The sequence below is a fragment of the Lissotriton vulgaris genome, unplaced genomic scaffold (genome assembly GCF_964263255.1).
Source record: "Lissotriton vulgaris unplaced genomic scaffold, aLisVul1.2 SCAFFOLD_2145, whole genome shotgun sequence".
Taxonomy (NCBI): Eukaryota; Metazoa; Chordata; class Amphibia; order Caudata; family Salamandridae; genus Lissotriton; species Lissotriton vulgaris.
The window spans coordinates 78,619-202,251 of record NW_028255453.1 but is presented as its reverse complement, the minus strand read 5'-3'; the positions used below and the strand labels follow the sequence as shown (position 1 = coordinate 202,251).

The 123,633-nt window shown below is 47.8% G+C and overlaps 2 long non-coding RNA genes across 2 annotated transcripts; both read left to right on the top strand.

Annotated features, from left to right (window-relative positions):
* Positions 1-34,291: 34,291 nt before the first annotated feature.
* LOC147659118 (uncharacterized) lies at positions 34,292-40,744 on the top strand. The gene is made up of 3 exons (XR_015307316.1): positions 34,292-34,379; positions 34,969-35,081; positions 40,692-40,744. It is a non-coding gene; the product is annotated as an uncharacterized LOC147659118 (long non-coding RNA).
* Positions 40,745-42,534: 1,790 nt separating this feature from the next.
* On the top strand, positions 42,535-103,985 carry LOC147659117 (uncharacterized). The gene is made up of 3 exons (XR_015307315.1): positions 42,535-42,646; positions 60,078-60,147; positions 103,887-103,985. It is a non-coding gene; the product is annotated as an uncharacterized LOC147659117 (long non-coding RNA).
* The last annotated feature ends 19,648 nt before the right edge of the window (positions 103,986-123,633 follow it).

Here is a 123,633-nt window from a genome sequence, read left to right as displayed (position 1 = left end):
AGCCAGGCTAGCTTGAATCCAGTGACACAGCGAGCAAGAGACCCACATCTGGGCATACCCATCCCACTTAGGATGAAAAGTGCTGCAGCAACAAATGATGGAGGGAATGCTGAATGAATCAAACATTCACCCCCAGTCAAGAGATTTGGGTTAAATCCATTGTTGTTTTGCTCACTTCACCAACCCAGTTTGGACCCAGCCATATGCAAATCAGTCTTGACCCTGTGCCTCATGGGAACAGTCCAGCCCGAACTGCAAAGCCACGTCCTCCCTGGACCGGAAACAAGTATCCAAGGACCGGTTTCAGGGTAATACAATCATCAATGAGCTGTCTAAACTCCAAAGGACACTCGACATGCGGTCCTCAAGAGATTGTATAGCATTTCATATATCCCGTTCAATATAAAAATTACATGCAACTCCTCAGTCCACTCTTCCCAAAAAACTCCTTGACCTGACTCCGTGAATTCAGCTTAAGAATCTCCCTAGAAACATGCAACTTGAAAGAAAGCTTCTCGAATAGTGCTCTTCTTGAATGATGTGCGGCAAGAACTAAAACTAAAGTCCAGGTGGTGGTTGCTAGCTGGAAAAAAAGGAAATGCTCTGCTAGTCCAGTGTGTAAAGATAGTTCACCTATTACCGACCTCATCCACAAGCGCAAGCGCTGTGACAGGAAGGCAATAATAATCGGAGGAGCCAGCCTCAGCATCCATAGTCTGCACTCGAATGATGTTTTTTTTTTTTTTTTCAAAATATTTTATTGAAAATAAATTTTACATATACAAAAACAAACAGTTTGCCTTATTTCTTGGCAGTTTCGACAAATGTGCACCGTTGGCTTAGTGGAGCCCGAGAGAGAAGAAAAGAAGAGAGAAGAAGAGGGGGGGAGGGTGCTTACTGCCTCAGGTGGGCGTCCAGGGCTTCCCGCATGTCTTCCCTGGCAGTATGGTTCGCCGCCTGGTGTTTAGCGGTGATGTTGTCTGCCCCCCCCCCCGTAGGAATGTTACCCAGTTGAACCAGCGTTTGAAGGTGGCTTTGCTCGTGTTTTTCCAGTTCCCCAGGATTGTTTTAACGGCTGCCGTAAGCAGAACATCGACTAGTTTGTGTTTTTCTTTGGATTCAAGCTAGGGTGCTAGGAAGGCCGTGGCTATACCTGTGGTAACGGTCTAGCGTTCCGATCACCGGAAACGGAAGGGCTGGACCGGAAGCGGAAGGCGGCCATTTTAGGTGGTTGGCGCCGACCGCGGGATAAGAAGCTGTTCCCGGCGCTCCGGTGAAATAAATAAGTTAACCACCATACTGCTTCTGTGTGGTGATTTGGGGGCTTCCACAATGGCGACGAGGACTGGGATATGAACTCCGCCCCCATTCACCAAAGAAAATAAAATAAAACAGAAATCAAAGTTAACACACGAGGGGACCGGAGCGTGGCAGAGGACACAGAGCAACCCTGACCTGAGGCTACAGCAAGCAGTAGCAGGGGAGCAGACACGCGCAGCTGCACAGGTACGCCAAAACTGTGACACAGCCACACAGGGAGCACAGCGACCAAGGGAGTGCAGAGCACTACACAAACATTTTTTTTTTTTAAAAAAGGCACCAGTGTACTAGTGAGCCACTGCAACGCTGCAAAACGAACCTCTAACCAGAGGCCTAGCTCAGCACGCTGGCGGCAAGACAACCATGCGGGGAAGGGTCTAGAGCAGTAGAAACAGAGCGAGGGGGCAGCCAGCAAAAACGCCCATCAAGCGAGGGCAAGGCGAAGAGCAGCTCGAGTGAAAGTGAGCACAGTGACGAGGACACAGACGCGAAACAGTCACCAGGGAGCCCACCGGGTAAACGCGTACCAGACCAAGCAGGCGCAAAGGGTAGCAACAAGATGGCGACTCAGTCCACCTCCCTCACGCAAATAGTACAATTTCTAGCGAAGAGTGGCGAGCCAGAAATGCAGTGGGGAGACTGGAAACAGTACTTCCTCAACTACTTGGATGCCTTAGAAGAAGAAGGTGAAGCACCATTCTCGAGCCAGAGAAGGAAGAAGATACTGCTACACAACTTAGGTCCCGAGGGAATCAGAGTATACGACACTATAGTCAAGGCCACAAGAGATGCGGCAGACACCGATGTGTTTAGTCATACAATCGCTGACCTAAAAGCACACTACAGGCCGGTGGTTTGTGTGGCGATCGATAGACACAACTTCTTCCAGAGGAAGCAGAAAGGAGGAGAGTCGGTGGACGAATATGTGGTGGCATTACAGAAGTTGGCCTTAACCTGCAAGTTTAGTACGCTCCACGATGACCTGATAAGAGACCAGATCATCATGCACTTGTCCAGCACTCGCATTCAGGAAAAACTGTGGGTCAATGGAGACGCCCCCCTGAAGGAAGTATGGGCCTTAGTGAAGAAAGCGGAGATGTCAAAGCGATGCGCGCAAGCCGCCAGGAAAGAGACAGGAGGAACCCAAGCCGTCTGCAAAATCATGATGCCAGCGAAAAACGAGAGATCGAAGCCAAGAGACCAACAAAGGAGCCAAGACAACAAATGGACCTCTCAGACTAGCCACGTGGACCAGAGGACAGGCAGAGGAGGAAGACCGAGCTGTTACAGATGTGGAAGCATGTCGCACTTGGGAAATGACAAAGCGTGCCCCGCATTCAGGGCGAGATGCTCTTTCTGCAATGTGTTCGGGCACTACGAGAAGGTGTGCCGCCGAAGACCAAATGGCGCCATGATCAAATACATGGACCAGGAACAAGAAGAAAAAGTAGAGAGCCATGAAGATGAAGAGGAGTTAGAGGAAATATTATACATTGATGTGCAAGTGTTGGAGATGGAAGGTGAAGAGACGGACAAACCCAAGTTGAACATGCAAATAGGAGGGGTGCCGATGGAGATGATCGCAGACAGTGGAGCACCAATCTTCATAATCCAAAGAAAAGTCTGGGAAGAGAAGTTTGGATCACAAAAAGAAGAAGACTTGCAACCAATGGACGTGAGACCAGTGACATACACGGGGCATAAGATCCCAATGCTAGGGTACTGTCCCTTGCTATTCGAATTCAGAGGACGTCAAGCCAATTGCAAGTTGTACATTGCCGAGAAAGGGCCGTCAGTGCTCAGCTGGAAGGACCAAGGGGCGCTGGGTATACTATTAAACCCAGGTAGAGTACAGAAAATCTTACTCATGGACATGGAAGGTGAGGACAAAGGAGGGTCCTGGTACAAGGCATACCCCAAAGTATTCTGTGGACAAATTGGAGAACTGATCAAATACAGACACCTCATTAAGCTGAAGGAAGGAGCGGAACCTGTCGTCCACAAAGTAAGGAACATCCCCTTCCGATGCAGAGAAGCAGTGCAAGCGGAGCTTGATAGACTGGAAAAAGAAGGGGTGATAAGGGCCATCGAGAGTGCGGAGTGGCTTTCGCCTCTGGTAGTAGCACAGAAGCCGAACGGGAGGGTGAGGCTATGTGTCGATCTCAGAGAACTAAACAAAAACATCCTGGTCGACAAGTTCCCCCTACCCCGTATCAGCGAGATGCTGGAAAAGACCAAAGGCAAACGGTGGTTCTATACGATAGACTTATCATCAGCCTATCACCAAGTCAAGTTGCAACCTTCATGCAGTCACCTCACATCGTTTATCACGCCCTTTAGCTGTTATGAGTTCGTAAGGATGCCGTTTGGCCCGGCCTCAGCGGCCGCGGTATTCCAGAAGCTTATGCACAGGATCTTTAGGAGAGAGAAGGGAGTTCAGTTTTTCCAGGACGACATCCTGGTCATGGGGGAGTCTAGACAAGAACACGACAAGAAGCTGCACACAGTACTTCGCACATTACAGGAAAATGAATTGACAGCAGAGTGGTTAAAATGCAAGTTTGGAATGCAGTCCATCACATATCTGGGACACGAAGTGAGCGGAAGGGGCATAGAACCGAAAAGAACCAACATGCAAGCAATCATAGATGCACCCGCCCCGAGCAAGAAAGAGGACGTCAGGTCATTCCTGGGAATGGCGGAATTTTATAGCAAATTTATTCCCCACTTTGCCACCAAGACACATTACTTAAGACAACTGCTGAAGGAAAGGAATGGTTTCCAGTGGAACCAGAAAGAGCATAAAGAATTTGAGACGTTGAAACAAGAGATGAGCAAAGCCATTCCCCTTAAGGGATTTGACCCGGACGCGGAGACCATACTGACAACGGACGCGAGCGACCGTGGTCTGGGTGCAGTGTTAATGCAACGGATGGAGAAAGGAGAGTCATCCACAATTAGCTTCGCCTCGAGGTCACTGGCGCCCAACGAGGAGAAGTTTAGCATCATCGAGAAGGAGATGCTGGCCGTTATATGGGCGATGGAGTGATTTCGACAGTATCTCTGGGGCGCAAAATTCTTGGTGAGAACAGATCACAAGCCCTTAGTCAAGGTGCTGACGTCCAGTGGGCATGCGCACGCCACTCCAAGAATTGCCGAAATGACACTGCGCCTGTTGGACTTCGTGTATGAAGTAGAACACATACCGGGACCGCAGAACAAAATAGCCGATTTTTTGAGTAGGGCAGCAGCCATGGAGGAAGCAGATGAACAGGTGCGCCCAAAGTGGGAAGGATACGTAGTGGATTCCATCCAAGACATGGAAAGAGTGATCAGCGCACAGGACTGGGAAGAAGCTTACAAGGCAGACGAGGACATGGAAGCAATCAAAGGATACGTGGTCCATGGATGGCCGGAAAAGAGACACCTCAAGGAGACGCTAAGAAGGTACTGGGAAGTGAGAGATGAACTGTCACTGGCAGAGAATCCCACGTTTCTTCTGAGAGGCGACAAAGTGGTTCCACCGCAAGGCTTAATCGATCACTTGATGGTACTGCTACACGAAGGGCACCAGGGAATCACCAAAACCAAAGCCCTGGCCAGGCAAGCGTACTGGTGGCCAGCCATCGATTTCCAAGTGGAACGACATGTGAGAGCGTGCGAGTCGTGTGCCAAAGCCGACAAATCCCAGTGTGTGTTGAGACCAGCGTTAGGAAAGTTTCCCGTGCCGGAGGGACCATGGGAAATGGTGTTGGTTGATACCATAGGACCCATCCTCAACAAGGAAGGAGTGCAGAAGTACGCCATTGTCATGGTTGACCGGTATTCCAAATGGCCTGAAGTGGAAATAAAGGAGAAGGTGGATACCGAGGCAGTGGAAGGGATACCTAAAGTAATCACGTGCGACAATGGGCCACAATTCGTGTCTGCGAAGTGGGAAGAATTCACATCTAGGAATGGCATTGAGGTGAAGCACACCCCGATTTATCACCCATCGGGCAACGGACAAGTTGAACGTTTCAACCTAGTAATAATGGGCACCATTCAAGCTGCCATTAATGATGGTCTGGATTGGGAGAAAGAGTTGCTGAAGATGTTATGGGCCTACCGCATCACCCCGGGCAGCACTGGGTACAGTCCCTTCAAGGTACTGAGGGGAAGAGATGCCTTCACCAAGGACAATACGGCGTGGAGAAAATTGGTAGTGCAAAGTAAATGGTCACCTGCGGTGGTCAGAAGGAACCTGGAAAGAGCACAGGAAGTGTACACTGAACATTTTAATAAGAAACACAATGTGCAAGGAGTGGAGCTAGAGAAGGGCGACTGGGTAAGAGTAAAGTCAGCTATCCTAAAGAAGAAAAGAGAGAGCAAGTTTTCTCCACCCCTACGAGTAGTAGAGCCGTATGCCCGGTCAGCCTTACTCAGCGATGGAAAGGTGTGGTCGCAGGACAGAATGGCGAAATGCAGCAAGATCCTGAAGTGGGGTGAAGATATAGTGGAAGATACAGAGGATGTAGATGATGGAGAAGGCGGAAGTAGTGGAATGAACAGGGAGAATGTAGAAGAAGGTTTGCAGCAAGTAGGAGAGAGAAACATGGAAAGGGACAGAGAAGAAGGAGTGAAAGGCGGGAGCAAGGAAAGATCGGACCAGGAGATGTTGAAAGAGGACATGGAGGAAGCCAGTGGGAGAAGTGACAGAGAGAGACAGAGTGGGGAAGCAGGAGAAGGAGTGAAGGAGACGAGAGCAGAAAGAGTGGTAAGTTCAAGGACTTTGAGATGGACTACAAGTAAGCACTAGAATTTCTGTTTGGTTGTGCATAAAAGGGGGGAGATATGTGGTGACGGTCTAGCGTTCTGATCACCGGAAACGGAAGGGCGGGACCGGAAGCGGAAGGCGGCCATTTTAGGTGGTTGGCGCCGACTGCGGGAGTGATAAGAAGCTGTTCCCGGCGCTCCGGTGAAATAAATAAGTTAACCACCATAGTGCTTCTGTGTGGTGATTTGGGGGCTTCCACAATACCTTCTAGGCCACGTTGTATCTGGCAGCCTGTGATCATGTATATGAGGTTGTAGACTTTGTTCCAGAATGTTTTGACTTTGGTACAGTCGTATAACATGTGAGCTAGGTCTCCCCTTGCTTTATGGCAATTCCAGCAGGTGCCGCTTTCGCTCGCCCCCACTGTTTCTAGCTTCGCTGGTGTCCAGTGTAGCCTGTGTAATATCCAGTATTTTGTTTGTGCTAGTTGTGGGGTTACTTTGTTTTTGGACGCCGATGTTCATAGTCTAGCCCTCTCATCTTCGTTTAGGGGTCTCTGTATTTTCTCTTCCCAGAAAGCTATTGTTTTGTTGTTTAGAGTGGTGGTGCGTGGTGTGATTAGTTTGTAAATCTGCGCTGTTTGGTGGCCTGTCTTGTTTAAATTCTGTGAGTACTGTATGATGGTGGGTTTGTGTTTCGAGAGGTTTGCTTTGGTGATGGCTGCTTTGATTCTTAGGAATTCATAGAATTCCTTGTTTGGTAGTTTGTGCATCTGCTGCAGTGTTTTGTAAGTGAGTGGGTTGCTTCCTGCCTCTAGTTGTGCCAGCACCGTGATGCCTCTGCTGTACCACTCTTTGTTGTCTAGAGTCTTCCCTTTGTATGTAACTTTGGGGTTGTGCCATATTGACTCCCATTTGGAACCTCTGAGGCTGACTTCTAGTTCTCTGTCTAATCTCAGTAGCGCCGTTTTTGTGTTCCAGAGTATCGTATTTTTAACTTCTGGGTGCCTGTTGGCCGTTAGTGCCATGATCGGGTCAGACCCCCCCAGGATGCCCCTTTCCAGGTCTAGCCAGACCGGCATGTACTCTGGTGTAGGGGCAATCCAGTGTATTCCCTGTTTGGCAAGGCATGCCATTTGGAAGGCCTTGTAGTTCGTGAGGTTCAGTCCTCCTTGTTCTTTTTTTAGTCTGAGCTTTGCTAAGCTGATTCTTGGCTTCCCCCCGCCCCCATAGGAACATGTCGATTGCTTTATCTATATGTTTGTGGAAATCTGTGGTTAGGGTGAGTGGCAACATGCTCAGCAAGTAGTTTAGCATTGGTGTGACCATCATCTTGATTGTCTCGATTCTGCCCCACCAGCTAATGAATTTGGGGCCCCATGTGTCTAGCTTGGTCCTGATCTTTTTCAGCATTGCCTCCTCGTTGTGGTCTAAGGTGGACCTAAGGTCCCTCCCGAAGAGGAGGCCTAGATATTTCAGGGGTTTTGTTTGCCACGCCAGTCCGGACATCCCTAGGACTGTCCTAGTGGTGTGGCAGTTCATAGGGTTGCATTCGGATTTGTCCCTGTTGAGTTTATATCCTGAAACATGTGCGTACTCCTCGATTGTTTGTACCAGGGCTTCTATTGACTCTTCTGGGTTTTTGGTGGTGATCAGGATGTCGTCAGCGTACGCCGCCAGTTTGAAGGCTTGTCCCTCTACTTGCACTCCAGTTATACGCGGGTTAATCCTAATCATGTGGCGGAGCGGCTCTAGTGCTAGTAGGAATAGTCCCGGTGACAGTGGACATCCCTGCCTTGTCCCTCTGCCTAGGGTGAATGTTTCTGACATGGATGCATTGACCACCACTCGTGCACAGGGGTTTTTGTATAGAGAAATGATCATGCCTCTATATTTCTCCCCTAGCCCGAACTTGCGCATACATTGGTCTAGGAATGGCCACGAGACTCTATCGAAGGCCTTTTCTGCGTCAAGCGCGATCATAACAGCCTTCTCCATGATATTTGCGGTGCGGTTTATTAAGTGACAGAGTAGTCTGGTGTTCTCTTGTGAGAGTCTGTTTTTTAGGTAGCCCACTTGCGTTTTGAGTATGAGAAGGGAAGGTATGTGTTTAGCCTTGCGGCCAATACTTTGGCGTAGATTTTACAGTCAATGTTTATTAATGAGATTGGCCGGTAGTTTTGCGGGAACTGAGGGTCCTTCCCCTCTTTGGGGATGACAATAATGTTTGCCTCCGCCATTGAGTTGGTCATGCTGCCCCTCTCCGCGCATGTCTGGAAGACTCTGACCATTGTATCTTTTAGCAGTGGTTGGAACTGTTTATAGAATGCTGCTGTGAAACCGTCTGGCCCTGGGGCTTTGTTTGATTTCAGCGAGTCTATTGCCATACCTACTTCTGTTCTGGTTATTTTTTGCTCTAGCCCCTCTCTCTGTTCGTTGCTGAGTTTGGGCAGGTCTAGTTTATCTAGCAAGCTTGCCCCCCCCCGTCCGCACCTAGTGATGTATCGGCTGTGTACAGTTCCTTGAAGAAACCTCGGAACGTTTCAAGAATTTGCTAGTTACCGTGTGCGTTTTGTTGTTTTTGTCAGTAATTGCTGCGACTGAGTGCTGCCTTTGTTTGGCTTTTAGGTACCCTGCTAGCGCCCTACCTGCTTTGTTTGCTGAGCATAAGTTTATGGATTTGTATTTGTTAATCCATGTGGTGGCCCTCTCACTTAGTATCCTGTTCTGTTCGTACTTCTTCTTTGTGAGTATCGTTAGTGTGTTCCTGTCTGACAGATTAGCAGTGTGGTTTCTTTCTAGTTCTTTTATCTGCCCCTCCAGTTCTCTGATTTTCTTGTTCCTGCCTCTGTTCATCCTTGCCTTGATGCTCAGGAGTTTCCCTCTTATTGTGGCTTTGAGTGCTTCCCACAATGTTGTGACTTCGGTGTCTTTTGTGTCATTAAATGTAAGATATTCTCTAATTGCCTCTTCTATTTCGGTGACGTTTGTGAGGTTTTCTAGTATGTCGCTGTTGAGGCGCCATCTCCGGCTTGGTGTTTCATTGTGTTTCCCGCTTATGGAGAGGGAGATGTGATCATGATCTGAAATTGTTATGGGGCCTATTTCCGTTGTGTCCGTCAGGTGTGTGTGTGTGTCAGACATGAGTATATAATCTATTCTGCTGTATGAGTTGTGTGGGTTCGAATAGAATGTGTATTCTCTGGCGCTGGGGTGTTGTAGTCTCCACGGGTCTGATAGTGCTAGTTTGGTGCATACGTTTTTGAGTGTGTTCTGTTCTTGCGTGGCATGGCTTGGTCTGTGTGGGTGTCTGTCTGTGGCGTTGTCCATCGCTTGGTTCATATCTCCAGCTGTGATTAGCAGTTCCCCCAATGGGATGTTGCTGAGCTCGCTTTCTACCTCTTCCCAGAATTTTTTGTCTGTTGCGTTCGGCCCATATATGTTTGCTATGTGCACGGTCTCCTCCCCCCTTTTGATGCATGTGAGTAGTCTTCTGCCGTTTGTGTCAGCTTGGTGGTCATGGACCCTGAACTTTACTTTCTTGCTAATAATAGTGATCACTCCCCCCCTCTTATTCACGGCTGGTGAGCAAATTACCTCGCTTATCCAGTTTGCCTTGAGCCTGTTTGCGTCCTCTACGGAGACTCTGGTCTCTTGGAGGACGTATAGTAAGCATGGGCGAATTTTGCGAATCTCGCGTTCGCGAATTTTGCGGATTTGCGAACTCGCAATCCGCAAAATCCGCGAATTCCCGCGAATTTGCGGATTTTTTTTTTTGTGTTCGCGCGTGTTTCTGCAAGTTCGCGAGGGTTTTTACAATTTCGCAATTTGCAAACTTACCTGTCGGGTCGCAAGTTTTGCGAACTTGTTGTTTCTACGTGTCCAGCCTGTTTGGGACACTCTTCTTCATCACTGCCACTCTCTGTCACCACTGCCACTCTCTGACTACTCATGCCACCCTCTGGCCCACCCATGCCACCCTCTGTTTCATCACCACACCCTCTGGTTGTCCAGTGTACATTATTTTCGGCAAAGCAAAGCACACCTTCCCTGCCTCAAGTGACCTGAATTAATTTGGGGCTAATTAATGTGTCACAGAATATTTTTTTAGCTGGCACCTGCTTCCTTAGTGCTTCCTGATTAGTGATCTTTTGCACTTGCTAAGTGCTTTCATTGTTGCAAAATTAGTTACAACACCTGCCCTGCCCCAACTGACAATAATGAATTAGGGGCTGATTAATGGATTTTAACTTCCAGCCTGGCTCCTGCTTGTCTCCCTTAGCTGTAATTCAGGACCTTTGTGGCGTATGTGTAACTATTCTGAGGTTCAGAGCAGGGTCACATAATAGTTGCAACTGGCAACTGAACTCTGGAGAGGCCCCTCAGGAAGCACTACAGGAAATGGCTACTAATGATGAGCCTGAACTTTTGAACCTGGTAAGTAGTTTCAGTTTTGCTAAGATCGTATTTCTGCAATTTAGCACTTACTCGCGGGGTGCGAAGTTGTACTGGCAAGCCGCGAACAGTGCGAGCAAGCCATAAAATCCGCTGCTCGCGGATTTGCGGATTTCACGGGAAATTCGCAAATCTCGCGGATTGCGAATTTACCGAAAATCCGCAAAATCCGCGAGCGAAACGGATTTTCCGCCCATGGTTAACGTATAGGTCTGCTTTTAACTTATTTAAGTATTCTAATGTCTTCCGTCGCTTGACGGGGTGGTTGAGGCCTTTGACATTCAGGGATACGATCTTGATGTCTGCGGCTATCCGTGCTAGGCCCTGGGTGTCGGGTATGGTCATGGTACAGTGGTTATATCGCTGCTTCCTGAGCTGGTGCCTAGGTCGGTGCCTTGTTCCAGTTGTGGGACCACGGGTACTGCCTCCCACCTCGAGTATTCGAGCCCCTCCCCCCCCCCCGGGTGTGACTAGGACTGGGGATGTGTGCAGAGACAGAAAAAAGAAGGAAAAAGAGAGTAAGTAACTCCACCAGGATGTGATTGTCTGTGCTTCATGGCCTCCCCCCCGGCCCCGACAAACACCTGGCAGCAGCGGATACACAGCCGATCCCAAGACGCACAAGCAGGTTGCCAGACATATCAGCCACACTGCCACCCAACACAGCCGCAGAAGCCCTGGCGTCCGGAAAAACAAGAACAAGGACAGTGAGGTGGCCCAGCAGGTTCACCTTTGGGGGCACCACAAAAGACAAAGATATAAGCACTACAAACAACAGCCCACAACAAGGAATCCAGCAGGTAGACCAGCAAAAGAAGGACAGGCTGCCCATCTACCTGGAAAGAAGAGGTTTTGATAGGATGTCCGGCAGAGAAGACAAAGTGGTCAGCGACAACAAAAAAATAAGGAAAGACCTGGTTGACTCGCTGTCGGGATTGGCAGCAGCTCAAGAATAACAAACGCCACTAACCTTGTCCTTGTGCCAGGCGGAGACGATGACTTGAAGATAAGCCCCTCAGTCCCTCCTAGACACGACCCCCTACAGAGACGATATACACTCTCTGCGTGGATTCGTGTCACGGGGGAAAAAGGGAAGTGGATAAAATAATAAGCAAGATGTGGTCCCTGTGATCCCCTCAATGGCTTGGTCCCAGGCTTGTTGGTACCCTCAATGGATATTCTCACTGCAAAGGATGACAAAGGCATATGGGTAAACACTAATGTTCATGAACAGCCTAACCCTGCCCCAAGGTCTTGTCCCCTTACTCACCGGAAAACCACACCCTGAGGCCTGAAATAATCTGCACTTATTTTACTGCAGCAAGGTAGCAGAATCACCAAAAGTAGTATTCCCTGTTCAAAGTTCACATGGAATGAACCACCACAAATAGCGCAGTCATTTACTGGTCACATCATAGGAAAATATGAATAGAGGACCTTGTATTCTTGGTATTCATGTTTCCTCAATATCTCTGCTTTTCCGAATTTAAAGTCTAGACGCTATTCCAAAGTTAGTAAGCGTCTCTGTTGCTCCAGTTACACAAATGGCCAAGTTCAATTTAGAAATGAATTTCCCTTTTCTCTTTTATCACAGTTCACAAAGGAAATAGAACCCGACCTCCTACACTAACAATTTCCACAAGACGCGTCTTCTTAGTCAGACGCTGTCAAAGTGATTGATTTTCCTTTTTTTCTCACTGGTGCAATAAAACGCGAGTAAATGCGTTTTCAAGGCACCGTGGTCCCACAACACAGTAACAGAGTGAAATGCAACTAAATGCGAGGAGAAAGTGATCCCGCTTTTCTCTCACACAATACCTCACGGCCAGGGCTTTAAATAGTCAAACAATCCGATACTTCAGTTCCACAAGTCCAGGAATCTAAAGGGCTTCTATCTTCCAGCTGAAATCTGGCGGGGAACACCATCCGCCATTCCTAAACACACAGGTAAATTGACAAGCACCTTTCCTTAGTGAAGGCGGTGCTTATGTAAGAACAACCCCTAGGCATGCTGGTAATTGTAGTTTTTTCTCCTTTTCGCACCTTTTCCTCCACGCAAAGCAGGCTGAGAGCGAGAGTTCATTAAATGGTACTGTCTGAGCATTCCAGACCACGTAATCGCTACAGTGAGGGTGTGAGTGGCACCAGTGACCGGAGTTGGATAGAAGCATTGACAACCTTTGGTATTGATTAAATACAGGATTCCAGGTCACAGGAGGCACTGCTGAATACGGATGGCTAGCAGCAGTGGTGGCCTCTAGGAAGAAGGAATTGAGAAAGCATAATTGGATATACTGCTTTCTTTAATACCGATAATTGGTTACACATCACTGCCACAACGTGCATTGATATATTACATTACCAAATTACAATATTCTTATATTAATTTGATGTGTCTGTTCGCCTTAATGTGCCTGCAAAGTTACATGATTCTATTAGGGCCCAGAACCATTTTATTTAGTGAGGTTCATCGGAACACTTTCCTGCATCTTGTAGTAAATTGAACATTGACAAACAGAAGTGTTATTTCCAGAAACAGTGAATTCTGCAACTTGTCTGTGTATCTTTTATCTGCACCTCACGGACTCTGCACCTCACAGACTCCTCACATTCCTCTCCAGAGAAGATCCTGCCTCCTACTCATTAGGGTTGTTTCAGTAACTGTTTCTATCATGTGTTCATGTTTCACTGACTTGTATTAGGAGAAAAGTGTATAAAATACATTGTGTAGCATTAGCTTTATATACTCCAACTTGCTTTAGGGTGGATGCTCTCGTCCATTGCAAAGACAATCAGGGTTGGATTACGATTGAAAATCGGCCCGGGCACGCAAAACAAAATCGGCCCACATTTGAATAATGCCTTTCCTCAAATGGCTGCTTCTGCGTAATTTTATAATCTTGTAATACTAGAAAAAAAAGAAAAGCGGCGGGGGCGGGCGAGGGGGGTTGGGAGAATGGGGTAAAACATTTTTTACACGTTAGTTTACACTGCTGAAATACACCTGGAAACAAGTGAGGCCACTTCTGCTCAGGCCCCCTGCCCCCACTCAGTATGCACAGGTTAATGGGCCTGCCAGCGAGACTAAGGGAGGGATACCTCTGCCTGTTGCTAAACAGGAGGTAACGAGCGTCCATCTGCCTATAGAAAGGCCGCCCAGACACCCACTGGGCCGCTGGCTGTTCGAACAATAGAGACAGTGCCCAAATCGGCCCCAGACTGCTAAAAAAAGCAGCCCACAGCAGGGACTCGGACACCGGCCCCTAGGGCATTGCCTGAATGCCCACGTTACCAATCCGACGCTGAAGACAATTATCACTTGTTAGTTTGCTTGGCCTTTTGCTATTTTTGCATTAAATTTATGATAGATTTGTTGTGTTTTATTTTACTTATCACATTCTTCATATAAACCAACTCACAGTATACTGTTCTGGAGGTTCAGCCCACAGACATTATTTCTAACTGAACGCAGGTGCTCTAGGAAGCATGTGCTTTTCAAACCAGGTGCCGTCTGATGCAGCGTCTTCGCTATTGGATAAGTCAGTATGTCCTGAATGTTAGGAGGGTTACCGTATCTAGTGCACTCTGTTAGGCAGCGCTCACCTCTGGTAGTAAGATGTTAATAGACACCTTATCACCTATGCACGGTGCAGGGCTTTGAGTTACAGAGCTCCTTACGCTGTGGAGAAGATTAGGTCACATTTACCCGTTTTCCCATATTTGGTCCTGATGAAATGCTAACAAATTGCTCCATGACTACACAAGGCATGAAAAAAGTTGGCCTGAAGTATAGACCCCAGCTTACCAGCAGGTCCATAGGTGATCGACACTTTCACACAGTGATAGGGGCCATTAGTTATTCAATTTCTCTGCCACTGTTTTTAATCTCAAAATGGACCAGGAAGATCACATGAACTATATTGTGGAAACTGGTCGATCGTTGATCTTATATTCAGACTTTCACCAATCTCACATCTTATGAAACAACATCCTCTGTCCTACTATGCTCATCCGGCGTACTTAATAAAAGATCTGCGACAAAGTGCCCTCTTGTGGTGCCCACCAGGAATTGTAGCGCCGGCCTGGTGTGGAGTCTAGCCCAGTGATGAAGTATGTCACCTTCAGGTGAGTGAACATGCTTCCTAGGGTGTCTGCGTTCAGTTACAGATAATGACTCTGGGACTGAACCTCCGGAACAGTATACTGTGATTTGACTGTTTTATTTTAACAAATGTACATAGCAGATATTGGCCCTTCCTTATTTCACAAAAATAAACGGATACCTGCCTCAGAGCGCACTTCTTACAGACGAGTATGGGTTTATCATGTTGCTGCTAAAAACTCCTTACCTGTGCGAGTTATCAGGAACGAAGCAGGGGCAGACCCAAACCAGCCACACGTGGAGATCAATGACAAATACTGAAGAATTAACGGAGCTTTAAAAGACACGTTTTTAGTATTCTGGTGACTCATGACCATAAAAAACAAAGGTTAAAAATTCAATAGTGTCTCAAATACTTAAAAAATATAACTGGATGTGTTGAATCGGACGTTGTCCCAGGTCATGTGTGACACCTTCCACCACTATTGCTTATGGGACTTGTAGTTTTGCTTTTCTCATGAAAAGGATGGGCTCTAAAGTCCCAGTGTTCTAAGCGATGTTGGTCAAAATCAGAGGCATGACGGAGGATGAAGCAAGACATGGCTCTGCTTGGCAGTGAGATGAATGACAGTTCCCCAGCCCTTCCATTCTTTGACCTACAGAGGCTCGTTGGCCGTTCATATTTTTTTGCCACGACAAAGAAACTTTTATTGCAGCATCTGTCAACTGAAGAGACAAAATGCCTGGGCGTGTTTCATTAACCACTGACAAACATGAACAATCAAGAACATGAGTTTTTGGAAAACTATCAAGCACCCAATCAGAATCAGACGCCCTTCACACCCAGGAATTCTTGAGGCTTTGGAGAGGATGAATTGCATGTGGTATAAGAGGAACACTACATCGACTCAAAGCTCACTTCTCAGGGATGTACTGAAATGCCAGCCTCAGGGCACACTTAGCCAGCTCTTCACCTCCTCCTCCTCAAACAGTTGACCAGCTAACAGGGCAAATGAGGCTGCAGCAAAGCATTGCTAGCTTGGTTCCACACCGGACCAGGCAAGGTGGTCAACTCTATACTCCTCCGAGTCAGGAAGCACTCTGGTTAAGCCAGTCCTAACCCAACATGAATGTTCCCCATCACAACTATTTTAATGGTACTAAATGATGTTTCTGCCAAATGTATGACTCAAAAAGTGAAAGGTTTTACTTTGAAGTGCTGAAAAAAAATCATGAAGTTTTTCAATATTTCTGAGTCTGCCACAGTACACAGGAGCATTATTTCTCTACAGCTGCAAATCATGTATGTGCCCTGTAGAAAGCATGTTTGAAGGAAACATGGAAGGCATTGCAGCCAAAGATCTGTGCAACATCATAGCAGAGTATAAGATAACTTGTGTTATTATTCCAGCAGAACGAAATGCCATTCCTAATGTGTACGTCATTTTAAAGACGGTGCCAGGAAATGTATGGTCAGTGTTGTTCTTCTGCCAGGTAAAAGGCTCTCTCCATTAATGTGCCAGGAAATAAAACACTATGAGAATTCCTACTCTATGGCAGGGTGCTGCCTGCCGCTGTGTTGCAGTTTACGTATAACATAATCTATAATGTAATTATACATGGATACTCCAGGGTACTGCCAGCTATCGGGTCTGCACACAGCAGTCTGGAGCCATTCAGGAAGGAGGTAAGCTCTTCATTTCATCTTAAGCCCTTAGGTTATATTCACAGCCTGATAGATCCGGATAACGTTATCCTCGCTCTAACTACACCGAGCAGATGGACGTAGCCCAACATAGGCTGTGCTGTGTGCTGGGTGATGCCTGGCATCTTATTATCGTTGGCGGATGGATGAAGCTCTGATAGGAGCTACTATAAGAAGAGCAGAGAAACAGGACCACAGATCGCCACAGAGTGACAACTGCCCAGAAGCTGAAGAAAGAACTCTGGAACAGCAAACCTCCTACACCCTAGAGATTCTCCAGGGTAAGCAAATGATGGGGGTGCTAGGTGGCGCACGTGCGGAATGGCCTCACCTCTGTGAGGCTCCCGCAGTCCGACGGAATAAACTTTATTTATCCTGTTTAAACTATCCTCTGCTGTGCTGTTCCTCATCTCCCCTGCGTGTCTATTGTAAGATGGCATCTGCTGGCGAAAAAGAATTGGCATTGCTGCAGTCATTGTGGAGCCGGGAGCGGGTGGAGCCTGACTGCGAGAGGACACTGGGAGTTGGCCGCCGCACGGGACCGTGCAGAGCAGTTACGCGAGTGCTGTGTCTTCCACGTGGGCGGTTGGCCGCACAGTAACAGAAGAAGCGCATCGCAAACCGGACAGTTTTGCGGCGTGAAGACAACAACGGTGAGTCGCTCCAAATAACGTTCCCCCTTCTGAGCGGTTGGACATAAACCCCGAGGCCAAGACTGACTGAGGGACTGTGTGCTCCACTCGGGAAGTGCGATCCCGGGAGGCGGCCATTTCTTTTGCGAGCGCTGGAAGTAAGCCCTGAAATCGGGAAAATAGTGGCGGCTGCTGAAGATACCAGGGACGCATTAGAAGGGGGAAACGGCGGACAACCACGGCATCCACTGCAACATTGCAAGGGTTACTGGCTAATGAACTGCGACCCTCAAAGGGCTGATATATCAGTGGCGTCAGGCGTGGGCTACGCAATAACCAGTGCTTGCAGGTACTTTGTAGGCCGTGACTGCAATGAACATTAATTGATTGCGGAGAACTGCTGCGCACATCCACTCTGCCTGTGGGCAATTGTGTCGTTGTCAGCTACAGTAACATGGAATTGGTCTCCCAAAAAGCACAACACTGCAAATCAGGCTGGCCCTAGGCGGATATGGGCAAAGTGCATCTAGAACGTGGGTGACCATCGGAGGTGTGACGCCCTAACAGTGCATGAATTGCGGTATACATCTTTTGAGTTGCGGGCTGTAAACAACAGACTGGCAGGAAATATTGTACATGGGAAGAGGTCTGAGGACCGGCGTGCGTGGTGATAGCGCGTAGTGGTGATTTGGGCCTAACTTGTTAGGGTTCCCCCTCTGAACGTTGCTGTGCGTGGAAGCAAACTAGCCACTGATAACTGCGGCACACATACAGAGAAATTGGGCGATCTGCACAGTGATTGAACACGGGATACGATAACTGGTGGTTGATGCACAAATACTACTGAACGCCTACAAATCGACCCGCGCATGGTGGGCAGCTAGATTTCCAAATATTTGTGGTGCCGGTAGAGAAGTCTAGTGCGCTGTAAGTGCCTCCCAGAACGCAGTGTGAGGTGCAACGATTAATACAGGCGGTAGAGGGGGAAAAAGAAATAAACGCACTGTGAGACGGCTGGGCGCAGAGAAGCCATACGAGAAGGGTGGAGGCATGGGGCGACCAGACGCAAGGCAACCTCGCCTCAACTTTGAGGCAAAAAAGACCAACTCCAAAAAAGCACCAACAGAGGAAGAGGGTGTAGCACCTGAGGCGATGGGAGAAGGTGACCCGGGCACAGCCAATGACCTCCACACCATATTAACTGAAATGAGGCAAGGGTTTGCAACAATTGCTGGCAAAGTCAACACACTAACAACACGCATGGATAATATAGCACGCAAATTGGACCATTACGATACGAGGCTGAAGGAAGCTGAACAGCGCATATTAGATTCGGAAGATGTCTCAGAACAATTAAAAACAGCAATGGTACAAATGGATAAACTTATGCACATCATAGATGCGAAGAACGAGGACATTGAAGCTCGCAGTCCAACAATGTGCGCATCCTAGGCGTGCCAGAACGCACTAATACTGGGCGCCTGGAACTCTATGTTGAAAAAATGCTGACGACGATTGCTGGAGAAGGAACCGTTTCCGCACAATTCATAGTGGAAAGGGCACATAGATCGCTTGGGCCAAGACCGCGACCAGGAGCAACTCCGCGTCCCATAATTGCACGCCTGTTAAACTACCGTGACAGGGATGTGGTGTTAAGGATTGCCAGAGAAAAGAAACAACTAAACTACAAGGGAGTGGCCTTCACCATCTTTCCTGATTTTACGGTGCGGGTACAAGAGGAACGGAAAAAGTTTAATGTTGTAAAGCAGAAACTGAGACAGGAGCAGGTGGACTACGCTCTACTGTACCCAGCACGACTAGGAATCACATATCAGGGCCAACAAGCCATACATACATCGCCACAGTCGGTGGAAAAATTCCTTAAAACGCTGAAGTGCAGGAAGACGGAGTCTTCGGCACAGGAGGAGCTGGAAGAAACATTGATGTCAGACGTTGAATGGATATGGATCAAACCAGAACACAATGTACTGCACAGTGGAGAATGCTGGATAAACGCTATGAGAAAAGAATGGAGGGGCATATACTGCGGCCTATAGTAAAGTATAAGGACAAATGATACGCAGGGCGAGTAGATGGGGCATATACTGCGGCCTATAGTAAAGTATGACAAATGATATGCAGGGCGAGTAGATGGGGCATACACTGCGGCCTATAGTAAAGTATAAGGACAAATGATATGCAGGGCGAGTAGATGGGGCATATACTGCGGCCTATAGTAAAGTATGACAAATGATATGCAGGGCGAGTAGATGGGGCATATACTGCGGCCTATAGTAAAGTATAAGGACAAATGATATGCAGGGCGAGTAGATGGGGCATATACTGTGGCCTATAGTAAAGTATAAGGACAAATGATATGCAGGGCGAGTAGATGGGGCATATACTGCGGCCTATAGTAAAGTATAAGGACAAATGATATGCAGGGCGAGTAGATGGGGCATATACTGCGGCCTATAGTAAAGTATAAGGACAAATGATATGCAGGGCGAGTAGATGGGGTATATACTGTGGCCTACAGTAAAGTATAAGGACAAATGATATGCAGGGCGAGTAGATGTAAGTTATTAAGAAAAGGGATATTTCTGCGGGGGAGAGATGGATGCAGCATGTGAAATAATTCTCTAAGTTACTTGTTTCATTACTGATTTGACAGTCGGACGCCCGCGCTGGATCTGGGGTACAAGTGGTCCCCGGCGTCACAGCAGGGTGTAAGGTGTGCCACCTGGGGAGATTGCCCTGATGGGAATACCCCAATTGTTTCATGACTCGGGACTGTTCGGGGAGGGGGAGGGGGTTGGGAGGGGACGGTCTGACATGATTGGGATATGTCAGTGGGAGGGGGGAGGGAAGGGGGGTCTTGTTATGGCATTGTACGAGTTCCGTTACAGGTACATTTCTCTAGACAGGTACAAGATGTGGAAGACGAGGCAATGTTTGGCCTTTTGTTACTGCTATGTTATAACATGTCAGAAAACAATGCCAAATGATGATGAGGCATCGAAGATATCCGTATTATCTTGGAATAAACGAGGTCTGAATGATGCTAGGAAAGGCAGGAACATATTAGCGTATTTAGATCGGCACCAAGTGCAAATAGCGTTACTGCAAGAAACGCATCTACATCCACGCTCCAGTCACACATTCGCGAGCAGGTGGGCATCAATTAGGAAGCTCTGTTCTTACTCTTCATATGCTAGAGGTACAGCTGTGCTGATTAAAAAATCAGTGCACTTCAAGGTACTTGGAGATATGCTGGACTCGGAGCGGCGATTTGTTGTAATATGGGGCAGACTCGGCACTGACACGGTTACGATTGTAAATTGCTATGCTCCAAACGTAGACATGCCTGAATTCTTTACAGCACTATGGGGAAAGATGGTAAACATAGGGTCAATGCACATTATATGGGGAGGGGATTTCAATGTAGCGATGGTACCAGGGATAGATAGATCTGACGAATGTACACAATACAACAGACGGGCCGGGATGTGTTGCAAGGAATTATGGATGAGGGTGGGCTGATTGACAGCTGGCAGTTTGTTCACCCTATGCACAGAAAAGGGACAAATTTCACAACATATTCTAAAACATGGGCTCGCCTCGATTACTGCTTATTATCTCGGGGTCTGAGTGCAGATCTGGGGAAAGTTGTACATTTGGCCAGAACATATTCAGATCACTGTCCAGTTTTGGTACAACTACGTATGCCTGGCTATGGTAGACCATGACCCACATGGCGTCTTCAGCCCGCAGCACTGTTGGACAAAGTCTTTAAAGCAGAATTAGGCGAGGAGATTGCAGCATTCTTTCCTAGGAACAAAGAATCAGTAGACAGTGAAGAAACGGTCTGGGAAGCGTTTAAAGTTACGGTGAGGGGATACTGCATATCTAAAAGCTTCGGGGTTCTGAGGGACATTCAAGGTACTATACGGAAGTTAGAGCGGGAATTGAGAGGGTTAGAGGCACAGATGACATGGGGAGCTGGTGGGAGGATATATAAAGACTTTAGGGACAAGTTGTCGCAATATGAAGAAGAGGCCGCTAGGGAGGCAAAATTCAGGTGAAAGCATTGGATTGCACAAAGATATTGTGAGGGGGAGACACCGGGCCGAGCATTAGCAGAAATCACAAGGAATCCTCGATTTGGTACACACATATTGGAGATTAATAAATCAGATGGCGGGATATGTCAAGACACTGAGGGAATTCTAGAACTGTTTATGGAGCATTATGGGAAACGGTACACTATGCAACAAGCAGGGGAGGTACGATTTGGAGATTTCCAGGATGATGTTGCACTGTGTTGGTTAAGTGACGTGCATAGAACATTTCTTAGTGCTCCATTGGAGTTGGAAGAGCTAAGGGAAGCTATCATGTCACTAAATAATGGAAAAGAAACTGGGCTTGATGGGCTGCCTGCCGAGTTTTACAAATGTTACATAGACATTATGGCTCCTGTGTTGAAAGAAGTGTTTGACGAATCGTTGGAGATAGGGGTATTGCCTTGCTCGAAGCACGAGGTACTGATCACCTCCCTTTTAAAACCTGGAAAGGATCCCACAGAGTGTGATTCCTACCGCCCACTATCACTTATTAATTGTGATGCAAAAATTTTAGCTAAGGTGCTGGCGACCCGGCTTTCTCTCCTAATGACAAAGATAGTTCTCCCAGATCAGGCTGGGTTTGTCCCTGGCAGGTCCACCAATCATAACCTACGCACCCTTTTTTCCCTAATCCAAACTATAGCCCCGGAGTTTACAGTAGCCGCCATTTTCCTGGATGCTACGAAAGCATTTGATTCAGTTGAATGGAATTACCTCTTTACCGTCCTACACAGAATGGGGTTCCCCAAACTATTTATAGCATGGATCGAGTTGCTTTATACCAGACCCACTGCCAGAGTGCTTATCAATGGTGGATTGTCTACCCAGCTATCCATCACCATGGGCACCAGACAGGGGTGCCCTCTTTCTCCACTGCTCTTCGCCATTGCGATCGAGCCATTAGCATGTCAAATCCGACAACTACATAGGGCAAGCGCGTTCAATTGTTTCCAACGACAAATTGGGGTATCATTATATGCGGATGATTTAACATTACATGTCCCAGACCCTCAGTCCAATCTTAAACCACTGTTGCGGGAATTTCTTGTGTTCGGGCACCTATCGGGCATACAAATAAATTGGAACAAATCGCAGTTTTTCCCACTAACCCCTGCAGTGTCACAGTTCCAGTTGGATTGCCTGCTGAAATGGTGCAGCTCAGACCTCCGCTATCTGGGAATCCAGGTATCTACGGAGAGGGCAGAGACTATCAGATTGAATTATGGTACAGCAATTACCAAACTGGTTGATTATGCAACACACTGGATATCATTGCCACTGTCCATGGCGGGCAGAGCGTCGCTTATTAAAATGGTGATACTGCCTCGTTTTTGTACCTCTTCCAAAATGTCCCTTATTATCCAGGTGCTTATTTTTTTTAAACGTTGCGATCGGAACTCCTTAGACTGTTCTAGGGAGGCAAGAAACCGCGGCTGAAATGATCCGTCATCACTCAGCTATATGATAAAGGGGGCTTCGATGTACCTGATTTTGAAATATATTATATGAGTGCGCAGGCGCACTACGCCTATCACTGGACTGCGCCAACACCATTTATGCCGCAATTGGCTGTTGAAGACTGGGTTGCACGACCCCTTTCTCTAAATGGCCTAATGCATGGCCCTGTAGAGGCTCTGGAGACACCGTCATGGTGTCATGCACAATAGACACCTGGAGAAGGATTGCAAAAATACTGAACCTACTATATTCGCCATGCATGCCACTTGCATATCATCCCCAAATGGAGCTGCTGCAGGAAACAGGTTTTCACGTAATGTGTAGGCGCCTTAAGATCACCAAACGGGGAGATCTGTTTCTGGACGGGCAATTTCAAACTCGGGAACAGATGTTCCAGGAAGTGCAACCCACACCGTTAGAAATGTTCTACTATGTTAGTTTAAGACTGTAGTACCACAATTTCCGGAAGAACCGGAGACAGTGATGCCGCTACATGCCATGCTAACCTCATCAGATGGGCGACAGATAGTCTCCAGAATATACAGCAATATTAGGAGGCAACGCAAAGGCATCGAGAGTAATGCTTGCAGACACTGGAGTGCAGATACAGGCAATGAAATGTCTGAAGCGCAATGGAGCTACTGTTGCGGTATCACTGCCAACATTTCGTCTAGCTGCAGACTCAAGATCATTCATTTTAGATTCCTGCAGAGGCTCTATTACACGCCAGTTAAAAAACTGAGATTGAAATTGACAGACAATGATAGATGTGAAAGGTGTAATGCAGAAGGAGCGGGATTTATGCACTTGGCGTGGGAATGCCCAGGGGTATATGAATACTGGACCCAGGTGCATGCAGCCTTACAGATCATGTTGGAGGGTACGCTCGATAGAAAGCCAATCATTATGCTCCTAGGATACACGATGCAGACACCCAAGCCCACTAGGACATTTCTTGATATCGCTCTATTGCTTGCGAAACGCAGGGTTGCATGTCGCTGGGGGAGAGGGAGAGCACCGAAATTTAAGGATTGGTTAAATGATGAACAGAACACTGTATATGCTGAAACACAGCCCATAACGAGTAGGCCTAGAGATATATGGGGCTCATTGCAAGTGTACCTATTAGCCAACTCGGAACAGCAAGACAGTGATAAGATGGATGGCGGTGATGATGCTATAGGGTTATAGATTTGAATGTAATATGTATCCGCTTCACAAATGAGGTGTGGCGACATTGGAGCTGATGATGTGCCATGTAGCTTGTAATTAAGGACTAATGTACCTATATGCATGTACATTCTGCTAACGATTAATTACTGATGTATTGATACTACTGCAAGGTGATACAATTTGGATTGCACACTGGAATATGAACACTGAACTTTGGACTCGCTAAGTGATGTAATGTAATGTGAGATGTACTGCTGAAAGCTGGCATTTGCCGTCTCCGAAGCTTAACTGTCATATCGCTGATTTTACGTCTGTCTTTTAAATATATGAGATTGTACCTGTGTTGAAATTGAAAAATGAAATAAACAAAGTTACAAAAAAAAAAGGGTAAGCAAATGATGGTAATGAAATGCAAACTGCAGCATTGAGGTCACACACTACAACATCTTTCCCTTTAAACCAAAGGTAACAGCCTACAAGAAAAAACTAAACAAAAAGCATCACAACTAGAAAATGCATTTTTAAATGCTGCAAAAGAGGAACTGTTAATACAAATGAACAATATTAAACTTTGTTCGTACCTTAGTAATGTGCTTACTTCTTGGCTTCACTCCATCTGCAGCAATAACGCTCTGAAAGGAGAAATTACTGCTGTGAGTCTCAGAGTCTTCAGTGTTACTGGTCTTAGTCACAAAGACTGCGGTGTCGGAAGATAACTTTCTCTTATTTGGCTTTATAGTTCCACCAGGCACGCCATCGCTTTTATCAGACACGTTACTGTCGGCAGCATCATAACTTCAGGCAGACCAGCAATGCGGATCTCACCACTCACATTGGGTGAATATTAGACAAGTACGGTCTCGGCTTACCAAGCAGAACAAAAGAATCGGGTCTCATAACCATACCCAGAGCCACATTTAGCTCTGCCGCCACTGAGCACACCCAAACACCTCAGCACTTAAGCACCAGTCCCAGGGGAGACCATCTGTGAAGTCCTTGTTAACTTGCACCACTCTTGGGTCAGCACAAGCAGCATCATGGACAACGTCTAACACCGCTGCCACAAACATTCATGAATATCCATATCCTCGTCACCCAAACTACCCAAAAGTGGCTTTCTAGATAAGCAGCCAGCCCTGTAGTTTCTGCCTCTGTGCGCTAATTTGATGCCAAAGTTGTAATTTTAAAAACAGCCTTCGTTACATTACAGGGGCCTGACTGACGCCATTATTGGGCATTCTGCAGATTAAAACATCATCCTCTTAGCTTGCAATAATGTCCATGTTTCGCCAAACACTGGCAGCATGGAAGAATGGCAACAACTGTTGTCGCACTCGAGTTTGATTTTTAAAGTCACGCCCCAATGTGCGTATGCGTGCTAAGTATTGTGGTTTGTGCAGTTCAGCCTTATCACAACCATTGTGAATGCCGCTTATACTTCCCAAAATTCAAATTGTTAGAAAAGTTAATTAAGCAGCTTTTGTAGGTGATGTTAAGCTCTGCATTATTTTTCGCCTCACCCCAAACGGACACGCTGTTCCACACGCACCTTTCAAGTTTCTAGGCACGGACCCGCATGTTTGCAGTGGGACGCCTTCCTGGCCGGAGCAGGCCATATATATTCCATATGAAGGTGCTCAAAAGTGAAGGAGCCACACACAACGTCGGTTTATCCTTTTATTGGGCAGACTGCAGATTAAAACACCATCCTCTTAGCTTGCAATATTGTCCATGTTTCCCCAAACGCGTTTCGGGTAAGTACCCTTGACCTCTGTGTGTGCTGCTGTCTGCCATTAAAAGGTTAAATTGGAAGATTGGTCTCTTATCGCCCATTAGCACTCCTCAACACTGACTACAAAGTTTTTGCATCACTATTGGCAAGGCGTCTATATCCCATAGTGAAAACATTGGTACACTCTGACCAAAACGGGTTTGTTCCAGCCCGGTGCACTTCTCTTAATATTCGTAGATTTTTTAGAATACAGCAATATGCAACGCATAGTTGGCCTAGGTCGGGTTGCTCAGTTCTGGACCTGGAGAAAGCCTTTGACTCTCTGGAATGGCCTTATCTGGCAGCAGTCTTAGGCAAATTTGAACTGGGAGATCACTTTTTAAATATGGTTCACCTATTGTATCAGCTCCCCACTGACCGAGTCCCCATTGGTGGGTTGATCTCGGACCCAATCAGGGTGAGACGTGGGACACGCCAGGGCTGTCCCTTGTTCCCGTTGCTATTCTCCCTAGCAATGGAGCCACTGGTGGTGATGCTCCGAGGAGATGGGGAGGCATGAGGCATTCCGTTAGGGGATGGGCTACATACTATTTCCCTGTAGGCGGATGACCTATTATTATATCTTCGGGATATCACTGCGATCCCGACGTCCATTGCAGATATACTGAGAGCTTTTGAGGAAATGTCTGGACTCCGGGTTAACTGGACCAAGTCAGAGATGTATCCCTTCAGCGCTGCCACAGCAGACAGCAGAGGAAGCTGTGATCTTACATGGCTCACCTCTCACATGGTACCCCACCACGTTTAGATACCTTGGGATCTTTTTATATCAGATACCTGACGACCTGTTTGAGGGTAACCTGATGAGAGCAATCTCGGCACTACAGGATCAGATGCGCTTCTGGAAGACACTTCCACTAAATGTTATCAGTCGTATTGCGCTGTTGAAAATGATTGTGTTGCCTAAGCTGCTGTATTATTTTTCAAATCTCCCGCTCTATGTTCCGCCCAAGCTATCGAGAGTACGAATAGCTCTTCCGGGATTTCGTATGGAATAGCGGGAAGCCGCGAGTGGCTCTGTGGAAATTGCACGCTCACACTGGTCGGGGAGGACTGGCTGTATTATTTGGCTGCCCAACTCCAATGAGCAACAAAATGGCTTGCTGGTCAGAATCTGGAGGACACGGCGGACATGGCACGGCCCTGGACCCACTCTCAGATCTGCCATCTGTTTCACCCCGTTGCGAAACTTCCAAGGCCAAAACAACTACATCTCGGATTGGCAATACAATGTTATAGGAGAAGCTTATATATCACCCATGCGACCCTCCCATATGCCCCTATATTTCCGCTGCTCGGTACGCCACGTGGCAGGCTGGGTACATCAGAAACAGCTCTGATGATCTGGCACTCTGCAGGTTTGACCACGCTGGGTGATCTTTACAGCGACGGTGGGCTATTGCCGTTTGCGACACTAGCTGAAGACGCTGAGTTGCCGGCAGGTCAATTCCTTTTACACGCCTCCATTCTGAAAGCACTATCAGCTGTCTGGGGGGACTTAACGGTGGCACCACAGACACATTTGCTACTTCAATACCTGCATGTAATGGGGGAAGGCTCCCATGTGGTGCACTGGTTAGTGGAAGCGCTCCTCATGCACACACTCAAGCCCATGTTGCGACTTCGTGTTAGTTGGGAAACAGATAGAGGTCGGCCATGGACTGATAAGGAATGGGATGCTGCGTTAGCAAGCTCCAGGCACATACCCAGAAACTCAAGATTCAGACTTATACAGACGTTTATCTTCCAGAGGGCGTATCTCTCGCCTGATAAGATAAATAGATATTTCCACATTGCCACCTCTGCGTGCCCATGCTGCTAACAACCAGAGGTGGATTTACTACACATGCTTTGGGCCTGCCCATCCCTGCAGCAATATTGGAGGGGGTAGTTACTACACTAGCCTTATGCACAGGCACGCCCTTACCGCTGTCTTGGGAGATTTGCCTTTTAGGACTCTATGCCAGATCAAAACACAATAAAATCACCTCAAGATTCCAGGATCCGGGTTTAATCACGGCAAAACGACTAATAACCAAAGGATGGAAACATGCAGAGTCGCCAAAGATGGTTGGCTGGAAAAGTTCACTTGTAACATGGGCACAGGCGGAGAGCACGGCGCTACACAGGGAGGAAACGGCAGGGCTTCGTAAATACCCTATAGCGCAGGACTGGGACTCTATGCTAGCTGCCCTTCGAAGCGGTGCCGCGGTGAAAGATGAAGGTGTGCAACCTGTTGATCTGCAATAGACATGATAGTACCCAGTGCCATGATTACAGGACAATGTTGTGCCCAGACATGCAGACAATCATGTATTCATAAGATCCCTGGTACATCACTAGTAACCATCATGGTCCTGCACACTTTTGGGAGGGGAGGTGCTAGCCGTTGTCTTTATGGCTGTACGTAGGCACATGCCTTTGTTTAGCCCCTGCATAGGCGAGCCATAAGATAATAAGGTGCAGATAATTAATCATTATGCTCAGATATGCAATGGCGACCCGACTTACATAGTTTAGATGGCAGTTAGTAGTATTGTACATTTCAGTTTTGATTATATGCTTATTGGATGTACAGGTCTTATTGGTATCCACGAGTGACTACCTACTGCGAAATGCCAATCTATATTATTTACCTTATATTGTTGTTTAAGTCCGAACAACAGGTTATTGTTCTGTGTTAGGATAGAATGTACATCAGATATTGTAGTACTGGCCCCGATAAGATATGTAATGATCATGCTATGTATGGCCTTGTTTCTGATTCATAGACCATGAAGTAGCAGCACCGGCGAGTAATAGCACACTGAGATTTTTCCATATGTGTCCAACATAATGCATGTATCTGGCAGCAGGGCTGCAGTGTTGGTTTTATGTTCTCATTGTTGACACTTGCACTATTGAATGTCACAGGGGTTATATCATTTTGCGGTGGGCAACAGAAAGTACTGTATAAAACTATGATGCCAGATATGATAAAATCAGAAAATACCAATAAAGATATTTAAACAAAAATAAGCATATAATAAGGCCACCTTCACCAGGACCCGCAGATTATCACACCAAAAAGTTCTCAAACACCCTGGGAAGACCTGGAAAAAACATGTATGGAAACGTCCATCGGTTACTAGCCCAAGGCGACACAAACTCTTTATATATAGACATTGATTGGACCAAACACATGCAAAGTGTGATACAGTACACACGCGCCACCTTATACCCAGAAAAGATAGTGTCATCAAACATCGAGGTCATCCTAATGTGTTCATCCTATAAGGCTCAAAAAGGCACAAAATAAAACACACATTGTTAATCTGCGCCACCATAATCCCTAGAGTTATAAAAAAGCAAAGGGGGGAGGAAACCAAGAGCTTACTCCATTTGTCCTCAGATACTCACTGTAATGTATCATGTATCAAAGAGCACACTGCTCATCACTTAAAGGTTAGTGTGCCCCAATACTCTGTAAACGTTCAAAGGTCTGCCTGGTTCCTAGCAGGGAGAAGAGCACACTGCTCATCACTTAAAGGTTAGTGTGCCCCAATACTCTGTAAACGTTCAAAGGGCTGCCTAGTTCCTAGCAGGGAGAAGAGCACACTGCTCATCACTTAAAGGTTAGTGTGCCCCAATACTCTGTAAACATTCAAAGGTCTGCCTGGTTCCTAGCAGGGAGAAGAGCACACTGCTCATCACTTAAAGGTTAGTGTGCTCCAATACTCAGTAAACGTTCAAAGGTCTGCCTGGTTCCTAGCAGGGAGAAGAGCACACTGCTCATCACTTAAAGGTTAGTGTGCCCCAATACTCTGTAAACATTCAAAGGTCTGCCTGGTTCCTAGCAGGGAGAAGAGCACACTGCTCATCACTTAAAGGTTAGTGTGCCCCAATACTCTGTAAACGTTCAAAGGTCTGCCTGGTTCCTAGCAGGGAGAAGAGCACACTGCTCATCACTTAAAGGTTAGTGTGCCCCAATACTCTGTAAACGTTCAAAGGTCTGCCTGGCTCCTAGCAGGGAGAAGAGCACACTGCTCATCACTTAAAGGTTAGTGTGCCCAATACTCTGTAAACGTTCAAAGGTCTGCCTGGTTCCTAGCAGGGAGAAGAGCACACTGCTCATCACTTAAAGGTTAGTGTGCCCCAATACTCTGTAAACGTTCAAAGGTCTGCCTGGTTCCTAGCAGGGAGAAGAGCACACTGCTCATCACTTAAAGGTTAGTGTGCCCCAATACTCTGTAAACATTCAAAGGTCTGCCTGGTTCCTAGCAGGGAGAAGAGCACACTGCTCATCACTTAAAGGTTAGTGTGCCCCAATACTCTGTAAACGTTCAAAGGTCTGCCTGGTTCCTAGCAGGGAGAAGAGCACACTGCTCATCACTTACAGGTTAGTGTGCCCCAATACTCAGTAAACGTTCAAAGGTCTGCCTGGTTCCTAGCAGGGAGAAGAGCACACTGCTCATCACTTAAAGGTTAGTGTGCCCCAATACTCTGTAAACGTTTAAAGGTCTGCCTAGTTCCTAGCAGGGAGAAGAGCACACTGCTCATCACTTAAAGGTTAGTGTGCCCCAATACTCTGTAAACATTCAAAGGTCTGCCTGGTTCCTAGCAGGGAGAAGAGCACACTGCTCATCACTTAAAGGTTAGTGTGCCCCAATACTCAGTAAACGTTCAAAGGTCTGCCTGGTTCCTAGCAGGGAGAAGAGCACACTGCTCATCACTTAAAGGTTAGTGTGCCCCAATACTCTGTAAACATTCAAAGGTCTGCCTGGTTCCTAGCAGGGAGAAGAGCACACTGCTCATCACTTAAAGGTTAGTGTGCCCCAATACTCTGTAAACATTCAAAGGTCTGCCTGGTTCCTAGCAGGGAGAAGAGCACACTGCTCATCACTTAAAGGTTAGTGTGCCCCAATACTCTGTAAACGTTCAAAGGTCTGCCTGGCTCCTAGCAGGGAGAAGAGCACACTGCTCATCACTTAAAGGTTAGTGTGCCCAATACTCTGTAAACGTTCAAAGGTCTGCCTGGTTCCTAGCAGGGAGAAGAGCACACTGCTCATCACTTAAAGGTTAGTGTGCCCCAATACTCTGTAAACGTTCAAAGGTCTGCCTGGTTCCTAGCAGGGAGAAGAGCACACTGCTCATCACTTAAAGGTTAGTGTGCCCCAATACTCTGTAAACATTCAAAGGTCTGCCTGGTTCCTAGCAGGGAGAAGAGCACACTGCTCATCACTTAAAGGTTAGTGTGCCCCAATACTCTGTAAACGTTCAAAGGTCTGCCTGGTTCCTAGCAGGGAGAAGAGCACACTGCTCATCACTTACAGGTTAGTGTGCCCCAATACTCAGTAAACGTTCAAAGGTCTGCCTGGTTCCTAGCAGGGAGAAGAGCACACTGCTCATCCCTTAAACGTTAGTGTGCCCCAATACTCAGTAAACGTTTAACGGTCTGCCTGGTTCCTAGCAGGGAGAAGAGCACACTGCTCATCACTTAAAGGTTAGTGGGCCCCAATACTCGGTAAACGTTCAAAGGTCTGCCTGGTTCCTAGCAGGGAGAAGAGCACACTGCTCATCACTTAAAGGTTAGTGTGCCCCAATACTCTGTAAACGTTCAAAAGGTCTGCCTGGTTCCTAGCAGGGAGAAGAGCACACTGCTCATCACTTAAAGGTTAGTGTGCCCCAATACTCTGTAAACGTTCAAAGGTCTGCCTGGTTCCTAGCAGGGAGAAGAGCACACTGCTCATCACTTACAGGTTAGTGTGCCCTAATACTCAGTAAACGTTCAAAGGTCTGCCTGGTTCCTAGCAGGGAGAAGAGCACACTGCTCATCACTTAAAGGTTAGTGTGCCCCAATACTCTGTAAACGTTCAAAGGTCTGCCTAGTTCCTAGCAGGGAGAAGAGCACACTGCTCATCACTTAAAGGTTAGTGTGCCCCAATACTCTGTAAACGTTCAAAGGTCTGCCTGGTTCCTAGCAGGGAGAAGAGCACACTGCTCATCACTTAAAGGTTAGTGTGCCCCAATACTCTGTAAACGTTCAAAGGTCTGCCTAGTTCCTAGCAGGGAGAAGAGCACACTGCTCATCACTTAAAGGTTAGTGTGCCCCAATACTCTGTAAATGTTCAAAGGTCTGCCTGGTTCCTAGCAGGGAGAAGGAGGTGATCTATTACGGTCAGATAATTTTAAAACAAGAGACCTTATAACCCATCTCACCCTTCAATAGACAGTTTTCTTACCAACAATATTATGTTTCTTTTCCTTTAGTTCCTTTGACATGAATTTGGCACCTACGGAACACCCTGTCGTACCATTGGGTTTCCGCCTAGAAAACGACAACTTGTCCGAGGATTTTATTAGACTAAGGCATCCTTTTATACAGTGGTTAAAAGGATTCTCATTTAAGGACTTAGGGCAGGACAAAATACCTTGAATAAATGGAGGTACTGCCAACAGGAAGATCTTCTAAGAATAGCGTCTCTGTGTACACACACAGCCGGAGGTACAGAATCTTGGCTCCTTTTGTAACTTAGTTTTGATACTGTCAAAGAAAAAAAATAAAAGAGGAGGAAAGTAATATCTAACCAAGGTTGGGACCCAGTCACATTTTAAAACAATAGAATACCAAAATACACTAAGATCTAGGACTCAGGCAATTAAATGTAAACCAGCCCTTCAGATATTCCTATATGTCTACTAGTCCTATAGCAAAACTGAATCAATAATAATGTTTGTCATCCCACTGTCTCAATCTGCATAGTGGTTAACCCATCCAGCGGGTATGTCGGAGACTGGTTACCCATATTAAACCACCAAATAGGTGGTAGTGTTTGATAACATCCTCAAGACTCTCGTATATCCTCCTCCCCTCCCTAAGCGCCTTGAGACCCTCTGGGTATGTAGTGCGCTATATAAATTCTTTGACTTGACTTGACTTGACATAAGGAACATGTCCCACGGGTTTTAAAAGGCAAGCTAGTAATATCTGCCCTCCATGCCGGTAGTGATTTGTGACAGTTTACTATCCTCCGCTAGACTGTACATACGGGCTGGACTCCCATAGATTTTGCCCCTGTTGTACCACTTCCCATTTTTTTATTCATACAACACACTTGCCTGTTCTACCTCTGACTGCCTCCAAGTTACACGGACACAATTTCAAAAGCAAGCTACAAATTAAAACTATTAGTTTTAATTTGTAGCTTGCTTTTGAAATTGTGTACCTGAACCTTTTGTTTGGTGTTACTATAATTTGTCCCTGGTTCAGGGGTACTGGACAGCCTCTGTCGTTGTTAATGATTACTCCAAGTTACACGGAGCATTCATGAAACCCCCCAAAAAATGCGATACCGAAACTGACTGGATAACCCACGTCCCAAACTCACCTTCAACAACCACTTGTGTCTCATCCAAAATAGCGTGGCAGATCTGGGGTCTGAAGGGGGTAGATCTAGGGTCTGAAGGGGGCAGATCTGGGGTCTGAGGGGGGGGGGGAGATCGGGGGTCTGAGGGGGGGGAGATCGGGGGTCTGAGGGGGGGGGCAGATCTGGGATCTGAGGGGGGCAGATCTGGAGTCTGAAGGGGGGCAGATCTGGGGTCTGGGGGGCAGATCTGGGGTCTGAGGGGGCAGATCAGGGTTCTGAAGGGGGCAGATCTGGGGTCTGAGGGGGGGGGAGATCGGGGTCTGAGGGGGGGGGGGCAGATCTGGGATCTGAGGGGGGCAGATCTGGAGTCTGAAGGGGGGCAGATCTGGGGTCTGGGGGGCAGGGGGAGATCGGGGGTCTGAGGGGGGGGGAGATCGGGGGTCTGAGGGGGGGGAGATCGGGGGTCTGAGGGGGGGGGGGGCAGATCTGGGATCTGAGGGGGGCAGATCTGGAGTCTGAAGGGGGGCAGATCTGGGGTCTGGGGGGGCAGATCTGGGGTCTGAGAGGGCAGATCAGGGTTCTGAAGGGGGGCAGATCTGGGTTCTGAGGGGGTGTAGATCTGGAGTCTGAGGGGGGCAGATCTGGGGTCTGAGGGGCAAATCTGGAGTCTGGGGGGCAGGGGGAGATCTGAGGGGGCAGTTCTGGGGGGTCTGTGGGGTCTGAAGATGAAGGTAACTGCCCAGACAGACAGGGCTCCTTCCTCCTCTTCAGCAGGCTGGACACACCAGGAGAGGCCGGAAGTGATGTCAGCAGCGCTGCTACTGCTGTCTCTGCCGCCGCTGACCTCCTGTATGTCATGTATGTTCCTTTGCGGAAGTTTAAAAAAATGAACACATTGCTGGTATTTCACTGAGGGAGGGGGCAGAGCTGGCATGAGGGGCTGAATCTGAGACTCCTCAAGAGCACACCAGGCAAGGGTGAGGCCTGTCCTTGGAGTGTGAGTGTCTTAAAAACACCCATGTCTTTGTCTTTACACGCGCCAATGCTTGTTTCCCTGCCGGTGCCTGGATACGGCGGTTCCGTCAGCGGCCACAAGAGGGCGCACCTCTCCTGCAGATGAACCCACCTGAACTGCACGTGGGTTGGGAGAAGAAGGGTTTCCTCTTCCGGGTCAGCGGTGGCAGAGACAGCACCAGCAGCGGTGCTGACATCACTTCCGGACTCGACTGATGTGTCCAGCCTGCTGCAGAGGAGGAAGGAACCCTGTCTGGTGGGCAGACACCTCAATCTTCAGACCCCCCAGAACTGCCCCCCTAGATCTCCACCTGCCCCTAGACCCCAGATTTGCCCCTCAGACCCCAGATCTGCCCCCCTTCAGACCCCAGATCTGCCCCCCTTCAGACCCCAGATCTGCCCCCCTCAAACCCCAGATCTGCCCCCTTCAGAACCCAGATCTGCCCCCTTCAGACCTCAGATCTGCCACGCTATTTTGGATGAGACACAAGTCGTTATTGAAGGTGAGTTTTTGAAGTGGGTTATCCAGTCAGTTTCGGTATTGTATTTTTTGGGGGGGGGTTCATGAATGCTCCGTGTAACTTGGAGGCAGTCAGAAGTAAAACAGACAAATGTGTTGTATGAATAAAAAAATGGGAAGTGGTTCGACAGGGGCAAAATCTATGGGAGTCCAGCCCGTATGTACAGTCTAGCAGAGGATAGTAAACTGTCACAAATCACTACCAGCATGGAGGGCAGATATTACTAGCTTGCCTTTTAAAACCCGTGGGACATGTTCCGTATAAGAAACATACCAGAGTCTTGAGGATGTTATCAAACACTGCCACCTATTTGGTGGTTTAATATGGGTAACCACTCTACGACATACCTGCTGGATGTGTTAACCACTATGCAGTTTGAGACAGCGGGATGACAAACATTATTATTGATTCAGTTTTGCTATAGGAGTAGTAGACATATAGGATTATCTGAAGGGCTGGTTTACATTTAAATGCCTGAGTCCTAGATCTTAGTGTATTTTGGTATGCGACTGGGTCCCAAGCTTGGTTAGATATTACTTTCCTCCTCTTTTATTTTTATTTTCTTTGACAGTATCAAAACTAAGTTACAAAAGGAGCCAAGATTCTGGACCTCCGGCTGTGTGTGTACACAGAGACGCTATTCTTAGAAGATCTTCCTGTTGGGAGTACCTCCATTTATTCAAGGTATTTTGTCCTGCCCTAAGTCCTTAAATGAGAATCCTTTTAACCACTCTATAAAAGGATGCCTTAGTCTAATAAAACCCTCGGAAAAATTGTCGATTTCTAGGCGGAAACCCGATGGTACGACAGGGTGTTCCGTAGGTGCCAAATTCATATCAAAGGAACTATGGGAAAAGAAACATAATATTGTTGGTAAGAAAGCTGTCTATTGATGGGTGAGATGGGTTATAAGGTCTCTTGTTTTAAAATGATCTGACCGTATTAGATCACCTCTTTCTCCCTGCTAGGAACCAGGCAGACCTTTTGAACGTTTACAGAGTATTGGGGCACACTAACCTTTAAGTGATGAGCAGTGTGCTCTTCTCCCTGCTAGGAACCAGGCAGACCTTTGAACGTTTACAGAGTATTGGGGCACACTAACCTTTAAGTGATGAGCAGTGTGCTCTTCTCCCTGCTAGGAACCAGGCAGACCTTTGAACGTTTACAGAGTATTGGGCCACACTAACCTTTAAGTGATGAGCAGTGTGCTCTTCTCCCTGCTAGGAACCAGGCAGACCTTTGAACGTTTACAGAGTATTGGGGCACACTAACCTTTAAGTGATGAGCAGTGTGCTCTTCTCCCTGCTAGGAACCAGGCAGACCTTTGAACGTTTACAGAGTATTGGGGCACACTAACCTTTAAGTGATGAGCAGTGCGCTCTTCTCCCTGCTAGGAACCAGGCAGACCTTTGAACGTTTACAGAGTATTGGGGCACACTAACCTTTAAGTGATGAGCAGTGCGCTCTTCTCCCTGCTAGGAACCAGGCAGACCTTTAACCGTTTACAGAGTATTGGGGCACACTAACCTTTAAGTGATGAGCAGTGCGCTCTTCTCCCTGCTAGGAACCAGGCAGACCTTTGAACGTTTACAGAGTATTGGGGCACACTAACCTTTAAGTGATGAGCAGTGCGCTCTTCTCCCTGCTAGGAACCAGGCAGACCTTTGAACGTTTACAGAGTATTGGGGCACACTAACCTTTAAGTGATGAGCAGTGTGCTCTTTGATACATGATACATTACAGTGAGTATCTGAGGACAAATGGAGTAAGCTCTTGGGTTTCCCCACTTTGCTTTTTTATAACTCTAGGGATTATGGTGGCACAGATTAACAATTTGTGTTTTATTTTGTGCCTTAGTGAGCCTTATAGGATGAACACACTAGGATGACCTTGATGTTTGATGACACTATCTTTTCTGGGTATAAGGTGGCGCGTGTGTACTGTATCACACTTTGCATGTGTTCGGTCCAATCAATGTCTATTTATAAAGAGTTTGTGTCGCCTTGGGCAAGTAACCGATGGACTTTTCCATACATGTTTTTTCCAGGTCTTCCCAGGGTGTTTGAGAACTTTTGGTGTGATAATCTGCGGGTCCGGATGAAGGTGGCCTTATTATTTGCTTATTTTTGTTTAAATATCTTTATTGGTATTTTCTGATTTTATCATAACTGGCATCATAGTTTTATACAGTACTTTCTGTTGCCCACCGCAAAATTATATAACCCCTGTGACATTCAATAGTGCAAGTGTCAACAATAAGAACATAAAACCAACACTGCAGTCCTGCTGCCAGATACATGCATTATGTTGGACACATATGGAAAAACCTCATTGTGCTATTACTCGCCGGTGCTGCTACTTCATGGTCTATGAATCAGAAACAAGGCCATACATAGCATGATCATTACATATCTTATCGGGGCCAGTACTACAATATCTGATGTACATTCTATCCTAACACAGAAAAATAACCTGTTGTTCGGACTTGAACAACAATATAAGGGAAATAATATAGATTGGCATTTTGCAGTAGGTAGTCACTCATGGATACCAATAAGACCTGTACATCTAATAAGCATATAATCAAAACTGAAACATACAATACTACTAACTGCCATCTATACTATATAAGTCGGGTCGCCGTTTCATTTCTGAGCATAATGATTAATTATCTGCACCTTATTATCTTATGGATCGCCTATGCAGGGGCTAAACAAAGGCATGTGCCTAAGTACAGCCATAAAGACAACGGCTAGCACCTCCCCTCCCAAAAGTGTGCCGGACATTGATGGTTACTACTGATGTACCAGGGATCTTATGAATACGTGATTGTCTGCATGTCTGGGCACAACATCGTCCTGTAATCATGACACTGGGTACTATCATGTCTATTGCAGATCAACAGGTTGCACACCTTCATCGTTCACCGCGGCACCGCTTCGAAGGGCAGCTAGCATAGAGACCCAGTCCTGCGCTATAGGGTATTTACGAAGCCCTGCCGTTTCCTCCCTGTGTAGCGCCGTGCTCTCCACCTGTGCCCATGTTACAAGTGAACTTTTCCAGCCAACCATCTCTACGCATGTTTCCATTTTTTGGTTATTAGTCTTTTTGCCGCGATTAAACCCAGATCCCGGAAACTTGAGGTGATTTTATTGTGTTTTGATCTGGCATAGAGTCCTAAAAGGCAAATCTCCCAAGACAGCGGTAAGGGCGTGCATAAGGATAGTGTAGTAACTACCCCCGCCAATATTGCTGCCGGGATGGGCAGGCCCAAAGCATGTGTAGTAAATCCACCTCTGGTTGTTAGCAGCGTGGACATGCAGAGGTGGCAATGTGGAAATATCTATTTATCTTATCAGGCGAGAGATACGCCATCTGGATGATAAACGTCTGTATAAGTTTGAATCTGGAGTTTCTTGGTATGTGCCTGGAGCTTGCTAACACAGCATCCCATTCCTTATCAGTCCATGGCCGACCTCTATCTGTTTCCCAACTAACACGAAGTCGCAACATGGGCTTGAGTGTGTGCATGAGGAGCGCTTCCACTAACCAGTGCACCACATGGGAGCCTTCCCCCATTACATGCAGGTATTGAAATAGCAAGTGTGTCGGTGGTTCCACCGTTAAGTCCCCCCAGACAGCTGATAGTGCTTTCAAAATGGAGGCATGTAAAAGGAATTGACCTGCCGGCAACTCAGCGTCTTCAGCTAGATTCGCAAACGGCAATAGCCCACCGTCGCTGCAAAGATCACCCAGCGTGGTCAAACCCGCAGCGTGCCAGATCATCAGAGCTGTTTCTGATGTACCCAGCCTGTCACATCGCGTACCGAGCAGCGGAAATATAGGGGCATATGGAGGGTCGCATGGGTGATATATAAGCTTCTCCTATAACATATTATTGCTAATCCGAGATGTAGTTGTTTTGGCCTTGGAAGTTTTGCAACGGGGTGAAACAGATGGCAGATCTGAGAGTGGGTCCAGGGCCGTGCCATGGCCGCCGTGTCCTCCAGATTCTGACCAGCAAGCCATTTTGTTGCCCATTGGAGTTGGGCAGCCAAATAATACAGTTCCACATTAGGGACAGCCAGTCCTCCCCAACCAGTGTGAGCATGCAATTTTCACAGAGCCACTCGCGGCCTCCCGTTATGCCATATGAAATCCCGGAGGAGCTATTCTAACTCTCGATAGCTTGGTCGGAACATAGAGCGGGAGATTTGAAAAATAATACAGCAGCTTAGGCAACACAATAATTTTCAACAGCGCATTACGACTCATAACGTTTAGGAGAAGTGTCTTCCAGAAGCGCAACTGAGCCCGGAGTGCCGAGATTGCTCTCATCAGGTTACCCTCAAACAGGTCGTCAGGCATCCGATATACAAAGATCCCAAGGTATCTAAACGTGGTGGGGTACCATGTGGGAGGTGAGCCATTTAAGATCACAGCTTCCTCTGCTGTGGCAGCGCTGAAGGGATACATCTCCGACTTGGTCCAGTTAACCCGGAGTCCAGACATTTCCTCAAAAGCTCTCAGTATATCTGCAATGGACGTCGGGATCGCAGTGATATTCCGAAGATATAATAATAGGTCATCCGCGCACAGGGAAATAGTATGTAGCCCATCCCCTAACGGAATGCCTCATGCCTCCCCATCTCCTCGGAGCATCATCACCAGTGGCTCCATTGCTAGGGAGAATAGCAACGGAAACAAGGGACAGCCCTGGCGTGTCCCACGTCTCACCCTGATTGGGTCCGAGATCAACCTACCAATGGGGACTCGGACATTGGGGCGCTGGTACAATAGGCAAACCATATTTAAAAAGTGATCTCCCAGTTCAAATTTGCCTAAGACTGCCGCCAGATAAGGCCATTCCAGAGAGTCAAAGGCTTTCTCCAGGTCAAGAACTAAGCAACCCGACCTAGGCTAACTATGCGTCGCATATTGCTGTATCCTAAAAAATCTACGAATATTAAGAGAAGTGCACCGGGCTGGAACAAACCCGTTTTGGTCAGAGTGTACCAATGTTTTCACTGCGGGAGATAGACGCCTTGCCAATAGTGATGCAAAAACTTTGTAGTCAGTGTTGAGGAGTGCTAATGGGCGATAAGAGCCCAATCTTCCAATTTAACCTTTTAATGGCAGACAGCAGCACACACAGAAGTCAAGGGTACTTACCCAAAATGCGTTTGGCGAAACATGGACAACATTGCAAGCTAAGAGGATGGTGTTTTAATCTGCAGTCTGCCCAATAAAAGGATAAAGCGACGTTGTGTGTGGCCCCTTCACTTTTGAGCACCTTCATGTGGAATATATATGGCCTGCTCCGGCCAGGAAGGCGTCCCACTGCAAACATGCAGGTCCGCGCCCAGAAACTTGAAAGGTGAGTGTGAAACGGCGTGTCCGTTTGGGGTGAGGCGAAAAATAATGCAGAGCTTAACATCATCTACAAAAGCTGCTTAATTAACTTTTCTAACAATTGAATTTTGGGAAGTATAAGCGGCATTCACTATGGTTGTGAAAAGGCTGAACTGCACGAACCACAATGCTTAGCGCGCATACGCCCATTGGGGCGTGACTTTAAAAATCAAACTCAAGTGCGACAACAGTTGTTGCCATTCTTCCATGCTGCCAGTGTTTGGCGAAACATGGACATTATTGCAAGCTAAGAGGGTGATGTTTTAATCTGCAGAATGCCCAATAATCGTGTCCGTAAGGCCCCTGTAATGTAACAAAGGCTGTTTTTAAAACTACAAGTTTGGCATCAAATTAGTGCACAGAGACAGACACTACAGGGCTGGCTGCTTATCTAGGAAGCCATTTTTGGGTAGTTTGGGTGACGAGGATTTGGATGTTGATGAATGTTTGTGGCAGCGGTGTTAGACGCTGTCCATGATGCTGCTTCTGCAGACCCAGGAGTGGTGCAAGTTAACAAGGACTTCACAGATGGTCTCCCCTGGGACTGGTGCTTAAGTGCTGAGGTGTGTGGGTGTGCTCAAGTGGCGGCAGAGCTAGCTGTGGCTCTGGGTATGGTTGTGAGACCCGATACTTTTGTGCTGCTTGATAAGCCGAGACCGTGCTTGTTGAATATTCAACCAATATGAGTGCTGATATCCGAATTGCTGGTCTGGCTGAAGTTATGATGCTGCCGACAGTAGCGTGTCTGCTAAAAGCGATGGCGTGACTGGTGGATCTATAAAGCCAAATAAGAGAAAGTTATCTTCCGACACCGCAGTCTTCGTGACTGAGACCAGTAATACTGAAGACTCTGAGACTCATAGCAGTATTTTCTCCTTTCAGAGCGTTATTGCTGCAGATGGAGTGAAACCAAGAAGTAAGCACATTACTAAGGTACCAACAAAGATTAATGTTTTTCATTTGTATTAACTGTTCCTCTTTTGCAGCATTTGAAAATGCATTTTCTAGTTGTGATGCTTTTTGTTTAGTTTTTTCTTGTTGGCTGTTACCTTTGGTTTAAAGGGAAAGATGTTGTAGTGTGTGACCTTATTGCTGCAGTTTGCATTTCATTACCATCATTTGCTTATCCTGGAGAATCTCCAGGGTGTAGGAGGTTTGCTGTTTCAGAGTTCTTTCTTCAGCTTCTGTGCAGTTGTTGCTCTGTGGCAAACTGTGGTCCTGTTTCTCTGTAGTAGCTCCTATCAGAGCTTCATCCTCCCGCCAATGATAATATGGTGCCAGGCATCACCCAGCACACATCACAGTCTATGATGGGCAACGTCTATCTGTTCGGCGCAGGGATTAAGATGAAATGAAGAGCTTACCTCCTTCCTGAGTGGCTCCAGACTGCTGTCTGCAGACCCGATAGCTGGCAGCACCCTGGAGTATGTAGGTATAAATCAGATTATGTTGGAAGTAACCTGCAATATAGTGGCAGGCAGCACCCTGCCATAGAGTAGGATTTCTCATAGTATTTTATTTCCTGACACATTAATGGAGATTGTCGTTTAACGGGCAGAAGAACAACACTGACCATACATTTCCTGGCACCGTCTTTAAAATGACTTACACATTAGGAATGGCATTTTGTTCTGCTGGAATAATAGCACAAGTTATCTTGTACTCTGCTATGATGTTGCACCACAGATCTTTGGCTGCAATGCATTCCATGTTTCATTCAAACATGCTTTCTACAGAGTGCATACATGATTTGCTGCTGTAGATAAATAATGGTCCTGTGTACTGTGGCAGACTCAGAAATATTGAAAAACTTCATGATTTCTCTTTCAGCACTTCATAGTAAAACCTTTCAATTTTTGACTCATACATTTGGCAGAAACATAACTTAGTACCATTAAAATAGTTGTGATGGGGAACATTCATGTGGGGTTAGGACTGGCTCGACCAGAGTGCTTGCTGACTCGGAGGAGTATGGAGTTGACCACCTTGCCTGGTCCGGTGTGGAACCAAGCCAGCGATGCTTTGCTGCAGGCTCATTTGCCCTGATAGCTGGTCAACAGTTTGAGGAGGAGGAGGCGAAGAGCTGGCTAAGTGTGTTATGAGGCTGGCATTTCAGTACATCCCTGAGAAGTGAACTTTGAGTCATGTAGTGTTCCTCTTATACCACGTGCAGTTCACCCTCTCCAAAGCCTCAAGAATTCCTGGGTGTGAAGGGCGGCTGATTCTGATTGGGTGCTTGATAGTTTTCCAGAAACTCATGTTCTTGTTTGTTCATGTTTGTCAGTAGTTAATGAAACACGCACAGGCGTTTTATCTTTTCAGGTGACAGAAGCTGCAATAAAAGTTTCTTTGTCGTTGCAAAAAAATATGAACGGCCAACGAGCCTCTGTAGGTCAAAGAATGGAAGGGCTGGGGAACTGTCAGTCATCTCACTGCTTAGCAGAGCCATGTCATGCTTCACCCTCCTTCAGGCCTCTGATTTTGACCAACATCGCTTAGAACACTGGGACTTTAGAGCCCATCCTTTTAATGAGAAAAACAAAACTACAAGTCCCATAAGCAATAGTGGTGGAAGGTGTCACACATGACCTGGGACAACATCCGATTCAGCACACCCAGTTCCATTTTTTAAGTATTTGACACAATATTGAATTTATAACCTTTGTTTTTTATGGTCATGAGTCACCAGAATACTAAAAACGTGTCTTTTATTTTCAAGGTCAATTAAGTAATGGTCACCAGCTTGGAAGCTCTGTTAATTCTTCAGTATTTGTCATTGATCTCCTCGTGTGCCTGGTTTGGGTCTGCCCCTGCATCGTTCCCGATAACTCGCACAGGTAAGGACCTTGTAGCAGCAACATGATAACCCCATACTCGTCTGTAAGAAGTGCGCTCCGAGGCAGGTATCCGATCATGTTTGTGAAACAAGGAAGGGCCAATAACTGCTATGTACATTTGTTAAAATAAAACAGTCAAATCACAGTATACTGTTTCGGAGGTTCAGTCCCAGAGACATTATCTGTAACTGAACGCAGACACCCTAGGAAGCATGTGCTTTTAAGACAAGTTGCGTTCACTCACCTAAAGGTGACATGCTTCATCATTGAGCTATACTCCTCACCAGGCCGGCGCTACAATGCCTGGCGGGCACCACTAGAGGGCACTTTCTCGCATAGTAGGACAGAGGATGTTGTGTCATAAGATGTGAGATTGGTGAAAGTCTGAATATAAGATCATCTATCGACCAGTTGCCACAATATAGTTAATGTGATCTTCCTGGTCCATGTTGAGATTAAAAACAGTGGCAGAGAAATTGAATAACTAATGGCCCCTATCACTGTGTGAAGGTGTTGATCACCTATGGACCTGCTGGTAAGCTGGGGTCTATAATTCAGGTCAACGTTTTTCATACCTTGTGTAGTCATGGAGCAATCTGTTGGCATTTCATCAGGACCCAATATGGGAAAATGGGTAAATGTGACCTAATCTTCTCTACAGCGTGAGGAGCTCTGTAACTCAACGCCCTGCACTGTGCGTAGGTGATAAGGTGCCTATGAACATCTTACTTCCACAGGTGAGCACTGTCTAACAGAGTGCACTAGATACGGTAACCCTCATAAAATTCAAGACAAACTGACTTATCCAATAGCGAGGACGCTGCATCAGAGGGCAACTGGTTTGAAAAGCACATGCTTCCTAGGGCGTTCAGTTAGAGATAATGTCTGTGGGACTGAACCTCCAGAACAGTATACTGTGAGGTGATTTATATGAAGAATGGGTATACTGGACCGTCATCTCTTATGATATGTAAAATAAAACACAACACATCGGGAGGCCAACAAATCTATCATAAATTGAATGCAAAAATAGCAAAAGGCCAAGCAAACTAACAAGTGACAATTGTCTTTGCAATGGACGAGAGCATCCACCCTAAAGCAAGTTGGAGTATATAATGCTAATGCTACACAATGTATTTTTATGCACTTTTCTCCTAATACAAGTCAATGAAACATGAACACGTGATAGAAACAGTTACTGAAACAACACTAATGAGTAGGAGGCAGGATCTTCTCTCGAGAGGAATGTGAGGAGTTCGTGAGGTGCAGATAAAAGATACACAGACAAGCAGCAGAATTCACTGTTTCTGGAAATAACACTTCTGTTTGTCAATATTCAATTGACTACAAGATGCAGGAAAGTGTGCAGATGGACATCACTAAATAAAATGGTTCTGAGCCCTAATAGAATCATGTAACTTTGCAGGCGTATTAAGGCGAACAGACTATTGTAATTTGGTAATGTAATATATCAATGCATGTTGTGGCATTCATGTGTAACCAATTATCGGCATTAAAGAAACCAGTATATCCAGTTATGCTTTCTCAATTCCTTCTTCCTAGAGGCCACCACTGCTGCTAGCCAGCTGTATTCAGCAGTGCCTCCTGTGACCTGGAATCCTGTATTTAATCAACACCAAAGGTTGTCAATGCTTCTAGCCAACTATGGTCTCTGGTGCCACTCGCACCCCCACCACCCTTGGGCCTGTTATTCTTTTAGCCAGCTCCAGTCAGTAGTGGCCCCTTGGACCTGTATGTAAGCCTACTAGCCAGCTCCTGTTAGTACTGGCCCCTGGGACCTGTTATCATTCTAGCCAACTTGAGTGATTAGTAGCACCTTGGGACTAGTGATCATACTAACCAGCTTCAGTCAGTATTGGCTCCCTGAGAACTATTATCCTGCTAAGTAACTCCAGTCAGTAGTGGCCCCTTGGGCCTGTATGTAAGCCTACTAGCCAGCTCCTGTTAGTACTGGCCCCTGGGACCTGTTATCATTCTAGCCAACTTGAGTCATTAGTAGCGCCTTGGGACTAGTGATCATACTAACCAGCTTCAATCAGTATTGGCCCCCCCAGTCAGTAGTGACCCCTGTACCATAAATCCTGCAAATATTCAAAACCAGAGGTCAACTCTACTGCCAACCAGTTCCAGTCAATATTGACATGTATTGTTACCCTGCCTGTAATGAATACCAGAGGCTAGCGTTGTTGCTAGCCAGCTCCAGTCACCAGTGCCCGTCACATATTATCCTCAATAGGATCAATGCCCAAGGCCTGTGCAGCTGCTAACCTGCCCTAGTCAGTAGTGACCTCCCAGACCGCATATAATCAACAAGACTTTGGCCCTAATAACACTCACCCCACATCCTTATAGTATATTAGCAATGTAATTTATTTACATCATACAGTAGGTACCGCACTATTTCACACGATCCCAAAAACAAAGATCAAAATCAAACCGTTCTTGTCAAAAATGACCAAATCACACCAAGCACTATAGCCTGCCACATCACATGGCACACTCAGCCACAACATGACAAGATACCACGGCAGGGGTTTGGGGCCATTAATCCTCTGTTCGGGGCATGTATGCTGTAGATGCACATGCTTTGCATACTCCTGCCATCTTGTGTTGAGTCCGGATGTTTGCAAGTTGTTTTTCTTTGAAGAAGTCTTTCCAGTCACGAGGTAAGGTGACTCCTCCTTTCGGTGATAGTGCGCATGAAAACCAAACAGCTTTTCGTAGCATTCTCCCCACCTCATAAAGGCAATCCTATAGCCAAGACAGGAATTGCAAGGTGGATTGTAAAATGCATACAAATATGCTACCTTAAAGCCAAACGCACGTTAACCATTCCCCCTAGAGCTCATTCTACACGCATCTATGGCATTCTTACGGAACATTCCCCTAGATGACATATGCAAAGCAGCAACTTGGGCCACGCCACACACCTTCACAAAACACTATTGTGTAGATGTGCATGCAAAACAACAAGCTAGTGTGGGCCAGGATGTATTAAAAGCACTTTTTCAAACTACTGCAACGGATACAGGTAGCCACCGGTAAGCAGGATACTGCTATATAGTCTATGCATAGTGTACAATCTGCAGCTCATATGCCTCGAACGGAAAATGCTACTTACCTGTATACATCTGTTCTTGGCATGTAGAGCTGCAGAGTTGTACACGCCCACCCTCCTCCTACCTTTATCTGATCCAGTATTATCTGAATTAGATACATCACGCATTTACACCTTTCTATTTCTCACTTCTCCATCTAACCCTACTGGCAAAACAATCTTACGATGGAGCCGCAGCCCATGCACACTTTCGACCGTAGGAGGAGTCACCAACCTCATGACTACAAGACTTCTTCGATGACAAAAACAACATGCAAACATCCGAGTCCAACACCAGATGGCGATGGCGATCTATGCATAGTGTACAACTCTGCAGCTCTACATGCCAAGAACAGATGCATACTGGTAAGTAGCATTTTCCTTTAACTGCAAATTGCACTTTATGGCTTTTGTATGATTTTTCATATTTATTTGTATTACTTGCTTGCTTTTCTTATGTCTTGTTTTTTCTTTCATGGCCATATCTGGCTTAATAAGGATCTTTTTATAGATAAGATACCAGTATGCCTGGTACAGTATATATAACTATTCCTTCTTTTACATACAACAGTTCATTTACTGCTCCAGACAGCATTCTACACCCTGCTGGTTCATACTCCACACAAGAACATATGTTGTGGTGCATCTGGTGCACTATGGTGTGATAAGGCAACACATTATATTACACTGTAGCGCAACAAACAACACCATGCTCCAACGCACCATCCCACGTATGACCTCTCTGTCTAAAGTACCATCTCACAATGTTTCACACGCTACTACAACATAGAACTTTAGTTTAAGACTCACCACCCTTCGTAGCATCACACCATAGGGTACCACACAAAGCTTAACGACAAAACAAAGTGTTACACTATGCAACCCCAAGCAGACACAAATGTAGGACTCGGTAAATGAGGAACGGAATCAAGACTATAGGTAAAACACAGCGACTGAATGATGTGCCTGACCATCTGCACATCTGTACAATGACCCTCCTGGACAGTTGCCCCAGCCATATTCGCTCCAAGCTTATGTTGCTATTCGTGTTGCAGATCGGCCGTGCCGTTTCACCTCCTAAATGACAATGCATGTTTTATTATTTATTTGAAATGAGTGGAATGTAATTTCGATCAGAAGCATCAAACAAAAGGGTAAATGTGGTACCTAAACTGATAGGCAGGAGAGACGGGGACCAGGAGAGAGTTACGTGAGGTGATGGTAGCAGAAGAGGAGGTCAAGGTACGAGGAGGGACGGGGACCAGGAGAGAGTTACGTGAGGTGATTGTAGCAGAAGAGGAGGTCAAGGTACGAGGAGGGACGAGGACCAGGAGAGAGTTACGTGAGGTGATGGTAGCAGAAGAGGAGGACAAGGTACGAGGAGGGACGAGGACCAGGAGAGAGTTACGTGAGGTGATGGAAGCAGAAGAGGAGGACAAGGTACGAGGAGAGACGGGGACCAGGAGAGAGTTACGTGAGGTGATGGTAGCAGAAGAGGAGGACAAGGTACGAGGAGGGACGAGGACCAGGAGAGAGTTACGTGAGGTGATGGTAGCAGAAGAGGAGGACAAGGTACGAGGAGGGACGAGGACCAGGAGAGAGTTACGTGAGGTGATGGTAGCAGAAGAGGAGGTCAAGGTACGAGGAGGGACGAGAACCAGGAGAGAGTTACGTGAGGTGATGGTAGCAGAAGAGGAGGACAAGGTACGAGGAGGGACGAGGACCAGGAGAGAGTTACGTGAGGTGATGATAGCAGAAGAGGAGGACAAGGTACGAGGAGGGACCAGGACCAGGAGAGAGTTACGTGAGGTGATGGTAGCAGAAGAGGAGGGCAAGGTACGAGGAGGGACGAGGACCAGGAGAGAGTTACGTGAGGTGATGGTAGCAGAAGAGGAGGACACGGTACGAGGAGGGACGAGGACCAGGAGAGAGTTACGTGAGGTGATGGTAGCAGAAGAGGAGGACAAGGTACGAGGAGGCACCAGGACCAGGAGAGAGTTACGTGAGGTGATGGTAGCAGAAGAGGAGGACAAGGTACGAGGAGGGACGAGGACCAGGAGAGAGTTACGTGAGGTGATGGTAGCAGAAGAGGAGGACAAGGTACGAGGAGGGACGAGGACCAGGAGAGAGGTACGTGAGGTGATGGTAGCAGAAGAGGAGGACAAGGTACGAGGAGGCACCAGGACCAGGAGAGAGTTACGTGAGGTGATGGTAGCAGAAGAGGAGGACAAGGTACGAGGAGGCACCAGGACCAGGAGAGAGTTACGTGAGGTGATGGTAGCAGAAGAGGAGGACAAGGTACGAGGAGGGACGAGGACCAGGAGAGAGTTACGTGAGGTGATGGTAGCAGAAGAGGAGGACAAGGTACGAGGAGGGACGAGGACCAGGAGAGAGGTACGTGAGGTGATGGTAGCAGAAGAGGAGGACAAGGTACGAGGAGGCACCAGGACCAGGAGAGAGTTACGTGAGGTGATGGTAGCAGAAGAGGAGGACAAGGTACGAGGAGGGACGAGGACCAGGAGAGAGTTACGTGAGGTGATGGTAGCAGAAGAGGAGGACAAGGTACGAGGAGGGACGAGGACCAGGAGAGAGTTACGTGAAATGATGGTAGCAGAAGAGGAGGACAAGGTACGAGGAGGCACCAGGACCAGGAGAGAGTTACGTGAGGTGATGATAGCAGAAGAGGAGGACAAGGTACGAGGAGGCACCAGGACCAGGAGAGAGTTACGTGAGGTGATGGTAGCATAAGAAGAGGACAAGGTACGAGGATGCACCAGGACCAGGAGAGAGTTACGTGAGGTGATGATAGCAGAAGAGGAGGTCAAGGTACGAGGAGGGACGAGGACCAGGAGAGAGTTACGTGAGGTGATGGTAGCAGAAGAGGAGGACAAGGTACGAGGAGGGACGAGGACCAGGAGAGAGGTACGTGAGGTGATGGTAGCAGAAGAGGAGGACAAGGTACGAGGAGGGACGAGGACCAGGAGAGAGTTACATGAGGTGATGGTAGCAGAAGAGGAGGACAAGGTACGAGGAGGCACCAGGACCAGGAGAGAGTTACGTGAGGTGATGATAGCAGAAGAGGAGGACAAGGTACGAGGAGGCACCAGGACCAGGAGAGAGTTACGTGAGGTGATGGTAGCAGAAGAGGAGGACAAGGTACGAGGAGGGACCAGGACCAGGAGAGAGTTACGTGAGGTGATGATAGCAGAAGAGGAGGACAAGGTACGAGGAGGGACGAGGACCAGGAGAGAGTTACGTGAGGTGATGATAGCAGAAGAGGAGGACAAGGTACGAGGAGGCACCAGGACCAGGAGAGAGTTACGTGAGGTGATGGTAGCAGAAGAGGAGGACAAGGTACGAGGAGGGACGAGGACCAGGAGAGAGTTACGTGAGGTGATGATAGCAGAAGAGGAGGTAAAGGTACGAGGAGGGACGAGGACCAGGAGAGAGTTACGTGAGGTGATGATAGCAGAAGAGGAGGTCAAGGTACGAGGAGGGACGAGGACCAGGAGAGAGTTACGTGAAATGATGGTAGCAGAAGAGGAGGACAAGGTACGAGGAGGAACGAGGACCAGGAGAGAGTTACGTGAAGTGATGATAGCAGAAGAGGAGGACAAGGTACGAGGAGGGACGGGGACCAGGAGAGAGTTACATGAGGTGATGGTAGCAGAAGAGGAGGACAAGGTACGAGGAGGGACCAGGACCAGGAGAGGGTTACGTGAGGTGATGGTAGCAGAAGAGGAGGACAAGGTACGAGGAGGGACCAGGACCAGGAGAGAGTTACGTGAGGTGATGATAGCAGAAGAGGAGGACAAGGTACGAGGAGGGACCAGGAGAGAGTTACGTGAGGTGATGGTAGCAGAAGAGGAGGACAAGGTACGAGGAGGGACGAGGATCAGGAGAGAGTTACGTGAGGTGATGGTAGCAGAAGAGGAGGACACGGTACGAGGAGGGACGAGGGCCAGGAGAGAGTTACGTGAGGTGATGGTAGCAGAAGAGGAGGACAAGGTACGAGGAGGGACGAGGGCCAGGAGAGAGTTACGTGAGGTGATGGTAGCAGAAGAGGAGGACAAGGTACGAGGAGGGACGAGGGCCAGGAGAGAGTTACGTGAGGTGATGGTAGCAGAAGAGGAGGACAAGGTACGAGGAGGGACGGGGACCAGGAGAGAGTTACGTGAGGTGATGGTAGCAGAAGAGGAGGACAAGGTACGAGGAGGGACGGGGACCAGGAGAGAGTTACGTGAGGTGATGGTAGCAGAAGAGGAGGACAAGGTACGAGGAGGGACGGGGACCAGGAGAGAGTTTCGTGAGGTGATGGTAGCAGAAGAGGAGGACAAGGTACGAGGAGGGACGGGGACCAGGAGAGAGTTACGTGAGGTGATGGTAGCAGAAGAGGAGGTCAAGGTACGAGGAGGGACCGGGACCAGGAGAGAGTTACGTGAGGTGATGGTAGCAGAAGAGGAGGTCAAGGTACGAGGAGGCACCGGGACCAGGAGAGAGTTACGTGAGGTGATGGTAGCAGAAGAGGAGGACAAGGTACGAGGAGGGACGGGGACCAGGAGAGAGTTACGTGAGGTGATGGTAGCAGAAGAGGAGGACAAGGTACGAGGAGGGACGAGGACCAGGAGAGAGTGACGTGAGGTGATGGTAGCAGAAGAGGAGGTCAAGGTACGAGGAGGGACGAGGACCAGGAGAGAGTGACGTGAGGTGATGGTAGCAGAAGAGGAGGACAAGGTACGAGGAGGCACGAGGACCAGGAGAGAGTGACGTGAGGTGATGGTAGCAGAAGAGGAGGACAAGGTACGAGGAGGCACCAGGACCAGGAGAGAGTTGCGTGAGGTGATGGTAGCAGAAGAGGAGGTCAAGGTACGAGGAGGGACGAGGACCAGGAGAGAGTTGCGTGAGGTGATGGTAGCAGAAGAGGAGGACAAGGTACGAGGAGAGACGGGGACCAGGAGAGAGTTGCGTGAGGTGATGGTAGCAGAAGAGGAGGACAAGGTACGAGGAGGGACGGGGACCAGGAGAGAGTTACGTGAGGTGATGGCAGCAGAAGAGGAGGACAAGGTACGAGGAGGGACGGGGACCAGGAGAGAGTTACGTGAGGTGATGGCAGCAGAAGAGGAGGACAAGGTACGAGGAGGGACGGGGACCAGGAGAGAGTTACGTGAGGTGATGGCAGCAGAAGAGGAGGACAAGGTACGAGGAGAGACGGGGACCAGGAGAGAGTTACGTGAGGTGATGGCAGCAGAAGAGGAGGACAAGGTACGAGGAGGGACGAGGACCAGGAGAGAGTTACGTGAGGTGATGGCAGCAGAAGAGGAGGACAAGGTACGAGGAGGGACGAGGACCAGGAGAGAGTTACGTGAGGTGATGGCAGCAGAAGAGGAGGACAAGGTACGAGGAGGGACGAGGACCAGGAGAGAGTTACGTGAGGTGATGGCAGCAGAAGAGGAGGACAAGGTACGAGGAGGCACCAGGACCAGGAGAGAGTTACGTGAGGTGATGGTAGCAGAAGAGGAGGACAAGGTACGAGGAGGCACCAGGACCAGGAGAGAGTTACGTGAGGTGATGGTAGCAGAAGAGGAGGACAAGGTACGAGGAGGCACCAGGACCAGGAGAGAGTTACGTGAGGTGATGGTAGCAGAAGAGGAGGACAAGGTACGAGGAGGCACCAGGACCAGGAGAGAGTTACGTGAGGTGATGGTAGCAGAAGAGGAGGACAAGGTACGAGGAGGCACCAGGACCAGGAGAGAGTTACGTGAGGTGATGGTAGCAGAAGAGGAGGACAAGGTACGAGGAGGGACCAGGACCAGGAGAGAGTTACGTGAGTTGATGGTAGCAGAAGAGGAGGACAAGGTACGAGGAGGCACCAGGACCAGGAGAGAGTTACGTGAGGTGATGGTAGCAGAAGAGGAGGACAAGGTACGAGGAGGCACCAGGACCAGGAGAGAGTTACGTGAGGTGATGGTAGCAGAAGAGGAGGACAAGGTACGAGGAGGCACCAGGACCAGGAGAGAGTTACGTGAGGTGATGGTAGCAGAAGAGGAGGACAAGGTACGAGGAGGGATGAGGACCAGGAGAGAGTTACGTGAGATGATGGTAGCAGAAGAGGAGGACAAGGTACGAGGAGGCACCAGGACCAGGAGAGAGTTACGTGAGGTGATGGTAGCAGAAGAGGAGGACAAGGTACGAGGAGGGACGAGGACCAGGAGAGAGTTACGTGAGGTGATGGTAGCAGAAGAGGAGGACAAGGTACGAGGAGGCACCGGGACCAGGAGAGAGTTACGTGAGGTGATGGTAGCAGAAGAGGAGGACAAGGTACGAGGAGGCACCAGGACCAGGAGAGAGTTACGTGAGGTGATGGTAGCAGAAGAGGAGGTAAAGTAGACCTCTGTTGAGGATGAGTTCAGCAAAAGGGTCCCAAGGGCTGTCAAATGTTGAAGTGCATTGAGACATGTTTGATTGGATATGGGAGGACAGGCAGTGGCGGCTCCTCCGCTAAGGCAGAGGGGCGTTGCCCCACTGCTGCAAAGCAATGAAAGAAAGAACAAATACATTGATAATAACTTGAGATTATCGTTGTATTTGTTTCTGCCGTGCAGCGTTGTGGTACGGGTGGGGCTGCTCTGCTCTCAGAGCAGGGGAGGAAGGGTTAGCCCACTCCCTAGTGCACAATGACTGTTTGGCTGGCCTCTCGGGCCGGTCAAACAGTCATTCTTTTGTTTAGGTTTGTTGATTGGGTTTTAGCATTCATTATGACAGTTATGGTTCAGTACATTAGTGCTATGCTGTGAATACACAACAACAATAATCACCAGATAAACATTCTTCTACATAAGCATTGCATTGTCCGACCGTTGTTGTACTGTTTGGTCCGTGTTTACATACGTCCTATGCCTGTATCGGCCGTGTTGTGCACCTTATAATTAAGACCTGTCGGGGACAGTTGACACCTCCCTTCCAGCGCATTATCGCGTACTTGACGGGTTCAATGTAATGTGCATCTCATGTTGTGGTCCTGTCTTGTTTTTCAAAATGCCTTCCCCCCCCAAAAAAAACTCTGGTGGAGTACCCCTTTCCAACTGAGCCTTGGTGGGCTGTCCTTCAGCTGCGGCGAGGTGCGGGGCTGCGGCAGCGCGTGTGGTGTGGAGGGGGTCGAGGATTCGAGTCGTTGTGGTGATCCTTACTCTGTCAAGGGGTGGCCATTCTGTGTGGGTTCCACTCCAGGTTGGGCTCGGGGTGGCGGGCGTTGTTGTGCTTCCTCTAAAATAGGGGATGCCGGAACATCCGGCTGGGCCTTGGCCTGTGAGGCTATGGGTGTCTCCGGCGGGTTCGTTGTCTGTGTAAATTCGTGCATTAGTTGTGCCCATTCCAAAGAAATAGGGTGTTTGCGGACTCCCTTCAATTCTTCCTCCCGATGTGTCTCTTCCTCAGCTTTTCCCCATTTGATCATGGCACCTATCCAGGCTGCTTCCGGAGGTCCCGTAGGGGATCTCCAGTACATGGCAATTCCCCTTTTCGCCAATAGGATGGCTAGGGACATGAAACGACATTGTACTTTCTCGGTTTTCCGCCTGCTGAAAATCCCGAGCGCATATGCCTCCCATGTGGATATTGTTGTGATGTTGGTAATTGCTGTGAGTGACCGATGAACCCGGTCCCAAAAGCCTATATGTGTGGGGCAGTCCCAAATCATGTGTTTGAAGTCTGCTGCTGGGGCTTGACAGCGGGGGCATGCAAAGTGTGTATCTGGGAAGAATTGATGAAGGCGGTGCGGTGTGAGGTAAGCTCTGTGGAGGATATTTAACTGTATGTTCCGGACTCTCGCTTTTCTTGAGACTTTTTTGGGGTATTCCAGAGCTGTGTTCCATTCTTTATCATGGACTACCCTCCCTATGTCCGTTTCCCACTTTTGACGTAGGGGCTGAAGGGATGGAAGGATTAGTTTGCGCACTGCCTTGTAAAGCCAAGTAACCAAATGGCACCTCACTCCCTTGTGTAGTATTGTGTGAATTACTGGGTGTGCTGGAGGTTCCCCTGTGTTAGGATTCCAGTATCTACGGCTGCTATCTAAAATTTGCCTATGCATTAGAAATTGCCCGGGTGGGAGATCATACTGTTCCATCATTTGGGCATATGTCTTCAGCTGTCCCTCTTCAAAGAATGATTCCATCTCTGTGACCGCCAGATCCGTCCATGCCTGGAGGGCGCCCGTTGTGTAGTATGTGTCTCCTTTTGGAAACCCCACTAGAGGCAGTAGGGGCGAGTACAGCAGCCGCGTCCCAGACATACGATGTATTCTCATCATACAGGTGCGGGCTATGGCCACCTGCAGTGGCCGTGTGCGTATGGGTTTAGTACCCGGCAGTAGTAATCGGTGGATTGCCGGTTGCGGCACGGGGCCCTCCATGGTGATAGTCTCTCCTATATGGCGCCCCGCCGTCCAATACGATAGCCATTGGAGCTGTGCCGACAAGAAGTATGCTTCGAATGCTGGCGCTCCCAAGCCCCCCTCCGTCGCGGGTAGGCGTAATGTGGATAACGCAACCCGTCGCCGCCCTCCTCCCCATATAAGCTCAGTGAGGAGACTATCCAGTTCTTTAATGAATGATCTCTGTGGGACAACTGGGAGGTTGGTGAAAAGATACAATAGTCGAGGGACCATTATCATTTTTGCTAGTGACACTCGTCCTATGGGAGCCAGAGGTAACGTTTTCCAAAACCTCACTGCCGACCTAAGTCCTGCTAGCGCCTTACAATGGTTCCCCTCGTACAGATCCTCTGGGGCGTGGTACAGCCGCACTCCCAGATCCCTAGGGGCCTCTGTGTTCCATATGAGAGATTGGGTCCCGATCCTGGCCTTGAATGGGGCCAAGTGATGGCTCAGTGGGTAAAGCGAGGATTTCTGCCAGTTCACCTTAAGGCCTGAGACTTCCGCAAAATCTTTTAGTGATCTCCAGATGGCCGTCAGGTCTCTAGTGGCGTCCCGGACATATATTAATAAGTCGTCCGCATACAAGGTCAAACATTCATGCGCACCTCCATGCTCTTATTCAGGCTGCATTACAGCCTGCGTGGAGAACATGCCCAGCCCCCATTCACTGGCGAGCACCGATCCACGGCGCTCAGCCCAATTACAATGCTGCATTTCAGTATTGTGATTGGCTCAGGGGAGGGAGCATGGCTGCTTCCTGTTCCGGGCCCCAGAGAGACAACATGGGAAAGAGCAGAAGAGGGGAGAGGAGGTATGGTCCCTCCCCTTCCTCCAGGCTGCCTGACGATCCCTGATCCGTGCAAGCTGCTACTGAGAACAGGGAAGGAAAAAGAAGCAATTATTTGGGTTCTCAATGTAACAGTGTTAGGAGAAGTTAACTGGCATTGGCAAAAAAAATAGGTATCGACTATGTGAGATCTGTTGGCTATGTCGATGATTTTTTAGACATCTTGTAACGGTGGTTAGTAAAAGTTGCTAAACCTTTATCTTTTCAAAATACTGAACAAGCATTTGCAATGCAATAGGTCTTGCATTTCTTAAAGTTAGAGCGATTGGCGTTGAAAATAAGAATGTTTTTTGCTTTTGTTTTTTAATTTGCAGTGGAGTTGTTATATCTGCATAGCACTGTTACCAATGGTCTAAAAAAGCAAGAGAAACAAAATTGTCATTTTCAACGCCAACAGCTCCAACTAACAAATACAAGACCTATTGCATTGGCAATACAATCTGTCTCGCATTTTTTGGAGTTTGAGTTATTGGCAATATAAATGGCAATATTTTTCACCTAGCCATGCTGCAGGGTGTCGTACCATATGTGGCCAAAAGTGGGCCCATGAGACCTCTTTTGTACTGCACCCGACAGAAGATATGGTAAATCCACGCTACCATAATGCATTGCATGTAAGACAGTGCCACGAGTACATTCAAATAGCTATGTCCATATATACAATTAGTAGCTCTAAAATGTGACAAAAGAATATTATATTAATTCCGGGTTAGGTTGTACTCTGGGTTTCTTTTTATCTGCAGTGGAGTTATTATATTTGCATACCACTATTATCAATGGTATAAAAAAGCAAAAGTAAAAAACATTGTCATTTTCAATGTTATAAGTTGGGGGAGTAAGTCCTGTCGGCTCGTCAATAGAAATAATCACACTTTGGCTACACAGTGAAAACAACTCTTGAAGCAAAGCTCTTCACTGTAAGAACCCATTAGTCTGCTATAGGGCATGTCCAACTTTTACACATTAGGCACCGAGCCTGGGCTCGACAAGGCACACTCAGGAGCGACGTTTATAATGTTTACATGTTAGATCGCTATCCTACTGCAGGATATTAAGTTTCATACAGCCAAACCACAATGGTGACCCTGGAGCCACGCTTTTACAGTTAAACATGTAGGTGTGTACATGTACTTTGCAGCCCGCGCACAGTGGAAGGCCCCTTGTAAAGTTTGACTGGTTTCATTTATTTTGCTATCTTAACCCCTTTTAGATCACTGCAGTTTGAGGATCAGGGCCCTAAGGTGACACTCAGAGTTAGGAGGTCGCGTTTTCTCAGTTTGAGACCTCCGCTTCGAATAGATGGCGTCATTGCAGATCATGCCTGTCTTAATTAAAAAATTAAAACACCGCTATTTCAGTTGAAGTGCAGTGTGTGTTTCAATTAGGTCCTCAGCGGCAGCCCCAAATAGTCCGAGTTAAAGTAATCCCATCAGCCGAATAACGTGCACATTACTATTCATCAAATTATCGGGCCATCACTGTATCTTGATTATAATTCCTGCCTCCATGTTCTGGGTGCAGAGAGGACAATTCACGTAAAATGTAGCTTAAAGTAATGCAGGCACTGTTAGCAGCAGTCGTAGCTGAAGTCCGTAACCAACTGAAGCTCACACATCATCTATAGTCACTTGCATGTAAGGTACATCTCAACACGTCAGCTCAACGCCCACTGCTACAAAAAGTGAAATTCCATAATTAACTAAAGTTGCATTGATCCATTACATAGATATTATAAAAGAAGCTCCAGCAGCATAAGTAAGAATGTATTTGTTCAAAGCTGACGTCATTGTGTCCCGTGAATAAAATAACCCAAAGAAACCCCCCAACGTTTGAACTGCAACTGAGATCAGAAGAACGAAGTGCAAAAAAACCCACGTGCGTGACCTTGTCCCCAGGGTTAGCCATTGCAGTCAGGCAAACCCGAGCCTCATTCTCATGATAGCATGGATATAGAAAGTACAGTATTTAAAGCAGAACAGTACGAATGCATATGATAGCATGGAAATCGAAAGTATAGTATTTAAAACATAACATTACGAATGCTGATGATAGCATGGAAATCGAAAGTATAGTATTTAAAACAGAACAGTAAGAATGCTGATGATAGCATGGAAATCGAAAGTATAGTATTTAAAACAGAACAGTACGAATGCTGATGATAGCATGGAAATCGAAAGTATAGTATTTAAAACATAACATTACGAATGCTGATGATAGCATGGAAATCGAAAGTATAGTATTTAAAACATAACATTACGAATGCTGATGATAGCATGGAAATCTAAAGTATAGTATTTAAAACAGAACATTACGAATGCATATGATAGCATGGAAATCGAAAGTACAGTATTTAAAACAGAACATTACGAACGCATATGATAGCATGGAAATCGAAAGTATAGTATTTAAAACATAACATTACGAATGCTGATGATAGCATGGAAATCTAAAGTATAGTATTTTAAACAGAACATTACGAACGCATATGATAGCATGGAAATCGAAAGTACAGTATTTAAAACAGAACATTACGAACGCATATGATAGCATGGAAATCGAAAGTATAGTATTTAAAACATAACATTACGAATGCTGATGATAGCATGGAAATCGAAAGTATAGTATTTAAAACAGAACAGTATGATTGCTGATAGCATTGTGTTTTTAAAGCATAACATTACGAATAGCTCATCAGTGTTAACACATACCGGACCCTGAGGTGCTTCCTCTGCTGATATGTGCTTGGGAATGTCCGGTCTCTGGAAAACAGTGCTTGTGAAGTTGACTCCGCACCAGTTGGGCTGGTTAAGGGGAGCACGCGCCCCACCCAGAGCAGTAGCTTATCCGCGTGGGACTTTGGAAACAATCCTGCTCGGACAATCATGGGGCAAGAGTCTGATTCTGTTGTTCGGCAGGACACCATAAAGTACCTAGAGCATGCGCACTGCGTGATAGTGACATTCCGTCCCGCAACACCCTGGCCGAGCGTTTTCCATACCTATCCAGCCCAGTTGACCTATCCAATGTGGGGTCTAAGCAGGTGTTAAAGTCTCCACCCCAGATTATAGTGCCTGGTTGCATCTCTCTCAGGGTCAACCAGAGTTTAGCATAAAAAGAAGGGTTGTCTATGTTCGGGCCGTACACGTTCACTATCATCAGTACAGAGTCCCCGCAATTGCCCTGTAATACCACAAAGCGCCCCTGGGCATCTCGTATTGATTTAAGGTGAGTGAACGGTACTGTGCGCTTTACCCATATCAAGACCCCTCTAGCGTATGACGAATAAGAGGATGCCAGACGGAACGAAGACCACCTTGTTCCAATATGTTGTTCCCGAATGTCAGTTGCAAGCTACATCAATATTATGTCTGTCTAGATACGCCAACACCTTGCGTATCTTCTGTGGATTGTGTAGGCCCCGTACATTCCATGTAATGAGACTTAATGGTCTACAATCCTTAGAGGGACCTCCCATCTTGTATGTCACAGTCTAATGTTAGCCCCCTACGTGTTTGCTGTCGGAGGATGCCAGCCACAGGTGTGTCAGTGTTCAATTTGCCGATCGAGTTTTCGGTTTTCCCCATATCCCCCCCACCCACTCCACCACCCCAAACCTAGTGGAGACATCCCTTACAACGAACATCATCCTGTCCCATAGCCAACTTAATAGAAAAGAACAAAGAAATAACATAATGCAATAAAACTGTGCGGTTCAGGCGTGGGGGTCAGAGCTGCCTACCCATTTCCAGTAACCTCAGTTACATGAGTCTGAGCCCGCCGCGTCATGTTATCAGTTCACCCACTCACGTTACTGTAAATCTTATATGTGAAGCCGTTGGGAACAACATTGAACAAAATATCGAGTGTCTCGACAGTGATGTACTCACTCAGCGCTACTCCCACCAGACAATCCATCAGGTTCTGGTGAACTATTGTGACTTCTGTTGCGCTTTTTAGCATAGTCACTGCCCATTCCCTGCTCAAAAGCAGTGTCCTGAATATGCGGGGCATCCCTGACCGTAAGTCCAGCTACTTTCTTATTTTTGAATTGAGGTTTGGAAGGTTTAACTTCCTGTTTAATGATGTAGTCAGATGAGCATTGGGATCCTTCGGTTTCTCGTTCTCCTCCGATCTGGGCTTTGACCATCCACCTCTCTCCAAATGCTTTTCGGATAACTCCTGAAAGGAACGAGATGAACATATATCAGTATCCTGATACCTCTTAGGTGGTCTAATGTTATCGCAGCTAAGCAGATTGTAGTTTTTTTCAGTAGCTTCCTGTGTAGGAGACCCACCCTGTAGTTTATTTTATATTTGTTTTTCTTATTCTCCTCCTACTTCTTTGTTGACAAGTGCAATCTTATCTGGGAGTTGTAGCTGCATACTTGCAAAATAGACAACACCTATCTCTCTTCAGAGCACCAGTGATTAAAGCCTTCATGTCAGTTACAATTCCTGTCATGGAAAGTTGCTTTTCCCATAACGATAACCTCACTAAGGAGAGTTGATGAACTTCAGGCATTAACTATACAAGAGCCTTTCTTTCAACTTTACAAAGATAGAGTGGTTCTACTTACCAATCCTAAATTTCTCCTTAAAGTAGTTTCTGCTTAGGGGTAATTCTTGTGCGATATCAAATTAAAATAATATAGCATTAGCATTTTCATTATGTATTGAACCATCGTTATTCTTGTATAGAATTTATGTGCTGCAATGATAATAGAAGCAGATAAAAGTAATTAGCAAAATAAGCACATTGAACAAAATCAATAGTTCCACCATCTTTCTAAAATAATGTACATATGCAAGCATATAAAAACTGTATATAGCATTTTCCTACAGTGCTTTCCCGTGTGTGTGTCTGTGTGTCTGTCTCCCATTCCCTGTAGGGAGAGTATGTAGCTCCCCGTTGTAGAAGAGTCGGTCAAGAGGGAGCACACTGCATTGAATAATTTCTTGGTATGCACTTTTTATTAGTTTTACAGGAAATCACAATGATTGATTGTCTCTGTTATATTCTTCTTTCCCACAGGGTCTTCCACTTCAGTCCCTAAGGTGAGCCTCAGCCGCTGTCGTCTCTCGGACAGAAGGTAAAGACTCAGGTAAGTGTTTTTGCTTTATGGTTTAATCAAGGGAGGATGTGAGGGATAAATAATAGCTATGAATAAATATGAAGGGAGGGGGTTGGAGCAACCAAAAGAAGAAGAGTAGCCGATGATTTCTGCTCTTGTCTTTCTTTTCTGTCTCACATATTTCCTTTTTCCTGGATCCCTTTCACCCCTCAGCCTCCCCTCCCGTCCCTCTTTGACTCAGCCCCTTTTCAAAAACCTGTAGACGCCCACGCACCTGCAAGAGCCACGTCCCTCCGGGGTTGTGGCGTGGGACTCTGCGTCCTTCAGCGAGGTCTGGTCTCCATCTGCTTCGGCTTTCCCTCCTCCGCCAGGTTCGGGTGTTCCACTCGCCGACAAGCTGTTACCTCCCCTGGGTTCTGGTTTTCTCTCTCGGAAGGCTCTTAGGTCTTCTCCGTCTTTCCGGTCTTCCCCCGCTGGTTTTTCCGCCTCACGTTCCCGTGCTGTGTGTAGCTGGATCAACTACTGTCCAACCTGACGTACTCTCCACCCCACCTCCTTGAAGCGTGTATCCTCTGATGTCCGTCCTCAGCTCCGGCTTAAGGGGCCACCTGCCAATTCCCCTCTCTCCACTTCTTGATGACAGCAAAGAGGACAACTGTTAAAAGGGGACTGTGGATATAGGAGGGGAGATATATATGAAGGTAGGGCATGGCACTCCTTATACTCTATCCAATTGTCTGCTACAGGGGCTCCCTGACACCCGTCTTGCTCACAGGTTGGACATCCCTCCTCGCAGATTGATTGGCAAGCAGCTGGGTTAAGGTTTTGGCATGGAGTGACCTTGCAATGACACAAGTGCTCCTCTGCCCCAACCCAGAAATGCTTGTTTATTTATAGCAAAAAGCATTCTTGTTCCCAGGCCGAGACCTTAGTCAGGCCGCCCTTGTTCATGATCTATTGATGCTGCTTCGCCTCAGGGACGAATAACAAACCATCACATCTGCACAATGTATGTTCAGATCTTATGAGTTGGTCAAGGTGTAGTGATAGTGGTCTTAGCGATATCCCGTTTGGCCACCATGATGGCAGTACCCAGGAGGAGCTTGTTTGCCCAGGGTCCGTCCAGGCCGTCCATAACCCCCAGGAGTAGAGTCAGGGGCTTGTGTGGCACCTCCCAGCCCAGGATGTCCGTAAGCTCAGATTCCAATGCTTCCCAGTATGGGGTAAGAGGCGGACTCGTCCACATCAAATAGTAAAAGTCAGCCTGTTCCAGCCCACAACGTGTACATGCTGGGGTGGCTGTTAGGGCCTGTCCGATGGAGATAACCGGGGGTGAGATATGCTCCACGAATGTAGTACAGCTGGACCAGGTGAAGCTTGGCTGAGGTAGTAATGGTTTTAGGAGCCATCGAGGCATCCCGCCAGTCCTCGTCTACCAGCGAACCCAACTAGGCATCCCACTGGTGTCTGAGCAAGTCAAGTGTTGGACTGTTATTGGTTAGGGAGCAATATATCCTTGATGCCCCCTTTTCCCTAGATTCCCCATCATAATCTGTGCTTCCATTGGGCTGAATTCGGGAAGTGATGTGCCTACTTATCCTTATTTTGACCTGTGGTTTGTTACATTTTCTTATTCACCTTATCTGAAAAATCCACATCTAGTAGGCATTTAATTCAAAAGTGAGTGAAGCCTCCTAATGCATCTGGTCTACTTCCGTCACAACCATCCCTTCCTGGTGTAATACTGAACCGACTAGAGGCAGGCAGAAATAGTCGGTCCCACATAAGCAGAGGGGGGTCATGATGATAGACTAGAGCGTTAAAACGCGTTGGGCTCCATAGAAAGACTGGCAAGATGTTTCCTTTCAAGGTCAAGGTTGGAAATCAAATTCAGGACCCATACTCACTTGTTTCCACAGCCTTACTCCGCGACAGTAGTTGCCCATGTTGTAAGAAATGTTGGATACTATTTCATCTCAGGTAGACTGAAAACTCTTATGAGTAGCAACCTTCAAAAAAGAGCAACAGCTTTGAAGGAGCTCCTGGCACATGTTGTCTTGAATTGTAAAACTCACTAGGTGGTACGTTAATTTTGTCAACATACAACCTGGCAGTCAGAGTATACAGAGACATATCATACCAATATGTTCTACGTAAGTAGGTTAATCAAGAAGCAGTCAATAATTACACATGCACTAATCTGCTTTCCCATTCTCCAGGTGATCAATAAGTGTCCTATTTCCCTAATTGGGAATGTACCTTATAATTAATATGTGGAGACACCTTCCTGCTCGTCCCTAGTGTCGTAGTGTTCTGCCTCATCGGTTTTAGAGCCAAAGTCTGTGTCTGTTGTTACTCAGGAAGCAGGAGCTAGGAGTTGAGCACAGCAAGTGTTTAGTGTATCCTCAAATTTGTCCTCCTTTCTGCTAAGGCGCATATGTGTCTCCTCAGCAAGGGCCCAGTTGAACGCATCTATATGCCAAAGCGCAATCGTTGGGGCATGCTGGGACAGCCATGTGATTGCAATTCTACGTCATGCCAGTACCATAGGCGACTGACCAAATTTATAGGTTATCTTGCACCCTTCTGGCATCTAAAGAGGCTTAATAAACAGCATTTGGGTGTCAGCTCAATACTTAGTTGTGTGGCATGCACCATTTCTTCGACAGCTAGTTGCCAGAAGGAGTGTATTGCATCGCAGGGCCATGGTTAATGGTGTTGCAGCGCAAGCATATATCTGGGCAAGACACGACCTTTCAATAAAGGTCTTGTGGCGTTAAGTAGGTTCTTTGCAGAAAATTATAATGTATCAGTTGAAAATGGTCATTACTAGAAATCATACGTATTAGTTCATAGGCCCGCTGCCAGTCTTGATCTTCCAGTGGATGGTCAAAGTCTAAATTCCAGGCCTCTCGGGCCCGTGTGTAGTGCCTACTGTATCTGATCGCATTGTTCTGTAAAGATGCATAATTAGGTGTCTACACGCACCATAGGTTAGCAGTATCTCAAGGGTTTGAGTATGCGGCGGAGCTGTCGCATTTCATGGCCAGGTGTGCTTAGTTGTGTCTGCCAAGCACCACATGTTGTAAAAATTGCCCCTGGCTTAGGCCAAACTCATTGCGGGCATGTTTAAAGGCGATAAGTCTCATCTGGGTACAATTCACCCTATTGCTCGCATCCCCCTTCCTCCATGCCTGGAAGGACATACTGAGTGCTATCTGCCTGATTGGTTTTAATATCCAGATTGGGAGCTCCCTATGGAATGGTGCGCGCTTAAGTACTCTCACTACAAACCATTGCCATACTCTGGCCGTCTGTCGCACAATATATGGAGTATCTCTTGGTGTTTCCGATTCCATCCATTAACAGCTCTGGAAGACAACCAGCGTCCACCATTCCCGCCAAGAGCCGCATTTCCCAACTAGGGTCTGTGTTGAGCCATCGAGCTGCGTGTTGCAATTGAACAGCATAATATTAGGGGTCCAAATATGGGACCTCCAATCCCCCGCTGCATAAGTCCTGGTCAGTGTGGCCAAAGCCACTCTGCTATGTGTAATGGCAGTGTTGAAAGATTTACAAGACTATGAAGGGCATGATCGGTGGACTTCCTGAAAAACTCAAAAGAAGATGGGATGTCTTACTTCCATGCCTGCTTTTTGCCTAATGGGAAGGGCCACAGAAAGGAGTGGGGTCCTCCTTATTTTAGCTTCTGTTTGGGTTTCCTGTCTGGACCACTGTGCCTTGTGAAGGAGGGATTGGAGAAACCTCTTGTTGAACTTTAGCAGATATAGTGGACTATGTGCTTGGCGTTTGCTCCAGGATGTATGAGTACATGGAAAAAGCAAGCAAAAACATCGAGGACAGCTTAGCTCCAGAAGCTCTGGTAATGCCAAAAGGCTGCTACGGGGGAGTTCCAGCCAGGGCAGATGGTGTGGGTTTTGGGGCCTGTGGCTCCTAGGGCTCTGCAAGGTAAGTAAAGTGGACCATACCCTATCCTAGAAAGAAAAGGGGCGGTCACCTACCTGGTAGACCCTGGCTCTGACAGGAGTCATAAGAGGGTCATCCATGTCAACTGCCTTACACCCTACTATGACATGGCAGATCTGACCATGCTCATGGTTACAGATGAGGATCAGGAAGCAAAGAGTGAACCTGTCCCTGACCTGTACAGCAATCCAAAAGGTGGGTCAGTGGAAGGTGTGGTCTTGTCAGACACCCCACCTGCCCATCAGGAGACTGATTGCAGACAAGTCCTAAATCAGTTTGCTGAGCTCTTCATTTTGACCTCCTGCCAGACTCGCTGGTGTATCTATGCTGTAGATGCTGATGAAAGCCTACCTTTCGAGAATAAAACATACAGGCCGACTGAACATGTGAAAGAGAGCATCAAAGCTGAAGTAAGCATGATGCTGGAATTGGGAGTTCAAAAGCCTTCTGAGAGCCCCTGGACCTGCCCAGTTGTCTTAATCCCCAAGCCTCATAGCCAGGATGGTAAGAAAGAAATGAGGTTTTGTGTGGACTATTGGGGCGTGAATGCTGTGACCAAAAGCGATGCATACCAAACTCAATGGGCAGATGAACTTATTGACAAGTTGGGAGCAGCCAAGTATTTGAATATGTTTGATGTCACATCAGAGTACTGGCTGATAGGCCTGACGACTCCAGGAGCAAAAGAAATATCTGCATTTTCAACCCCAGATGGGTATTATCAGTTCACTGTAATGCCCTTTGGTTTGAAAAATGCACCTGTCACTTTTCAAAGGTTGGTGAACTATGCTCTTACTGGATTGGAATCCTTGAGTGCAGAATATCTACACAATATTGCTGTCTTTAGCTCCACCTGGCAGGATCACCTGATCCACCTTAGGAAAGTACTGGAGGCTCTGAGAAGTGCAGGCCTCGTTATCAAGACATGCAAGTGCCAGATAGGGCAGGGAAAGGTTGCATACTTGTGTCACCTTTTGAGTAGAGGCCAGGTTCAACCCTTACAACCCAAGTTCTCTTCCAGGTGATCCTCATCAATAGTCATAATCACTGAATATTCCCGCCCACATGCGGGGACCCCGGAAATAATATAAAAATATATATGTAAATCACATATAACTAGCTCCACATATATGTATGCGCATATATCATTTTTTCTCACACCAATGCAGCCCCAAAACTGAGGCTAAACAATGTAATTACGCAGTCATGTACTGAATTAGCAAGGAAATAAAAATCACATTAGGTCAAATAGACCTTGAACTCTGTGTTTTAATGAGCAGAATACTCGTAAATCATGAAAATTGCTAATAAATAGACATTGTTAGCCCATAGGCTGCATTGTAAAGCAAAAGCATAGAAAATGAAACCATTTTCAACAAATAAAACTGGCACAGTGCTTTTAAGGCAGCCATGACTCCTGGCTTCCCATCATGCCTCAGGGGTGACTGTTAGAACAGTTGTTCTTTCCGGCTCCTTCAGTCAGGACCCTGGTTTAACAGCTCCTCCCTTTTTTGACTTTCTGTCAAAAAATACTAGTGATTTTCCTCAATTTTTACTTTCACTCGTCATCTTTTAGGCTTAGAGTGTTAGTGCTGCCTTTTTTGACTTTCAAAAAAGGAATATTTTTCTCAAAATGCCTTCTCTTTTTAACACCTGCCCTTCCTGTGGGAAGAAGAAGGCTAGGATTGATACACACTGTGTGTGTATCCTCTGTCTCCCCGAGACACACTCTGCAGACACTTGTGAACACTGCAAGAATCTTTCTAGGAGAACCCTCAAGAATAGAGAGAGGATAAGGATCTATGGCCTCTCTGAAAGAGGTAGGTCTCCTAAGAGACAGAAAAAATGAAGGACGCTATCGACGTCGAGAGAAGTCCCGACTTTTTCACCTTCGGCATCGGGATCGGCGTCCAAGTTTCCAGCAGCGACGAAGACGACGTCGAAGACTAGTCATCTTCCTTCGACGATGAAGACTTCAGCGTCGAGATCCAAGGTACCTCCGCTGACGGCAACCGGGCGACGTTCGGCGTCGAGGGAGAGGTTCCGTTGACGCATAGGAGCTCAATGTAGAGACAGCTGTCGTTGACGCAGCATCACAGGCCTTCGACGGCGAAGCTTCCTCTTTCGACGCCTAGTCATAAGTGTTCGACGTCGAGGCACACTCCGACGTCCCACCACCAGTGCTTGATGTCGAGACACACTCTGTCGTCGCCTCACCACCGGCGCTCGACGTCGAGACACACTCCGACGTCACCTCGCCACAAGTGCTCGACGTCGAGACAGTCAGCGTTGGCGGCAGAGGGAGAGACGACCTCAGGGAGACACTCTAGGTGTACTGAGCATTCTCCTGGGAGCAGGAGTCTTCCTGCTAAAAGGAAGAGGGGTCCAGCGGATCAGGCATCACAGAGTCACTCAAGATCCCGCTCTAGAAGCCTTTCCAGAGAGAATTTGCCTCCAGTGAGATTTTCATCATCTTCTTCAGGCTCTCCCTCTTCTCACCAGAATAGGGCTCCAGATGTAGTGATATATTCCTCCGACAGTGAGAGGTCCAGGCATTCTCCTGCTCGTTCGCTGCATGAACAGAGGAGATCACCCCCGCCAACAAGTTCGCCTGTGAGGAGAGATACTCAGAAGTCGCCCTCCATCAGGTTGTCCCCAAGATGGTACAGGCCTCTCCACCACTGGGCGCCAGGCAATGAAACAGCGGCCAGGCTAGCAGCAGATCGAGATAAACCAGTGTCTAGGCCCAGAGAACGATCGCGCACCCCGGTGTACTCCAGCAGACGGAGGTCCAGGTCTCGGAGCAGAAGGAGGGAAAGCAGATCTCCCACTGCTTCCTCTTCTCCTACTCGATCTCATGGGGATTATTCTCCGACCTTGACGGACAGTCCTCCATCCAGAATATCTCCCATGGATGATATCTTTACCTTTCAAGACACCTTGGGCCGAGGGGCTCTTAAGCAGGGAGTTCCCATGACAACGCACCAGATCGAAACCTCAGTTATTTTCGAGACTTTGCATCACAGGTCTGCCCCCAAACCTCTGCTGCCCTTGGTTCCGGGGATTATAGAACCGGTTATGGAGGTGTTCCTCACGCCAGCGACAATAAAGGCCACTCCAGCGAGGATTCTCAAGAAATATCGCTCGCCAGAGAAGGATCCTCTTTTCCTCAGAGCCGATCCACCACCAGACTCGGTCATCATCGCAGCGGCGAGAAAATCCCATGCTGTAGCTTCCTCCTCCACTTTACCTCATGATAAGGAGAGCAAGTCGCAGGATTGATGGGGAAGAAGAGTCTGCAACACCTCAGCCTCACTCCTGAAAGTATCCAATGTGGAAGCGCTTTTGGGCCGCTATGATAGGTCCCTATGGGATTCTCTGCAGCGGTTCATCAAGAAACTTCCGCAAGAGGATCAAAAGGACTTTGAGGAGATTCTCTTGGAGGGCAGTCAAGTCTCCAACCAAATCATCAGCGCTGCAGCGAACGGTGCGACCCTCTCAGCGCATGGCTATGCTCACGGAGTGTGTGCAAGAACGTCTTCCTGGCTACGTTTTACTGCATTGAAACCAGAAGCTCAATCCCGGATCTTGACCTCGCATTTTTCAGGAACATCATTGTTTGGGGCAAGTACCGATGAAGAGATGCAGCGGATGAAAGCAGAATTAGACACTCTTAAAGCCGTGGGGCTTGAAAAGAAAAAAGAGTTTCAGAGGAGGTTTCGCTCCTACAGTAAACTCTTTTCCAAGCAGAGGGTTCAAACTCCTCAGTGGCAGAAGGGTCAGGACCAACAGGGGCAGCAGAAGTCTCTAAATAGAGGCAGGCGTAATTCCAGAGGCAGTGGAAATCAGCGCCAGGGCAACAATTCCAACAAAGCCCAATCAAAGCCATGAGTTCCTCTTTCCCCCAGCGCCGTTAACCACTCCAGTGGGGGAAGCATCGCGCATCATATGGAAGAGTGGCATACCATTACAAAAGATCGCAGGGTGTTAGCTACACTTCAGAATGGATACTGTCTTCGTTTCCAACAACTGCCTCCACCCGTTCCTCCAATGCCAACATCAACTCATCCGCTGAACCTTCTGAAAAAGGAAGTGGCTATCCTTCTCGAAAAGTCAGCCATCGAGAGGGTGCCAATCTCTCAAAGGAGGAAAGAGTGTATTCTCGATATTTTCTAGTCAGGAAAAAGGGCCAGAAGGCAGAATACAGACCCATTCTGGACTTGAGAACACTCAATCTGTATGTCAAGAAAGAGAGGTTTCGCATGTTGGCGCTTCATCAAATATATCCACATCTCAGGAGAGGAGATTGGATGGGCTCGCTGGACCTAAAAGATGCATATTTTCATGTGCCAATCGCTCACGATCACAGAAGATTCCTTCGGTTCCGGGTGGGGACCTCTCACTACCAGTTCAAAGTCCTCCCGTTCGGGTTGAAGTCAGCACCCTGAGGGTTCACGAAGTGTGTCGCAGTGGTAGCGGCCGCTCTACGCCGCAGGGGTGTCTTCGTGTACTCATACCTGGACGACTGGCTGTTGAAAGGTCCTTCGCCAGACAGTGTAAGAAATCAATTTCTGAGCTGCATCGACCTCTGCTACCGGTTGGGTCTGCATGTGAACTTCAACAAATCAATCTCACAGCCCCAGCAGAAGATACATTTCCTAGGAGCTCTGCTAGACTCCGAGGTGGGAAAAGTGTTTCCTTCGGAGGAGAGACCGTGTTCCATAGCTCAGAAGGGTCAACTGGTGCTTCGCAGCAAAGACCTAAAGGCGCAAAGGATTGCCTCCCTGCTAGGGTCGATGGCATCCTGCATTTTCCTAGTCCCAAATTCTAAACTACGAAAGCGTCCTCTTCAGCAGGATCTGGAGGACAAGTGGGACCAACAGTCAGCACGCTGGGACGACAAAATCACACTGTCAGACGCAGCGCGAGCATCCATTCCTTGGTGGACAAAGAAGAAAAATATGCAGGTCAAAATTCTGTTCCTTCAACCTCCTCCTGCCCAAACGTTAATCACAGATGCACCTTTGCAAGGATGGTAGCACACATGGGTCATCTCCAAATGCAAGGTCTTTGGTTCCCCAAAGAGCGTACTTATCACATCAACATGCTGGAGTTGAGGGCAGTCCACTTAGCCCTCAAAGCGTTCCTTCCCTCGATTAAGGACCCGTCAGTGTTAGTACAGACGGACAACACCACCACAATGTACTACCTGAACAAGCAGGGAGGTACACGCTCACGGACTCTTTCGCTGGAGGCCCAAAACATTTGACATTGGCTCCTGGTGCGCAATCTGTCAATCACAGCCGTCTGCCTCCCAGGAGAACAGAATGTGAGGGCGGACGCTCTAAGCCGGAATTTCGAAAACAGAGAAGACTGGGTTCTCAACGACAAGGTAGTCGAAGACATCTTCCAGTCTTGGGGTCGTCCCACCATAGATCTCTTCACGCACGACGAAAACACCAAATGCCGAGACTTCACCTCAAGATTCTACCGCCCAAGGTTGAAAGGGAATGCCCTTTTGATAAACTGGTCAGGGGAATTTGTGTACGTCTTTCCACCCCTTCCGCTGATCCCGAAGGTGGTGAGCAAGCTGACGAACTCGTACACAACGATGATCCTCATCGCCCCCGATTAGCCGAGACAATGGTGGTACACAGACCTTCTCCATCTGTCAGTGACCCCGCACAGGAAGCTGCCATGCAGGCCGGACCTGCTATCCAAGATGAACGGGAGGATTCATCATCCCAACCTTCCGTCACTGAGCTTGGCAGCATGGCTCCTGAGGTCATACAATATAGCCACCTAGGACTTCCTAGGTGGTTGTATAGTATAAAAATGATAAGAGTATGGGAAAATTCAGTCCTTAGAAATGCTGCAAGTGGAGAAATGTAATAAACAGGTGGAGAATAAGCCATCACTATTGGAAACAAATAGAGCAAAGAGTGAGAGTATCAGAGGGGATAAAACGAATAGAGATTTGTTAAAAACCTGGAAGGATATTAAATTACCACAAGATCTGGGAACCAAAACGAAGCAGTTACAAAAACATCGACAATCATGGTCTCAAACTGTTAATAATCATAATGGAAGGTTAATTGAGCATGCTCAAGTTGAAAAAAGCCTGCAACAAATTAAATTAAATAACCCAGATCAAAAAGAAGGAGTGGTGCAGGTAATTTCTACGCCGGAATATAAATCTAGGGGTAATAATGATATCATGACTCGTGGGAACATATTAAAATGCAGTACCCTCATTAAAGAAAATTAAATGTACCGACATAGAATCAATTGAATTCCACACATCAAGAATAATAATCGCAAATCAACATTAGTAATTTGGACATCTTCTACTGCCGCCAGCCTTATTATGCAAGAACATATTCCCTTTCAGGACTGGGGAATAAAAATAACAACTCCCCTGCAACCTTACTATCCTAGCCCTTTTGTTTTAACAAAATTACAAAATCATAACCAATGAGAACCGATAATAATAAGAAATACTCAATATTAAGAAACCCACAGGTATGACCAACGGGCATCTTTTAAAATTATTAGAGGTAAAAAAAGTAGACCTATTATTTGACACTGTCAAATTAGGTTGGCTAACAGCAGCCCTCCATAATGTCAGGCAGGATTGACATCTACAATCTGAAGTTTCTTTAAGGGGGCCAACAATTATGAATTAAAGGGTCAGATTATGTTCGTGGAATATAAATGGGGTTCAAGCAAAGATTCAGAATAACCAACTCGCTACTTTGTACTGTTTTCAAATCATTTGTTTACAAGAGACTTGGGCTTTAGTTGTTTTTAGATTGGAAGGGTATAGGGTTATTTCTCATTAGCTAAGAGAACAAGTAACTATGGCAGACCTTGTGGGGGTTTGGCTATTTTTATATCAACTGAGCTAAAAATGGAAAGTGAAATGGACGTCCCAAGTCAAAAGGATTATCTAATTGTCAAAATACGATACAAGAAACAAAATATAATTACATCTCTTGTAGTAATCAACGTACAAAATTACGAAGAACAATGGCGACCATTTTGATACTTATGATATTGCAGCAACTGGACAATGACACCCAACCTGAGATTATTATTACCGGTGATTATAACATGAATATGCTATGGTCTTACGATAGAGATGTTGAAATACAACGGCAAAATTACTTATGGTCAATTCCAAGTTTTTCATCAACAATGGGTATGAGGGAACAAAAGAATGAAAACATCGGCAAGACTCTTGTATAAGAATTAGAAACCATAGGTCTAAGGTGGCAAAATGGGCGATTTCCTCAAGATTTGCCAAAAGCATGGACTTTTCAAGCAGGGGATCATAGTGCTAGAATAGGATTATACAATAGCATTGTTGAATCTATTTCATAAAATGTTGTCTAATCGGAAAGAGGGAATATATATAAATGACCACGATCAACAAATAATTGAGTTAAACCTAAATGGCCTAAGATTTGAAAACTATAGGTCACTTCCGGGAGAAATAACGACAGTAAATTATAAGAAACTTTATTGGTCAGATAACACCAAAGATTCTATTTCAAACACTGCGCAGGCAATTGTGGATTTTCACTTCGAAGGAGATTATTCGAATGCTGCCGAAAAATGGTCTCTCTTCACAAAGCAATTAATTACCAGTCAATCTCAATAATATGCTAATAAAGGTCAGTGGAGGAAAAAACCAGCATGTTCATTGGTGAAAATTTCGCTTGAAAGCCATCAATTCAAAAAAGGACGTAACAGAATCCTGAGATTGGTAAAAAAAGTTCCCAGTTAATTTAATTTACAGAGTAAAACTTAAAAAGATAAATACAGGAGTAAGGAAAATGGTCTGGAAGGACAAAATGCAAGAAAAGCAATAGTTGTGGGCAAAAGCTCTATATGCTTGCAAAGGGAGTAAGTCAAGAGGCTTCTGGATTCTAGTAAACAAACTGAGTAGATCTAGTAGGAAATCTACTTCATCAACAGTAACTGAATCTGAATGGGTATCGTTTATAGATATGCATTTGAATCCTACTCCTAACTTGGCTGTGAATTCTACTGATTGGGCTATAAATAGAATAGGAGGAGAAAAGAATAATAACTGAACAGAGATAACAGAAAACCAAGTATGTAAATTAATAAAGAATCAGAGATCCAATGGTGCCCCCGGCCCATATGGGATTCCCGCTGTGTTGTATAAGGAGAAAGCATCATATTGGTCGAGCTATCTAACACCAGTATGTAATCATGCTCTCCAATAAAGAACAGTCCCCGAGGCATGGAACGGATCTATAATTTCTCCTATATATAAAAGTGGGGACTGGTCCCTCCCATCCAATTACAGATTAATTATGCTCCAAGATATTGAAGCTAAATTAGTTGCATTGGTTCTACTTGAGGAGTTAATTGATTGGGCTAATGAAAACCATTTAATTCCACCGAACCAATCAGGTTTTGTACACAGTCAAGGTACAACAACAAACGTGTTAACACTGGGAATTTTAATGGAAAAATATAAAACAAGAAAACAGCCATTATATTTATGTTTCGTTGATTTTAAAGCTGCCTTTGACTGCGTAAATAGGCAGATTTTATGGAGGAAACTGGATCGTTATGGCATTAGCTCCAGCTTTTTAAATGAAATACAATTATTATATACTGATACCTGGACAAGAGTCCGGCTAGGGAATGGTTCAAAGCTTTCAAGGAAAATTTAAAAAACTCAAGGCCTAAAGCAAGGGTGTGTTTTAGCTCCATATTTATTTAATCTATTTATCAGACTTTACCCTTGCAATAAACAATGAGTTAGCAGACTCACCAAAGCTGGCTGAGAAACAAATATCGAACTTATTATACGCTGATGACGTCGTCCTGCTATGCCAAACAAGGGTAGGACTGCAGCAATTAATAAACAAAACATCAATCTTTTCAATTGAGAACAAAATGACAATAAACGAAACAAAAACAAAAGTAATGGAAGTCAGTACCAAGAATCGGAAGCGCAGTCAATACAAATGGTCACACAAAAAGCAAGAGCTAGAAAAAGTTCAATGTTATAAATATCTTGGGATACTGTATGACGAGAAAGGATCTTTTTCATACCATAAAATGGAGATGAAGGAAAGAGCCAAAAGTCTACAAGGGTCTTTTCGCCTACTTTATAGCTTCTTGGGAGGCCCAACTTATACCCCATTAATAAATAATAAGTACCCGCTATTGCCCAGCATTGTTTGTATCTTAGCCCTATGTTCAGGCACTTTTAGGTCGCCTATGTATTTTAAAATATGTGTTTTTAAAACTTGAATAATTATACTGAGTTTGCTGCATTGAAGTAGCGCTTACTTGCACTGCAATTCCGCACGCACTTATCCACATTAGAGGAGGGAATAGGGCATTTGAAATCGGACTCGTCCTCGAGTATCAGCCGCCATCTTGGGGCTGCCTCAGGACGCGTTCTACCTCCTCTCCACTTCCCGGGAGACAGCTATTTAGACCGAGCGAGCTTGAGGCTCGGTGATACCTCTATGAGACTGCTCAGAGCACAAACAGAAATTGTACCCGCTATTGCCCAGCATTGTTTGTATCTTAGCCCTATGTTCAGGCAGTTTTAGGTCGCCTATGTATTTTAAAATGGGTTTTTAAAACTTGAATAATTATACTGAGTTTGCTGCATTGAAGTAGCGCTTACTTGCACTGCAATTCCGCTCGCACTTATCCACATTAGAGGAGGGAATAGGGCATTTGAAATCGGACTCGTCCTCGAGTATCAGCCGCTATCTTGGGGCTGCCTCGGGACGCGTTCTAGCTCCTCTCCACTTCCGGGAGACAGCTATTTAGGCCTCTCTCGCTAGGATGCGCAGCGGACGTGCGCAGCGGGCGCGGCCGAAGACGCGCCTAAGACAAGCCCGTCTGCGCCCGTCCGAGCCAGTTCCGGGCCCAGGGCCACCCCCCCTGTCCCAGCTGCCATCCAAGATATTACACCAGCATTATACTATTCCTCCGGTCATCTGAGAGGGATGAACCCAGGTTTAGGTAGGTCTTGCCAGATGATACCGCCTCCTAACGATCTAACTCCCATAGGGCCAACTTGTGTGGGCTGTCAATATACCCTCCCACTGCCATTACCTGCAGTTAATCATACATCTTATTCACCTCCAATTACCAGTGCTCATTCGCGAACTGGACAGTACTTTAGAGCTGCACTGATCAACTCTCGCTCCCTCCCCAAACATAGTTTATCTATTAGGGACTGTATTATCAACCAGGAATTGGATATTCTTTTTATTACCAAATCCTGGGGAGACGAGGCTTCAGGCCCTGATTTCGTCTCGGCTACCCCCGAAGGCTATTGCGTCGCTAGACAAGATAGAACTTCTGGGCGAGGTGGTGGCTTAGCCATCATCCATAAAGATGCTTATCGGACAAAATTTGAGCATATTCCAACTCCTAAACTGCGAAGCTATCGTGTTTGTTATTAATCTCACGCAGAAGCAAGCTTTTCAAGGGACATTGGTTTATAGGCCACCGGGTCCTCGTACAAATTTTTTTGCTGCATTCGCAGAAATCACTGAAGCTGTAATAGGATCCTTGGATTACACAATCCTTGGGGATTTTAATTTTCCGCTGGAAGATATGGAAAACAAGGATACAGCCCAACTTATTACAGACATGCAAGCAATAGGAATGCAACAGTTGGTAAGGGGTCCCACGCATGAAGCTGGGCATACACTGGATGGTCTGTTTACAAACAACCCAGGCATTGACCTGGTAGCAGTACTACCATTGGTATGGTCTGACCACCAAGCTATTATCTTTAGAATTCGAGCATTACAACCCAACCCCCCCCCAGACCAAAGCCCGGTCGTCACTGGGCATACGAGCCTGGAAAAATGTCGATGTTCCACATCTTTCAAATCTCCTAAGACTTCGGTCCCGGAAAGCTCTTATGATCCCGAAATCTTGTCCACTAACTTTCAGGGCTGGTTATTACAGGCTGCCAATCAGGTAGCACCTGAGAAATCTTATCGCCCAAATAGAGCTACTCCATCGGCCCAATGGTTTACAGAAGAATTGCGCCTCCAGCGTCAGTACTGTAGAAGCTTAGAAAGACGCTGGAGAAAGCACTACAGTCCCACCGCTAAGCAAACTTATAAGGATGCTCTAGCGATCTATAAGAAAGCTATCACCACTCAAAAAAATATATTTTTCACTGGTCAAATTGAACAGGCCCAGAATTCAGCGAGGATGTTATTCCAGGTGGTGAACTCTCTTTCTATTCCACCCACTGGACCTGTGATTGAGCAATCACAGGAATTCTGTAACTCGTTGGCCACTTTCTTCACCACTAAGGTAATGGACATTTATTCCATTTTCCCACAGCAACCAGCGGCCGTCAGGAGCGATCCATCCTCCCGCTTGGCTGTGACCTATCCTCTTTTTTCTGGTTTCAAGCCAGTGACAGAAGATCAGGTCAGCATACTAGCTGCCAAGATCAAATCGGGTTCTCCGCTTGATCCATGCCCTCCTGATATAATGAATCAACTTCATAATACCATTTCCCTGCCGCTCACCACTATTTGTAACGCCATTTTCAAAACAGGTGTCTACCCAGAGATTTGGAAGAAGGCTATTGTTAAACCTTTGCTCAAAAAGCCTTCCTTAGACCCCACGATTACGGCCAACTACAGACCCATTGCATGCCTTCCCTTTCCCGCTAAAATCGTTGAGGCCATCATGAACCAGCAGCTCTCAGAGTTCATTGACCAACACGAACTCTTGGATGATACGCAGTTCGGCTTCCGAAGGGGACACGGAACGGAGACAGCACTGATAAAGGCCTCCGATGAAATTAGAGACATCTTGGATTCGGGAGGAGCAGCAGTGCTTATTCTGCTGGATCTCTCGGCGGCCTTCGACACGGTCGACCATGCCATCTGGTCGACCGTGTCGCTGCCCTGGGGATTAACCATCTGGCCAAAGATCTCATAGCTTCTTTTCTAGCTAACCGCAAACAGGCAGTTAAATTAGGCAATCATTATTCACCGACCTCTGAACTGCCATGCGGAGTCCCCCAAGGATCCTCGTTAAGTCCTGCGCTCTTTAACATTTATGTCGCAGACTTGGCAAGGGTCATAAAATCTCATGGGATGCGTTTAACTTCTTACGCTGATGACACCCAACTTGTGCTGGCAGTGCATAAGAACGGCCCAATGGTGGCAGCTAAGTTTCAGGAGGGGATACTGGAGGTACAAGCATGGATGCATAGTAATTGCCTAAAATTGAACGCGGAGAAGACAGAGGTTATGACCTTTGGTAACATCTCTCCAGAATGGTCCCAGTCCTGGTGGCCTACTCTGATGGGTCCTCCTCCGGTCCTAGTCGCAAAGGTCAGGAATCTTGGAGTGATCTTCGATAAACAGCTATCTTTCAAACATCATGTAAATAAGGTTGTTTCAGCTGCCTTCTTTACGTTGAAAAAGATTAAAAAACTGCTACCGTACTTACCAGCATCTGCTGGAAAAACCCTAATCATCACCTTGGTGTCTTCCAATCTGGATTACGGAAATGCCCTCTTTTTCAACACTCATAAATATATCCTGAACAAGCTCCAATCTGTTCAAAATATGGCAGCCAGAATCCTCCTCAATATCCCTAGGCGCCAGTCCACCTCGGCAGCTATACGCCATCTTCATTTGCTAAGAGTGGAGAGCAGGATAAAATTTAAAGCCTTATGCATTGCCTATAAGGCCATGCATCATACTGGCCCGATGTTTCTAAGAAAGGCATTTCAGATATACACCCCTAAAAGGAACCTAAGATCAGCAGCCGGTTGTTTACTATCTGTTCCCCGAACAAGAACTGCCACCTGGGGTGACAGACGATTCCTGGTAGCAACTCCCAGATTGTGGAATTCTCTCCCTTCACATATCAAAACCGCCCCTACTCTCATAATACTGCTTCCGTAGGGCCTTGAAGGCTTGGCTCTTCAAACAATAAGTTTGTGTACTGATTACTGTATCCTAGAGGATCTTACTGCACCTAGACACCCTTGGGTATTAGTTGCGCATTAAAAATTCCATAAATAAAATAAATAAATAAATAAATAAAAGCAAAATTGCTCCCGAGCCGTATATGGAAGTGAAATACTCGTGGCTTGATGCCGCCTAGGCGGCGTGCCCCAGCCCTGAGACGCTGGCGCTGCTTTGCCAACAGCATACCGAATTCTCGGATGAAGCCGGCCGTGAACTGTCCTTCCTTGGTAGAGAGGGTCGAGCGTGACGCTTTGGGGAGGGAGACCGCCCGGGGTGTACTCTTGCTAACCTCCTACATCCACCGCTCGCTGCCTCCTATATAACTGCTCTCAGTGATAGAGCCTGGACTGGACCACCTCTCCGGAAGATATTAAATCCCGTTTTCTCGACTTTTACTCTCACCTCTATTGTGTCGGCACTCCCTTGCCACGGGAGGAGTTCGACCAATATTTTGAGTCCTTCGCCCTCGTCTGGCTCGAAGACTACCATCGAAAATTTCTTGTTGAGCCATTCTCCAGGGAAGAAATATTGGCAGCCATCAACAGCTTACCTAGTGACAAGGCCCCTGGCCTGGATGGCCTGCCTGCCTCATTCTACAAATCGTTCGCTGACATCCTGGAACCGCATCTGGAGGCCATGTATAATGAGTCTTTCGACGCCGGGCTATTCCCGCAGTCCCTGCGCGAAGCATTGATAAATTTGCTCCTTAAACCCGACAAGCCTGCCGACCGTCATGACTCCTCCCGTCCTCTTTCCCTAATATACATAGATAATAAAACCTTCGCCAAATCTCCCGGATCAATCTGGCTCCATACCTGGCAGGGCAACCTCACATAATCTTCGCACCATTTTCTCTGTCCGGCATCAAATTAACCCTAACTTGCCACCCGTGGCCACACTGCTCGATGCCAACAAGGCATTCGATACGTTGGAGTGGCCGTTATTGTTCAGCATTATTATTATTATTATTATTCTGAGGTTTATATAGCGCCTGGTTACCAGAAAGGCATCCCAGCGCTCACCAGGGAATGAAACTACAGAGTAATGAGGGGGTTTAAGCAGAAAACAGAAACGTTTTTAAAAGCTTGCGGAACCGAAGCAAACTGGCTTCCGAGCGAAGTTGTAGGGGAAGCGAATTCCATAGAGTGGCTACGTTTATAGAGAACCTTCTGCCACCAGTTCTTACTTTCTTCACCCTCCCAACCTGCAAAAGATGTTGGTGGTCAGACTGGAGAGAGCGGAGGGCTTTCTAGGGCTGAACCATCTTCCCCAGAATAGGTGGACCTGCCCTCTGCAGGACTTTATGAGCGATGCAGAGTGACTTGAACTTCACCCTGTCCCTCACAGGGAGCCAATGCAGTGCCTTGAGCGCAGGGCGAGCAGATTGATGTCTGGGGATACCCGTCAGAAGCCTGGCAGCCGCATTCTGCACTTGCTGCAGTTTGTTCATGGTAGATTCTGGAGCACCCAGGAACAACGCGTTGCTGAAATCCAGCCGCGAGATGATAAGCCCCTGGATGAGAAGTCTCCTAGTGGCCGCTGGGAGCAGCGGTAGAATCTTCCGAGCCGAGCGGAGCAGGCCAAAGCACACGCCAGCCGTCTTTTTGGCATGGGTTTTAAACGACAGGTCCTGCTCAAGCCAAACCCCGAGGCTCTTAATCTCCTGCTTGGGGGAGGGTACAGGTCCAAGGCAGTCGGGCCAGCTGCTGGGAGACAGAGATGGAGAGGAGTTTCCCAGCAGCATCAGCTCCGTCTTGGAGCCGTTGAGCTTTAAAGCTGAGCTGCACATCCATGTGTAGATCTTCTCCAGACACGAGTGCAGCCGGTCAGGATGGTGAGCCGACTGGGAAAGGCCTACCACCAACTGAGTATCATCAGCATAACTGATGATTTTAATACCCAGCGGCAGTACCACACTCTCCAGGGGGGCCATATAGACGTTGAATAACGTAGGGCTCAATGAAGAGCCCTGTGGCACACCACACTGGAGAGGGATTGAAGATGATTTTTCAGGGCCTTCCCATACCTCGAATGTGCGGCCTTCCAAGAAGGAAGCAAACCACTTGAGGGCCAGACCGGTGATCCCCACCCCTGCCAGCCGTTGGAGAAGCACCTGATGGTCCACGGTGTCAAAAGCAGCACTGAGGTCCAGGAGGATCACTACCACTGATCCCCCTGAATCCAAAATGCTCCTAGCGTTCTCCACAACCGCCAGCAGGGCGGTGTCAGTCCCCTGACCGGGACGGAAACCGGTTTGGGAGTCACCTAAGAGGGAATTGGCCTCCAAGAAGTCCGACAGGCGGCTGTTGACCAGCTTCTCAGCGATCTTACTAAGGCCCGGCAGTAGCGAGATAGGCCTGAAGTTGGCAAGGTCGGCGGGGTCCAGATTAGGCTTTTTTAAAAGGGCCTTCACGACAGCCCCTTTCCAACTGGGGGGTACTACCCCTTGGGTGAGGGACAAGTTTATAAGGTCCGTCACTGGGCCACCAATGGTAGATGCCACCTGTTTTAGATATTTAACAGGTACCGGATCTTTCGGGGAGCCACTCTTCATGGTCCTCAAAATCAAGAGAACTTCCTCCATGGTAACAGTACCAAAGGAGGTCAGCTCCACTGATCGCATCCTACCCTGCGGACCAGGAATATCACCCGGGGAAGATACCTCACCGGGGCGGGGAAGGGAAGCCAGTATATTATCAATTTTTGTTTTAAAAAAGGACGCCAGTTCTGTGCATTTTTTGCGTGGGTCCTCATGGATGATCTGTGGTTCGGGGATGTTCAGTAATTCCTTGATAACTCTGAATGATTCTTTAGAAGAGTTGGCCGCGGAGCCTATTCTCTCTTCAAAGAATCCAGATTTTGCCGCACGAATGGCGGATTTGTATATACTCAGGGCCTCCCGATACTCCTTCCGCTTCGTTTCACACCAGTCCTTCCTCCAAGACCGCTCTAGCCTCTTGCATCCCTTCCTTAGGGACCTCAATTCAGGCGTATACCACAGCGCCGAACCCACTCTCTTCCCCTTCATAAGTTGTTTCTTTTTGGGAAGAAGGATATCTAACGAGTCCGTAAGCCAAGTGTGTACATTCGCTTCCGCGACTAACGGGTTAGGACCAGGAGGGGGCCGCGTTGCCTCCAGATGTGCCGACCAGGTGTCAATCGAGAGCCTCGACCAGGCTCTTTCCAAAGTGTGGACCCTTGGGACCATTGCAGCTAGATTATCAAATTGCCACACTGCGGACACCAAGAAATGGTCTGTCCAGGGCAGGGGCAGCGCCGGAGATGGAATAAAGTGGCCCAGGTTAGAGAAAATGGGGTCAAGCAGGTGACCCTTCTCATGGGTCGCCCCAGGGTTGGCCAGAGTGATTCCAAACGCTTTGAGATCATCCAACAGATCTACTCCCGGGGCGTTAGAGGGGTCGTCCAGATGGATATTAAAATCCCCAAGAGCCACAAAATTGGTGGCTGAGGAAGCAAGAAGAGTCGTTGTTTCAAGGAAGGAATTGGGGAAATTTCCCAGAGAGCCAGGCGGGCGATAAATCAACAGGCCCGTCAGAGACACCGTAGATGACAAACGGAGGGTGAACTGACAGCTCTCACAATCAGCCACCCCTCCGTTCTGAACCTTACAAGCAAGCGTGTCTCTAAAGAGGATAGCAACTCCTCCTCCCCTCCCCACAGGTCTGTCTAGGTGGGATATAAGATAGCCTGGAGGGAGTGCTCTGACCATATCAGGGCCCGAGCTTGGGGAAAGCCAGGTCTCGGTGAGAAACAGCACATCGAGCTTGTGGTCCAGAATGAGAGAGTTAATCTCAGTGGCGTGACTCTGCAATGACCTGCAGTTCAATAGCGCCATGGAAAGAGCAGACTTCACAGCCACAGAATTATGACCGGTAATACAGGCTCTGCACGGCAGGAATGGAGTAGTTACCTCTAGTGCGAAACAGCAGGTGGATGGGTGGGACGGACGATAGGACAGGAGAGCCTCCCTCTCATAATGATACCTATTGGTAGGTGGCGCCGAGGAGATGGGCATAGTGACAAGCCCTAGGCCCGTCCGGGCCCGGACGGGCACAGACGGGCTGAACTCTGGCGTAACTCCGGCGTCATTACGGCGTCCCCGCTGCATTCTACTGCGTATGGGTTTGAGCGCTCACTTTCTGCATAATATCAAACTGCTTTACACCAGTTCCTCCGCACGTCTCCGCATTAATGGTCAGGTATCCGACCCATTCAACATTGCCCGTGGCACTCGACTGGGGTGTCCGTTATCGCCCATGATTTTTGCAATCGCCATAGAGCCCCTGGCTGCCAGGCTACGGCAGCACCATACACACAGGGGCATTGTTTTCTCTTCCCGCTCTCTCCTGGTCTAAATGTATGCGGATGACGTCATCCTATATGTCAGCCACCCTCAGGAAAACCTTATCCCCCTGGTTCGGGAAATCATACGACATACTCTTATAATTTTTATACTATCAGCTTGCTTGTTTAGGCATTTATTTTTCATAACTGCTTGTACCTCCGATAGATCTTTATTAAATAGGGGGTAAAAGGGATTTGTTGGAGACCTTTGTTTACCCTCACCTTCACAATATGATATTTGGTCATGGTTGTTTCCAGTGTTCAATCTCACTATATCTGGTGCATTTGTATTTTTTTATACTTTTAGAAGCTTTATTTCTTGCTTTCCATTGTTTTTTCCTCTGACTTTTTAATAGTTAAACTTCCGGATCTGCGTCTGTCATTGTTGATTGTGTCGAGCATAGGTTTATCACTTCTTGATCTTTTGTTTTATCATCTATTTTTTCTTTAACAACAACAGTATTGTCTTTACATTTTATTGTATCTTTAGAGGGGCAGTCGGTCTTGATGGGTTGAATTCCCACATTAGGAAAATTCCCTTTTACATCGTCAATTATTGTTATTAAAATATCCGGAATGGTAGCCAGTTTGTTAATTAGTGGGGCACAACTACACTCTGTGTTAGACGGGGACCTGGAGGGTCGGCCGAGGACAGGGGGAGAGGCCTCCGGCGAGGGCCGTCTCCAGCGATCGTACAGACAAGTAACTTCCCCCCCACAGATGGACACCACACAAGGATGAGGTCAACACTCTTTATATACGATTCTTAAAGCAGAGGTATTAACGGTACAGTGAGGTCGGGACACGAGGGTCCTCTCTATTCTAGTCTCTGAGGGGGAAAAGGGTAGCGGGACAGTCTTGGTACCGGTCTGGTACGGGGTGGCAAGATGGGTAGCTCACAATCCTCGAGCTCGGAGTTCTGGAAGGTCGGGCCGCGGCAGGCTAGGATGACAAGTCTCACTTGAGAAGGGCCGCGGCAGCGCCAGCAGGCAGGAGCGATGGTTCACAAGGATGGGCCGCGGCAGCGCCAGCAGGTCCCGACGATGGTTCACAAGGATGGGCCGCGGCAGCGCCAGCAGGTCCCGACGAAGGTGTAGGTTGCAGAGGGCCGCGGCAGCGCCAGCAGGCAGGAACGATGGTTCACAAGGATGGGCCGCGGCAGCGCCAGCAGGTCCCGACGAAGGTGTAGGTTGCAGAGGGCCGCGGCAGCGCCAGCAGGCAGGATCGATGATTCACAAGGCAGGCCTGCGGCAGCGCCAGCAGTCCGTCAAGGATGAGTTCTTCAAGGTGTCTCTTGACTCCAGGATACAACTGCCTTCCTGCTCTGGAGCTTCCCCAGTTATAGGTCTGGCCTCCTTTGATGTCCAGACTCTCGCGCTTGGAGGTCGGGAGGTCCGGGATGAGGGAGTCCAGACACGCAGCAGGGGGGGTGGAGCCAGCGCCCGGGGAGGCTGGGGGCGATCGGCACCTGGCGGGGGAGAGCCATTGACACTCCTTTCTCCCATTGACCTGCCAAGTGGTCTCTTCACCTCCTGGGTGGATGGTGGTGCCTCGATGTCGGGGCCTGGCCAGGCCCTGGGTTGGGGTCGAGCTGAGGCCACGCGGCCTCGTGGTGCAGTGTCCAAGATGGCGGCGGAGCCGGGGCATTGCTGCTGAAGGTGGCCCGGGCCGGCCGATGTCGTGGTGTTCGGGAGCAGGCGTCCCGTTGGGGACGGGTTGCAGGTTGTTTCTGCGGGTTGTCAGGGTGACACTGGGAGAGCCGGTGTTCGGGTCTTCTTATGCTGGGAGGGAGCGGCCCGTGCACGAGGCCTGTCCCACATGTGTCCCCCCCAGCTGAAGGCAGGGAGAGTCACCCATCTTCTTGGGTACTCTCCTCGCCGAGGCGGAAAAAGCGTGACAGGCCGTCTGCGTTGGCGTGGTCTTGGCCAGGGCGATGCTCCACAGTGAAGTCCATCCCCTGCAGGGAGATGGACCATCGCAACAGTTTTGGGTTCTCCCCCCGCATCTGCATCAGCCATTGCAGGGGTCTATGGTCTGTTTGTACCCTGAAATGGGTACCGAAGAGGTAGGGCCGGAGCTTCTTGAGGGCCCATACTACTGCGAAGACCTCCCGCTCGATGGTGCTCCAGCGCTGCTCTCGGGCCAGCAAGCGTCGGCTGATGAAGGCCACTGGCTGGTCGACTCCCTCAGCGTTGAGTTGCGAGAGTACTGCCCCAACGCCATGATCGGAGGCGTCCGTCTGGACGATGAATTCCCGGCTGTAGTCGGGGGCCTGGAGCACGGAGGCGGTGCACATGGCGGCCTTCAACTTCTCGAAGGCCGCTTGACAGTCCGGAGTCCAGTTGACGGTTTTGGGGGTTTTCTTGGAGGTGAGTTCTGTGAGGGGCCCCACGATGATGCTATAGTCTTTTACAAACCGCCGGTAGTATCCGGTGAGCCCTAGGAAGGCTCGGACCTCGGTTTGGGTGACAGGAGGTTGCCAGGACTGGATGGCAGCGATCTTGAGCTGAAGGGGGGCCACCAGACCGCTCCCCACTTGGTGTCCGAGATAGGTCACGGACCCCTGGCCGATCTGACATTTGCTGGCTTTGATGGTGAGGCCGGCCCGCTGGAGGGCGTGCAGGACTTCTCTGAGGTGGTGAAGGTGGTCGGCCCAGTGACGACTGTACACAGCGATATCGTCCAGGTAGGCGGCGCTGAATTCTTCGAGGCCCGCCAATACCTGGCTCACGAGTCGTTGGAAAGTAGCTGGGGCGTTTTTCATGCCGAATGGCATCACGTTGAAGTGGTAGTGGCCATCCGGGGTGGAGAAGGCGGATCGCTCTTGGGCTCTGGGGGTGAGGCCGATCTGCCAGTAGCCCGCTGTTAGGTCGAAGATGCTCAGGTAGCGGGCGGCCCCCATGCGGTCAATCAGCTCATCCGCCCGGGGGATGGGGTGAGCATCGGTTCGGGTAACAGCGTTCAGGCCCCGATAGTCTACACAGAACCGGAGCTCGGGGGTGCGCCCGGGGCGGCAGCCTTGGGGACCAGTACGACTGGGCTGGCCCAGGGGCTGTCGGAGGGCTCGATCATTCCTAGCGCCAGCATTTTGGAGACTTCGTCCTGGATGCAGGTGCGCACCCTATCTGGCACTCGGTACGCCCTGTGTCGAATAGGCGGACTATCCCCAGTGTCCACGTCATGAAGGCACCAGGGGGTGAACCCTGGGGTGAGGGAGAACAGGTCCGAAAATTGCAGCAGGAGAGCCCGGCAGTCTTGGTGTTGTTCCGGGGACAAGGCCTCGGAGAGTCTGACCCCGTCCACGGAGCCATCTTTTTCACGGGTCCTCAGTAGGTCCGGAGGGGCTCGGAGTCTTCTTCTGTCCCACTATCTGTTGCCATTAGTAGGCTGAGCTCCGAGCGTACGAAGTGGGGTTTGAGTCTGTTTGCGTGGAGGACTCGGAGCGGGTTCCGGGGGGACTCCATGTCTATTAGGTAGGTGACAGGACCCTTGCGCTCTATCACTTGGAAGGGTCCTGTCCACTTGTCTTGCAGGGCACAAGGTTCGACTGAAGACATCACCCATACTTGCTGGCCTGGTTCGAACTCGATGGAGGAGGCATGTTGATCGTACCATTTCTTCATGTCCTCCTGACTGGCCTCAAGGTTGGCTTTGGCGAGTTCCCTAAATCGCCAGGTCTGGTTGCGGAGGGTCAGGAGATACTTGTACACGTCCGGAGGGGTCTTCTGGGGGGCCATCTCCCATCCTTCCTTGACCAGGCTGAGGGGGCCCCGGACGGGGTGTCCATACAGGAGCTCGAATGGGCTGAAGCCGAGGGATTTCTGGGGAACTTCTCGATAGGCGAAGAGGAGGCACGGGAGCAGCACGTCCCATTGGCGACGTAGGGGTTCTTCCAGGCCCATGATCATTCCCTTGAGGGTACGGTTAAACCGCTCGACCAGTCCGTTTCCTTGTGGGTGATAAGGGGTCGTGAAGTGGTAGGTGACCCCACACTGTTGCCAGAGAGACCTCATGTATTTTGAGATAAAGTTTGTGCCCCTGTCGCTGACGACCTCCCGGGGGAAGCCCACTCGAGAGAAGATCCCCATCAGGGCTCGGCCTACCACGGGTGCTGTCACAGTTCGAAGAGGAATGGCCTCGGGGTACCGGGTGGCGTGGTCCACCAGGACTAGGATGAACCGGTGCCCCTGGGCCGTTCGGGGGTCTAGGGGCCCCACAATGTCTATTCCCACCCGTTCGAATGGGGTGGTGACGACGGGAAAGGGTTGCAAGGGTGCTTTAATCTTTCGGCCGCTCTTCCCGCTGGCCTGGCAGGTGGGGCAGGCCCGGCAGTGGTTGGAGACATCATTTCGCATTTTGGGCCAGTAAAAGTGTGTTACCAGGCGGTTGTAAGTTTTGTCTTGTCCCAAGTGACCAGCAAGAGGGACATTGTGCGCTAAGTTCAAAAGGAAGTTTCGGAAGCGGAGGGGCACCACCAGCACCCGACTGGCCCCCAGCTCCGCAATTCTTTGCTCGCTGTAGAGCAGGTCATTGTCCCAATAAATCCAGTGTGCCCCCGCGGTGTCTCCTGCGCTCTGGGCGAGGGCTTGCTGCCTGAGTCCCTCGAGGGAGGGACAGGTCTTCTGTTCTTGTCGGAATTGTTCTTGGGTGGGACCACCTTCCTGTCGCCACTGAGCCAGTTCTGGAAGGTCCTGGAGTTGCACGGGCTCTTCTCTGTTTTGTTCTGGGAGATTGGCACTTAGGGCGTCTCCCTCCGGGACGATCGGGGGAGGAGGCTCTGGCCATTCGGGTTCTTCGGGACTGGAGATGGCGCAGGCGGCCATGGACCGGGTCGTTATGCAGGCCCATTCAGGGAGGCCCAACATCCCCAGGTGCTCTCTTCTTTCGACTGCTGCCCAGGGGGAACTTTCGAGGTCGTTCCCCAGGAGGCAGTCCACTGGGGCATCATCGCAGACAGTCACCTTCAGCATTCCGGACACTCCTCCCCACTCGAAGGGGACTCAGGCCATCCGACACAGGCTTTCTGAGTTGTCGGCTGATCGGACGGGGCAAAGGACGTTTGGCAGGATCTGCTCCGGGGTTACCAGATGACAGCGGACCGCCGTCACACTGGCCCCGGTGTCGCGTAGGGCTTCGGCCTTGCGCCCATTTATGTTTACCCACTGGCTGTATTTTCTCGTATTGGCGGGTAGGGGAGCCCGCGGAATCATGTCTCTTTCCCCTAGGCAGACCAGGGACATGGCGGCTGGTTCCCACTCGGGCTGTTCCTGTTCGTATTCTTCATAATCCTCTGGGGCTTGCTCTTCTCCCAGGGTGGCGGCAGCGACCTGGCGAGGTATAGGATTCTGGTTCTTCGGGCAATTAGGGTCGTTGGCATAGTGGCCGGTCCGCTGGCACCGGTGGCAAGTAACGTTGGCTCGGAACCCCGGACGCATCGGGGGGTTTCCTCTGCCGGCCGGGGGCGGGGTGTTGCTGGCGGGAGCCGCCGGGGCGGCGTCTCGGCCCCCTCCCTGGCCTCCTCCTCCTCGGGGGCGATGGGGACCTTGGTTGGTTCTGTTTGGCTCGCTGGGCCCACTTCGGGAAACTCAAGTGCTTTCCCACCGGTCAGCTTCGGCGGCGAGCTGCCGAGGTTCAGTCAGTTTGCTGTCGAGGAGGTGCTGCCTGAGCTCGACGAAGCAATTGTTGGAGAGGTGCTCCCACACAATGAGGTTAAAGAGTTGCTCGTAGGTGGTTACCTGGCTGCCCTTGATCCACCCCTCGAATGCTCAGCTGAAAAAGTTCACGTACTCTACCCAAGTTGTACCCGGGATCCGTTTGCAGTCGCGGAACCGCTGGCGGTACATCTCGGGCGTGAGTCCGTATCGAGTGAGGAGGGCTGCCTTCATGTGGTCGTAGGACGTCATCTGATGGTCCGGCAGTTGCAGCAGGGTGTCGCGCCCTTCGTTGACGAACCTCCCCCATAACCCGGCTCCCCAGTCACTTCGAGAAATCCGGTGGGAGGTCATGGCTATTTCGTAGGCCTTGAACCACTGCTGGATATCGTCATTCTTATAATATTCTCGGACGACATCCTTGGGGATGTGGACTTTAGGGTCTGCAGGGCCCGGAGTGTTCGGGCGCTCGGGCACCCCAAGGTCTTTATTTTGTTTCCGAAGCTCTATTTCGGCTAGGTTGCGCTCATGTTCGTAGGCCAGTTTTTTCTCTTCTAACTCTCTCTGTTTTTGCTTCTCTTCCTGCTCCTCTCGGAGCCGCAAGTGTTCCAATGTTATCTTCTGTTCGGCCAATTTCAGTTCTCCGTCCAACCGAAGTCGTGCCAACTCTAATTCATGGAGTCTGCTTTTCTCTCGTTCTCGGATCTCCTCCGGGGAGAGACCCGATCTCCTTCCTTCTGCCGGAGTGGTGCTTGTTTCTGGCGTCTCGGTGTTTTGGTTTTGGGGTACGGTCGTAACCGTCTCCGCCCAAGATTCCAGGGTGTGTTTGAAGTCCTCTTTCGTGCTCAGTCCTGTGGTAGCAATGCCTAGTTCCATGCAAAATTGTTTCAGTTCTCTGTGGTTGTATTCTTCTAATTTCTCCATCTGGAATTTTCCTGTGGATCCGCTCTCTTTGGTTGTCATTGTGGTTGAGTCGTGGGGTGAGTTACTCTCTGTACGATTACACGTTGGTTCGGATCGCGCCGCTGGCCACCAATGTTAGACGGGGACCTGGAGGGTCGGCCGAGGACAGGGGGAGAGGCCTCCGGTGAGGGCCGTCTCCAGCGATCGTACAGACAAGTAACTTCCCCCCAACAGATGGACACCACACAAGGATGAGGTCAACACTCTTTATATACGATTCTTAAAGCAGAGGTATTAACGGTACAGTGAGGTCGGGACACGAGGGTCCTCTCTATTCTAGTCTCTGAGGGGGAAAAGGGTAGCGGGACAGTCTTGGTACCGGTCTGGTACGGGGTGGCAAGATGGGTAGCTCACAATCCTCGAGCTCGGAGTTCTGGAAGGTCGGGCCGCGGCAGCGCCAGCCGGCTAGGATGACAAGTCTCAGCAGCAGGCAGGAGCGATGGTTCACAAGGATGGGCCGCGGCAGCGCCAGCAGGTCCCGACGATGGTTCACAAGGATGGGCCGCGGCAGCGCCAGCAGGTCCCGACGATGGTTCACAAGGATGGGCCGCGGCAGCGCCAGCAGGTCCCGACGAAGGTGTAGGTTTCAGAGGGCCGCGGCAGCGCCAGCAGGCAGGAACGATGGTTCACAAGGATGGGCCGCGGCAGCGCCAGCAGGTCCCGACGAAGGTGTAGGTTGCAGAGGGCCACGGCAGCGCCAGCAGGCAGGATCGATGATTCACAAGGCAGGGCTGCGGCAGCGCCAGCAGTCCGTCAAGGATGAGTTCTTCAAGGTGTCTCTCGACTCCAGGATACAACTGCCTTCCTGCTCTGGAGCTGCCCCAGTTATAGGTCTGGCCTCCTTTGATTTCCGGACCCTCGCGCTTGGAGGTCGGGAGGTCCGGGATGAGGGAGTCCAGACACCCAGCAGGGGGGTGGAGCCAGCGCCCGGGGAGATGGGGGCGATCGGCACCTGGCGGGGGAGAGCCATCGACACTCCTTTCTCCCATTGACCTGCCAAGTGGTCTCTTCACCTCCTGGGTGGATGGTGGTGCCTCGATGTCGGGGCCTGGTCAGGCCCTGGGTTGGGGTCGAGCTGAGGCCACGCGGCCTCGTGGTGCAGTGTCCAAGATGGCGGCGGAGCCGGGGCATTGCTGCTGAAGGTGGCCCGGGCCGGCTGATGTCGTGGTGTTCGGGAGCAGGCGTCCCATTGGGGACGGGTTGCAGGTTGCTTCTGCGGGTTGTCGGGGTGGTTCTTCTGGTGACACTGGGAGAGCCGGTGTTCGGGTCTTCCTATGCGGGGAGGGAGCGGCCCGTGCACGAGGCCTGTCCAACACTCTGCATATGTAGATATTGGCTGAGATTGTGCCCTTACTATTAGATTATTTTGTGTTTTTATCTTCTGCTCAGTTCCGGCAACAGAGGATGCCGTAGCACTCAAGAGATCTATTTGGACCTCCTTTTTGTTGGACTTATATGTTAAAGCTTCCAGAATTAATTGCGAGGTTTTGAAGAATAAATCCCAAATTGCTCCTGCGTTCCTTCTTCCTGGTACCTGAGTACCTGGGTTATGGTGTTGCCCATTTATGAATGATAGGTCCTTATACTCCTCTTTTTGTGGTCCTTGAAAATCATGTCCCTCATCACAAGAATTAATGAATTGTGGACTACTATTCAAAACGTCTTTTTGATACGGAGTACTCCAACGCTGCAGAGTTTCTGGGTTGCTGTTGTATTTGTCCTTATTAATTTGAGATCCTTTATTTTGATTACATTTCGGCTGGTCCTGTTTTTTAACTGTATTTATTTTAGACAGAGTAAGATCCGATTTCAGTAGGGTATTGGCTTCCCTTATGATTTTCACCCCACCATTTAGTTCATTTGAAGCTTCTTGCTCTCGTTGATTTATTTGTCCCAAATTAGACGGTTCCCCTATACCGTTAGCTCTTCTATTGGCGTTGGCTGCTTAGTTAGTAGTAATTGCTGAGTATCTCACATTGTTAGATTTGTGCATTTTGGGTCCTCTTGTTGTGAACGACCAGTAAGTGGAATAGTTAACATCTCTAGGTCCGTTATTTGACCCCAATGGTTGACTTGGTCCTTAGTTGAATTTGACATTCGTTCGACTTCAGTTTCAGACTCAGGGTGGCCTAGTTCACTTACTCCTTGCTTAGGGGATATAATATTTTTTCTACTTAGTGGTTTAATTGGAGTTTGAAGATCACATGGGTTAGTTAGCAATGTTAGCATAGCACCAGGTGGATCTTTCATAAAATCAAACTTTGACGGCGACTTTCCCAGTTTCCCAAATGTATGAACCTTAGATGATTTAAAGGACTGTATGTCACCTGTCTGTTTTATTTTAAACATATCTAATATTAGTGTTTGTTGTATTTTTCTTTTCCTTTTGATAGGAGGGAAAGGTGGCCAATACTTTCCTGACCTCATAATACACCCTCCAAGGTGAAGAAGTCTTGCTTCTTTCAGAGAATCAAACGGGCCAGTGACAAGACCAAAGGGTGCTTTGATTGGACAAAAACACCTCCAAACACCTCCAAGGAAAACACCCCCAAAGCCCACCTCAGTACAGAATCCGCCGGTGCTGCTGGTTACTTATTTAATTAACTAATTCATTAATCAATTGATTAATATCCGGGCTCCAGGTAGGGCTGTAGTCTAGGCATGCAGAGTAATTAAGGGGTCGAGGGGTTCTTCAACAGGGTCAAAGTCTATTGTCACTTTCCCCTTTGCATAATTTCTCAGATTTTGTATTACAGACTTATTACAGACTGACATGGCTCAGTGACTTACGGACCGATCAACCTTAACTACTCGCCTCATGCCACACACCTCTTGCCACTCACCACTCACTGTTCATTGCTTGTTCGTTGCTATTCATCGCTGTCAAGAGTACAAGGAAGAATGCTGGAAATCGTTCAGGAGCAGGAGCGGGATCCAGAGCCAGTCCACCTACAGACGGCAGATGTAGGCACTTCCCTCCACTCCTCTGCTCAGCTCTGCTCTCCTCAATGATTGGTGTATACGTAAAATCAGACGGCCGTTCCCTGAGTTCTGAGGAATGATTGAAGCGTGCGATGTCGGACCATAGATGCGTCCATTCCTCATCGGAAATAGGACGGTGAATTAAGTATTCCCACATAGACATATACCGGGGCGTGGGGAAAGCACTGTTTTAAGGAGGAAGCTATAGATAAATGAGATCATCCCTTTCATGTTAGCAGTCTTGGTGGAAAGGCCTCAAATTTTGTGAGAGGTCAAGTGGCAGCCTCCCGTATCTGAGGTGTGAGGGCCCAGTGCATTAATTGGATATACTGATATCTTTCCGTGTTCTTCAATACAAAGTCCCTTTGACATTGATCAAAAGTAAGGGAATCAAAATTGTGGAACAAATGTATTAGAGCTAAGCAGCCTCCCCTTCTCCCGGCATCAAAGGGTCCCTCATGTTGGGCCGGGGGGAAAGCTGGATTGAAATGGATTGGAGTGAATGGGGATGGAAAGGAAGTCCACCTGTCGTCGCCCGGAATTGAGTCCCATACTTTAAGAGTGGTGCGTGTGGGGCAGCTAAGGTCACCGTGGCAGCCGCCTGGAAGAGAAGGGAGGCTCCAGCTATATCCCTATGGCACTCTCGTCTTTGGAGTCTGCTTAGCCTAGAACGTATGGCTGATATTTTCAGGGATAATGATAAGAATTTCGAATTTAAATGGGGCCCCCTTGTCTCCTTCCTCTCCCAGGGCCGTCCGTCTGCGGTGTGTCCCTCCACCATCAGAGCCCGCCATCTCTTCCAGTTTTGATCACAATCCCAGTGTCGACCAACCTCACGTTAGTATGAACACGCCGCCACCATGGGTGGGGTGGGAAGTGTTTTTTTTTTTTTTACATTTTCAAAAACCTTTATTGTGTCAAGACAGTTTCATACAGGCAGTAAAATCGTACAGCTAATCAATTGATTTTAGCATTGGTGACATAAAGCCCAATAAGCAGAGTACAGTGCATAGGTACATGTCATGATTATTTAGGGACTCCTTGAGTTACAATAAAGGGTAGCCTGTGGTATCATCACACATCAGCTGTACGTGTGTAACTGTCATGCCGTGCTATTGCATGCCGAGCCCTTTCGTGTACATGTGTAGTTAGGGACTGACCTCTGGGGAGGGGATCTGTAAAGGAGAATCACATATGTTCCCACGGAATTTGTTCCATTTACCCCATATTCTAGTCCATTTCTTGGGACAGCCCCTGTGCGTGTAAACTGCCCTCTCAGACACCATTGTGTACGTGTAGGTGTTATTGCGGAGCCCCAGTATTTTGCTATGTTTCGCTTCACGATTGTCGCCCCAATGTAGCCCAGTTCTGTAAGGCTAGGTTTAAGTCGGTGGGCTGCCAGATATTGAGGAGGCAACACCTGGGATCACAGGGAACTTCTGCTCCTCCCACCTCTGAAATTATCGCTAATACTCTTGACCAATAGCGGTTTATGATAGGGCATTCCCATATTATATGGTAAAATGTTCCAATACCTCCACACCCTCTGAGGCAAAGGTGATCTGGTGTGTGTCCCAGCTTAAATATCGTGATGCGAGGATAATATGTTCGGTGTAATATTTTCAGTTGAATGAGTTTAAGTGGGGATGAGATCGCTGCCTCTCGGGCTGATGCTAGGGCGTCCATCCAATCATATTCCTCGATATCTCCCAATTCAGTCTCCCATTTTCCCTTTAGTGCTATCAGGGGATCTGGTTGATTATAGATCAGTTTCTTGTATGTGTAGGAGGTTGCCTTTAGTTCCATGTAGTCCGTGAGGAGCCTATCCTCCAGAGGGGAGGATTCCACCAATTTGGTCTCTGGGGGAATTGCACTTTGTAATGCGTGTCGTATCTGTATGTAACGGAATCGGTCCGAGTCTGCCATCTTATACCTCGCTTGCAAGTTTTCAAATGATATTATCTCTCCTTTCGCCCATAGGTCGCCTATTTTAGAGATACCAATTAGGTCCCATTCTTTGAATCCATTTGTGTTCGCCAGTATGCCCAGTTTTCTCGTGTCCCAGAGGGGAGTGGCTTGTGTCAACACTCCCTTCCCATCCCAAGGCCCTCTGTGCGGCGTGCCATATTTTAGTTGTGTGTGCCCTTGGTCCTGTAAGTCCTTCCTGTTTTCCGTTGGTGTAAAGCGCCCTTATCAGTCGGTCTGCCAGCAGGAGGCTCCGATCCAACCTGTATGCTGGTTCGTCCTGTGGGACGTGCAACCATTGATTTATTGTCACCAGCTGTGATGCCCAGTAGTAGAGTTTAACATTCGGTAGAGCAATACCACTGTCATACGCCGGGACACCTCCCCAGAGGTAGCTGTTCGCACTCTACAAGCATCTGTATTATTATTATTATTATTATTATACCAACTCCGGACCAGTTTGTGTTGTGCTATCTGGGGGGGTTTACCGTCCCACAATAGGGTTGTTACTTCCGCTTCAATGGATTTGAAATACTTAGGGGGGACAGGAAATGGGGTATTTTGTAGGGCATGTAGGAATCTCGGAAGGGCTAGCATTTTAAATAGTGCATCTCTATCCAGGAGCGTCACCGTGAGGGATCTCCAGTGTTTTATGTCCGCTTGGAGTCGTTCCAGAGGCCTCATTAAATTTTCTTCCATGAATATGGACTCTGATGGGGTGACATATATTCCTAAGTACTTGAAACCTCTGGTCACGATCTGCAGTTCGCATCCCGCCGGGATTTTGGGTGTAGGCCCGTGTAATACATAGAGTAGCGATTTCGTCCAGTTAATAGTGTAGCCGGATACTTTCCCGTATGCAGTAAAAATGTCTAGTAGGAACACTAATGATCTCGTCGGGGATGTTAAATATACGAGCACGTCATCCGCATATAGCGAGATACGATCCTCCCAGTCCTCCTCCCATCTCATTTCATGAATGGAGACGTCCTGCCTGATCCATGCAGCGAGCGGTACCAGCACTAGGGCGAATAGCAGCGGCAACAGCGGACATCTCTGCCTGGTACCCCTTCCTAGTTTGAATTCTCTTGATATTCTTCCGTTTGCTACTACTTGCGCGAGGGGTTCCGTATATAAAAGTTGTATCAATGCACAGAATTTCAGGCCAAGTCCCAGCTTCCGAAGTACCCTAAAGAGGAACGGCCATTCCACTAAATCGAAGGCCATAGTGGCGTCCAAGGAAAGGATGGCTGCATCTTTCAGTATCTCTGGTGTACGGGCTATAACGGCATGCACCCTCCGTAGATTAAGGGAGGTGTTACGTCCCGGCATGAACCCTGATTGGTCCGGGTGAACTAAGTCCATGAGGTGTGGCTGTAGTCGGAGTGCCAACGCTTTGGCCAGTATTTTGGCTTCCGCATTCATTAGCGATATTGGGTGGTAAGAGGCTGCCAAATGCGCAGGTTTGCCCGGTTTGTGCACTGCCACAATTGTGGCTATTCGCTGATCCCGTGGCAGCCTGCCATCCTCCAGGCAGTCATTGTACATGTTAAGTAAGGTAGGTGTGATCAGACCTGCCACTTTTTTGTACAGCTCTACTGGTAGCCCGTTTGGACCCATTGCTTTCCCTGTGTTTCCGACGAGAGGTCAGCATCTAGGTCTTCCCTGGCTTCCAGGGAAAGCGTAGGCATCCTAATGTCTTGCAAGAAATGTGTATTGTCTTCTATTGTGGTTACCGCCTGCGGTGTGTATATTGTTTCAAAATGCGTAGCTAACTGTTCGACAATACGTTCGGGGTCTGTTGTGAGAGTACCGTCCTTTAGACAAATTTGTGCTATCCATCTACTTGCTTTTTCGCGTTTTTCTATCCATGCCAGCATTTTACCTGTTTTGTCTCCCAATTCGTAAATTCTGTGGAAGGTATTGGTACTTTTGGCCTTGCTGTTTCCCATGCATAATTCTTGGCTAGCCAGCGCCACAGCGTGTGCCGTAACCTCAGTGGGGTCTGCGGCGTGAGCTTTCTCCGCTTGCTGGGTGGCCTCCTCTAGTTCTTCTATGGTCTCTCTTTGTGAGCGTTTGTGTCTCGTGATCGTCGAGATGGCCTGCCCTCTAATAACGGTTTTATATGTCTCCCATAATGTGCTGGGGGATTGAACTGACTGAACATTTTCTGCAAAGTATTGTGTAGTGGATTTAACTAGGTCCCTTGCAATCTTGGCATTTTTCAGGAACCCAGGATAAAGCGGATAGATGCTCCGTCTGCCAGGGATATAGGCGGTGTATATGAGTTGGACTGGAGAGTGATCTGATATGCCCCTCGGTAGATGCTCTACCTGTTTCACTTTCTCAGGCGTAATACCCAATGTCAATATATAATCTATTCAGGAGAGGCTCCTGTGTGCCCTTGAGAGAAATGTGTATTGACGCTCTGTTGGGTGCTTAAGTCGCCAAATGTCAGTCACTCCCATTGCGTGTATGAAATCTTGCAGGGCTTGATTGGAGCGGCTTGCTTCCCTGGACGGGTGGCGGTCGATGTTCGGATCCATTACTGTATTAAAGTATCAACCCATGATCAGTTCTCCCTCTGGAAGGTCCAGCAGGAGCCTCCCGAGGTCCTGAAATGCTTGCCTGTGAAGTGTAGGGGGAACATAAACGGAGAGCACGTGATACAACCTACCTTCCCACTGCCCAGTTAGTACCGCAAATCGTCCCTGTGCATCAGTCCAAGTGTTCTTAATCATGAATGTGGAGCTCTTATGGACCAGGATTCCCACCCCTCTAGAGCCAGATGTGAACTCCGCGTGAGCTACCATTTTAAAGCCCCATCTATCTAGTGCCTTGCATATTGTTCCTGTCAAATGTGTTTCCTGGAGTAGAACAATCGAGGGCCCCTTGCGCTTCAGGTACTGTAGGACCAGCCCTCGTTTAATTTTATGACCCAACCCAATCACGTTCCACGAAATTATGGACAAGCGGGGGCCCGGCTGAAGTGGTAACTGAGTGTTGGTCTCCTGCCCCTCATGTGGTGTCACGTCGTGCTTGATATGTATATCCTATGGTCAGTGACTACTGTTGATACCTGCTGTACATGACCTGCCCTGTGTGCGCATAGATTGTATAGTTGACACGTAAACTTGTTCCTTGAAATAACGTAACATATTAAACGTAAATACTGTAAAAGTTGCTTCAAGAATCCTTGGCCCCTAATCCCAAACCCTGCCCTCCCCCCCATCGGATCTGTGACTGTCCCCATCTCCAATTGCTCATTATGGCCCCCGATAAACAATTGTAGTCCCTGAAGAAAGTGGTCATTGTTCACCAGAGACCAAAACAAATTGAAACTTATCGCTATCAAAATCCCAACCCCCCACCCTGCCTCCCTGCCCGTCGGATACAGAACCATCCACCACCCCCAACTGAGCAGAGTGCTTACTTCCCAGAACAAAATGTAGTGTTTGTGAGGGTGAGACTACCGTGACTGTTATAGCCTCCTTCCCACCCATCAATGTCCATGCAGCGCTACCAACATCACGGTAGGTCCTACCTGTAGGAGTCTTCATAACTTGCCTGTGTATCACGTCCTTAATCGAACCATTGTAAGGAAGGTCAATGTAACAGTACCCACCACCCTGCGCTCACCGCCCAATCTCGGGCCGTGTCCAAATCATAGTCTCCTACTGCGGTGTTGTGAAGCGTGGCAGCCTGTGAGGTACTTTATCCTTAAAAAGCCAAGTCATAGCGTTGCTTCAGTGATGCAGTTTGTTGTGGGCTTCTGTCTTTTCCATTATGAAATGAAATGAAATGAAAATAAATTTGTTAAGCGCGGTTGCTGCCCACGGGCGTCCAAGCGCTGAGATGAAGCAGAGATGTGACGGAGCAGAGGAGTTAAGACTCGGAGGATTTGGCAAACAGTAGTGTTTTCATGTTTTTCCGGAATGAGAGCAGGTCTGGGTTGGACCGAAGTGAGAGGGGGAGAGCATTCCAGAGCTTGGCTGTGTTCAACGAGAACAGCCTACCCCCGGTCCTGCCTCTCTTCACTCTGGGAACAACTGCCAGGAAAGCCTCTGTGGACCGGAGGTTCCTGTTTGGATGGTAGGGGATGACAAGGTTGTTATTAATTGCTGGTCCCGTCTTCCAGAAGGCCCGATGCGCAATGCACAGCGCCTTAAATGCCACTCTCTGCCTCACTGGCAGCCAGTGTAGACTTTTCAGTCCAGGTCTGGCTGACTGGGTTCGCAGAATCTGCAGCAGGGTACGTGCTGCGCAGTTTTGTACCACCTGCAGCTTCCGGAGAGTCATCTCAGGGCCCCCTACGTATAGGGCATTGTTTGAGTCCAAGCGGGACTGGATGAGGCCTTGTACTGCCACCTTTTTGGCTTCTAGAGGCAAAAGCGGGAGGACCTTCCTCAAGGTTCTGAGTAGGCCAAAGCATGTGGCGGACAGCTTGGTGGCCTGGGTGGAGAAGGAGAGCTTTTTGTCCAGCCACACTCCTAGGCTCTTGACACTTTCCTTGGGGGTGGGGGACAGGCCCAAACCGCGGGGCCACAAGAAGTGAAAGGCACTGGCGAGGCTGGGCCTAGAAGCATGAGCTCTGTTTTTTCTCCGTTCAACTTGAGGGAGGAGTTGGTCATCCACTCCTTGACGTCCTCTAAGCATTTCAGCATACCTACCGGGGATTGTCTGTTGTTCTCTTGGGCCAATGAAACCACTAGCTGAGTGTCGTCGGCGTACGACACGATTTTAATCCCGTACGGTTCGACGACCCCAGCCAGTGGTCTCATGTATACATTAAATAGCACAGGGCTCAGGGAAGAGCCCTGCGGTACTCCGCAGCTAAGAGGTTTGCTGGATGACACTGTGTCACCGTCGAAGATCTGAAAAGATCTATCGGACAGGAAGGAGTCGAACCACCTTAATGCGTCACCTGAGACTCCGATGTCATAGAGACGGTTCACCAAGGTGGCATAGCTGACCGTATCGAAGGCAGCACTTAGATCAAGGAGGATCACTGCCACTGATCCTCCCTGATCTAGTACCCTTCGGGATTCTTCGGTGACCGCTAATAAGGCGGTTTCAGTGCCATGCTTCGGTCTGAAGCCTGTCTGGGACGTATGTAATAGGGAGTGGTTCTCTAGGAACTGGACCAGCTGGGCATTTATATACTTCTCCAGCACCTTGCTAGCCCAAGGGAGGAGTGAGATGGGGCGGTAGCTGGAGTGATCATCAGGGTCCAGGTTGGGTTTTTTCAACAGCGCCCGCACCATGGCTTGCTTCCAAGCTGTGGGGACTGAGCATGCGGATATAGACGCGTTTAGAAGCTCCAGGATTACAGGCAGGGTGGCTTCGCATGCCTGCATCAGGACTTCTGGTGGAGCTGGGTCGCGTGGAGAGCCCGACTTAACTTGGCGTGCCACTTTGCCAAGGGTGTCAAGGTCCATAGGAGGGAAGTGCTCAAGGGTTGGCTGGTCTGGGGAAAGCGGGATTCTAGGGGGGGGGGGGTAGATCAGTCGCATCCGGGGTTGTGGCTACTGTTGGGAAGGTGGAGTAGATTTTCAGAACTTTATTGTGGAAAAATTCCGCAAGCTCGTTGCATTGGTCCTGAGTTTTGATCGGAGGGGGGGCAGTAATGACACTCGTGCATTGTTTTATTATCTGGAAAATTTCCTTGGGCTTTGATTTAGCTTCCAGGATTTTGTCAGAGTAGTAGGTTGCCTGGGCCGTCCTGACCCCTTCTCTGTAGGCTTTGATCACCTCTTTGTAGGATGCCTTTTTTTCCGGGAGAAAGTCTAAACGCCAGGCTCTCTCTCGTTGCCTGCAAAGGCGTGTTAGCTCTCTTAGAATGTCAGAGAACCAGGGAGCTGATTTCTGCATTCTCTTAGAGGAGGATCTGCGAAGAGGGAGGATCGTATCTAGCGAGTTCGTGATCCAACCTACATAATTTCCGTTTGCCACATTGGGGTCTGGGCAGGGTGGCGGACGGGTGGAGTCCAGGTTGTGCATCCAGGATTCCAAGGGGAGTTTTGTCCAGTTCCTCCTAGTTGTGACTTGGGGGGGTAACTGGGGGGCTTTGTAAGTGACCCAGGTGAACGGGATAAAAAAAATGGTCCGACCTTGGGAGGGGGGTGGGTTGGTCGACCGACAGATCAATGCAATTGCTAAAAATTGGGTCGAGTAAATTGCCCTTTTCATGGGTCGGGGCTGTGACCAGCTGGGACAGTTGAAGGGCTCCAAGGTCATCTATTAGCTCCTTGGCAATGTGGTCTGAAGGAGAATTAAAATGGAGATTGAGGTCCCCTAAAATAGTATGATTGGCAGAAGATAGAATTCTTTTCGCTATAATCTCTGGGAGAGACCTGTGGAACAATTTTGCTGGCTCAGGGGGGCGGTAAATCAAAGTGCCGGAGAATGAACTATTAGCGTTGAACTCTATACAGAATTCTACACTCTCGCACTCAGGGATAGCCTCTGCTGTAGTACGGCAACGGTACTGGTCCTTTAGTACATTAGCCAGACCTCCCTTCAGGTCTGTCCAATCTAAAGATATGGTAGCCAGCGGGTAAGGCTGAGACTATGTCTGGCTCAGATTGAGCAGTGAGCCAAGTCTCTGTCAAGAAAATCGCGTCTGGCTTGTGCTCCTCGAGCAGCATGGCAATTTGTGTGCTATGCTTTGGCAGTGATCGGCAATTTAACGCATACATGCAATATTTCTGTGCCGAGGCCGACGGGGAGGTGTTGCGAAAGGAGTGTTTGCAGTCCGGACAGCGGGGGGGGAGCTCTGTAGGTGCATAGATATGGGTGCACTGGATAACAGCTGTGCTTCCTATGCTGTGTATGGCTGCCGAGCTGTATATTCTGCGCTGAGGAGTGGGGGAACCAGGGTTTGTGGCCCCTGGTCCCGTCTGGTCGCAGACGGGCGCAGACGGGCTTGCCTTTGGCGCGCCTTCGGCGCACCGCCGGCGCGCCCGCTGCGCCCGTCCGCTACGCCTCCGAAACCAGCACATCCTTATATGACGGGATAAGGGGGGTGTGGCCTGTTTCAATGGGCGTGGCCCTGGTGTCCCGGCGATTCGCCTGCGACCCGCTGCAGCGCCTGACTCGGCTGCGCGGGGAGGGAGTCACGTGGGGAGCCAAGAGGTAGACTGTAGTTGTTTTTTAAAAACACAGTATCACAATAACAATTTTTTAAAGTAATCTTTAAAAAAGTCCTGCTCTCGGCTTTCCGCCTCAAGAGCTCTACTTACAACAAGTGCAGGCGAGGAGGACGCGCTTTTGTAGTCAAAGGGGGCGTGGCCTGTTTCAATGGGCGTGGCCCTGGTGTCCCGGCGATTCGCCTGCGACCCGCTGCAGCGCCTGACTCAGATGCGCGGGGAGGGAGTCACGTGGGGAGCCAAGAGGTAGACTGTAGTTGTTTTTTAAAAACACAGTATCACAATAACAATTTTTAAAAGTAATCTTTAAAAAAAGTCCTGCTCTCGGCTTTCCGCCTCAAGAGCTCTACTTACAACAAGCGCAGGCGAGGAGGGCGCGCTTTTGTAGTCAAAGGGGGAGTGGCCTGTTTCAATGGGCGTGGCCCTGGTGTCCCGGCGATTCGCCTTATCGGTTATGTCTTTCATCCCGGTTCCTGGGTTTGCCTGTCTGCCGCCAGCCCTCCAACCAGTCTTGCGCATCTTTAGGCGATTCAAAGAACTGGTTTTTCCCTCCGCTTCAACACGCAGCTTCGCTGGGAAGAGCATTGAGTATTTGAATTCTCTAGAACGGAGTTCCCTTTTCACTTCCGTGAAATTTCGTCGTCATTGTGCCACCGCTGTCGTGTAGTCTGGATAGAAGGTGACCTCTGCGTTGTCAATTTTGACTGGTGGAGCCATTCGAGCTGTCTGCAGGATGGCATCGCTGTCGCGAAAGTTGAAGATCCTCGCTAAGATTGAACGCGGTGGTGCCCCTGGTTTCGGTTTCCCCCCTGGCACCCGGTGGGCACGTTCTACTGAGAAATAATTTGACAGGCCCTTTGGTTGCAGCTTGGTTTGGATCAAATCTTCTACGAATAGGTCCAACGCAGGGCCCCCTGTTGTTTCCGGTACACCCAAAAGGCGTATGTTGTTGCGCCGTGAGTGGCCTTCCTGTTCGTCAAGTATCGCCTTTAATAGCAGATTGTCATCTTCCAGTTTCTGTACTTTGTGTTTCAAGGCCACCGTGTCGTCAGTTAGCCCCGATGTAGCTTTTTCCACCTCAATCAAACGGTCTGACAACTTGGAGAAGTCCGCCCTTATCAGGGAGATATCGGTGGAGAATGTGCCCATTGAAGTTTGCTTTGTGTGCAATGCCGCCATGACGTCTTTCAGGGTGACCTGTTCGGCGTCACCATGCGGGTTGGTCGTCTGGGATGATGTGCGTGGCGCTTTGCTTTCGGGTGACCATTCTGGGGTTCTTTTACATAGGCATATTTTTCCAAGCGCGGAGGCTGTTGCACCTTGGGCCCCCTGCCCGTCATGGTACTTGATCGCAGTGGACACGCACCCAAAAATTCGTGAGAACAGGAGAAGAGCCCCGTTTGCCAACTGTTCCTCGATGTGTTGTACAGTGTGTTCCTTGGTGACTCCGGTAATGCGTGTGGGCCTGCGTTGCGCTGGGCTGGTCCGCTGTGTAGAACCAGCGGCCTGTGGTACCTCTAGCTCCTGTCTTTCAGCCGTGGAACTGATCCCTATAGCCCCCGCTAAGCTTGTGAGACAACGCCGGATGTCTTCGCACAGTGCTATCTAGGGTATGCCCCTTAAAATGCCTGCTGGTGTCACTAATTTGCAGCTAGTGCTGCGTGTGGGGCAGGTGAGCAGGCTGGTGTGCTCAGCGGCAGTATCAGAGAGGCCGGTGGTTCCAGGATTAAGCTGCCATTTTGTGCCGCCGTACTGCGGCGTCCCCAGTCCACAGTCCCTGCCCGGTAACGTTGGGTTTTCACTCAGAGCCCCCTCGCTGCCTCCTCCAGCAGTCGCCAGTACCTTGTAGTCCGAGGATGTCCTGTGCGCGCAGCCGCTTCCGTTTTGGTTTTCGCCGCCTTTATTCTGTGTCCAGGAGCAGTTCTTGTCTGGTCATCTGTATGCCGGGCCGCCGTGAAACTTTAGTCCCCGGCTTCCGTAGTGCTGTTAGGCCCCGGTTGCACTGTCTCGTAGCCGCTTGAGTTTTAGGAGTCTGGAGTAGCGGATTGCTTCACCGGGAACCGCAAGATCTCCCGTTTTTTATACAGCTGTAGCAGCGCCTGCTGAAGTCAGGATTATTGTGCGGATTGTCGGGGAAAGTGCCCTGCAGTCACGGAGCTCTGCTAGAACGCAGCCATCTTTCTCGGCCGGTAGCCACGCCGGGAAGTGGTTTTTTATTTGTTTTTTTTCTTTGTTCCTTGTTAGATTCATAATTACTTATCCCATATTAGGATGAGTTTGTCCACGCTTTTTGGCTATTCCGCATACAACACCTCGGTGGAGCAACCTGGAGAAATTACCGTTACAGAAGGCGTTGAGTTTTCTTTAGACCTATCTGCTGGCTTAGCAAAGTTGCATGATCTTCTTTTTTTTCTTTTTTATCTCTCTCTCTAAGCTCCGGGGCACTTAGAAGCTGTATCTTTCATTTGGCTTATCTAATAAGAGGAGGAGCTGATTTATATTGATCAATGCACTTTGTCCACCTGTTATAATTCTGTTGAGGCTTTCTAATCCCCTGCGTGGGACCAAGTGATGATGTAATTTTTGCTTGTGGACTGTGGAAAAAAAAATTTAACACATTTTTGACATAAATCAGGTGGCAGGCCAAGGCTCCTCTGTGCTCCTCTGTGCTCCTCGGTGCCCTGCAGCAGCCACCGCATGAGCAGCACCAGCAGCGCCTTAGCACTGCGGTGCTGGCAGCGGCCGTTCCTAGCTCCATCGCAGATCCGTAGAACTTAAAGCGCCCGTATAACAGGACGCGGGTGAAGCGGGAACCGGTCACAAAACAAACCCTGGCAGTCGTCCTGGGCTCCGCTCCGCTTGCTCGTCAACTCCTCCTCGGCTCGGCCCCTCAGCTCTAATCGATACGCTCTGCACTCAACACCGAATCACAGGCCGACAACAACTGTGAACACCAGCAGAGGGAAGAATAGTGTGTTTCCCCCAGTTAGTGAAAAAAACCAGCATAAGTCTTGGCTGCTTCTGCTGCACCCAGAGTCTTATGCGTCTTTTCAGTCTAAGTTTTCTGTCTGGAAAAAGATTGTGTCCTGGTTTTCTGCACCCAGTAAATCCAGGTGCAGAAAAACCCAACAACTAATGATCAGGTGGAATAAAATGAACACATGAAAGTACGCCTTAATTTCATTGCTCTTGATTCACACTCTGGACCATAGTTGAGGGATAGGTCTAGGCATAGTCCTCGCAGCACACAATAGATTTGCTTGAGGCAGAGGCCAGAGCTCAAAAGTCAGGAAGCTAGATACAAGTAGGTGGTAACTCAGGGCAGGGGAAAACGCCTGTTGTCCGTGGAGGAGTCATTCCCTTCCCAGAAATCTGCATTACAAATTAATTAATAGTATATATTTTTTTAATATCTGTTTGGTGCCAGTCCATATGACTTTCATATATGCCTTTGGGATTCTATGTTGCAACTCCATAGGGTTCATGTATCCTTTGTGAGCTTAATAAAATGTTGAAAATTCTACAAAACCTCACTCCTACATCCAAGTACTCTCATGCTACCATTCTACACCCTGCTCTGTCTGAAAAACAGCTCAGCATATTCAAAATTCTGCATTGATTTGGCTCGTAAATTATATTTTTGGAAATGTACATGTATTAACTATTTAATTTTAATACTATAGGTAATTGAAATTACTGACGAAGAAAGCAAGATTTAGCACTAAGCAACTGAGTGTCAGTGCCATAAGAAGGATTATTTTGAAAAACTGAAGGACACCCAGCATTCTACGTTTAAACAATTTCCAAAAATCTAAGTGTGGCGAGGAAAGTATTATACCTGTAAGTGAAGTCTCAAATTTTGTATTTCATTAACCCAGAGAAAAGCCATATCTGTGCACACAGCATCAGAAATAATGTAGAAAGACTGCTTCAGCATCCTCATCTGAAATATTATCAGAAAGACAAATTGCCTCAGCATGACAGAATAACGTTCATCTAAAGCATCATGTAATTCTAGAGAGGAAGCACACACTGCATAAAAGAAAGTTACAACTAAAGGTTTCTTCTGGATACCATCAAAGAAAAGACGCTGATGAAGACTCCGAAGCTGACACATTACAACCAAAAGATTGGAAAATCACCTTTGTTCAACAACCGTTTTAACCAGTTATGCAAGTTTGAGACTATCTGCCTCGGGGTAGAAAACCACGACCCACTCTGCTCACTCTTGCGAAAACCTTAAAAATTCACCACTTTATTGCGTTAATGACCATCTCAGATTGTTTCCTTTTTATTGTGTACTGTTCTGTAATTCTATGTAAATCGCCTCAACATTATCTGTTGTGCAGGAGTGATATGTAAAACTGTTAAATATAAAAATGGATTAATGGAGCACCGTTGCGCTATAGCTAATGTAAATAAATCCTCATCCTCAGAACTACAAACCTTAACCTTACCCCAAACATAGAAAGGGTAGAAGTAACTGATGTTCTGCGACTAATGATCCACAATAGTACTCTAACGCCCTCAGTTACTGCCAGTACACCAGTGCAAAAAGGTACTTATCAGTTTAATCATTAAATATCAGACTAACACCTTATTACTGCATTGCTAAGAACCTATACAAATACATTTGAGAAAAACTTCAGTCACAAATTAAGTTACTGCCGGAGAGGCTATTACCTAAAGACTATTATCTGCTAGAAAAATAGGTGTTACAGGACTGCTTCCTGACATTTTTGGCTCAATTCAAGTGTTGGGAAGATTACACACAATTTGTTTTAGAGATAAGTGCTGAACATTATCTAAACAAGCCTGACTCTAAAATTGAGGCAAAATAACCGAAGTTAGGGAAAAAAGTTACCTGTGCCCAAAACGATACAGCCATAAATCTTATCTCTCAGAATTTGACAGAATGCACACAGGGGATAACCACTCTCAGTGCAAAGTATGACAAAAAGTTTCAGGCGTAAATCTTATCTCACTGAGCATATGAGAATCCACACTGGGTGAAAACACTCTCCGTGCAAAGTATGCCAAAAAAGTTTCAGGCGTAAATCTTATCTCACTGAGCATATGAGAATCCACACTGGGGAAAAACCTTTTCAGTGCTCTGAATGCTAGAAAAGGTTTAGTATCAAAGCGAGTCTATATCGACATGAATTAACCCACTCTGTGGAAAAACGTTATTAGTGCTCTGAATGCCCAAAACATTTCAAACATAAATCACTTCTAACTGCACATGTGAGATTCCACACTGGGGAAAAACCTTATCAGTGCTCTAAATGCCAGAGATGTTTCAGTGACAAAATGAGACTCACTAAACATACAAGGACCCACACTTTGGTAAAACGTTATCGGTGCACTGAATGCGACAAATGTTTCAGTGAAAAAAGCAGTCTCACTGTGCATATAAGAACCCACACTGGGGAAACACCTTATCAGTGCTCTGAATGCCACAAATGTTTCCGTCAAAAATGCAATCTCACTGAACATGTGAAAATCCACACTGGGGAAAAACCTTATCAGTGCTCTGAATGCCACATATGTTTCTGTACAAAAAGCAGTCTCACTCAGCATATAAGAATCCACACTGGGGAAAAACCTTATCAGTGCTCTGAATGCCAGATATGTTTCAGTCAAAAAAGCAATCTCACTGAGCATATAAGAATCCACACTGGGGAAAAACCTTATCAGTGCTCTGAATGCCACATATGTTTCAGTACAAAAAGCAGTCTCACTCAGCATATAAGAATCCACACTGGGGAAAAACCTTATCAGTGCTCTGAATGCCAGATATGTTTCAGTCAAAAAAGCAGTCTCACTGAGCATATAAGAATCCACACTGGGGAAAAACCTTATCAGTGCTCCGAATGCCAGATATGTTTCAGTGTAAAAAGCCGTCTCACTCAGCATATAAGAACCCACACTGGGGAAAAACCTTATCAGTGCTCCGAATGCCAAAAATGTTTCAGACAAAAATCTCATCTTACTGAACATGTGAAAATCCACACTGGAGAAAAAAAATGATCAGTTCTCTAAATCTCAGAAAAGATTCAGAGGTAGAGATGGTTACAAGCGCCATAAGAAAACACACCATCAAAATAATCAGTTCTCCGAATGCCAGAAAAGCATACATTTTAAACTCAATCTCATTCTACATGAGCAGACGCACACAGGGGAAAAACTTTACCAATTTCTGTGAATGCCAGAAATTCCTATTTGATAGGCACAGCCTCACTAACCATAAGCGACTCCATACTGATGAAAAACCTTATGAGTGCTCTGAATGCCAGAAAAGCTGCAGAAAAAAATGCTATTTCACCATGAGAAACTCCACACTAGAGAAAATCCTTATGCCATAAAAGGTTGAATATGAAAGATAGTGTTATGCTTTATGTGCGATCTCACTCTGGGGAAAAACCTTATGAGTGCTCGAAATGCAAGCAATGTTTTGGGTACAAATTACTTCTCACTTGACATGAGCGAACTCACACGGGGGAAAAAAGCCTCATGTGTGTTCTGAATGTCAGATAAGGTTTAGTCTTGAATACAATGTCATTTCACATGAAAGAATTCACACTGGACTAAAGCCTTATACAGGAGGGGAAAGCCAGAAACGTTATACTCAGAAAGGAGATATCATTAAACATGAGAAATGCATCCACACCAGGTGAAAAGTAAGGCGTATCTTGAGTTGCAGAAAAGCTTCTAACAACCTGACTTTACATGAGAGAGCACATATTGTAGTTGCAATAGAATTCATCAAGAAACTCTTGCAGGATAACTTAGGCTACCCGAATGCAACCTCCAAAGAAATTTCAGGCCTGGAAATATTTTTCATTGAAACAGAATCCACAATTTGAGTATCTGAAAGTTACAAAACTCTCAAGGTCTTTACTTTACACAGACAAGTGTTAGTGCTTGCAAAAATCAACTAATTGCCCAAAAAATTACAATAATAATGTCTTAAATTTTACTCCACCCAAAAGGTTTCTACTCACCCTTGTTTCTTAACATATGACTGATATCTATTTTTTCATGATAAGATTAAGCTAATGCAGAGTTCCTCAGTGAGGAACTCCGCAAAGTGACAAAAAAACTCTGGCGGTCTACGCGGAGTTCCGCAAGCAGCGGAGTGCGTAAGGGTCATGCAGTTTGTGGCCATTTCATCCCATGTCGGAGGATAATTTGGCCCTTCTCTTCCAGGAAGTTATGGATCTCTTTGTCAAACGCGTCCCTGTGCCAGAAGTAGGTCGGGGTTGCTACTCCCACTACTTCTTGGTACCCAAGAAGGACAAAGGCCTGCATCCTAGCTTAGTCCTCAGGGACATCAACCGCTTTCTCCGAAAGGAAAAGTTCAAGTTGTTAACCTTGGCTCAGGTCTTATCTGCCTTCGACCCTGGAGATTTGATGGTAGCGTTGGACTTGCAGGACACTTACTTTCACATCCCCGTCTTGCCTGCCCACCGGCATTACCTACGGTTCACAGTAGGCCACGCGCATTTTCAGTTTACCACGCTCCCCCTTGCACCTTACCAGCCCACCCCCTCCCCCGGGTGTTCACGAAAGTGATGGCGGTGGTCGCAGCTCATCTGCGCAGATCAGGGGTTCCAGTCTTCCCCTATCTCGACGACTGGCTGTTGAAGGCTCCCACCTCCAGACTACGACGGACTTCCTGCATTTGCTGGGGTACTCAGTTAACGTGCTGAAGTCGCACCTGATTCCATCCGATATGCTCCTCTTCATCGGAGCGGTTCTGGACACAGCACAGTTTTGGGTCTATCCTCCCTAGCAGCAAGTCCAGTATATTGGGGCTATGATACCGATGTTTCAGCCTCCATCCCGGTGTTCTGTGAGAATGACCCTGATGCTGCTGGGCCTCATGGCCTCCTGCATCCTGCTGGTGCAACATGCCAGATGGCATATACGTGCTCTGCAGTGGGACCTGAAGTTTCAGTGGGCGCAGCACCAGGGGAATCTTTCCGATGATGTTCAGATTTCAGAGGGGACTGCAAGTCAGTTGCAGTGGCGGTTCACGAACCAGGATTGGGTCAACAGCAGATCCCTCTACCTTCCCTAACCTGAGTTCACAGTAGTGACGGATGCGTCACTCCTGGGTTGAGGCAGCCATATGGGAATGGTGGAGATGAAAGACCTCTGGTCTCTGGCTGAGTCCAGGCACCACATCAACCCTCTGGAGCTCCAGGGGATTCGTCTTGCACTGAAGGTATTCCTTCTTTCTGTCAAAGGAAGAGTGGTGCAGGTGTTCACGGACAACACCACCGCCATGTGGTACTGCAACAAACAGGGCAGGGTGGGGTCGTGGACCGTATGTCAAGAGGCTCTTCGCCTTTGGACATGGCTGGAACATCAGTGCATATCTCTGGTGGTTCAACACTTAACAGGTTCACTGAACGCAAGGACAGACAAACTCAGCCGCCAGTGCATGATGGATCAAAATGGCATCTTCACTCGAAGGTCGTGCTAGGTCTCTTTCAGTAGTGGGGAGAGCCTTGGTTAGATCTATTCGCCATCGAAGAGAACGCTCAATGTCAGCAGTTCTGAGTGTTAGAGTTTCCAAAGAGGCTCTCGCTCGGCGACCCTTTTCGTTGCGAGTGGAGTTGCGCCCTCCTGTACCACTTCTGCCAAGATTGGTGAAGAAGATCAAACACGATCAGTCCCAAGTCTGGTACCCCGAGCTCTTGGATTTCTGAAGTGCATTACTCATCTCTTTCCTCCTTCTTCTTTCGTAATATCCTAGTGGGAGTTGACCTCACTTATCTTATGTGTGCTCCCTTTGAGCGCCTACATAATTGTCCTCTTCGCCTCCTTAGAAGACTGCTTTTTTGCTTGCCATCACCTCTGCTTGTAGGATGAGTGAGCTTCAGGCTTATCTCCCAGACCTCCCTTTCTTGCTGTCCATCCGAACAAAGTAGTCCTCCGTGTAAGCCCTCTTTTCTGCCCAAAGTGATTGCCTCTTTCCACATAGGTCTGACCATCAGATTACCTACCTTCTTCCCACCTCTGCTGTGTTTTTCTCTGCCAGGCGCACAACATATAGACTGTTCACACACTTTCTGTAGTATGCTTTGTTCTGGGCAGATAAACTCTAATCCCCACTCTACTTCTATCCTCGTGTTAGTGCAGCCCGATGTAAACAGTAATTGTAATGTATTTAGATTTACATAACACTTACTACCCCATACAAACTTTGAAGCGCTTTTTCGGCGAGTAGCACACTACTCTAGGATCCAAAAATGATTAGTGGTGAATTAGTATAGGGAAATATAAAATGTACATGAGAGCTGGACATGTTGGTCTGTTAGTTGGATTAAGAAAGATTGTGGGGGGGATAGAAGAGGGAAGGTTTTGCATTTATATAGCGCTTGCTACCCCTGATGAAGTGTTGAAGTGCTTTTCGGCGAGTAGCATGCTACTCCAGATCCCAACAAGATGAACAGACAGATCAATTATGGTGGGGAGGTTGTTTTATTGTATACACACAACTGTACACAAATTAATAAAATTCCGTTGTAAAGTTGTATCCAAGAGGCAAGTATAGTCTCTGATAATAATGTATACAATACTGATAAGTTTTAAGTTGGCTTGCCATCAAGACTGATGCCCCGTAATGTTGATGCAAAGTCATCTGTGCTGGAGTATCTTAGACTCTTGTTGAATTGTACCATCCACCTTGTAGGTACTGCTATTTGTATCAGGTCCACGTTGTAGGCAGACACAAACGCCTAAATTGTGCACTATTTATATTAAGCATAATAAGCATAATGTAAGTGAGCAGATGACAGTAAGCACCGTACAATTAGGTGCTTAGAAGTAGAGTGACATAGAGGGCAATAAGCACTCACTAAATCTTTTTTATTATTATTAACAGTCCTCATAAGACCATACAATTCAATACGATGTACAAATAGCCCATTGGGGAACAGTTCAGGCATCATCTGGGGATTACACATCCGAGAAACACAAGTGTCTTTCATGAATACAAATTGACTACTCGTCCAAGGACTCCACTGTATTATTGACACGGGTGAAAAGGCAAACAAGCAGTCAGGAGGCGCACTGATTGTATACCCCCACCTGACAGGATGGTGACAGACCCCAACCACCTGCAGGGGAAACGTGCCACCTCACTTAATAGCTGCCAGACGCTTTACTATGTAAGCAGACTAGTGGTTTACAACTGCGCCTACGTTGGGGCACCACATGTTTTTTCCAGCATAATCTGGTGTGCTCCCCCCTGTGTGGGATGAGAGCACCCACTGAAAACTGCACCGTTGTGTAGTCTGGGACAGTGCACCTTCCATGTAATTCTGAACTGGGCCTTTAAATACAGTACTATTTTGTGTGCCTATTTAATTCAGGTATACAAAGAATGTGGTACTACTTGTATACTAAGGTAGGACAAGGAAGATTGAATTTCTATGGTGGCGGAAATGTTTTTGTCAAAATGCTTTATGCCCTGAATACTCTCCCGTACCCTGAACATAATGAGATTACGTAGAATACACCTCTGCGTGCCTAATGCTGCCATTTGTATTTCAAGACCAGTGATTAATGTGGCTTTATCAAGTTCAAAGCCATTAGGCGTTCCCGACCAGTCTGATACTTGCATATGGAAAAGATGGGTCATTTGAACCTAAAGATAGATAAACATATTCATAGGTCACGATTTATGTCTGCATCTAATATAAAACTGTAAATTAGGAGAGGTGATAAGTGAGAAGTTAAAGGCAGCCGCTAATCGAGCTGCATTTGTACATAGGCCTTCCTATATTATGATTTCTATTCCTGCTTCAGTCTTGAATTGTAATGAATACTTTGATACCCAGGCATGAAGTCATCGTCGAGCTGTTTAGATAATCCACCTGTCTCGCCACTTCTTCCCCACTGCATCCTTAACCAGTGGCCTAGCCAGTGTGCCTTGGGCCCCAAGGCAAGAAAGGAAATGTGACCTCTGCCGTTTATTTGGGCTGTGGAAAACAGCAATAATCATTGTTCTGTCGGCCCCTCCGGCCTTTGTTTGTACTGTGACAAGCAGCAGTTATCAGGGTTCAGTGGGTCTTTAAGGTATCTGGGACCTGGTGCCACTGCACCTGCTGCACCAATGGGAAGCTAAGCCCCTGCCCTTAACAGCTTCTATTCTAGCCCCACTGGAGAACCGTAACAGCCAAGTACTGATCTGGCCATATATGCAGGCATGCAGCCGCCTCTTCCATTGAAGGGATTTAAGTCGCATGAAAGCAGCATGCGGGAAACAACCATTATCTGAGGCAAAGTCAACCAAAACCTCTTCTGTTCCAACCTGAATCCATTTAAAACCAGGGACGAAAAAACGGTTCATCGTCTTCTCTTGCTTATCAATAGGGTAAAACTGATTCATCTAACATTACAGTGTACCACATTAAAAAAAAATGGTGATTCTGTTTACAAATTAAAACTAGCATGTATAAAGAAAGGGGAGCCTTTGGCCAAAATAGCCATTTTCCCTAGCCATACTTCTAACACATCTTTTAAAAATTTTTTTTAACTACATTGTCATCTGGAAATAGTCATTAGCGCCTACTCATAAGCAAATGACATTTAGAATTCTCTTTCACTTCAAGCTTTCAAAAGTAAATTGATATAAAAGCAGTATTGAATTTTTTGACATTGTGTACATTATATGACACACCATAGAAAAAAGGAGTTCTTTATATATACTAAACCTCCAGAAACATTTGATTAACCAGTTATAAAGTCACATCTAGCTTAGTTAGTTTATAGTCTTCTTTTTAAGAGAAATTATTTCACATTGTTACTGGATTTGCATGGCTAAACACTTATAAGGTCCCAAAGGCGAGACCAATTGGCTATGCCAATGCTTGTTATTGATTGAGTACAATGAGCAGCAGCACTTTTGATTAGGTCCGGAAGAAAGCCGCAAACACCTCTTTGGAGGGTTAATAGGCTGAAACATGTTGACCTCTTATTAACTTTCACTCTGCTGCCCCCACTACCCTGAGATCATTTTTGTGGTATTTCGTATACCATTCTCTAAAACAAAACATGCCTGAACTCCTCCCTCTCAGTGAGGGGGCTGGACCCTGTACTGTAACTAGGTATAACGGTGGGAGGAGGTTCTGAATGAGGAAGCATGCCAACTATGGTGGGTGAGGGAAATCTTCCCTTTAAAGGGATATTTCATCTTAGCTAGTTTTTCATTTGCAACAGTAATCCTCATAGACCCAAGGGTTTCTTGATTGTGGTGGAAATACATTTTTACCCCTTCATTGTACGTTTAAGCACAGACCATTGCTTGAAATGTTGTGATCTATGTAGGAAAAATACTCTGTGCACTGAGAAAATGTGTTAAAATAACGGAAAGTTGATAATTGCCTTTAATACCTTCTCATACCTGGATTTATCTAGAAGAGAAGTCTGTTAATTCAAGCAGATTGTTAATACCACACGGTATAAGAAATTAGGGGTTCTTTATCTGATATCTTTATCAGTAAATTATCTGAAATTATTGCACATATACTTTTGCAAGTATTATTTCTAAAGACAAAAGAAATTCTATATTTGTCCTTTCTAAACTAACTCCAGTGTGTTTTAACTACAATAACCACCTCTCTCAAAGCAATATTGTGCTTGGTTTAGTGAGAAAGCTAAATGATCTAGGAGAAACCAGGACTGTGCGTCAGTATTTTTCTTAGGAAGCTTTAGGTTAGAGAGCGAAAACACTTTTTAGAATGCCCCAAAAATTGTGATAAAGATATTTCAATATGTTTGACAAAAAGAATAGGTACATTTCATGACAATATTGAAATGGGAACTAACAGGAACAAATATTTACACAACATTACAAGAATATTAGAGACTACATTTCAGCAATATAGGAAATACTGAGGTTCATGTACTAATAATCCATTTAGTAAAAAGTGGTTGCTTGTAGAGTCAGCACACTACTGTGTCTGTGATGGCTTTTAAATAAAGGCATTTTTAATGCACCCCATTTTACTTTCAGATTCACAAATTTCCCCTTGGGTTACTACCTCCTGTTACTGTTTTTCAGCCCACGTATGGTTTCAAAGCTTAATGCATACCTTAAGGATGTATTCCGTATTTAGAAGGGACACTATTAATATTCCCCTTCCAAATTCTTAATTGTTAAATGGGCTTAGTACATTTCAAAAAGCGGTTTAGCATTTGCAAACTCTCTGAATTACCGAACCAGTGGATTTTTGAACAATAAAACCCTTGGTACATGAGTCAATTGTTCTCAATTCCCTCCAAATTAAGTTTGCTAATAATGTTAGTTGAATGATAACCGGTGCACGTACCTATTTAGTGTTAGTGTTGCTTCAGATCAAATAAAAACCATCACACATAACTCTTACACAATACTTAAAGACAGAATTTGTGACATCCAGCTTTAATGTTTTCTTAAATATATTTGCAAATGTTGTCACTTAAACAGGAAAGCATCTAAACCGGTCTCTGGACATAAAATAGGTTGTAATCATAATCTTTCGATACATTTTTTGAGTTCCAGGAACAATGTGTGTTATCTGTGTTTACTCTAAACCACTATAATAAACATTTTCAATGCTTTTATATTTGATCTGTTTGTACTGGTTTCTAATGCAGACAATACTCTAGATTTAGACCAAGGATCTATTCCACCCATGGCTTTTAAAACCTATTTATCATTGATCTCTTTTATTGGTATAGCAAATAAAACTGTAATAGAACTGATCTGAGAGTTGGACTTCAAGTATTATGCTCAGTCAATTTATTGAACAAACTATGGAGTTAAAATCTGAATAGATTAAATCCACAAGCATTGCCTGACCACTGTATTTTCCATCAATAGATTACTAATCCGCACATGTTGTCTAAGTACAATTCAATCATCTTTAATTTTTCACGGAGCTCATGCTGGGTCTGTGTGAATTCTTTTAAAATGACATTTAAATGTCCAAAAGTTCAGGAATTCTAGTTTCAAGCCTGGTCAAACTTTAATGAATGCTATACCTAAAGATGCCCTTCTGTTCCTACATTTTATTGTGCACCATGATTCAGAAATGGCATGGTTTTGCTTTCGGAGGTAACATTCTAAACATATTTCTTGTTGTTGCCATCTGACCCATTATCACTAATTGGGAAGATAACAACAAGTGGTCCTGTGATGTTTGCTGGAATGGGAAGTGTTTAATCAAAAGGTGGATAAGTTTAGGTGACAATTTTACAAAACTGTATGGATTTTGTATATATTTAAAATTGTTGATCTCCAAGAAGGCCTAAATCAATAAATCGAATTGAAATTCAAGTTTATCATTTTAATCCTATTGTTGGAAAAGATGTGATTTTGAACCCCATGAGGCGGTTCCGTTCCAGAAAGCATTCAGGTTGTAATCATGAGTCAAATAATGCTGAGAAGGTTAAAATATTCAAATTGAATTCTAATTACACATGAAATGTTCATTGTTCAATATATTTCTCTTAGTATTTTAATGTGAGGACTTTATTGCTTAAGGAAAATAATTAGTATTTGTTTTTCTATATGTAGGAAGCATTACATTAATGAAACCACTGTATCCCACCTTATTTCTTTCCTTAACCTGTTCTTTATGAATGTTTCTGTTGTTGAAATTTAAAGACTGCCCGAAATTAAGAATTGTACTCTATATAACTTTGCTGTGTTACAGTTTGTTGATTTTTATGTACAACTTTCGTCTCTTATGTGTATGGCAACTGATGTTCTGTTTTGCTTTAATAATCAGCTTATGTTTATTAGGTTTTATTATTCAATAAAATGTTTCAAACACAACAAATGGTAGTTGATATGTATTTACAACTGCAGCATTTTTATTGTATGAGCACTTTCAAAGAGGCCAAAAATATGGTCTGCGGGTTGACGGAGTACCACATTGACATCAGGAGGGTGAGGTTTGGGCAGGTGATTGGGGATACATGTTAAGTTGGAAGTAGGGGGAATAACGCATGTACATTGTGTGGACTGTCAGGGCTCGAAAAATCTGAAAAATATTACTAGACCTGCAGGTCTAGTGAGTAGAATTATCTACTCGACCTAACAGCAATACACTCGACCCACAAACTGGTTTTATCTATACATATTATAGCATTACTAAGAAAACAAAGTAAATAACAGAGCAGGAGTTACATATACTTTGGCCAATCAAGTAGCCAATGAGTAAGACGAGTAGATATGTTGCAGCATTGTCAATGGAGTAGCATCATCTGTGGCTATTGAAGTCCATAAGAGACTAGTGTGCCTCAACACCATGGCGTGACCAAAACCCTGGTGCGCAGTCAAAGAACACCAATGCCCTAGCCATGCCATGCCATGCCATGCCAAGGAGTCTGTAGGATAATATGTTACTGGACATGGTGGACATATTAGTTAATTTTTTGGCTTGAGAGGGATAGTAGCATACTACTAGCAGCAGCAATCCTGAAGGCCTGAACACCACCCTAATGCCATTTTATTCACATTAGAAGTTATGAACATCATCCAGTAATAGAAGCTATACTGGCATATGATTCATCACCCTAACATATAATAGTGCCAGTTCTGGTGTTCTTGCATTTGCTAGCTAATAGTTGTATTTGTATCTGACACAGAAAGAGTGATTGGCAGTATGTTGCAGCACAGTATCTACAGGTGTTTCTTCTCCAACAATAGGAATTTTAATGACCACTTTTAAAATGGAGTTTATTCTATAAAGAATGGTGTCGTGTTTCTTGCGGCAAAAATATTTGCCCACTGTGCCTGGAGCATTTTATATTGCGCATAAACATTTAATATAAACACATGTAAAAATTACTGCTGTGAAAAAATGTAGCTCGTAGTTAGTGGGCCCAGACGTTAAATTATTGAATTAACTCCCCTTAAGAACTGTTTGTAAAAGCTATGTTTCTCAGCCAGAATATGTACGAAAATCCTGTAAAATGCAATTTTCAGTCTCAATTTGTTTTCAGAAATGTTCTTGGAGGTCAACTCCCACTCCCACATCATCTTAGTGTGGGTCCGGCGTTTGCCAATGGCTCTGTGAAGATGGAGCTCACCCGGGACGGTATCCTGGGTATTTTGATGAACAAGCCAGAGCTAGTCTTAAGGAACTGGCGAGAATTATAAAAGAGAATGTAAGATAAACAGAAGAGTGCAGCATGCTGATGCAAAGCAGGGAAAGGAGCGCCAATGACGACATCGTGATTACAGAAATATTCAGCAGAAAGCCCTGTGTTTCTTCATCAGCATATGCCCTATTTGCCCTTTAACATTTATCGTCAAATCAAATTTGCATCTTCAAACAAATAAATAAAAAATAAACAGAAACTGCGGGTCCACGCCTCACAAAATGAACTAGACAGCCTCAAAATTAGTGTGATAAATTACCATACACAGGCAGTGTTACTTGGTCATAACTACTGTATGTATATGACATATGTAACTAATGTTTTTATAAACAATAGCGATTTCCGGAATGTATTTTATGGCATTACATAATTAAGAAATGAATTCAAGCAGTACCTAGCAAGGATGCCGTGACCCTGGTTCAAGCAAGGAAAAAGCATCCTCAGACATGTGTTGAGGGTGGCGTAAAACACAGCATTGGGAGGTTCAATCGGCCCCTCAGAGTTCTGGGTCCCCACCTGCTGCTCCAGTAGTAGCTACTCCCCACTGCAGACACAATTGTACATGCACTGCGGTGAAAATACCCATGACATGCCCTAGGAGATTTGCTGAATTAAAGAGAGGCGACGCTGAAAACTGCCTCTTGCAAGTTAGTGGGTAAAATATATACCATACTAATCGGCAGTCCTGTCCACTTGTCTCTTGACACCCTCCCTCTCTGGCAGCACGCCTCACCCCCCAACACACGCAGCCCAGGTACGTCAAGGGTGACTGGAGGACATTTTTGTTCCTTAATATTATGTGAAACAGTTTGTACGTATCTGCAGCTGAACAGTGTCCCAGAGGACGACAGTAGCTGCGCACGTTGTTTTGGTGATGTGAGGCAGGAAATATTTCGGCGTGGGCTAGAAGTCAAGCATGCCACCAGCTTCCCTGAGATATTCGATGTTATTTACCAGGCTGCTGTACACCACGCTAGTATTCTCATTTCTACTGTGCCCAGCCAGTTTGCTGCCAACATAAATATTTTTCTGCGATAAAAAACACCCAGACAGGGGCTGGCAAAGGCAGTTTACGAGTTTCTCAAACTGTATATCCCGCCGTGGCTTGTCAATCCGCCAATGAGAAGCCTGTAAACATGCCTATACTTTTATATCAATGAAGGAGAGCACAACTTAGCTGCCATCTCATTGGTTGATTGCAACTAAGCCTCAGTATTTCGAGCCGCGTTGCAATCAGCCAATGAACACCTTTGCTTTCACACAGTTTTAGTGACATTCTCAAATATTTCCCCCTGCTGCCCCCCAGAGCCTCGTACTGGCACTGCACTAAACTCGGATTAGAACAGCAGCAGAGCTCACTCGCCAGGCCGGTCAAGTAGGCCTGAAAACTTGCTCGCCCTGGGGGAAATCAACTCGAAAATGCGAGTGGGCGAGTACATTTTTCGAGCCCTGACTGTGACTCCTGGAGTTATTGTGAGGGATACCACGCTACCCTGTAAATGAATCCCCTAGTGATTATTATCAACAAACTTTATTCGGTTTTATAAAAGAAAACCATAAAAGTCATACATAAAATGATAAAACATTTTCCAAGTTACAGATTGACAAATATAATATGTACAAGTTAATCAAAACACAAGATAAAAATTAATGAATTACAGTACCAAAGTTAATCGCAGCTTGACCTGAGTCTAACAGCGAACCGTAAAACGTAAAGCATATCTAAAACAGTGTCTTTAGAGAGGAGTTGTAAAAAGATAAGAGCTGGTCTCACCCGCCTAAAACCTGTTTTTTTGAGAATGGGAATAATAAATAACTTTCTAGGGACAGCATAAAAACTACAAAACATTATAAAGTGCATCATGTCCTGATGAGACTCACTGTTGCAGCTACAGGGCATGAGGGACTGGCCTCTGTGGAAGCCGCGAGGGTGTGCCATGAGGTAATGGAAGAGGTTGAGCAGAAACCGTGCCATTGAAAATGATTATGGATGCTTTTAAGCCCTAGAAGATAAGGTTCACTGGTTGTTACGGTTTTTAACACGATGTACATACGCACACTAGGCTTACACAGCTCATTTCCCTCTCTATCACAGTGGCTTATTCCTAAAAACATTCTTTGACCAGTGAAAAGTCACTCTTACATCTGCGCTCAGGGTTAGCGAATAGTTCCTACCTACCCTGGAGAGGCAAACTCTTATATACTGAAGCCATCGGATGCGTGAGACACTGTCAAGTGAAAGGCATTCCCGTAGGATGTCTTTGCTAAGTGTATTTTCTTGCTTAGCCCAAATATTAACCCACAAAGCCAGGGGATGGTTAGCCAGTACATTTGTGAGGAAAGGCATTCCCAACTCTTTGTGCATGACATAAAACGAAGTGCTTTGTGGGACAGAAAGGGCCCTTTGCGGGAAAGAGTTTTCAGTACTTTGCACTGCTCCTACCCCAATGTGGCCCAAAGTCTCACTCCCATAACTAACCTTTGAGATATATTTGTCTTCATATGTCTTCAAAAGAGCCCCTATTGGGGCGTGGCCAAGATGGCGGGGTGAGCGGACGCTTCCTCCCGTAGCTCCCCCGGCCCGGCTCAGCTCGAGCCCCGATTTCTGCGCTTCTCTCCCCCCGCAGGTGCTCCGCGGGTGAGAGGACTGTGCCGGAGTTCATGGTGCACATATTGATACTACTTTGACTCCTATTGCCCCGGAGGAAGTACTCCGAAAGTTTGCTCAAAGATCGGAGCACGGAGGAGAGCCTGGGAGGCGGAGCGAATTGCAGTGCTGTCCAGGCGCCTCGGCTGGGCCTGGTGCTGAAAGCTGGTGATCCCGAGGGATCGGACCCGACGAGCCCCGCAGAGTAACAGAGCCCTCCGGCCGAAGCCTAAGTGACCGGTGTCACCGATACATAGCGGACCCTGGACCCTAGCTGGCACTTTGGCCCTTCGCCACCGACGACGGTGTATGGCGCGCTGTGGACCCAGGACCTGGTGGCGGGGGACGGAGGCGTCTACGCGGCGGCCGACCTGGGCGGACCCGCTGATGCAACTGTGAGACACTGGCTGCGAACTTTCCTTGCTCATTGTGTCCCGGGGGTCGCCGGCGGTTCCGCCAGCCTGGGCCGCTCTCCCGGGCCCCGCCCTGCCGCCATCTTATCCCTGAGGAGCTGGAGCTGGCGACCTCCACCCGCGCCTTTAACGGGCGGGTACCTACTTTCGCCTTGGCTCCTGAACTAATTTCCCAAGGAGTGCACTACTGAGAGACCCTGACTTTGGCCCCCGATTGTCACCCTGGTCGGAGCCACGACTGTCTCGCCCCGGCCTGAGCCGCCATTTTGTCGCCTGTGACGCAGCACCCTTGTCTTCGGCAGGGTCTCCACATCTGGTGCCCACGAGCGACTGGACGCATCTACGGCGGCCGGCCCTGAGCCTTGCCCACTACAGCGGCCACGATGACTGGGAGAGGAGGCGCGAAAAGGGGAGATCGCACTCTGCCGGACATGCTCAGCAGGGCCTAGCAGCTGCGGGACAGGACACAACAGTCGCCGGGGTCCTCCCGGGCCTCGGCGGACGCAACTGGAGGCGAACCGCCGGTCACGAGGTCCTTTATGGAAGACTTATTTAGCTCCCTCAAGGACGACTTCCAGACGCTAAAGAAGGAGGTGGCCAGCGAGGTCCGAGAAGTGCGCAGGGAGGTGGAGGGCCTTGGCGAGCGTGTTGACACGGTGGAGACGGCGGCCCAGCGCCGAGATGAAGAGATAGTCCATCTCCAGCAGGACGTTCTCCGCCTACGAGAGCAGTGTGTCGAGCTCCAGGCCCACTCTCAGGACCTCGAGAACAGGTCCAGACGGAACAACATCCGGGTGCGGGGTGTCCCGTCTGCGGACGAGGGGACGGACCTGGTGGCCTATCTACAGGACTTGTTCCGGGAGATTCTGGGAGAAGATGCAGAATTCCCGATCCGCATAGATAGAGCGCATAGAGTGGGCCGACAGCGCCAGTCATCGGCACCCCCTCCTGACATCCTGGCGTTCCTGCCTGATTTCCCCTTGAAGGAGCGCATCATGACAGAAACCCGCAGGAAGCAGCCTTTAACTTTCAGAGAGCGGCCCGTGGCGCTCTACCAGGACCTGTCCGCCATCACGCTGCAGAAGCGCAGGTCCTTCCGGATTGCTATGGACTTTCTGCGGGAGCACGAGACGCCCTACTCCTAGGGTCACCCCTTCCGTCTAATCTTTAGATGGAACGGAGTGTTACATCAGCTGCGCTCCCTCCAACACATCTGCGGGGTGTTGGGACTTACCGCCACGGAAGAAGACGGAGCGACGCCCACATGGAGGCGCTCAGAGAGACGGGGCCGGCGGAGATCGGCGAGGAGACAGTCGCCGGCGACTGCGAGTCGCCCTGATTCCCCTATCATCAGGGCGGATATGGCGGAAGCCCTGAGAACGGCGGCCAGGAACTTGCCTGACTCCAACGGTGTGGCCTTGACGGCCTAACTTCACTCCGGGGGGAGAGATTCTTAGCCTCTACGATGCTGGGTTGGGGCTGGGGGTTGGGCGGGAACGGTTGGAGGTGAGTGGCTGAACGTCCACTGGAGTGGTTTCTACAGACTTGCCCGTTTGGGCTGGACTGAGACAATGGGGTGTTTTTCTTTGTTCGTGGTTTTGGCTAGTTGCCATGGGTTGGTTTTGGGAGGGCTTGGGAGTTGTTTTGTTGTTAGTGGGGTCCCGTTCAATATTGCCCAAGCACACGCGTGGCCGGTCTCGGCCTTCCCTGCGCGCCTGCCCAGCGCGCCCCCTCCGCTGTTCCCTCGCCTGCTACATAGCGCTTCGATTCCCTGGGGGAGATGCCATCCCTGAAGGTAGTGACCCTTAACGTTAAGGGTCTGAACAACCCTGTAAAGCGCAGGGCGATCCTATCCCTGCTAGAGGGGACGCAAGCGGACATATGCCTTTTGCAGGAAACTCATCTGCTACCCAAAGATTGTCACAGGCTGCGCTCTGCCAAGTTCCCCACCCAATTCTTCTCTTCGGCAGCGACCAAGACTGCAGGCGTAGCCATTCTTTTAGCTAGCTCTTTCAGGGGCGAGGTATTGTACAAATATGCCGAACAAAAGGGGAGGCTCCTAGCGTATCGCATGCGGCTTGGGGGCATTGCCTTCACGGTTGGCTCCGTTTACAGCCCGAATGACCACCAGGATCGTTTCCTGGAATCAGTGTTGGTGGACGTCACTGCCTCGCCCGATCGCCATGTTGTCTTGGGGGGAGACCTGAACATTGTCTTCGACTCGGCTATGGATAGGTCTGCCCAGCGCTCCCCACAGACGGGGGAGCTTTCCCGCGCGGTGCAAGACCGGATTGCAGAGATGGATCTGCATGACCTCTGGCGCGCTATGCACCCCACCGATAGGGACTATTCCTATTTCTCCCACGCGCACCGCACCTATTCGCGGTTGGACTACCTCCTGGTGAGTGGACCGCTACGCACGGCCTCCACGGCGGCGGACATTGGGGTCTTGTCCCTGTCCGATCATGCACCGGTTTCTGGCGTCTTTGCATGGCCGGCGGCCTCCCCTTCCAGAGGGATGTGGCGGCTTCGGGATACTCTACTACATAAGAAATCGGTGGTGAAGCGAGTGGAGGAGGTCATTCGGGATTATCTGGTCCACAATGGCAACTCCGACACGTCTCAAGCGACGCAGTGGGCAGCCTTGAAGGCGGTCCTCAGGGGGGAATTTATCTCCATCTCCTCGGCCGAGAACAGGGAGCGGCAATGCAAGAGGGACGAACTGACTGCGCAGGTCAGGGAACTTGAGCAGTTTCACCGCCGAACAGGGGCTCCTCGAGTATGGAGGCAGCTGAAAGCGGCGAGGACACTCCTTTCTGCACTGGACCTGGATCGGGCGGAATATGCAGCGTTGCGTCTGGAGCATGCCTTTTACACGGGCGGGGACAGATGCGGTAGGCTCCTGGCCCATCGGCTCAGGGCTGCGCAGCAACGCAATGTGGTGAAGGAGCTAGTGGGTGCAGACGGGGTTTCTGTTTCCGGTGACGCGGAGGTGGCGGACTCCTTTCGTAGCTTCTACGAGGCGCTATATACCGCGGAGCCCACCTCGCCGGGGGACGCTGAGGACTATCTGGAGTCTGTGACCCTCCCGGTGCTAGAGCCCGCCCAGGCGGACCACTTAGAGAGGGACATCCATATGGAGGAAGTCATCTCCACTATAGCACGATTGAAACACGGTAAAGCCCCGGGCCCGGACGGCTACACAGCCTTGTTCTACAAAACCTTTTGCTCCACTGTGGCGCCAATCCTGGCTCGCCTATTCAACTCCTTCTCCGAACCGGGAGCTATCCCGCCGGACCTTCTTTCTGCGACTGTGTCGGTTATTCCGAAACCCGGGAAGGACCAGACCCTGTGTGGTTCTTATAGGCCTATCTCGCTTCTGAATGTTGATCTTAAACTCTATACGGGGATCCTAGCGGCCAGGCTTGGGCTGCACCTACCAGGCCTGGTGGAGGCGGACCAGGCTGGCTTTGTACCCGGTAGACAGACAGTCGACAACACCAAGAGGGTAACGCACATATTGGAGAAGGCCTCGCGCGTCCCGGGGGAGCGGATGTTACTGTCGGTCGATGCGGAGAAGGCCTTTGATAGAGTTCATTGGCCGTACCTTGAGCTGGTTCTCGGGAAACTGGGAATCGGCGAAAAGTTCCGCACTATGGTCTTCAATTGTTATAAGGGACCATCAGCATCGGTACGGGTAAACGGGCACAGCTCTAGTAGTTTTGTCATTGAGCGTGGTACGAGACAGGGCTGCCCCCTCTCACCGCTCTTGTTCGCCCTCTACATGGAGCCGTTTGCCCAGAGGATTCGCGATAATCTGGACGCTATTGGGGTTAAGATGGGTCAGTATACCCATACTGTTAGCTTGTATGCGGACGATGTCCTGCTGACCCTGGATGACCCCAGGCGGTCACTCCCTGCTTGTGTCCAGGAACTGAACGCCTTTGCACGCGTGGCCGGCTTTAAAATGAATATGGCCAAATCGGCTGCCCTGGACGTGTCACTTGCTGCAGACACCAGAAGAGACCTCCAACGTCTCTTCCCCATGCAGTGGTCCTCGTCCACGGTGCCATACCTGGGGATCCTGCTGGCGCCTTCGCTGCCTGAAATGGTCAAAGCTAACTACTCTTCCCTTAGCAAGAAGATTAAGGAGGAACTCGGCCGATGGAACAAGGGCCTGCTCTCGTGGCTGGGTCGTATCGC